This window comes from Pogoniulus pusillus, chromosome Z (genome assembly GCF_015220805.1).
Source record: "Pogoniulus pusillus isolate bPogPus1 chromosome Z, bPogPus1.pri, whole genome shotgun sequence".
Lineage (NCBI taxonomy): Eukaryota > Metazoa > Chordata > Aves > Piciformes > Lybiidae > Pogoniulus > Pogoniulus pusillus.
The window spans coordinates 11,396,114-11,523,917 of NC_087309.1; the positions used below are offsets into that span (position 1 = coordinate 11,396,114).

A 127,804-nucleotide genomic window follows, 5' to 3' on the forward strand; every position below is an offset into this window, starting at 1 on the left:
GCTTCCAAATATTTCTTACTTGCATTTGATATCAATTCCTCCCAAGGACTCATGGTCCTGTTCCTGGAAGGTGATGCATGTAAACCTGCATCAACAAAGATTTGCATGGGTGTGGTGGGTTGGAAACTTCACAAACACACACACAATTGAAATTCACCAGACCAGCTCAGACAGGTAGGAAATAAGATAAAGATATATTTACAGCAAAGCTAGGTTTACAAGCATATATAAACAATATATTTATATGTATTTTCAATCATATCACAGAATGTTAAGGGCTGGAAGGAACCTCCAAAGCTCATCCGGTCTATCTCCCCTGCCCGAGCAGGATCACCTATACGAGATTACACAGGAACACATCCAGGCAGGCTCTGAATATCCTGAGAGGGGGAGACTCCACAGACCCCCTGAGCAGCCTGTTCCAGTGTTCTGAAACCCTCACAGTGAAAAAAGTCCTCCACATGTTTAAATGAAATTTTCTGTCTCAGCTTTCACCCATTGCCCCTTGTTCTGTCCTTAGGCATCACCAAGCAGAGCCTGGCTCCATCCTCCTGGCACTCGCCCTTTACATATTTATAAACATTGATGAGGTCACCTCTCAGTTTCCTCTTCTCCAAGCTAAAGAGCCCCAGCTCCCTCAGTCTCTCCTTGTAGGAGAGATGTTCCACTCCACCTTTGTGGCTGTGCACTGGACACTCTCAATCTGTTCTACACTCCTCTTGAACTGGGGGGCCTAGAACTGGAGTCAGTACTCCAGATGTGGCCTCACCAGTGCAGAGTAGAGGAGCAGGAAAACCTCTCTCAACCTACTAACCACAGCCCTTCTAATACAGCTCAGAATGGCATTGGTCTTTTTGGCCACAAGAGCACATCACTGGTCGTGGTCAGCCTCCCATAAACTAGGACTCCCAGAGCCTTTTCCCTTTGCTGCCTTCCAACAGATCAGGTATTCTAATATACAATTAGAAATAATATAGAAATCCAAACTTCCCTCCTAGACAAAGAAAAGAAGCCCAGAAGGGGCCAACACCACCCTCTCTCTCTACCAGACAGAAAAACAACCAGCAAGGCTTATGTGTTTTCTATTAGTCAAGGTTAGTGAAAGAGATTAGAACAGGGCAAATGAGAAGTGAAGGGAGAAACCACTCAGAAACAATGAGGGACAAATTGTTTGTATGTGGCTTTTTATCCCTTGTGGCAAACCAATGACTGATACAGACTTTCTCACTATTTTTATTTTACAGCAAATAATCTAGTTTCTCTTGTTAGAATACTCCAATGAGCCTTAAAACAGCACAAAGGGTGTAAGGGTTTGCCTGCACAGATAAATTTGCGGTATCAAAGATTAAGAGACTGCATTTTCATCTCTGTCTCCTCTCCTCTCTGCAGTTGGGCCTTCATATTCTCTCCCCCTAGGAAATCTCTCTTCTTCAACTCAGTCTCTGCATGAAAGTCCAGACTTTCACCTTCCCCATCTTTTTACTCAGAAGGCAATATGCTTCGTTCACCAGTTTGGGGGCTTTTTTTTTTCCTAGTTCACAACCACCTTTCAGGTAGAGGGCTACCTGAAAGTTCACTGTCCAAGAAGTTCAGCTTGGCACCAGCATGAGCTCATCTCAACCTTCACTCACAAGTGCAGTCAGGCCTGAATCATAACTGACATTTTCACAACTAGAACAGAGCCATGATGTCTGATTCCCCAGACAAGGATTTGACTCTTCAGAGACATAGGTTGATGGCCAAATTCTATTCTTATGGATTTGTTTTTAAACTTAGAAAAAAAACAAACCTTGTTTGTAGTGAACTTTGTAAAATGTATTTCTAAATGAAAGCTATTTGTAATGCAACCAGAAAACCTGCCCTTTTAAATCTGGTGTAATAGCCTTCACTTTGAATGTTTTATTTAAAGGCCAAACTTGCACAACTACTGACACCATGTCATGGAGGATCCTTAACTGTCCAGAGTTTTTGAGCCTCCTTTTCCCTCTGTTGGTAGCTGTGCTACTAAGGATCAGGCTGCTTAGCTGCCCTAGTTAAAAAAACTGTTGATTGAAACTACCTACTTTGCAGAAGTTCATGTCTGCTGTATCTTTTCTAAGGAGATTCTCTGGCCCCAGGTGTGTGATCTACTTCTCAATGAGTCAGTATTTCACAGAAAAGGTACAGGACCTCTGGAGACCATCTAGTCCAATTTCCCTCCACAGAAGGGGCAAATAGAGCAAGGTGGCCAGGGTCATGCCCAGAAGGGTTTTGAATATCTTCAAGGATGAAGACTCTATAAACTCTCTGGTGAACCTATTCCAGTGTTGGATCACCCTTGCAATAAAAGCACTTTTGTAAGTTTCATTAGAACTTCCAGTATTTCAAATTTGTGAATTTGTCCTTTTATTAAATGGACTCTGGCTCTGGCATCTTTCCTCTCTGAGACCCTGAAAACTTGGGTAGCAGGTCCTGCTGTGCAGAGTTGCTTGGCAGTGTGTTTGCTGAACTAGGGTGTTCATGAGGTATTTATCTGTGAAACCTGCACCTTTCTTCAATCCAAAGAAACTACCTTGGCCTAATGAATTACCCAAGCGTCCACAGAAAATCCAGAACTCCAAGGAGGAGAAGGCAGAGTCACTTCCACCTGGTTTCACCAGCTCTATCTACTCTTTCTTGCACTCCTGAACATGCACCTTTTTTAGTTTCACAGCTGTCATCTGAATTTCCTTCAAACTAAGGCTTTAAATTTGGGAGGGGTTGTGGTGCATTTTTCAGATTGGTGATTTTAGAATATATTCTTTTTCACACTGTCTTATGTTTAGAAAACAGGAAAGAAATACCCAGGATTCACAGAATTACAGAAACATCCAGGTTAGAAAAGACCCTCAAGATCACCAAGTCCAACCTATAACACTTGACACCCACCCCCCAGATATTTGTACACATTGATCAGATCTCCTCTGGGGAGGGACTTTTTAGGATATCAGGTAGTGAGGACTGGGGGAATGGAGCAAAGCTGGAGATGGGTAGGTTCAGACTGGATGTGAGGAGGAAGTTGTTGAGCATGAGAGTGGTGAGAGCCTGGAATGGGTTGCCCAGGGAGGTGGTTGAGGCCGCATCCCTGGAGGTGTTTAAGGCCAGACTGGATGAGGCTCTGGCCAACCTGATCTAGGGTAGGGTGTCCCTGCCCATGGCAGGGGGTTTGGAACTGGATGATCCTTGTGGATCCTTTCAACCCTGACTGAGTCTATGATTGTGTGATTCTTCTCCAGACTAAACAGTCTCAGGGCTCTCAGCCTCTCTCCAAAGGGAGATGGTCAAGTCCCCCAGTGATTCTTGTGGCTCTCTGCTGGACTCTCTCCAGCAGGTCTCTGTCTCTCCTGGACTGGGGAGCCCAAAACTAGACACAGTATTCCAGGTGAGGTCTCAACAGGGAAGAGTAAAGAGGGATAAGAACCTCTCTAAACCTGCTGGCCACGCTTTTCCTGATCCACCCCAGGATGCCATTGGCTCCCTTGGCCACAGAGGCACATTGCTGGCCCATGCAGAATTTGCTGCCCACTAGCACTCCCAGGTCTTTCTCCAAGTAGCTGCTTTCCAGCAGGGCAGCCTAAACCTCTACTGGTGCCTGTTGTTATTCCTCCCCAGATACAAGACCCTGCACTTGTTCTTATGGAACTCCGTGGGGTTCATCTTCACACAGCTGTCAGCCTGTCCAGATCCCACTGGCTGGCGTCACAGCCTGACAGGTGTCAGGCAGCCCCCTAGTTTTGTATCATCAGCAACTTTCTGAGGGTACACTCAATGCCCTCATCCAGGTCATTCATAAAGACATTGAACAAAACTCGACCTAGTACTGATCCCGTGGTAACACCACTGGCTACAGGCCTCCATCTTGATTCTGTGCCACTGATGACAACCCTCTGAACTCTGTTGTGGAGCCAGTTCTCAATCCTCCTCACAGACCAGCTCTTCATGCCACATCTGAGCTTATCAATGAGGATGTTGTGGGAGCCTTGTGAACTATTTGCTGATGAACTAGATTCCATTTTCATAGTAAAAAATAACTTCAGCAGTAAAGAAATACATCTTCCCACTTCTGTCACAGGAAATATTCACCTTGCTTCCTCATACTTTATAACCAGCCTTGCTGCAAGTGTGCATAGCTCAACTATTGCAGAGCTTTTCCATTCAATCCAAATCCCAAAATAATACTTTTGCCCTTTTTTCTTGTATTTCATCCTCTAAAACTCAAGAATCACTTGAACTTTCAGTAAACCACTTATCACTTAACTAACAAAAGAGATGTATATTGAAGTCCTACAGACAGTATCTCCTGGGTACAATTCATCCAGAGAGTGCATCTAGAATGCCCCAACACTCTTTTGTCCACCCGTTGCTGCCAGGCAGCCAGTGTGTATGCACCTATCACACCAAACAGAGTTGCTTAGTTATACTGTACCTTGGTTCTCTGTAATATCATCTTGCACCTCAAGGCTGGGTAGATGTGTTATCACTTCTGAGACTCAGGAAGTGGAAGCAAACTCAGTGGCTGAGACACTTTCAAATTGACGGGATTTAAAGTTCAGAGTAGAGGTGGTCACTGGCAACATGTTCAATCCTCCCAGCTTGCAAAAAGCGCTTAAGGGATTCTACCTGGAGACTCATAAAGGCAGGAATTTGATGCATCTTGTCAGATATATTTGGATCTACTTTTCTTCATCTTTCCACCAAACTAAGCTATAGAATTTTTTTAAATTATAACTATTTACTACAGTTTAACAGGACAGACATTTTTCCCCCATCATATTATTGGTCACAGAAACACAGAATGGTAGGAGTCAGAGGAGACCTCTGTGGATCATCTAGTCCAGCCCCCCTTGGCCAGCTCTCCAGCCTGTCCAAGTCTCTTTGAATGGCAGCACAGCCTTCTAATATGTCAGCCACTCATCCTGACTTTGTACCATCAGCAAACTTGTTGAGAGTACATTCCACCCCTTTATCCAGGTCATTGATAAAGATGCTTAACAAGACTGGACCCAGTACTGACCCCTGAAGAATACACTCTGTGCTGCTGATCACAGACCTCTGTCCCCTCAATCCACCTCACTGTCCATTCATCTAACCCACAATTCCCAAGCTTCCCTGTGAGGTTGCTACAGGAGACAGAGTCAAAAGCCTTGATGAATTCAAAATATGTGACAATCATTGCTCTCCCCTTACCTATGCAGCCAGTCATGCCATCATAGAAGGCTATCAGATTGGTCAAATGTGATGTTCCCTTCACAGACCTATGCTGACTACTGATAATCTTCTTCTCCTCCACATACCTAGAGATGGCCTCCAGAATGAGCTGTTTCATCACTTCTTCAGGAATGGAGGGGAGGCTGACTGGCCTGCAATTTTCTGGGTCTTCCTTTTTCAAGATTGGAGTGACATTGGCTTTCCTCCTCCTGCTCTCTGACCTCTCAATAACATTAGCCATTTCCCTTAGCACTCAGGGCTGCATAACATCAAGGCCCATGGATTTGTGGGTGTCCAACTTACCTAGATGATCTCTAACCCAGTCCTCATTGACCAAAATTCCTCCAAAATTTCTCTCTTACTTTCAGGGACTGAAAGCTGGCCTTAGCAGTAAAGACTGAAGCAAAGGAGGCATTCACTAACTTCACCTTCCCTGTATCCTCTGTAACCAGGATACAGCTCTTCCAGCAGATTAGAGTAGAACAAATTAAAATGCACACCTAGTTATTTTTCAGTACTAATTTTATTTCCTCTTTCTTTGACTCCCAAAATAATTATATGGGAAAACCTGTATTTGGGGTTTGTTTTGTTTTTCTTGTAATTATTTCTTGGCTGAGACCAAGTTTCTAAGTGAAAGCAGATTGTTACGTCCAAGTTATAACCTCTGAAAAACAACTTCTAATGAGAATGCTGACACAATTTTTAAGTAGAGAGACATGAAAGGTCCCATGATAATATAGTCAAAACATGTGGGGAATAAAGAATTTTGTTCCAGAAGCATGTGAGATTCCCAGCTCAGAATAAAGTATATGTCTGGTATTTACTGGATTCTACCAAACATAACAAGTTTGCAAAAGATACAAGGGCTTTAGGGAGTATAAAATACAATCACAATTCAAAACCTTTTAGTCTGGGTTATATTTGAGGCAAAGGGATTCATGAGCCAAAGGAGCTAACTTCTTTCCTTCCTCCAGAAACTCAAATGGGATTTACTCCAAGTAGATAATAATAATACATAAAAGAGGAACTCAGAAAAACCTCTACCTAACAGAAGCATTCAAAAGCTCACATAAAATCCAAAATGTTACACACCACCTAAAATGATGAACTGTGCAGCATGGGAACCACAATAATATATGAGACAGGAAGAGAATGGAAGTTTGTGTGCTTTGCAAGTCAGCAGAGACAGTTTCAATGCTGGCATGAGGGAAAGAGTGAGAAGACTTATTAATTGTGTTGTTCTTCTTTATTAGATAAGCACTGATGTTGTATTCACCTCTTTGCCAGAGAGCCTTCTCCTAATGGATTTACAGTTGCAGGCTTTCTGCCATTAGTTCCAGCCAGCTCCTAAGTCCTCTCAAACTCCTAGTGTCAAGACAGACAAAGAGATCTGCCAAATCAAACCAAATGACTGCACACACACACCCCCTCAAAAAAAGGTAGAAGGCTAGAAATACATTTACACACCACTTACTGTGGGAAATACATTAAAAGGAAATGTTTAAGAGTGATTTGAATAGGAAGAGATGGATTAGTGAAACAATGGATTGGTCCTCTCAAGAGGACAAGAAAACTGGTAGAGAGTTGCAGAAGACATTCATAGAGCTCTACTCAGCACCTTTGTTAAGGCAGAAACTGAAAGGAATAGCCACAAACAGCAAAATGAGCAACAGGGGATAAAAACCAAATCTTGTACAGGACAGGTAGATATTGTACCACTGAGGCAAAGAGAGCAAACAGAAATTAGGAAAGGGCTGAAAATCTAATGACTTCCATTCAGCAAGAGTTGCCCCTCCCTTTCTTCCTTCCAGTCCTCACCTGCACAGCCTCATCCTTGGTGCAGACACAGGCACCCATCTGATGAGAGAGGGATCTACTTACATGCTTTTAGTGGGTTATTTTTCTACCAGATTAGCCACTTGAAGAGCAATGGAAAGAAGAATAGGACAGTATCTTCTTTGCATCAGTAAGCTACTAAACTGATTTAGACAACGTTCTCCCTAGAATCCCTAACCTGCACACAAAAACTCCTCAGCTTAGCTGAGAGGCTGCAAAACACAAAGGCGTTCTTACTGGCAGGTAGCTACCTTCCTCAGCTCTGTAATGGATCAATCCATGCAGGAATACATTAACTTTGTAAGTCTTCTTATTAAAATCTCACTTTGTTCTTAGCTGCTTTAACAGGTAACAATGTCTTTTTCATGAGGAATAAAATGTGGGAAACTATTAGGAAAACTCACCCTGCTGTGCTGCCAGCAACATAGGTTTCACTGAGCATTTCACAAGCAGAAGGCTGTAGTCTCTTGGTGGGAATTATCAAGTCTCAGCATAACTTCACGGCAGCTCTATTTCAAGCAGGAATGGCTAATTAGCATTTCAGCTGTTAATATTTAAAATAATGCTGACATCTAGTGGCTGGCTGCTCCGGCACACCTCTGCGCAGACCTCGCGGCTGCTGGCGTGTTTAGCATCGCTTCACCTGCAGAGGCAAAAGGTTCCGTTTTCAAGTGACTTGTGCCTCGCCCAAAGGAACGAACAGGCTGGGAGGTGATCTGCTGGACAGCAGCCCTGTGTAGAGAGACCTGGGAGTGCTGGTGGATAATAAGTTATCCATGGCACAGCAATGTGCCCTTGTGGCCAAGGCCAGTGGGATCCTGGGGTGTATTGGGAAGAGTGTGTCCAGCAGATCAAGGGAGGTTCTCCTCCCCCTCTACTCTGCCCTGATGAGACCTCATCTTGAGTACTGCATTCAGTTTGGGGGTCTCCAGTTTAAGAGGGGTAAAGATCTGCTCAAGAGAGTTCAACAGAGAGCTACAAGGATGATTAGGGGATTGGAGCACTGCCTGACAAGTTGAGGCTGAGGGACCTGGGGCTTTTTAGTCGGGAAAAAAGACTGAGAGGGCATTTAATCAATGTTTATAAACATCTGAGGGCTGGGAGGCAGGAACGGGGGCACAGGCTCTGATGAGTTGTTTCCTGTGATAGGACAAGGAGCAATGATCTTGGAAGTCTCTTCCAACCTGGTTGATTCTATGATTCTATGATTTTATGATTCTAATGGATGTAAACTGCAGCACAGGAGGTTCCATCTCAGCACAAGGGGGAACTTCTTTACCGTAAGGGTCCCAGAGCACTGGAACAGGCTCCCCAGAGAGGTTGTGGAGTCTCCTTCTCTGGAGACTCCCAAGGCCTGTCTGGATGTGACCTGAGCCCTGCTCTGACAGAGGGGTTGGACTCAATGATCTCTTCAAGTCCAGACCCTGACATCCTGCAAAATGCATCTCAGTTCTGCACAGCTCACAGAATCACAGAATGGTTGGGGCTGGAAGTGACCTCTGGGAATCATCTAGTCCAAAACCCCTGCTAAAGCAAGGTCACCTAAATCAGGTTGTACTTGAACGCATTCAGGCACATATTTAAATATCTCCAAAGAAGGAGACTTCACAAACTCTCTAGGCAGCCTGTTACAGTGCTGAAAGGAAAGTCTGGTTTTGCCATCAAAGGATGACAAGACAAAGAACCTGCAAAGGAGATCCTGTTTCTAGGGATAAAGGGCCAAGTCAGATGACCTCAGATCTCAACAGACACAATTCACAAGGTAGCAGCTATGTGTCTGCCCACCAACAAAAAAAGTAGCACAGGCTTCCCTGGGCAATGTGGGTTTCTGGAGGATGCATATCCCAGACTATAATCTAATTATGCAACATCCCTACCAAGTAACCCAGAAGAACGATTTTAAATGGGGCCCTGTGCAGCAACACAGAGCAGAGCCTCTGAAAGAAATAAAGAGGTGTGGATGCAGTAGCCCTTGTGCCAGTCCAGGCAGCACAAGCTGTTAGAAATCAGCTCCACACCATGTGTGGGAGGAGTAGTGCTACTCAGAGCCTCTGGAAGAAAGCACCCAGGGATTTTGGAGTAGAGGATTGTTGCAGAGGGGAAATTAATTAATGCAAGGTGATATTTTCCAAAATTAATATTATTAATTTTGCTATTCAGAGCTCTCACCACCCCTGAACACTAATTTTGATAATATTTTGGTTCCTACATGGTCATGGAAATATTCTATGGATAATATTTACATCTAGTAATAACCAGCAAAATATACATACATTAATTGAACTGGAAGAGACTATTCCTGTGGTCAATGCCACTTGTGGTCAAATACGCTGTTTGCCCAGTAGCTGGGCCCAAGCTCTTTCTGCTCTGTGGCAGAAGGCAATGGAGAATTACAAACAGGCATTGAGCATTTACCCACAAATTACTATTATTACCCTTGTGGATGTTAGCCACAGTCCAGAAGTGCCCAAATGCTTTCAGGGGACTCTGTCTTGTTGGACATTGAGGCTTGAATCTTCCTGGCTTCTGGGGACAGGACATAGACAGTCTCTGACCTTGTCTCCTGGCTTCTTCTGGATGATTTGTATATATGTCCAGGAATTCTAGGCAGGACCTTCAGGTGCAGAAGGCAGATGTAGTGCAGTCTCAGCACCATGTCATGCTGGCCACACAGGCTGATCGCGTGCAGGCATCCAGGGTCTGCTCCTGGTAACTCGTGGTGTTGTGGAGGCAGGGAATTAATGTGGCTGAGGCAGGAATTTTATAGAAAAATAGTTATTTTATTTTCCCAAAAACCTGCCCCCAAAACTATATACAGAAATTAATTTAGTTTTAAGTATCAGATTCAGCTCGTTTGAGAATATCTACAGGATGACATAGATAATCTGACTATTTTTGGAAGTCAGAAGTTGGAAAAGGCTTGAGCTATTAATGAATAGTGTTTTCTTAATAATAAAGCTGAGCCAAAATAAACTCACAGGCAGGCTGGTTGAAAAGGGTGGACTGATGCTGCTCTCTCTTCTGATGCTGTAGAAGAGTCATCATGGTCTACACAAAAGGTGTTAATGGGTGAAGCAGTCCTTGGAGTGCTGGGCTCTTTCTGTATCCAGGCCAGGCGAGGGTGGGGAGAAGTCTCAGGCAGGCACAAATGCCCAGGCAGGAACGAACTCCAAGGCAGGAACCCCAAAGGCAGGAAGTCCCCCAATATTTATACCCTCCCTAGATAAAGAGCAGAGTTACCACTTCCTAGGCGTGAAGATCACAGCCAATCCCAGCCTGATTCCAGCGCAGGCACTGCACAGGCACCCCTCATGCTGGAAGGGCCCCTTGCTCTCCCCCTTCATGTCTGCAGGGCAAAGCGGGGAGAGGGCGGGAAACAGGCATCTTTTCCTCTCCCATTCAAGCCACAGAGGGAGAGGAATTTAGGGGTACACAGGATTCCGATTCCAGGACACACGGCAGTGGAGTTTACCAGGCAAGCAATAAGGCAGTGTGCAATAGCAGCAGGGCTGGGCACAGCAAAGAGGAGGGAAGCAAAACAGGAAAGCAAAAGCAGGGAAGCAAAAGCAGGTTGTTCACCTGCATATCTCCTTTTATCAATGTGAGCCAGGATTAATTGCCCTTTGGACACAAGAATAGTCAATCAGAAAGGTAGTTAGCCAAACCTTACCATATTAGGCAAAGCCACAGGCTTGCTTCTCCCTAATTTGGGAAAAGCACAGGTCTTGCACTAGGCAGGCACAAGCTAAGTGTGTGTACCTTACACCACAGGACCCTGGGCAGGCCAGACTCAGTGGCTGCAGGTTCTTTTGTGTCCCTTTCCCGTGCTTGCCTCTCTGGTGGAGCAGTTAAACCTGCCTAGGTTGCATCTCTGGTGGAGCAGAAAAAACATTTCCTCTAGTTCTGTTGCTTGTCACCAAGGAGAAGATGCTGCCCCCTCCTCACTCCAAACTCCCTTCAGGTAGCTGTAGAGAGCAGTAAGGTCTCTCCTTAGCATCCTCTTCTCCAGACTGAACAGCTCCAGCTCCCTTAGATGCTCCTTGTAGGCTTATATATTCCAAGCCCTTCACAAGCCTCACTGCCCTTCTCTGAACACAATCCAGCACTTCCATATCCCTCTTGTAGTGAGTGACCCAGAAATGAACACAATATTCAAGGTGTGGCCTCAGCAGCGCTGAGAACAGTACAGGGAGATGATCACCTCCGTGTTCCTGCTGCCTACAGTGTTTCTAATACCTGCCAGGATGCCACTGGTCTTCTTGGCCAGCTGGGTACGCTGCTGACTTGTACTAAGTCAAATATCAACCAATAATTCCAGATCCCTCTCCAAGTTGCAGCTTTCCAGCCACACAGCCCCAAGTCTGTAACTTACCATGGGGTTGTATCACAGTATCACAGAATCATCAGGGTTGGAAGAGACCTCACAGATCATCAAGTCCAACCCTTTACCACAGAGCTCAAGGCCAGACCATGGCACCAACTGCCACGTCCAATCTTGCCTTGAACAGCCCCAGGGACGGCGACTCCACCACCTCCCCGGGCAGCCCATTCCAGTGTCCAATGACTCTCTCAGTGAAGAACTTTCTCCTCACTGTCACGGAAGGGAGTTTTGTTTGGGGAAGTTTTGGGGAATTAAATGCGAGGCCGATGTTTATAAAAGGTATAAATGATTTAATATTATATACACTAAAAAATCCCCTTCCCCAAACTAATTTACAATTATCCCACGTAAGTTCTTTATATGCAGTTTGCGAATTAAATCACATAATGATATATGTACAAGAAATCAGGAATTTAGCAACAGTTTGTAAAAGAATTTAGAAAGAGAGTTTTTTGCTTGAAAATGCCAGGATTTAGGGAGAGAGTCTGTGATTTTTTTAGAGAGTTCACTGAAGCTTGAGAGATTACTCAGTCTTTAAATTAAGTTCTTGTCAGTTACTCACTGTTCAAATGTAGTTCAGAAAAGTTTCAAAGTCTTTATGAATTTTAAGGCGCATTGTCCAAGGCTCCACGGGTGCGGTCGAGCTGAATGCCGACTCCCAGGGCTCGTAAGAATCGGGCCCCTGCCTGGAACGGTGCCGTCTGGAGCTGGTTGTTTGCGATGCGAATGCCGCGTGTGTGTGCGTGTGTAATCAGCAATCAGGGTATCGAGCAAAAGAGGTGCAAGTAGAGCAGGGTAGAGAGCGAGGGGCTCAGTTAAGTTGAGTTAAGTTACGTTGAGTTAAGTTGAGTTGCAAGGGGTGCAAGGGATATTTTTTATAGTGTTTAGAAGAGGTGTGTTCTGCCAACTCAGGCGGATTTGCGTTAGCTTTACAGATTGGTACAAAGTTATAATCAACTCATACAATTGGCTAATTCTCATCAAAAACAACTTATGGAAGCACCCAGGGGTCAGCCCCCAGCAGATGTTTGTCGAGTGGTCACCATGTCTGAGAATTCGAACCTTTTTTCCAAAACATAGCCATGTTTATGTCTTTTGTTTCTCTGAGGGAGAGATTCTCCCAAGGCCTGGATGTCTGCTGGTACAGCAGCTACGTCAGGGCAAGCAGATAGAAAATATTGTTTTGACTTTTTCGATGGAAGGCCTCTGAGCCACAATTTTGTGTATTAATAAATTTTTACAATAGGGCAAAAGGGCTCTGATCCCTTCCATGACACTCACCTCGAGCCTAAATTTCCCCCGGCGCAGCGTAAGGCTGTGTCCTCTTGTTCTGGCGCTGGCCACCTGAGAGAAGAGAGCAACCTCCTCCTGGCCACAACCAGCCCTCAGATAGCTGTAGACAGCAATAAGGTCACCCCTGAGCCTCCTCTTCTCCAGGCTAAACAATCCCAGCTCCCTCAGCCTCTCCTCGTAAGGCTTGTGCTCAAGGCCTCTCACCAGCCTCGTCACCCTTCTCTGGACACGCTCAAGCATCTCAATGTCCTTCCTAAACTGAGGGGCCCAGAACTGAACACAGGACTCAAGGTGTGGTCTAAGCAGTGCAGAGTACAGGGGCAGAATGACCTCCCTGCTCCTGCTGACCACACCATTCCTGATGCAGGCCAGGATGCCATTGGCTCTCTTGGCCACCTGGCACACTGCTGGCTCATGTTCAGGCAGGTATCAATCAGCACCCCCAGATCCCTCTCTGTCTGGCTGCTCTCCAGCCACTCCGACCCCAGCCTGTATCTCTGCATGGGGTTGTTGTGGCCAAAGTGCAGCACCCTGCACTTGGAGCTATTGAACCCCATCCCATTGGACTCTGCCCATCTGTACAGGCGGTCAAGGTCCCGCTGCAGAGCCCTTCTGCCCTCCAACTCAGTCACATCTGCCCCCAGCTTAGTGTCATCTGCAAACTTGCTGATGACTGACTCCATGCCCTCATCCAGATCATCTATGAAGATGTTAAAGGGGATGGGGCCCAGCACTGATCCCGGAGGGACACCACTGGTGACAGCCGCCAGCTGGATGTGGCACCATTTACCACCACCCTCTGGGCTCAGCCCTCCAGCCAGTTCCTAACCCAGCACAGAGTGTTGCCATCCAAGCCACGGGCTGACAGCTTAGCCAGCAGTTTGCTGTGGGGGACAGTGTCAAAGGCCTTGCTGAAGTCCACATAGACCACATCCACAGGCCTCCCCACAGCCACCAAGCGGCTCACTTGATCATAGAAGGAGATCAGGTTGGAGAGGCAGGATCTGCCCTTCCTAAACCCATGCTGGCTGGACCTGAGCCCTTGGCCATCCCTCAGGTGCGCTCTTATCACCCCCAAGATAACCTGCTCCATCAGTTTCCCTGGCACTGAGGTCAGGCTGTCAGGTCTGTAGTTCCCAGGTTCCTCCATCCCACCCTTCTTGTGGATGGGGACCACGTTGGCCATTTTCCAGTCTCCTGGGACCTCTCCAGTGAGCCAGGACTGCTGGAAAATGATGGAGAGCGGCTTGGCCAGCTCAGCTGCCAGCTCTCTCAGCACCCTGGGATGGATCCCATCTGGTCCCATGGACCTGTGGGTGTCCAGATGGCTCAGCATGTCCTGAACTAATGCTTCATGAATTTCCAGGGGAACACACTGCTCCCCGACCCCATCCCCCAGTTCATAGAATCATAGAATCATAGAATCAACCAGGTTGGAAGAGACCTCCAAGATCATCCAGTCCAACCTATCACCCAGCCCTGTCCAATCTAAGTGCCTCATCCAGTCAAGAGGCCACTTGCCTCCTCCTCCTCCCTCCTTACTGTTGAAAACTGAGGTGAAGAAGGCATTCAGGACCTCAGCCTTTTCTTCGTCATCAGTTATAGTGTTCCCCTCCAGGTCCAGTAAGGAGTGGAGGCTCTTCTTGCCCTTCTTTTTAGCATTGATACATTTATAAAAGTGCTTTTTGTTATCCTTCATGGAAGTGGCCAGCCTAAGTTCTAGCTGGGCCTTAGCCTCTCTAATTTTTCTCCTGCATAATCTGGCTACCTCCTTAAACACGTCAGGAGAAGCCTTCCCCTCCTTCCAAAGGTGATACACCCTCTTTTTTTCCCCCAATTCCTTCAGGAGCTGTTTGCTCATCCAGGCTGGTCGCCTTCCCCACCGGCTCATCTTTCGGCACATGAGAACTGCCAGTTCCTGAGCCTTCAAGAGCTCCTGTTTAAAGTAGGTCCAACCATCCTGGACGCCTTTGTTCTCAAGGACTGCTGTTGTTGCGACCCAGGTGGAAGACTTGGCACTTGGCCTTGTTGAACTTCATACAATTAGCCTTGGCTCACCAATATAACCTGTCCAGTTCCTATTGTAAAGCTTCCCTACACTCTAGCATATTGACACCCAGCTTGGTGCAAGTGGGTTGCTGATAATTGGTAACACAACAGGCTTGAACAGGGAGCACTAACTGCCCAGGAATCTTGGAAGTGAAGGTTTCAGATTGTCATCAGAGGAGCAGGTAATGTGACAAAGAGGCCCCACTGTATAACAATCTGACAAATAATGACAGGTCCTATCCCACTGCAGGGAAAACACTGATGGTGGAAGGCTGCTGTGTGGAGTCCTACATGGCAAGTTGCAGAAGTTGCTGAGGGAAAAGGTGAGTCAAGTCAGTTTGTGGAGATGGAACTCATCCAACTGGCTCAGTCAAGTCAGTTTGCAGAGATGGAAGCCATCCAGCTGGCTCTAGATATTGCTGAGCAGGAAAGATAGCCAGGGCTCTGTCCCTACATCACCTCATGGGTGGTGGTAAACGCCCTGTGGGGATGGTTACATCAGTGGAATAAAGCAACAGATAGTGCAGTGGTAAATCCACCTGGGCTGCTGAATCATAGCAAGATACTTTTGCTCAGGTAAAGAACCTCGTGGTGCAAAGAGCTAGGACATTTGTGCAAGTCTGAGGCTAGCTGAAATATTTTAGCGAGAGAAATTAGATCATAGGCTGTGAAAAGGAAACAGTGATGATGTCTACTTCACTCGTAGGCTTGCTGAGATGTATAAAAACAAGAACATAAACACAGATAACACAGTTGCAGTGGTTCTCCATTGCAGCTGGTGTCTGTACTTTTCTCTCTAACCTGCTGTCTGTGTAACTAATCCTTCTGCTTTCTAACACACACACACACACACGCCGATCTTCTAAACTTGCCGTGCACATAAGACAAACTCTGGGATAAGGTAGAGAGGTGGAATGGAGGTGGAAGGGTGGTTGGGAGCCCCTCATGGGGACTCTACTTTCTGGAAGAAGTGTTGTGCTTCTATAATATTTTTAACTTGTATATTTCTGTATATAGCTCTGTGTGTGTGTGTGTGTGTGTGTGTGTATATATATATATATATATATATATATATATATAAAATACCTGCTTGTATATTGTGCTAAGCTGTATTAACTTCCAGCTCGGCTGAGCCTAGTCTGGGTGATTTCATAAGAATGGGGGAGGCAGGTAACACCCAAACCACCACAACACTGAAAAACATGGAAATAATCAATGGATGAATGAGGATGCTAAGATTGAGGGGGTTCAGGTGAATTTGGACTGGCAACATAAGTGTGAACCATTTACAGCTGGACTGGCCAATGACACTTCAGACCATCAAAGAAGAGATGCAACACATAGATGGGCCTGAGGTTAAGGGGTAGACTTAGCCATGGATGTGAAACACACTGTTATCAAGAAAGCCAAGCAGTAAAAACCTCTGTAGGGTGGAGGACAATGATTGAAATACAAATATGGGGAGGTCTGAAAGGTTGACTACAAACCCACCAAGGCAAGTGTCACATGATGACAATGGTGGAAGCACAGGATTACAGGATGTCAGGGGTTGGAAGGGACACAAAGACAGGCTCTACTCACTTGTTTCCTGTGATAGGACAAAGAGCAATGGATATATGCTGCAGCACAGGAGGTTCCACCTCAATACAAGGGGAATGACTTTACTATAAGGGTCACAGAATAGCAGAATAGGCTCCCCAGAGAGGTTGTGGAGCCTCCTCCTCTGGAGACTTCCAAGGCATGTCTGGATGTCACCTGAGATAGATTATATGGTCCTGCTCTGGCAGGAGGGTTGGACTCAATGATCTCTTTGGGTCCTTTCCAGACCCTGACATCCTGTGAAATGCATTCCAGTTCTGCACAGGTCACAGAATCATAGAATGGTTGGGGCTGTCTGAGTTTGTCTAGGTAATTTCAAATAGTGGGTGGAGAGGTTCCAGCCCATCACACAAGTGCAAAACAGAACTGAAATTTATCTAAACTGTGTAGCAATTGCAGAATTATAAATTTCTTGACTGTGTATCTCAACCCTCCTGAAGATAACACCTTACAAAATGTCAAATAAGGCTAAATATCCATCCAGATTTGACTTTACTAGAACTAGTACACCAAAACCTAAAAAGAGTGTGTCCTTCACTAATACAGTAGATATGGAAGCAATATTGACCTAAGACAGATCAAGCCCATTGCCCAAAGCACACAGCAGGCTCTTTGTCCATGAACTTCCACAGAAGTTACAGATATTTTCCTTCAGCCAAGGCTGCAACTTCCATCTGTGGAAGGCTCCAAAGTTCCCACAAAGCTTCACAACATCACGCCTGTTCAGTTAAGATAAACATTTCTGTGATGCTTTGGGTGTTTCCCACCCCTCTACACTTAGGGAAATCACCCAGACTAGACTCAGCCAGCTCTGGAAATTGAATGAAGCTTATATCTACAGCTTAGCACAATACACAAGAAGATATTTAGAATCATAGAATCATAGAATCATAGAATCAACCAGGTTGGAAGAGACCTCCAAGATCATCCAGTCCAACCTATCCCCCAGCCCTAGCCAGTCAACTACACCATGACACTAAGTGCCTCATCCAGGCTTTTCTTCAGCACCTCCAGGGACGGTGCCTCCACCACCTCCCTGGGCAGCCCATTCCAATGCCAATCACTCTCTCTGGCAAAAACTTCCTCTTAACATCCAGCCTAGACCTACCCCGGCACAAGTTGAGACTGTGTCCCCTTGTTCCATTGCTGGTTGCCTGGGAGAAGAGGCCACCCCCCACCTGGCTACAATGTGCTTTCAGGTAGTTGTAGACAGTAATAAGATCACCCCTGAGCCTCCTCTTCTCCAGGCTAAGCACCCCCAGCTCCCTCAACCTCTCCTCATAGGGTTTACGTTCCAGGCCCTTCACCAGCTTTGTTGCTCTTCTCTGGACATGTTCCAGCACCTCAACATCTCTCTTGAATTGAGGAGCCCAGAACTGGACACAGCACTCAAGGTGTGGTCTGACCAGTGCTGAGTACAGGGCAAGAATAACCTCTCTTGTCCTGCTGGCCACACTGTTCCTGATGCAGGCCAGGATGCCATTGGCTCTCTTGGCCACCTGGGCACACTGCTGCCTCATCTTCAGCCTACTATCTATCTGTATCCCCAGGTCCCTTTCCTCCTGGCTGCTCTCCAGCCACTCAGTCCCCAGCCTATAGCGCTGCTTGGGGTTGTTGTGGCCAAAGTGCAGAACCCTGCACTTGGCCTTGTTCAATCTCATCCCATTGGCCTCTGCCCATGCATCCAGCCTGTCTAGGTCCCTCTGCAGGGCTCTCCTACCTTCCAACAGATCAACACCTGCTCCTAGCTTGGTGTCATCTGCAAACTTACTGATGCTGGACTCAATCCCCTCATCCAGGTCATCAATAAAGATATTGAACAGGACTGGGCCCAGCACTGATCCCTGGGAAACACTTACAGTATATACAGTTTTATACAGAAATATACAAGGTAAAAGGTAATACAGAAACACAACAGCCCTCCCAGAAACCCAAGTCCTCAGGAGGGGCTCTCATCTGCCCTTCCACCTTTCTCCCACCCCTCTCTACCTTACCCCAGACATTGCCTTGTGCCCAAGGAAGATTGGGGGGGTCAGCCAGGGGGTTAGGAAGCAGGTGGATTAATCACAGATATAGCAGGTTAGATTAGAGAGAGATGCAGCCCAAAGCCCAGACAGAGAGCAACTCTGTTATCTATGTTTGTGTTCTTGCTCTTATACATCTCAGCAAGTCTATGAGTGAAGCAGACATCACCACTGTTTTCTTCTCACAGCCTATAATCTAATTCTTTTCACCAAAACATTCTAGCTAGCTTCAAACTAGCACAACTTCAAAGCAGCAAATAAAAACACTTTATAAATGTGTCATGGAAGGGAGCAGAGCCCTTTTGCAGGCCCCATTTGTGCACAGGATCGTGGCTCACATGAAGCCAAGTCATCACAAAATCAAAACAATATTTCTATCTGCTGTCCCAGCAGCTACAGAGCCTCTGAGAAGATTTCTCCCACAGAGGGGTAAAAGGTAAACATTGGCTATGTTTTGAGACAAAGACCTTGGTCTCCATTGCCTGGTGAACATCTGTTGGGGGCTGACCCCTGGGTGGTCCTACAGGTTGTTTTGGGTAAGAATTGTCCAATTGTATGAATTGATTATAACTTTGTACCAGTACCAATCTGTAAATTTAATGTAAAATCACCTGAACTGGCTAAACACACCTCTTTTGAACACTATAAAAATGCTGCATTTGCCTTAATTGAGAGCTCCCTCTCACTCTTAACCCCGCTCTCCTTCTGAATGATACCCTGCCTGCACATGCATCGCTCAGCAGCATTTAAAATTACGGCCAGATGGGCACGAACTCGGCAGCGCCAAATCTTTGTCAGCCTCAGAAGCTAGGGCCCAATTCGGCCTGGACCTGCAGGAGGCTTGGAGAGCGTGCCTGAAATTCATAATACTTTGAAACTCTTCCGAACTGCATTTGGACAGTGAGTAACTGACAAACTCCTTATTTAGAGAATGAATAATCTATCAAGATTCAAATGAACTCTCTTAAAAATCACAGACTCTCTTCATTTTAGCCATTCTCTATTTTAATCTGCAACCGCAAACCAAGAACTTACATGGGATAGTAACAAGTTTGGGGAAGGGGATTTCTAGTGTTTTAGTAATAAACCTTTAACTTTCTTTTATAATTCGGCCTCGCATATTATTCCCCATAAATCCCCCTAAACTCCATCCCATAACATAATGGCGCAGCGAGCAGGGTCAGCGACAACAGAAACTGAGTCGGCTATCACACTGCAACAGTAGGCCATTTGTTTTCTAAACTGACATCTATTTTTGAGCCTGCACATTTAAGGAAAGCCATGGACACGCTCGCTTTTGCTAGCCCAGAACAAATAACCGACAAATCAGCAGATCTGGTAGTCACGTTGTATAATGCTTTAAAGGAAGTAGACAGAGTCGATAAAGATTTTCTTGTTATGTTAGCATGTATAATTCATGCTCAAGGTGCATTTGGTAGTATGGTAATTAGTATTGAGAGTCTTAAACTTAAATTGAAAGAAATGGGAGAGAGTTTAAATGAACAAGTTAATTGCTTTATTAGAGAGAAAAAAGGCTGGGAACAGCAAGGCGGGGTGCTGAAAAATCAGATTGAACAGTTACAAGCTGAAAATAGGAGCTTAAGTAGTAAGATAGCATGGCAACGCAAAAACTTAGAAACGGCACAACGGGAGCTGAAAAAGATTCAAACCAAGAGAGAAGCGGCTGCGAGAGAGGCTGCTGCTGCGAAAGTAACTGAGTCCATGATAACTGAGGACCGGTGTGCTAGTTAGAAGCAAGCTGGAATGTTTTGGTAAAAGAACTTGATAACAGGCAGTGGAATGAAAAACATGGTGTCTCCTTCTCTCACAGTTACGCTGAGAACTCTGGGAAGAAGAAAGACTTTTTCTCCATTTTGTCTTTTTCTTCTGCTTTCTCCTTCAGACCTGGTCACATATCATTAACCTTGCTCCTACTAACCTTGCTCCCTAACCTCTTGGCTGCACCTCTCTTCTTCCTGAGAACTGGGGTAAGGTTGAGAGGGTCGGGGGAGGTGTTGGGGTGGTTTGAAAGCCCCTCCTGGGGACCTTGGTTTCTGGGAGGGGAGTTGTGCTTTTGTATTGTTTATCCTTTGTATATTTCTGTATATAATTGTATATAACTGTATATATTGTAAATAGCTGCTTGTAAATTCTGCTAGCTGTAAATAAATTGCTTCATCTATATTCCCAGGGTCTGTCTGAGTTAGCTGGGTACTTACAAAGTGTGGGGGGGCGGGGTAACCCCCAAACCATCACAACCGGATACGTTCTTTAGAGGAAAGCCTTAAAAAGATGTTCTTTCAAGCATTGCGGGAGCAAGCGCGTGCTGAACCGCCAGCTCCTGCAGTCCGACCGAAAGAACCACCGCGCGCTGAACCGCCAAGTCCCGTAGTTCGCCAGAAAGAACCGACAGTTTACCAAGGCTTGTCAGTTTTTTCACCAATTTGAACAGCACAGCTGCCACTGCCATCGCAACTGCTGCTGATGGCATGGTCTTCCCAACCGCAGCCACAGCCGCGAGCTGCAATGCCGAGTTCCAAGCAGTTTGACTTGATAATATTTCAGGATTTGCCGCCCGCGGCATCTCAGCCACCACCACAACAGAAGCCGCCATTGCAATCCTCACCAGTCCCTTTGCTGCAAACCCGAGTGCTGCAGACACTGCCATCGCTGTCATTGACGCCGCAGGTGATCATTTGCCACTCCATCACAACTCAGACCGAGACCGACCATCGGGATGAGCAGCCGCCATCTTCCCAACCTGCGCCATCTTCGGAGCCGCCGCCATTATGTAGCGACAGATACCACACGCCTACGCCGCCCCACCAGAAGGAGAAGCACTGCCCCAAGTCATCGCCCGGAAACACGCCAAGTAGCAGTGACGCGGAAATGGAGGAAATATACGGAAGCATGAAATCCTTCTCTGTGGATCCTGTATTCAAGTCAGAAACCATTCAAGGGAAACAGGGGGACGCACCATGACCACATGAATTCGACCATACACTGCATTGCAGATATGTGAGTTAAGGGAAATTTATTCCCATATGCCTAATGAAACAATAACTGGTTATGTTTACAGAGTGGTGGACAATGGTGCTGCTTCGATAATATTGTCCCGCGATGAGGTACGGGGAGGTTCTTGAGGACCTGAAGTGATCCTAGGTACAGGTCCCAAGGGGGACCTCGCATTAAGTTCCAGAATCCTTTATTGGGCTGGTTTCTTCAATCCTATAGATAGAGATGAACCCACAAAATTTTGTGTCACAAACTGTGATGAATTGAATTAAATGGTTACTAAGCTAGCGTGTATGCAGGCTATGAGTCAGAGGGGACTTCATCCAAATCCTATGGATGCCCCGATAGAACCACACAGGCTGAGACCTTTAGTAAAACGTCTGCCAGGTGTTTTAAGGGGTATATGTAATGCCAGAAGAGAACAAATTGAGGAAGAATTACAAGAGTATGCAATCAGGGGAGAGCTCATCTCACCACACTACGTAGGGAGAACTACTGGAGGAATTGTCCATTAAAGGGCGAGAATTAGGTTATACTGACGCTGCGTTTTTACCAGCATCCTTCTTTGAGAAGAAGTAATCTGGAAACAAATGCAGCCATGCGGTCGCCTCACGTGGAAAGAAACAAGAAGTGCAACATGCCAAGGCATCTGGTAGCCCTAAAGGGAGTCCCAGAGGGAGTCCTAGAGTGAGCCCACAGTCAAGCCCTAGGGGGAGCCTAGAGCTCAATCGTCACTACAGCTCAGGGGGCAAAGTCCCTATTATGGGCAAGGTGTATACCTAAAACAAGAGCATAAATACAGGATAAAACCTCATGATTTATTGAAAAAGAGCCAGGTAGAGTATAACCCCATGAAGGCTGAATTTAATAACCTGAGTAAAGCAGTTGATAACATGAGTCGAATGATGCAAAAGCTATTTGACCAGATGTTTAAAGACCGTGATGGAGATAGGTCAGGAGGGGACCACAACAGGAGTTCCCGAGCCGCCTCTCCTAACAAGTCTGGTCAGCCTTTCACTTCTGATCAGCAGGGGGATAAAGCAAGTCAAAAAACTAGAAGTAGCGATGAATGCTTCAGGCCTCATCCATCACTTTATTTATGCCTGCCAGTGGTCTGAAAAACCTGAACCTTTCATTATGACTCCAACAGGACTAGACAGAACTGCTGTGAAGAATCTAATAGATACAGGTGCACAGATTACAGTGCTAAATGTGCAACTGGCGAAGTGTCTGAGAATCCTGCCATGCAGAAGGAAGGTAAAGATAACAGGTGTCACAGAACAGCCTGACATATGCCACTTAGCTAAAACAAGACTGTGGTTACCTGGGGAAAAAAGGAGCACCCTGGTAGAGGTGGCATTAGGTACCTGTCAAGAAAATATTCTTGGATTTGATGTTTTAGCAGGTAGGAGGTGGCATCTTCCAGATGGTACATTGTGGAGCTTTGGTTCTTATGGAATGGGGACAAAAGGGGCAAAATCAGCCCATGCTCGTGTTTGTTTGTTGCAAACCACTCCTCCATTGCCAAAGTCACAAATTACCTGTGTTGTACAATATCCATTACCAGCAGCAGCTAGGCAAGGCATTACTGAAGTGATAGCTGACCTGGAGAAAAGAAAGATTATCACCAGAACTCATTCTCCTTACAATTCACCCATCTGGCCAGTTCAAAAACCAGATGGCAGGGGGAGACTAACTATTGACTTTAGGAAACTCAATAATAACACTCTTCCTCTCACTGCAGCAGTTCCAAGTCTCTCATCCACAGTGACAGAAATTCAAGCGGCTTCTCACGTCTGGATGGCAACTATGGATGTGAAGGACATGTTCTTCATGGTACCGCTGAGGGAAGAGGACAAACCGCAGTTTACATTTACCTGGCAAGGTATTCAATATACATTCAACAGTCTCCCACAGGGGTATAAACACAGTGCAACTATAGCACATAACACATTAGCAGCCTTGCTTGACACTATTCAACTTCCTAAAGATGTTAAGGTGTATCATTACATTGATGACATCTTGGTGGGAGGAAATGACAAGGAGCAAGTTGCTGCAGTAGCCAGGGACATTTGGAAGTTATTAACTGACCAAGGACTGACTATCCCAAGGGAAAAGTGCTAAGGCCCAAGCCAGGAGGTTAAATTCCTAGGATCCTGGTGGATGGCAGGGGCAGTGCCAGTACCAGAGGATACCTTACAGGAAATTGAAAAGGGCCAGATACCCCAAAACAAAAAGGAGCTACAACAATTGTTAGGTACCTTGGGCTACTGGAGAAAACACATCCCAGGTTTCTCTGTAATTGCTCGTCCTCTGTATGATTTGCTTAAGAAGCACAAAGTTTGGGACTGGACCCCACGACATTCTGAGAGCCTGAAAGTTCTCAAAGATGAGCTGAAGGCATATCAGAAGTTGGGGCCCTTGCACCCACAAGATGCCCTAAGGGCTGAATGGGGTTTTTCCCAGCATGCCTCGTACTGTGAAATATTTCAGAGGGGGCCCAATGATCCTAGCAGAGCTCTTTTATTTTCATCAACAGCATTCAAAGAGACCGAGGCACGGTACTCGGAATGGGAAAAGGGACTCCTTTCCCTAACTCGGGCTGTCAAGGAGGCAGAGAAACTTTGCACTACACAAGACATTGTAGTGCAAGGCCCATTTCCGCTGTTGAAATCAATCCTTAAAGGATCTCCTCCACCAGAAGGGATTGCCCAAAAGGCCACTGTAAGAAAGTGGTATGCCTACCTAGAGGGAATCTCACAGCTTTTGCCGCTGAAAGAGGGACCTACAAAGGTATCCAAATTGCAACAGCCCATAAATTCCCCTAAACTCCGCTCCGTAACAAAATGGTACAGATTCAATCAGCTTTTTTAATTCTGTGGTGCTAAACACAGTGCTCAGTCCAGCCACACCTCTTTTTTTAAAACTCACTGATGTGATATTTAAAAGTGCATATTTGATGAACTCATGTTTGCACACAAGCAGGTTTTGGGTTTAGCTTTTGCCTTCAGAATGAGAAAACTATTGCTTCTGGAACAACTATTTTTAAATTTCACAAAATCACTGAATATTAAGAAGTTGGAAGGACCTCCAGAGATCGAGTCCAATCTCCCTGCCAAGGAAGGATCACCTAGGGTAGGTCACACGGGAATGCATCCAGGCAGGTTTGGAAAGTCTCCAGAGAAGCAGACTCCACAACCTCTCTGAGCAGCCTGTTCCAGGGCTCTGTCACCCTCAATGTAAAGAAGTTTCTCCTCAAGTTGAGGTGAAACCTTCTATGTTCCTGTTTGTTCCTTGTCTTATTGCTGCTAACAAGCGAAAAGAGATTGGCCCCAGCCACTTGATATTTAGATATTTGCACACATTGATGAAATCTCCTCCTCTCAGTCTTCTCCAGACTAAACAGCCCCAGGGCTCCCAGTCTCTCTCCATAGAGGAGATGCTCAAGTTCTCCAGTCATCAGAAAATAAATGGTTTGTTCTGCTGCTAATTTCCCTCTTCTCATATTTTCACAAGGCATATCACAAACTTGCACTTCTAAAGCACTGACAATTCTCTCCTTTGGAGAGTTGCTCAGACTACTGAACAGTCTCAGGCAATCTAGGAATGTAACACTAGCTTAGTAAGGAATTCAGGCCAGCACTAACTTTACAAGTTCATTTTTGAAAACTACAACTGCAGCATATGAAAAATAAGGAGTTGCAAAATTGCCCAAACATCAAGGGACGGTTTCTGGCAATACTGGTAGATAGGAGGCTGAAGATGAGCCAGCAGTGTGCCCAGGTGGCCAAGAGAGCCAATGGCATCCTGGCCTGGATAAGGAAGAGCGTGGACAGTAGGACAAGGGAGGTTATTCTTCCCTTGTACTCAACACTGGTCAGGCCACACCTTGAGTGCTGTGTTCAGTTCTGAGCTCCTCAATTCAAGAGAGTTCAGGTCTGGAACATGTCCAGAGAAGGGCAACAAGGCTGGTGAAGGGCCTGGAACACAAACTCTATGAGGAGAGGCAGAGGGATCTGGAGGTGTTTAGCCTGGAGAAGAGGAGGCTCAGGGCTGACCTCATTACTGTCTACAACTACCTGAAGGGAGGTTGTAGCCAGATGGGGGTTGGTCTCTTCTCCCAGACAACCAGCAATAGAACAAGGGGACACAGTCTCAAGTTGTGCTGGGGGAGGTCTAGGCTGGATGTTAGGAGGAAGTTGTTGGCAGAGAGAGTGATTGGTATTGGAATGGGCTGCCCAGGGAGGTGGTGGAGTTGCCATCTCTGGAGGTGTTGAAGAAAAGCCTGGATGAGGCACTTAGTGCCATGGTCTAGTTGACTAGATAGAGCTGGGTGCTAGGTTGGACTGGATGATCTTGGAGGTCTCTTCCAACCTGGTTGATTCTATGATTCTATGGAAAAAAAAAAAAATTATTTCCTGCAAAACAGTGCCATAGAATTAAAAACACCATGACATGAACAAATTTATAGGAGGAGCCAGGAAAACACCTAGACAACTTATAAAACATTATCCTTAAACCCCAAAATGTTTGTCCCTAAACATTTTAACAGCTCGGTCACATTTCCCACATGTTATCACAAAGTGTTTTGCTACAGTGTTTTGATAGATATTATGGGATAGTAGCATAATAGATCATGTGTGAAAATGAGGGAAAAGATATGGATATTCCCTACACAGTCTCAGAAGAAAGACCCAAGAGTAAATCCACATGACTAGTTATGCATGCTAAGGTATACATGGGGACAATCATCCTGCAAATTAATACTGTTCAAAGGTTTCTGTAAACAGACAGGTGGGCAGTCTTTACACTATCATAAATGCTACTCATGTCCTACAAGGCACTGCAGGAACTTTTCATGTTACCCCAGCAATAGAATTTTCTTTCCATTAACAAAATCACTGCAATTACAAATGCCAATGTCAATGGCAAGCAGAGACAAGGGTGCCAACTCAATTCATTTCTACCCCAGGAACTGTCTTGCTGTGATATTTTCCAAGTTGTTAATAATTGAAGCAGGGGGGAAAAGCATTTCTTCACTGCAGGGAATAATCCAAGCTAGTAAGAAAGAAATTATTTCCTTTGGGAACTACACATACTGGCAAGAGCAATCCAACTATTTTAAGTACACTTTATCACACTGCTAAAAAATCCAATATAGGCAAATTAATTTGCCTATGTGAGCAACACAGCTGTTATCTGCCACCCACCATCAGAATGCAATTGTTAAGACACTCCCTGCCTTGTGGTAACAAGAGTGCAGCCAGAGATATTTGTGTTCCAAGAGATGGAAGGCTGCTTCCAGTCAGAATAAAAGTAACAGAGGAAATGCAAAAGGAAGCCACCGAGATGGGAAGTTGAAAGCAGAGGAAATAGCAAAGCTCCGCAAAGCCATTTCATGTTGGCATAGCTAGCAAAAAGCTTCAAACATCACATACAATCATCACATACAATCATCACAGCAGACTACAAAGCTTTATTGCTATAAAAATCCTAACTTTCAAGTAGTTATTCTCAAGTTTGTTCCTAACACATAATGCAATTTGCCTCTCAGATGTATTGCATGGTATTTTATCAAACAGAACAACTCAGTGCTGCTTCCAAGACAAAAGGGGCTTTAATTTCAACAGCCTGAAAATTACTCTGGCATATTAGCCTTACAGTAAAAGCATAAAAACGTTTTATAAAAACCTTAAGGTGTGAAACAATTCTTTAAATGACAACATTAAGTAGCAGGGTTACATAAAATCTTACCACCTCTTTAATTCAGCAGTGTTTATTTCATTGAAGTCTTCCCACGGGAAACTGTAACTTAATGGCAGTCTAATAGGCATGCTGACCAGGGAGGCATAAAATATTCTTCTCATGTTGCCTTATGAAATACACCTGGACATTTCCAGTAGCAGTCCAGATTCCACCAAGACTTTGTTCAGTTTTACAGCAAACCCTATGCACCTGTTCAACATCTTTGTTGATGATCTGGGTGAGGGGATTGAGTCCAGCATCAGTAAGTTTGCAGATGACACCAAGCTAGGAGCAGGTGTTGATCTGTTGGAAGGTAGGAGAGCCCTGCAGAGGGACCTAGACAGGCTGGATGCGTGGGCAGAGGCCAATGGGATGAGATTGAACAAGGCCAAGTGCAGGGTTCTGCACTTTGGCCACAACAACCCCAAGCAGCACTACAGGCTGGGGACAGAGCGGCTGGAGAGCAGTCAGGAAGAAAGAGACCTGGGGGTACTGGTAGATAGTAGGCTGAAGATGCGCCAGCAGTGTGCCCAGGTGGCCAAGAGAGCCAATGGCATCCTGGCCTGCATCAGGAACAGTGTGACCAGTAGGACAAGGGAGGTTATTCTTCCCCTGTACTCAACAGACCACACCTTGAGTGCTGTGTCCAGTTCTGGGCTCCTCAATTCAAGAGAGATGTTGAGGTGCTGGAATGTGTCCAGAGAAGGGTAACAAGGCTGCTGAAAGGCCTGGAACACAAACCCTGTGAGGAAAGGCTGAGGGATCTGGGGTTGTTTAGCCTGGAGAAGAGAAGGCTCAAGGGTGACCTCATTGCTGTCTACAGCAATGAGGACTGGATGATCTCGGAGGTCTTTTCCAACCTGGTTGATTCTATGACTCTATGATTCTATGAACTGCTGTCTGTCCCTGTTGCAATTTGTAAATGAATATGAATCCAAGAGATGGTGCAGATTTATATGAAGAATCCAAAAATGAAGATGAAAAAAACCCACAATATTTCTTTGAACATCATCATGTCCCAGAAAGTTAATTTTGCTACAAGCAAAGCCTTATGAAGCCAGAAACCTATCCTTGCTTGTCCCACCTGAGTCACACATGAATTCCAAAAGCTATCATGGACTGAAGGTTACCAGCAGCCTTTTCACATTTACACCAGGTAACAGTCATTAAAAGAATCTTTCTGGCAACAAGTGGAGCATCATGCCATGGAACTTTAAAATGGAGAGCAGTGAAAAGACAGGCGTCATAATGGAAATGACAGGATATCAAGGGCGACAAAGCTGGTGAGGGGCCTGGAACACAAACCCTATGAGGACAGGCTGAGGGAGCTGGAGTTGTTTAGCCTGGAGAAGAGGAGGCTCAGGGGTGACCTCATTGCTGTCTACAACTACCTGAAGGGACAATGTATCCAGGTGGGGGAGTGGCCTCTTCTCCCAGAAAACCAGCAATAGAACAAGGGGACACAGTCTCAAGTTGTGCAGGGGAAAGTCTAGGCTGGATGTTAGGAGGAAGTTGTTGCCAGAGAGAGTGATTGGCATTGGAATGGGCTGCCCAGGGAGGTGGTGGAGTCACCATCCCTGGAGTGTTCAAGAGAAGAGGGGATGAGGCACTTAGTGCCATGTTCTAGTTGATTTGATAGGGCTGGTGGATAGGTTGGACTGGACAATCTTGGAGGTCTCTTCCAACCTGGTTGATTCTATGAGAAAATTCTACAAATACCTGAAGGGAGGCTGTAGCCAGGTGGGGGTTGGTCTCTGTGGTGGAGGGGCAGCAGCCCCAAAACTGAGGCTTACCTATGCCTCTGCATGCCTGGACATGTTCTTCTGCCAGGACCCAAGAGGCAGCAAACAAATTGTGTAACACATACACGCCCAGCCCGTGTGCCCCTGGGGTCTGGGCAGGTAATCCCCTATTGGGAGGTCCAGGCATATCTCCACTGCCTATTGGGGCAAGATTTGGTTTACAGCCAACCTGATTGGTCATTTTAGATGTCCAATGAGCCACGAATCTCGGCCCAGAGCCTATAAAGAGGGGTGCACAGCAGCACCACGTGGTCAGACGGTCCAGAGGTTCAAACCATTCAGAAGCTTAGAGCATGCAGACTCAGCTCTGATCCACAGCAGCATCCTGCTGCCCTGACCTGCTTGCATGGCCTAGACATAGAATCAGGCCTTACTCACTTGCAACATTACAGAGGCTCAGATCTCATGCATTGATCTCAAGGCACAGTCAAGCTATCTGCGAATCCTTTGAGAAGCAGAGCACATTCATGCCTGCACCATAAGCCTAGAGCTATCTTGATTTATCTACTGAGCTCGTCTCCCTGCATAGACCCTGCTTGCCCAGCATAAATACTACTTGGCAGATATCCTGTAATTCTGGAAAGACCCAGGCCCGGCAGACCCTCAGACAGTCTGCAAACCTGTAAACACAGCCTGCTAGCTGTGAGACCGTGTCAGAAGCTACACAGACAAATCTTTCTCTTGCACCTGAGAATCCTGCCAGCTGATCATCCCTGGACACAGCATCCAGAAGAAAAGGCAGCATCGAGGCAGAGATCACACCAGGAGAGAAGGTTAGAGAAAATTCTATTTAACCCAGAGACTGGGAAATCTTATCAATTCCCCTTGCAAGCTGGGACAGACTCCAGCTATACCAAGACCCCAAGTACTGGGCACACGCTGAGACAAAATCCCAGGAGGGTGATTAATGACTAATATTCAAGAGCAACACCTAAGTAAGCTTCAATTCCTTTGTAATCTAAGTTATCTCTATCTGAAGAGCACACACAGTTTCAGCCCTTGCTGGGCAAACACTAGAGTTGTTAAGATGCATTAAGCCTAAGAAATCTTTCTCTCTGTCAATAATTGTTAATAATTTGATATTTCCAGTTAATAATCAATCCCTGTAAATATATCCCAAAGCTATTTTCATAAACTTTGCATACAAACCTTGATTTCATAGTGGTTGGGGGTGGTATAAATTTGTAAATATTAATTTTAATAAATAATTTTATAAAAAATCAAAACCTCCTCAAATTAATTTCTCACCTCCCCCTAACAGGGGAGGAATAGAGAAATTCCCTCCACGACAGTCTCTTCTCCCAGCAATAGAACAAGGGGACACAGTCTCAAGTTGTGCCAGGGAAAGTATAGGCTGGATGTAAGGAGGAAGATCTTCACAGAGAGAGTGATTTGCATTGGAATGGGCTGCCCAGGGAGATGGTGGAGTCACTGTTCCTGGAGGTGTTCAAGAAAAGACTGGATGAGGCACTTGGTGCCATGGTCTAGTTGATTGGATAGGGCTGGGTGATAGGTTGGACTGGATGATCTTGGAGGTCTCTTCCAACCTGGTTAATTTTATGATTCTATAACCTTTAGAACAGAGAGCTCACCTCCTTCCAGGGGATAACAATGCTTTTAAAAACTTAAATCCTGAACCTGACCTCAATTCCTACCTCATTAGTCATTCCATCAATGATTACATTCCATCAATGATTACAATGAGGTAGGAATTGAGGTAATCATATATGTAATGGCCAATGAGATGGTCATACATGTAATCATATATGAATTCAATGAAAACATAATGAAGAACAGTGGAAAGCAAACTGAGCAGCTCTTACAAAAAAAAATTGTAATGGTTTTGTAAAATGAATTGCAATAGAAAGGCCATCACCAAGTTCTCAGCCACCAAGTTGTCTCGATGAATAATGGCACATTTCTCTGTTCACAAGACAGCATGATTTAAGCTTCATAAGCTTTAAGGATAAACCATCACTAAGCCAAGGACAGTTAATTTCAGCTCTTCAGTAGCTGTCTTCACACCTTCGTGTAACAGCATTAAGTTGAAAGCAGTAAACACATAGGCTTGGTTCACAAAGGAAAAACATTGCCCATCAAATTGCTCTTCATTCAGAGTCACCAGAGCTATATAGTCAAAGACCATAGAATAGTTTAGGTTGGAAGTGATCTTCAAGATCCTCTACTTACAAGCTCCTGCCACAGGCAAATACATCTCCTACTAGACCAGGTTGGTCAAGGTCCCAGACAACCTTGCTTTGAACACTTTCAGCACTGGAGCCCTCACAACTTCTCTGGACACCCTGTCCCAGTGACTTTCTACCCTCATGGTGAACCCACTTAGCTATGTGGATGGCAGTAAATGAAAAAAGAGGTAGGACATGAGGACACTCCATCAACCCCAAACTCCCTTTCTTCCCTTAGGGCCACAGTAATTCCTATTTCTGAGGCTATACATTGTGAAACTAACAAACATCACTTGAAAAATATGTTTGTAGCCTTGAGCCTATCAGTTAATCTACTCCATACATCAAGCGCAACAAGCACAAGAAAAACAAATACCTACACTGACCTAACTGACCAAAGAGGAGAGGCAGGGGAACCTGGAGAAGTCTGAGAGGGGATTTAATAAATGTCTATAAGCATCTGAGGGCTGGGGGTCAGGAGCAGGGGGACAGGCTCTGCTCACTTGCTCCCTGTGACAGGACAAGGAGCAATGGGTATAAATTGCAGCACAGGAGGCTCCACCTCAACACAAGGAGGAACTTCTTCACTGTAAAGGTCACAGACCACAGGAACAGGTTCCCCAGAGACATTGTAGAACAGGGGTCCTCAAACTACAGCCCACAGGCCGGATACAGCCCCCCAGGGTCCTCAATCCGGCCCGCCGGTATTTACAGAACCCACCCCCGCTAGGGGTTGGGAGGTGAAACCAAGCAGCCACTTCCTGACACTTAATCCACGGCAGATCTCCACAGCCCCCCAGGCCCCCACCGGGACTGGGCTGGAGCCAGTGCCTCATCCTCCACCTGCCTCCACTCGGCCACAAACCACGCCGACGCTGCCCCCAAATCCTCATCCTCCTCCTCCTCCTCCTGTTTCTTATTGGCACTCGACAAAACCGATGGTGTTCCCAACTCTGCACAACTTCTAATTTTCATTCGTGGGACAAATGATTCTTTCGAAGTCACAGAGGAGCTTGCTACACTGAAAAGCATCAAAGGAACAACTACAGGAGAGGATATCACAGTATCACAGTATCACAGTATCCTCAGGGTTGGAAGAGACCTCACAGATCATCAAGTCCAACCCTTTACCACAGAGCTCAAGGCCAGACCATGGCACCAAGTGCCACGTCCAACCTTGCCTTGAACAGCCCCAGGGACGGCGACTCCACCACCTCCCCAGGCAGCCCATTCCAGTGTCCAATGACTCTCTCAGTGAAGAACTTTCTCCTCACCTCCAGCCTAAATCTCCCCTGGCATAGCCTGAGGCTGTGTCCTCTTGTTCTGGTGCTGGCCACCTGAGAGAAGAGAGCAACCTCCTCCTGGCCACAACCACCCCTCAGGTAGTTGTAGACAGCAATAAAGTCACCCCTGAGCCTCCTCTTCTCCAGGCTAAACAATCCCAGCTCCCTCAGCCTCTACTCGTAGGGATTGTGCTCAAGGCCTCTCCCCAGCCTCCTCGCCCTTCTCTGGACACGCTCAAGCATCTCGATGTCCTTCCTAAACTGGGAGGCCCAGAACTGAACACAGTACTCAAGGTGTGGTCTAACCAGCGCAGAGTACAGGGGCAGAATGACCTCCCTGCTCCTGCTGATCACACCATTCCTGATGCAGGCCAGGATGCCATTGGCTCTCTTGGCCACCTGGGCACACTGCTGGCTCATGTTCAGGCAGGTATCAATCAGCACCCCCAGATCCCTCTCTGTCTGGCTGCTCTCCAGCCACTCCAACCCCAGCCTGTATCTCTGCATGGGGTTGTTGTAGCCAAAGTGCAGCACCCTGCACTTGGAGCTATTGAACCCCATCCCATTGGACTCTGCCCATCTGTACAGGCGGTCAAGGTCCCGCTGCAGAGCCCTTCTGCCCTCCAACTCAGCCACATCTGTCCCCAGCTTAGTGTCATCTACAAACTTGCTGATGACTGACTCCATGCCCTCATCTAGATCATCTATGAAGATGTTAAAGGGGATGGGGCCCAGCACTGATCCCTGAGGGACACCACTAGTGACAGCTGCCAGCTGGATGTGGCACCATTCACCACCACTCTCTGGGCTCGGCCCTCCAGCCAGTTCCTAACCCAGCACAGAGTGTTGCCATCCAAGCCATGGGCTGACAGCTTAGCCAGCAGTTTGCTGTGGGGGACAGTGTCAAAGGCCTTGCTGAAGTCCACATAGACCACATCCACAGGCCTCCCCACATCCACCAAGCGGCTCACCTGATCATAGAAGGAGATCAGGTTAGAAAGGCAGGATCTGACCTTCCTAAACCCATGCTGGCTGGACCTGAGCCCTTGGCCATCTCTCAGGTGTGCTCTTATCACCCCCAAGATAACCTGCTCCATCAGTTTCCCTGGCACTGAGGTCAGGCTGACAGGTCTGTAGTTCCCAGGTTCCTCCATCCGACCCTTCTTGTGGATGGGGACCACGTTGGCCATTTTCCAGTCTCCTGGGACCTCTCTGGTGAGCCAGGACTGCTGGAAAATGATGGAGAGCAGCTTGGCCAGCTCAGCTGCCAGCTCTCTCAGCACCCTGGGATGGATCCCATCTGGTCCCATGGACTTGTGGGTGCCCAGATGGCTCAGCAGGTCCTGAACTAATGCTTCATGAATTTCCAGGGGAACACACCGCTCCCTGACCCCATCCCCCAGTTCAAGAGGCCACTTGCCTCCTCCTCCCTCCTTGCTGTTGAAAACTGAGGCAAAGAAGGCATTCAGGGCTCATTAGGCGGGCTTTAAACTAGATCTGAAGTGGTTGGGTGAGGCAATTACTCTCTCTGGGAAGGAGTGGAAAGGAAACTAGGGACAATTGAGGAATCGAGAGCTCAGCTGAAGTGCATTTACACCAATGCACGCAGCTTGGGTAACAAGCAGGAGGAATTGGAAGTCCTGGTCCACCAGGGTGACTATGATATAGTTGCCATTTCAGAAACGTGGTGGGATGACAGGCATGACTGGGCTGCTATACTGGGGGGACATAACCTCTTCAGGAAAGGTAGGCAAGGGAGAAGAGGAGGAGGGGTGGCTCTGTATATTAGGGAATCACTCCTGGCCACTGAGCTCGAGGTGAGGGACGAAGGGGTTGAGAGCTTGTGGGTTAAAATCAGAGGGAGGACTAATAAATCTGACATCCTGGTTGGAGTTAGTTATAGACCACCCAACCAGGATGAGGAAACAGATGAGATATTTTACAAACAGTTGGAGGCTGTCTCAAGATCTTCAAATCTTGTCCTTGTGGGTGACTTTAACCTGCCAGACATCTGCTGGGAACTTAATTCAGCAGAGAGGAGGCAGTCCAGGAGATTTCTAGAGTGCATGGAGGACAGCTTCATGACCCAGCTGTTAAGTGAGCCTACTAGGGGTCAAGCTCAGCTTGACCTGCTGCTCTCCAACAGAGAAGGGCTGGTAGGAGATGTGACAGTGGGAGGCTGCCTCGGGTGTAGTGATCACGAGTTAGTGGAGTTTTCAATATGCAGGGAGGTAGGGAGGCACTAAAACAAAACCTACACCTTGGACTTTCGGAGGGCAAACTTCAATTTGCTTAAGAAACTTATTTCCAAAGTCCCCTGGGCAGCAGTCCTTGAGAACAAAGGCGTCCAGGATGGTTGGACTTACTTTAAACAGGAGCTCTTGAAGGCACAGGAACTGGCAGTTCCCATGTGCCGAAAGATGAGCCGGCGGGGAAGGCGACCAGCCTGGATGAGCAAACAGCTCCTGAAGGAATTGGGGGGAAAAAAGAGGGTGTATCACCTCTGGAAGGAGGGGAAGGCTTCTCCTGATGTGTTTAAGGAGGTAGCCAGATTATGGAGAAGAAAAATTAGAGAGGCTAAGGCCCAGCTAGAGCTTCGGCTGCCACTTCCGTGAAGGATAATAAAAAGCACTTTTATAAACGTATCAATGCTAAAAAGAAGGGCAAGAAGAGCCTCCACTCCTTACTGGACCAGGAGGGGAACACTGTAACTGATATCTATGACAAAGTTTGCCAAACTATGAATTATTTGGAGCTGGACTGGGGTAAATTATTCAGTGTGACAACTGATGGTGCTCCTAGCGTGGTGGGGTCCGTGAAAGGAGTGGTTGCACGCAGTAACAATGAGATGAACAAACACAACCATTCACATTCAATAGCCATACACTGCATCGTCCACCATCGAGCACTGGGTTGTAAATCACTGAAGCTGGACTGTCAATAAAATTGTGGTTTCTGGTCTTAACTTCATTAGAGATCATGCACTAAACTGCAGACAGCTTCAGGAATTTCTGTCTGAGCTAAATGTTGCCTGCGAAGGTATTCTGTACCACACAGAAGTCCGCTGACTGAGTCAAGGGAAAGGTTTGAAATTATTTTATGACTTACTTCCACAGGTTTATGATTTTATGCTTTCTAAAAACAAAGAAGTACCAGAGCTCAAAGATGCAGAACGCAAATGGCACCTTGCATTTCTTGACAGATGTAACAATTCCAATATCCAACTTCAAGGTGAAGCTCATCTGTGATATCTATTCACATGTGAAAGTGTTTTAAGTCAAATTAGACCTACTCATTAACCAAGTACAGGAGGAAAACTTCTGCCCTCTCCCCACAACTCAAACTCGTCTCCAGAAAAACCAGCAGTTGCATTCCCAAACATGTATGGATGTACTAAAAATGCTGCAAAAGGAGTTTCACATTAAAGAGCTTCATCTCCATGAACAGGACATACAGCTTTTCCAGAACCCAGTTGCTGTTGACATTGAAAGTGTTGATCTGATTTACCAAGTGGAATTGGCCAAATTACAGACTTGTGACTCATTGAAAGATGCATTCAAATCGAGCAGCCTCACTACTTTCTATGCATCTCTCCCCTCAGAGACATACCATACTCTCAGGAACCACACACTCAAAATTGCAGCAATCTTTGGCAGCATCTATGTTTGTAAGCAGACTTTTTCCCAAATGAAACATCTGAAATATCCAATCAGACCCAGACTAACTGATGAACACTTGCATCACTTGCTACAACTAGCAGTGACAAATATGGAACCTAACATTGACCATCTCATTAGCCAAAAGCAGGCCCATAGTTCACATAGAAATATTATTTGGTTTTGTTGATTACAATTGTTCTTCTTTTTAAATATTGCATTCTTTTTCTTTTTTTTTTTTTTTTTTTTTTTGTGCACTACTACAAATAAAATATGTGCAGTGTGCATAGGAATTTGTTCATTTTTTTTCCAAACTATAGTCTGGCCCCTGACAGTGTCTGAGAGACAGTGAACTGCCCCCCTGTTTAAAAAGTTTGAGGACCCCTGCTGTAGAGTCTCCTTCTCTGGAGACTTCCAAGGGCTGTCTGGATGTGCTCCTCTGTGACCTGAGCTAGATTGTACTGTCCTGCTCTAGCAGGGAGGTTGAACTGGACGATCCCATCCAACCCCTGACATTCTGTGATCCTGTAAGGATAATAAACAGGTGAGAAGCTTTTAGCTATTTAATCTATGGTTACATTTACTGCCAGATTAAAAACATCCACTGAAAAAGATTATCAACCACCCTCTTAACAGATAGCAACTTACCAGGAACCTTCCCTCTATTTCACGTTTCAGTGTGTTTGTATCTGCCACTTCCACACTGGTGTGACACTTGTGAAATCACAGTAAGAAACCTCTAGGATACACAACCAATACCCCACATGCAAACAAGGACTAAATGCAAGATGGTTACGATTTCAGATTTCCAAAGTGCAAAGGTTACAGCTTCAGTAACAATTTAAGAGAAAGTTACATTTTAGTGAAGCTAAATTTCTATTAAAAAAAACACTAGGTCAACAGAAGTCTTTGTTTATTTCCAAGTGTTCAAACTGTTATTACACATATGCCATTTAACTATTTTCATATTTTAACATCAACGTTAATTACAGTTGGAAGGCTCATATTTCCAGTGGTCTCTCTGCAACAGGTACCACCAGAGCAAAACATGAAACATTCCACATGGGTAACAATACGACATTTGAGTTACCAGAATTACAACCATGGTGATTATTTTTTTTGCTAACAGATCACATAAGTACGTAACTGGGGCATTTCCTTTAACAGAAATATCAAACTTAGTACCGCATTTGTTTAATTTCAATATGAACATCTCTATGTAAGAGCAACATTGTACGCGACAGTTTTGATTTACCATATATATGGCACTTTGGCAGCTCTGTGATTCCCCTTAAGCTCCATAGTAGGTTTGTTTATAAAACATATTGCTAATATGCCCAGCACAAACATCAAGAATTAAATGCATCTTTCACCACTTCAGTGAAAATGGAAGCAGTGTTTGTATCTCACATTACACAGCATTTTCGTATGTGCACAATTCTCTTCCATGTACCCTAACTAAAATTGTTCTCAACAAGAAAATATTTATAAAAAAAATCTGAATGTTCTCCTTCAAATTATTAAGATTACAGCTGTAGACAATTACATGACAAACCTGTATCCATCATTTATTTCAAAATAATTGAATGCACCAAATATTTATGAAGTAAAAAGTACATCAGCCCTCTGAAATAGAATGAATTCTCCTACAATCTAACTCACCCCATTTTGAGTTCATTTATGAAACTGACTGGTTTATTTAGTTAACATTATTGTAGATATTCACACAGATGCGAAGAGTGACCCAGGTTAAATATGTGGTATTTTATCATTATTACAAATAGAAATACGAGTGGCAGGTGGAAAACTATTTTAAACACACAATCTAGGTAAAATCGCATTGGCAGGAGTTATATCAAGTAAAATGGAACAAACAGCTCCAGTAACTATCACCACAAATAGTGATTAGTTCTTATTTAACAAACACTAATTTCTTTGAACACTTCTACCATCAATTTCCACACAAGAACTAATCACTGTATTAAACCTTTTTCACTTAATCCCCTTGAGTGAATTTAATATCCACCTTCCTGAACACAATCATAACATAATCTGATACACAAATATCATTCAACAGCCTACTACCATAGCAATCTAAGGGAGGATAATGTTCCTGCTAATATATTCATGCACTTTCAAATTGCCACATGAAAGTTTCGAGATGAAATGAGTGAAATCTGGTTGCAAAACCTCAGACAGAAAGAAAAAAAGCAGTAATATCACAAAAATTTGCAGAGCTAGAGACTGTTAATAGTGATCTGAACCAAATTAATTCACTCATCTGTGAAATTTTAGAAGATAGTTATTTATTCCATTTGGTCCAAATATTCCTAAGTGCCTGAAAGAGTTAACTCCAGGAAGTATATTGTGCCCAAAAATGCATCTGTTCCCACAAAACATCTCCAGTCTTCTTTTGGCCCTCAAGCAGTTCTTAAAAACTCCAATTTCCTGAGCTATTCAAAAAAACAAATCTTAATTTCACTTGTGATACATCAATGATGCGTAAGTTAAAAATCATGCAGAGGTATGCGAAATAGTACTAAACATGTTCAATTTGAGGAAGTCACCCTTTCTTACTCTTCAGTATCTATTTGTTTTAAATTACAACCTCTGCAGCACAGGAACAGTCTGTGTATGGCACTTCCACGCACATCTGCAACATAAACAAGTACTTCAGGATTTTCCTATTTAGTTTTCTAATACACAAAATTAAACATCAAATGGGAAAATTAAAGCCAACTTAATGAAGTTGTTCATTTAGTCTTGAAATATCAATTTTAATGAAGTTGTTTAATCTTCTTCCTTCAATTAACTATCAAATCAGAAAATGAACTTATCTCCAACTCTGCTAATGTACATGTGTGTGAGCTAACTTTGGTCTTTCACTGTTAACCTCCACACTAGCATGTCCCTTATCTCTTCAAGTTCTACTGAAACATCATATGCTCCCTTTTTCGGTGTTGGTGACACCTATCAAGAAACCCTTCAACCAGGGCAGCATCTAGTCTAAGAGAGCTACCCCGGTACAGAAACTTTTTTTACCAGAATAGTACAATGGCTGGTAAGCAAAGTCCACTAGCATCATGATCAACCATGAACCAGTCCTCCACTGTAAGCGCTAAGTATGTTCTGTACCAAAGATTAAACAGCTGTGCACATGTAAGCCACACAAAGCAAGCCAAGTTAAGTGGTTTAGGCAGGCAGTGTGGACAGGGTACAAGTGTGAAAGCCACACCTTTTGGCTGAAGCAATTTTAACCCTGTTTGACCATTTAACCTGTGTTACAGCCTAACACTGTTTGCATAAAACTCCCAAACAAACAGAAGTTTAACAAAGAGAGGTTAACTGGTCTTTTCTATAGACTAAACTAGTTTTTACATGTTCAACAATCAATTTAATGCAAAGCTTGAAAAGGGTACCTAACCAATAGCAACATTTGGAGTTTTTAAACACTATCTTACTCTGAGGTATATATCTATTACTGGAAAAGTTTATGCATTGTGTTCTAAAATCTAGAGTCCAAGAAAATTGGCTAATTGTATTTTCTAAGTCAAGCAAGCTATGGGAAATGGGAAGAAATAGCGTGTGGCTTTGTGTTCAAGTGTTATTGTTTAGCATAACACTTCATGCAAGTAATGCAAAATGTCTACAGGCTCAGGACTGTTTGCATCTGAAAAAAGTAAGGTAAATTAGCAAATACAGTACTTTAAATTATCTACCAAAAACAAAAGTGTTTTACTAAGTCCCCATTGTTTGTATCAAGTCTTAAAGGAGAAAGCCGTCAGGGCAACACCAAAGAGAAAAAAATTAAATGGAGACACTTTAAGAAATGTCTTCAGAAACTGAATTGTTAAACTTAAACTAAAACAAAAACTAAAGCTGTTAGGTGGCCTTATCAGCAAACATTTTAAATCAAAAGGCCATAAACCAGTATGCATTACATATTCCTTGATTTCTTTATTTTACATCACGAGGTGAAAGCAGTATGTTTCCTTTTAGTAAAGTATACACGAATAGCCTCACTCAGAATACACTTTTAATGCACATAAAAAAAGTATTCATCTTACAAATCAGTTTGCAATCCAAATATACAATAGCTTGGAAAACAATATTTTAGAAAACAAAAGCCAATGTATAAAGACTGCTTAAACAACTAAAATGATAAAAGTTTCTGTATGGCTTTGTCTTCACAGTTTTCTTACTGCATCGTCAATATCAGAAATCTGTTCCTTCAGCTGGTTCCACTGTTCTGGATTTAAAGAAATACCTGAAATGTATTAAAAATAAATACTTAAGACAAAAAGAAAATTACTGATTAGGATCTTACGTGAAGGCTGGTTTCATACACAAAGTCTGTCATAACTCCTAATGCTTGAACCACTCCAATAATCATCCCAAAGAAACTACTCATTTGGAACACTTCAGTTCAACTTCACCTTATCCCTAGTGAAGCTGAAATTACAATGCAAATTAGTACAGTGTAACAAATTTATTCACCAGTATTAGGTTAAACACAGGAAGTGAAATAACAGCTCTGGCCTTGAAAGAAGGCAGCACAAAAGCCCTGGGTAAGAATTTGATTATAATCTGTGTCCCTGCTGGTTCCTAAAAGCCAGCTCTGTGGGTGAAATTTCTATGCACTATATCATCATCCTGGATTTTTTTCCCCTCCTGTTTCTTAAAGCACCATAAATAACACCTACTCTAAGCAGTATTTTTGAAAGACTCTATTCCACTCCTTACAACTCAAAGAGTTACTTTTTCACTCTAGTTCACTATAGTTTATGGTGACATTCGGACAGTAACTATTCAGTGTCCCACAACTCATCTGCTCAGTTCTGCATTTGTACTGCTCAAAAGTTTGGTCTAGGCACAAGTTTAATTTCTGCTTTAGTTCTTTCATTCTTCCCTTACAATCTCTGTGTTAAAACTATCCAAGTACAGACTCGAAGGCCTATCTCTTTCTCCCTCCAGCCAGGCTCTTCTCCTACTTACCCTCACTCTCCCCTCCCCAGTGATCAGGTTTTCTTCATTACTTTCTCCCTGTGTATGGAGCAGGACTGAAAACAGGCAAAACTCTGAATTTCATTTTTGCGTCTCTGACTTTTTTTTACTTTCTTCTACCATCACTGTCTTATCAGAGCACCACCACAATTTCTAGCAGCAAGCAGTCTACTGGAGCTACTTGAAAACAGCTGGAAACAGTTACATTAGGTATGTTAAGTATCATTACAGGACCAAACACCATCAAGACGTCCCTGAAGAACATACTGCATACAGTTCAGACCGACTATCTGAAACAACTTAACAAAAGTAAATTAACATGTTGGATTTTTACTTTTAATTACACCAATTGAACTGCTTGTGGTGTTTTCAGAATAGCCAGGTAAGTGGCACATAGCACATCAACAGAACATGATACTGACATACTGTAAAAGGATATCACTCATACCCTCATAAAATTCAGACCCTTTTGCCACATCGATATGCATTTCTACCTGCATTATTAATTCTGTCCATGGCCTATCCATCAAATCTCACTGTAATCAGCCACTCAAACTGCATATACTTTTGACTTAAATCCACATTAAAACACAGAAGGCTGAAGTATTTACAAGTCAGAGCAATACTTCTTCTGAAGTAACAAAAACAAACCCAAACCAAGATATTTTCCTGTCATACAAACTTATACTCAATGGTTATTTAAGAAATGCTGAAAATGCTTCTCAAGCTTTCCAAATATCACTGAGTGGCACCTGGACACACCAGATGAATGTAACAAACCTTGTGCTGATTTCATATGAAGTGCCCTCAGTCTTCAGGGCTGAATGTTTATACTTACCTCTTCCCTTGGTGCAGTATGAAAACTAATGCAAAACTGGCTTTTCTAACAGAAGCAACACTAAACAAAGCAGCAGTACTGCAGATACCCTTGCATCCTCATCTTCTAGGAGGCAAAGTTCTGAAAACAGTTGAATGAAAGCATGCCATATAGCACCTATGGGAGTGGCAAATAAAGGCACAAGAGCTTACACTGTGCTGCAGATCAGATGCACAGTACTGGAACTTGGAACACTTGAGTTAGTTTCACATGAACTAAAATTTTGACTTTTATTTTTCCCCGTCTCCTGAATTTGTGACATTAAATGTTTATATTATTTTGATCCAAACTTGGAAAGAAATTGAAAGACATAATTGTTTTAAAATAAATTAACATTTTACCAGCAAATTTTGAAATTAAAACATCCAACTGTAGTAAGATAGAGCAGGGTGGGGAGACTGCACTGATTACATTAACCAGTGATGGAGCCAAGGGTCAGGAAGTATGCCTCTGTATAAGTCCTGTGACCAAATTTGCTTGTGTTTGATGCCTTGTTTTGCGTAAGTCATGGAGGATCCATTTAGGAAAAAGACTCAATCTCACAAACCCACTCTGCTTTTATTTATAATCTACAGATAAAACTAATAATCTGTTGAACAATAACTTTTAAAAGTATCAAAGTGACACTTTTAAAAAGTACCATACAGCAACCAAATATAAAAACGTGACACATAGAGTTCTCCACCAGCAAAGTGTTTTAATGCAAAATAATGTGAAGCAGAACAGTACCTTTTCTGCCAGGTTTCATTTCACCTTCTTGATCCATCCAGTATTCTCTAATATCAATTAAGACTTTCCCCTTAAAGTCACGAACGCTGACATACCTCATTTTGCCAATCTGTAAAAACACAAAAAGCATCCTTTTGGTATTTCACATATCACAGTATTTGCTTTTCCCCATCAGTATCAGACTCAGACATGTGACACTGCACAGTGCAGCTTATTTTAGACACCAGAGAAACAACTAGATCAAAAGCTTAATCCAGGGTAGTCAGTAGACTAATAAGTAATGACAATATAAATGGATGAACGACTTAAAAAGAGTTGAGCATTCAATGCTGAATAGAAAAGCAGCTCTCTTAGAATAAAAATACTTTTATTAACATGCTTGCTTCTTTAGAAAGCCACTCATTTAATGTTTTCTGAAACAAAATTTTCCCTCTAAAACTGTCTTTGTTTGCAGCAATAGGAAATAAAGAGGGAAAGAAGGAGCTCCTACTCTCAAACTTAAATTTTAAAGCAAGTCTCCATGGCACCTCACTGGAAGTGTGTTGAGAAACTATCTCACTGTACCAGGTCCACTAAAAAAAACCCACAACATTCAGATCCTTTAAGTTTATCATGAAGTAGCACATTACGAAATTACTTTGGAATTCCATAACTTCTGCACCACAGTGTCTTAACTGCATTATAACAGTAACGTTTTTCTTTGGACATGCAGGGGGTGGAGAGTGGGAAGCAAAGGGGAAGTGGAATGAGCAGACACACTGACAACTATGCACTATATTACATATTTAGGCCCATTGAGCCCTTTCCAATTTTGATATAAACCCATTTGTTCACATAAATTCAAAGTATAACACGATCTTGAAAATCAAAAATTGGATAATAAAAACATAGCCAAATATAAACCATGTAAGAATTTTTTAGAAGCCCGTGTGCACCTTCTGGATACACTTTTTGAAGAAAGAACATATTCTAAATGAAACAGTTTTAAAGCATAACATCCTTTCCTGATAATGCATTAGTTTTCAGCTTCCTTGGTTTATGCATCTTGATACAATTTAATGAGGATTCAAATAAATCTTCCTAGAAAGTCTGATCAGAAAGACTGAACAACTCTCCAACTAATAAGTATCATTCACAACTATTTAAATCATAAGCTGTTGCTTTGCAAAACAGATATAAACAAGAATGCTTTATAATGGCTTAATTTTTCTTCTTATGCAGATCATGCTAACTCTAAAACTGATTCTAAAACTACTAAGACATCTTTAGATATCATAAGCCCAAAGCAGTTTTCTTAAAGCATCCTTTAAAGTTAACAAGACATTGCAGTTTATGTGATAATATTTTTTGATTTATTAAATACTTTCACAGTACTGTAAGTGATACATTCAAAAATAAAGTATGATGTCATGGTAGTTTAGTTTTCAGATTAAGCTTGGTACCATGACCAAGTCCATCACCACTAATGGCAAAGAATATTCTAGTCTACATGATTATTCTTGCGTTCGCACCCTAACACTTCAGTGACTTAAGAACAGGTTCAAGCAGAAGTCCTTAACAACTTTTTTCCCCAGGCCTAACAAAGAATATTACTGCGTCACCAAGTCACTCTAGATTTTCTAGAAAAAAGTATATACAATATAGCAGATTACTGATGTCAATACAACAAAAAGGCTTAGGATTTTAATTTTAAGGGTAAGATTATGTGTCTTAATTCAATCACAGTAAAGAGTTAGGGAATAATTGATGTAAGTTCACAACTATTCAATCAGTAAACCCACCTTAAATGGAAACAGTTCTATATATGAAAATGCTAAAATTAAGTTAGGCCTGACATCACTCTAGATTTCAGCTGAATGTTCACTTTAAAATGTGAATGTTTACACAAAAGATGCTACTGATAAAGCCTTTAAAGAGGCTTCTAAAGTACAGTTTCAATTAAAGTCTAACGTTAAAAACCTCTAACTGAAAGCTAACTATTTAAGTAAATCAATGTTTCTTTACATTCAGTTACCTGTGATTCTGGTACAGATTCATTTTTTAACTTTTTCTCTAATGCAGGAGCTGATGGTCATCAAATAGTTGCACTTATCTAAGACATCTTTGTATCTCTAAAAACACAATAGTGCTCCAAGGGTCGTACTGATATACAGCATTGTAGCTACTGCTGGTCCAATTAAGTTCAGGTGCTTTTTATAAAATAGTACAGCTCCCTAGGTCATAGTATTCTAGGTTATATCATTCTGAACTGCATAAATTAGAAAGACATGAAAAGCATTATTTCCAGGTTTCAGTTTCTTAGAATAAAATGCATTGAACTGAGCCTTAGTTCCTTTCACAGTTATGCAACTGACTTCCTGTATGAGTGTAATCAATCACCTTCATCTTCCCTCCAATTATCAGTCTGCCTTAAGCTATACACATTGTGGAAGCAACAGCAGCAAAAAAAGTATCCTTCTTTCTTAGCTAGTAACTATACACACAGCATTTGGAACAGAGAGTCCTGCAACAATAAGATCTGCAACATAAATATAACGAATTGATCGTGAAATGCTTTGAAGTTTCAGAACTGATGTGTTACACCAACGGCCCTTCCAGAGCATAATAAACTTAGATATATACCTACCTGAAGAAGCCTGTGATAGATAAAAGATATTACTCTGGGGAACTGAAGAATTTATTTCTTATATGCTATAAAACAAGTATGGTCTAAAGTTAAAAAAAAACAAATCATGTGGGGAGTGAGCAGAGATATAACATAGAGAAGTAGCAATTTCAGTGGAATGCCTGCTCAGGCAATGTGATTTCACTCTGGGTAGTCATTAATACTGCATCAGGATAGCTTTAACAAACCTTACCCACATCAGGCATAGGTAGATGACAGGATTTGTCAAACTAACTGAAGCACATGACACAGAGCTCACGTTGGCTTTAAGCCACAGACAGGAATCTAATATATCAACACTAAACCCTTCCACATTAACATGAGTAATGCTTGTCCTTAGAGCCTCTCATAATACATCACAGATGGGAGTAAGATAAATTCCACACCTCAACCGCACTCAAATCCTTTGACAAATTCCAAATTACACTAGGCTATCTGAATAACCTAAAAAGGCCAAGACACACAAATAAATAAAATACATTTGGCCTCTCACACCAAACTACTTACACTATTCCTCATAATGTTTCAAGAATATCATTAATGTCTGAAAAATAATGAAATGTAATCTTAATGAAAACAATGAATCTTCTGCATGAAGCTGTCACAACGAGCTCTGTATTAAGGGATGCAGTATATTTTAAGAACACAGTCTGAGGGTGTATAACAAGAAGCCTCCAAGTTTCACATAATTTGCTGCCACTTCCACATACACTATTAGCACTACAGAACTCCCAGCTCTCACAGGAATGCTTTACACCCTGGCATCCATCAACGGCAGCCATGTCCGTTAGCTACACTGCAAAGTCACCTGCACATCAGAAATCATTTTTCTGCAATGAGAAAACAGAAAACAGTTTCTAGTATTACCAATAGTCCTAGAAAACATGAAAAAAATCCCTAAAATATTAACATGCAACTAGATGTTCTCAGAAGCTCTCTTGGGTGGGGAGGATAGAGGGAAAGTATTCTCAGACCTGCAGTGCTATTTCTACACTGTAACAGTTGCATCTTAGTGCCCATAAGATGACACCGCATGAAAAAAACTCACAATGCTTCACATAACACAGTAAGCATTGGGAAAAAAATATTACCTAAAAGGCAGGCAGAGACTAAGTAACACTGATGTTTTAGATCAAGGTGATACTCAAATTTCCTGTTATTATACTCAACATTAGAAGAATTCCATTCTTACCAGATTAATGGGACTCCTCTGATGACTGTTTTTCAATATCTTTTTTAGTATCTCAGGTCAAAAACGTTGAAAAACACCAATGCACACAAACACTTTTGCTTTTATTTGAATGAGTTTAGGTTTTTTACCACCAATGCAGCATTAGAAAATTTAACAGCTTTCTCCAAGCCTGGAATTTATGAACTTATTACAAACGTAGCATGAAGTTATACATAGGGTTGTTTTTCTTGTAGTTGTAACTATAATTCACCTCGAAGTGCAGATGTTATCTTCATGCCTAGAACCATTTTTCCTACGTGACTCAAAGCATATCCCAGCAAAACTCAAAATAATATATTGTTCCTTCAGTAGGCAGGTCTACGCATTGCCTTAAACTGAAGATTTCCTTCCCAGCTATATGTGAAGAATAAAGTGGGAATCAATAAATTAAAAGTAATTGCCTCGTATTACAGTATCAGTTAAGCAGAGCACCCCTCTAGAAAAGGTGGGTTTGGGTTTTTTTGATATTATTTCACACAACTACAACCCAAAACAACTCTTTTGCTCTAGTCAGTGTTTGGGCTATGTTATCAGGCACCTCTTCCGTATCCTTTCACAAACTCAAGAAACAAAGTTTCTGAAACCTTAAGCTCCTTTTCAGACAGCTAGTCAGAGACATGTAACAAGCCCCGATTCTCAGCACTAAAGTTCTCACATAGCTTTACGCACACAATACGCTGCCCAGGCTAACCTCAGGAACCTCAATACCCTGAATCCCCAAAAGCATCTTGCTACTGAAAAATGTACATTCATCCCAACTTAAAAATAAAACGACAACACCAAAAATTACCATCTTTCTGGGTGTCCAGGGAGAAAAACCTGCACCATAAAACAAGTGAACCTGATTTATAAAACCTATTCCAAGACTGTCATACAAATACAGGAGCCAAGCTGCCCTTGACCTCCTTAAATAGGAGTAAGGAGTACATACTGTGATTTCCAAGAACCTTTCTTTCAAGAGCCCTGATTAAAACACATTTCCTCTTAAAAAGAGTGCTTACCAAATTTTCCAGAACAATCACAGTAAATTTTGTATTTACCAACAAAATGATTACACACAATCTCACAGACAGAGTTAAACGTTTACTCAACTGAAACTTGACAACACTTTTTGTGAGCATCTCATCTGTATACTAGCATCATAATCCTCTTTGGCCAAGGCTTCAGGAGACCAAGTACTATGCTGCCAAGATAGTCAGACCAACTAATGAACACCACACTGTATATGATGCAACGTGTTATCTTAACCAGGCTTTAAGAGTCACCACTGTTACCTGAAACATGTTCTCATCTCTGTTACTGCTTTGCTTAGAAGAAGCTGCACCTTTTGAACTTTCACCCGTCTTTTGTTTCTTTACAGGCTTCTCGGGAGCTGCTTGCTTTTTCCTCTTTGCCTTGAAGTAAAAACAAAGAGTAAAGCATGAACCACAACTCATGCTGTAAGTTACAGAAGTCAATGTTAGAGGTCACAAACCACTACTATGCTATGAAGGCAGAAATCCAATACTGTACATTTCGACTGGAATTTCAAAAAACCCAAACATTCCAACTCTGCTTCCAGTGAAGTCTACCATAGTACTTTGGCTTACAAGATAACTGAATGACCATAAAATTAATTTCAAATATCCTACTCTTTCTACATAGCAATACAGCTTTTTATTAAAACTACTGAAATTGCAGTAAGGCTGATGGAAGTTTCGCCGCCTTTTCCATTAAACATAAGGAAAAAAAAAAAGGCAAGACAACTTACAACACATGTGAAAAAGAAAAAAGCACCTAAATGAGACAAATGAAGGAAAGATCTTAAAATCACCTTCAGCAGAGTAATTCCGTTTTTTAAAATCAGTCCAATCTCTGCCCATAGCATAAATTGTGTTTCTAAAACCAGATAGTATCACGTGTAAATCAGATTACTCACAGACACTACAATGATACAGTTTCTACTAACAGTTACGAGTCTCATCTGCTAGAATCACATTAGAGATATAATCTCTTTAAAAGACAAACAGTACCAATAAATAGAGGAGGTTATATTAGAAGACCTTACCGCCCATTACAGCACCACTGTTAACACCATGTCTTCTTGGCATTACAGTTCTCTATGTAAAAAAGCTTTCAAATATAAATCACCTGGCATTTCTCCATTATGAGGACAGAATGACTAATTTAGACAAGTAATCTAAATATTAAAATGAGGGGACAGGGTGTGTCTGTCCTCAAAATTACTCCAGATTCTTGTGACTGGGATAGCTTGTACAGAAGACTTCCATCACTCACTAGAGAGTGGAACAGAATTTCAGGAAGCTTGTGGTTAAATATATCATATGGAAAGAAAGCAAAATGCAACTTATGAAAAAAGTATTGTCTGTTGAAAGGCAAAATGCATTCTATTCATCCAAACCATAACCCTGGGAGGTGGGGTTTTTTTTCATTTGCTGCTGTAGCTGGCATGGTGCATTCTTGACAAGTGTCTGGTAAATCATATGGAGTGACATTGTGTTGTGACATAGCGCTCACCCCAATACCTGAACTCCAACCTGAAATAAGTTAACACAGTAGTAATAAACTACATACAACAGTCACCTTTTTGTCAACTTCACTATCTGAATCACTGGCAGATGAGCTTGAAGACACAAGTTCCTTTGACTTAGGCATTCTAGGAAGAGAAGAACAAAGTGAGAACACTACACAAGGAACACCTCCCATTGCAGCTGGAAAGCCCTCTCCAAACCTGTTTGTAAAGGCTCATCTTATTTGAATCTCTACTAAAAACTTCCCTGCCTTTTCATGTAAGCTTTAGGATATGTTGTAGATGCAATCTCAAAAGCTCTTTCTTTTTTATGTCTCTTCCTTTTTTTTATGCTGCAACTGCACTAATGGCACTACTTACAAATGGACCTTTTTTTTTTTTAACAGTTTCTCTATATCCCTAGATATGGCAGGAATCAAAATGTCAAAAACACAGCACTGTCCTCCAGCTTAATTAACTGTTTACAAATACAAACTATTTAGGCCCTAGTATAATCTGTACTCTCGTATGTGCACTATGAACGGATGGATATACAAGTTACCCTCTGCATAATCACCAGACATGAAGCTAAAATCTGAAAACCACTGTAGTCACAGCAAAGCACAATCCTTCCATTACTATTTCTACTGAAGCTTCAACACATTCACTTGCCAGACAAGTGGCCATTCAGCTTTCCTTGAATGTGTATGCTGCCAGGTGTGCTTCTACATCTCTAGTATGCAAACATGTGGTTAGATAGAGCAGTTGTCTGCTTCTAGATACTCCTTGTAACAAATATCTCATTTGTTTTCATCCCGTAAGTGTCCCAGAGAATAAGTGTATTAAAAAAAAACCTACAACTAGAAAAGGTTGAGAAAGGGCTAAAGAGATGTATCTGAGGAATAGACATATTACTTTTTAAACTGGAAAAAAAAAAACCACAGTCAAATGAAAACATTAGTCTGACCAATGTTACTTTATCAATGAGGCTCTAAAGTAGAGTAAGCTCTGTGGTAATGTTGCACCACGAAAAACTAAACAGTGTATGGCGAAGCACACCTCTGCCACACCGCAGGATGAAGGCAGAGGCACGCCAGAATAGGACAACGTGAAAATAAGCACAGCCATGACACGAAAACATAGAGGAGGACTGACACCTTGGAGGTGGGGGATTCAGCAGAAAACAACCTGCTAGAGAACCATGAAGAGAGAACCCCAGGGCCCCCCAGAGAGTCACAATATGGAGGAAAATGGGATTGGAAACTTGAGGGAAAACAAATGCAAGGCAGTAGGTGCCCCCTGGGAAAAACTGACTGGCAGAGTGCGAGGAGATATGGGCGCATGGGTGAGAACGACGGAGGAACGAGATAGGCCGAGGGAAGAAGAGGAAAAGACAGAGAGGAACGGCAAGCCACGACGAGCTAGGAACACCAGGTAGGCGGATCCCAGCCGCCATTTTCCTTCCCTATCCCTCCCCTCATTTCCACGACTCGTGTTGCCCCCCAGGGAAAAGGAGTGAGGGGCCGAATAGGAGCGCAAGAGCAATGGCGCCCAGACCCTCTCGGGACATGACAGCAGCAAGTACGTTGCAAATTCTCGGCGGCACAGAAAAGAGGGGAAAAAAAGAAAGAAAAGAAAAGAAATAAAGAAAGAATAAAAGCGGCACAAAAAGAAAGGGGTCAGGGGTCGTCAGGGGGCAGGGTCAGCTCTCAGGAAGGGGGAACGGCGCCGGGCGGTTCCCCGCCGCCATTTTCTCCCTCATTCAAATCCTCTTTGCCCCCCAAACATGGCAGCTTCCCCTCGACAGCAGCTCCTCCTCCAGCCCCAGGCCCACTCTTCAGCGGAACACCCCTGCCGTAGGGCACAGCGGGCACTCGAGGAAAACGGGAAGTCTCGCCACACGTCTTGTGCGGCACGCCTGCCCTGCACCGGTAGCAAGCCACCGAGACCCCAACAGCCAGCAAGGGGAATAAGGGGCAAAGAAAGCAGTGGAGAACCCAAACAGGACGCAAAGAGGGACCCCCAAACTCACGTCCTACTCCGCGCGGCTCCTGCACACCACGAGAGAGACGGAAGTGACGCATGGCTGAGTCCCCGCCCTCCCACGTGGGAGGGTGCATGGGGAGTCATTTAAAGGGCACTCGTCCGCTCTTATTTGTTCTCGTCTCTGCTCAGCGGCATCGGGGCGCCGCTAGGCAGTGCTTTGCGCGGGCCTGGCGTCCATGTCTGCAGCATTACGCTAACCTAGCTTCGCGGGGGCAGCAGCACTCCTTCTGAAGGGAAACCTGTGGGGCCGACAGCAGATAGCCAGGGGCCCTTAGGGCTGCGGCCCCACTGGAGGGGAGCTGCTGCCGGGGCTGGGCCTTCACCAACTCTGTGTCTTTCGCCGAAGGGCTGTGAGTGGGGATCAGGAAGAAGGCCCTGAATACTTAAAAAGCAACTCTTAAGTGTCGTTTTGCGTTTGCTCGCTACAGCGGTTCCTCGATCTCGTTGGAAGCTCCCCATCCGGCAGCCGTGGAAGCGCCGTGTGGCGGAGTTGTTGCGGCGGCTTTGCATAGCCGAAACCGCAACGCCTGCTAGCATCTGAGGCGCTGTTCAGGAAAGCACCGGTTCCCTTTTCTTTAACCAAATGACGTGTTGTTTTTTCTTCCTGCAGGGCTTTGCGGTGGGCAACAGTTGAGCGTTAGGGCTTCTTTCTTGGCAGTCGACCTGGATGAAGCGCAGATCTGACCCCCTGGAGACTGAAGGCTGAAACAGTCTTCTTTCACTGATTTTGAACACTTGTGGTTTAAAAATCCTCAAAAACGAGCGAAAAACAAACCATACACACATACCAAGGGAAAAAAAAATAATGTGATGGGTTTGCCCATTTCTGTGGAATATTTATACCTTGAATGTCCTGCAGTGTCAGGACTTGAGCTGTAGCTTCTGATCTTTGCAACAAGTATGCAGCAGCTTCTGACATAAACCAAAATGATAGCTCCTTGGAGCAGAGGCGGAGAAAGCTCCCTTTGCCTCCGATTTTGTGAAGGAAGGCTTAACAGTCTTTGCAAACTGCAGTAGACCAAGTGTGCTGTCAGAGCATGAGTGGCTTCATTTTGTAGTACCTGTCTGAACCTGTGTTTCATGATGAGATTTTATTAAAACATTGCTGCAATTCAATGCCACTGCACACAAAGCCTGTTACTGTTTGCAACAGCAGTTCATGCGGTTGTTCTGTTAAGTATGGCAGTATGCCAGTGCTTCAGGCACCCATTATGGGTTGAGATTAGTCCTTTTCTCATTGTTTTCACCTCTAGACATGTGCTTTAGCTGCCAAGACAATGCGAGCTTTTCACTTAAAAAGTGCAAGAAAACTATCAAAAATCAGAAGTGGACTCAAGTCTCAGTTTTAGCTTCCAGGTAAAGGCTACTGTTGACCCAGTGGAGTGGGGTGGTGACTGATCAACCTTTGTAGGTTTTAGAGCAAACAATTATTAATGAAGGATTTAAAATCAAAAGTCATGGGCTTTTTTAAATTCCAGTGATCCCTGTTCATTAACATGGGCCAGTAGGCTAAACACCATGTTTCCAGAGGGAGTTATCTCTGAGAATGAACAAGAGCAGCTGTAGTGTTTCTAAAAAAACAATTACAGGAGTTGAGGAAACAGGATTGTAAAAGAGATCAATGAGTACAGCCCTCACCATGAAAAGGGGTAAACTGGCCCTCAGTATCAGACAGAGTTTTTCACCTTTTCACTCTATTATAGTCAGAAAACAGGAAGTTAATACCAGAAATTAGAAGTACTCTTTAAAAAAAATCTTAAAATTTGACTAGTTCATAATGTTTATATAACATGAGATATATACCACATATATATATATGTGTGTGTGAAAAGAAAAATAGTAAAATATACTATTTTAACAAGGCCTGACCTTTGGCAAATAAAACTGTGGTTGTTCATACTGAATCCAAGTAAATCCCATGCATGCAAATATAATAATCACCACTGTACAAATATCAGGCTTGTCAAGCCATGTAATTGTGGAAGATGAGCAGATGATCCTTTAATATTTAAAGCTTAACTAAAAAACAAACAAAAAACACATGCCATTGCACAGAAGGTACTCTCCACATGTTTGAAAAAACACAGCCTCTTTTTTTTTTTCGAGGCTGTTACAAACTTTTCATGTTAAAATACTAACAGCAGTTCAGGTCTTTGTAATATGCACCTACTTTGCTTTATGACAGGTCATCAGTTACTAAACGAAGAGTGCTAAGATTTAGCAACGTCACTTTCAAATTAAAAATTCTCTCCACATTTTTAATCAAGTCCTCCAGCCTTCAAATTAATCAAAAAGACTACAAAAAAGGCATTTAAAAAAAATAATCTTAACTGAGTTAATTTCTTTTACTTGTGTTTCCACCAAAGCAAGCAAAAAGTTTATTTTTACCTCTGAATTCCCGAATAGCAGGTCAGTGAGGGGAGGAAGAATTTGCTGCAAGTGGATATTTATGTTCCAGCTTTTAGTAATGATGAGTTTCCTTGAGAATTATTCTGGTCATTGAGTAGTGGCTGTTTGAGATTTTTTTTTTTTTTTTTCCAAATTGCTCTTGCTGTATTTTATTCTATTTTAAAAGAAAGAAGATACTAAGAAAAAACACTGACTGTAGAAAAGTTAGAAGGGAGCCTTAATTTTCCCAAGGTTTTCTACTATATTCTGAGTGAGTCATCTATCTCCCGAAGGGGCATAGTTCACTTTCTAAGCTCTTAAAATAGATTTTTGTAATGGGTTTGTTCCTTCATCAGGCACTTGGCTTCTGCAGTTGCCTGAAAAAGGCTTAAATTCTTCTAGTTGCTGCCCAGTTACCTCATTTCATATCACACATCTTTGGCTGAGAAGAATATTGAAGCATTAGATTTTTCTTCAAAGCGGAATTTCAGCATGCATGTTTGATTGTCTGTGTTGAAAAACAAAAGCACACCTCTGATCACACACCAGATACTAAATGCTGTAGTTGACTTCCCTAGTTATAAATAGGGCTGGTAGGAAACACATTTTGGGACAGAGTAAGGAAGAAATTGTCTGAGGGAGGGAAAGGCAGCCTATCTATGGACACTGATTTTATTAACATGTAAGGAAAGACAGGTAAAGGGATACCACCAGGCAGTATTTTTGCTTGCCTACACTGTAACTGGTTTGTTTGGTTTGTGTGTGTGATTTGTAATTTGAATTTGCATTAACATGCGTAATTTTGTCTTATGCTTGGGTTTGAGTCATGGTGCTGGTGATGTTGCAATTTGCTATTCTAAACACTGATAACTTCTATTTGTGGTTTAATAAAATATTTTCTAAACACTATTGTTGTTATGGTTACCGTTTCATGTCTGAACCCGGTTGTTAAATAGATTCACAGAAATGCTTCAGTTGGAAAAGACCTTCAGGATCATAAAGTCTAGCTCTATCAGGTCTGGTGCAAAATCATGCCCCTTAGCACCACATCTGTGTATCTTTTAAACACTTCCAGGGATAAGGATTCAACCACCTCCCTGGGGAATGTTTCCAGTGTCTAATAACTCTTCCAGAAAAAATATTTCTTTTAATACCCAATCTAAACCTCCCCTGGTGCACTTGAGGCCATTTCCTCTTGTCCTATCACATGTTCAGAGGAAGAAGAGACTAACACCCACCTCTCTACAACCTCCTTTCAGAGAGTTGAAGAGAAAGATAAGGTCTCCTATCATCTTCCTTTTCTCTGGACTACACAACTCCAGTTCCGTCAAACACTGCTCAGAAGACCTTTCATTGAATTCATTGGCCTTCTATGAACCTGCTCCAGCACCTCCTCGTCTTTCTTGTAGAGAGGGCCACAAAACTGAACACAATACTCAAGATGTGGCCTCACCAGGGCTGAGTACAGCAGGACAATCACTTCCCAAAGCTTGCTGGTCACATTATTACGGATACAGGTCATGATGCCAGTGGCCTTCTTGGCCTCCTGAGCACTCCAGTAGCTCATATTCAGCCAAGAGTTGATCAGTACTCACAGGTCTCTCTCTGATGGGCAGCTTCCAAATGATTCTTCCCCAAGCCCATAACACTGCATGGGGTTGTGGTGACACAAGTGTAGGACCAGGCACTTATAGAATCATAGAATCACAGAATCAACCAGGTTGGAAGAGACCTCCAACATCATCCAGTCCAACCTAGCACCCAGCCCTAGCCAGTCAACTAGACCATGGCACTGAGTGCCTCATCCAGGCTTTTCTTGAACACCTCCAGGGACCGTGCCTCCACCACCTCCCTGGGCAGCCCGTTCCAATGGCAAATCACTCCCTCTGGCAAGAACTTCCTCCTAACATCCAGCCTATACTTTCCCCAGCACAACTTGAGACTGTGTCCCCTTGTTCTGTTGCTGGTTGCCTGGCAGAAGAGACCAACCCCCATCTGGCTACAACCTCCCTTCAGGTAGTTGTAGACAGCAATGAGGTCACCCCTGAGCCTCCTCTTCTCCAGGCTAAACAAGTCCAGCTCCCTCAGTCTCTCCTAATAGGGTTTATGTTCCAGGCCCTTCACCAGCTTTGTCGCCCATCTCTGGACATGTTCCAGCACCTCAACAACTCTCTTGAATTGAGGGGCCCAGAACTGGACACAACACTCAAGGTGTGGCCTGACCAGTGCTGAGTACAGGGGAAGAATAACCTCCCTTGTCCTACTGGCCACACTGTTCCTGATGCAGGCCAGGATGCCATTGGCTCTCTTGGCCACCTGGGCACACTGCTGCCTCATCTTCAGCCTACTATCTATCAGTACCCCCAGGTCCCTTTCTTCTTGACTGCTCTCCAGCCCCTCTGTCCCCAGCCTGTAGCGCTGCTTGGGGTTGTTGTGGCCAAAGTCCAGAACCCTGCACTTGGCCTTGTTAAATGTCATCCCGTTGGCCTCTGCCCACCTATCCAGCCTGTCCAGGTCCCTCTGCAAGTCTCTCCTACCTTCCAACAGAAGCTCCTAGCTTGGTGTCATCTGCAAACTTACTGATGCTGGACTCAATCCCCTTGTCCAGATCACCAACAAAGATATCTTGGCCCACACTCAATAAATGGGGGTACACAGGTAAACAATGTGCTCAGGCTTCCTTGCATTGCTCACGCTCACTTGCTCATTCAGGCTCACTCGCTCATTATTAGGCTTAGTCTCACCAGCACTGCTTCTTGCTTATGCCTGCATGCCTAATTGCTTTGCTGTTATTATGGAGGCAGAATCTCCCATAATCTCCCAGCCAGCTGTGCACACTTGGATGCCACTGTGGTGAGTTATCAGGACCAGATCCTGTATTGCCTGCCTTTATCTACAGAGCTCAGTCTCCCGTGCAGTTATGTATACTATTGCATGCCCGCTGCCTTATCATTGCCTGGTAAACTCTACTGCTGCTGAGTTACCAGGAGGCAGACCCCAATTGTCTGCATGCTATGAGCCTGCTAGCCAGCATGAGACCATGCTGAGACTGCACGACATCATACTCCTTTTGCACCTGAGGTCCTGCCAAGAGTCCCTAGACAGAGCGCCCAGAAGAAGCCAGGAGACAAGGGCAGAGATTGCATCCTTCACCAGGAGAACAAGGTCAGAGACTGTCATTTCTCTGGAAACCAGGAACCTCCTTTCCCCTGAAGCCAGGAGGATTCCAGCCTCAAAGTCCACGGGCAAAGACTCCTCTGAAGTTTGGACACTTGTATAGGCTGTGACGTAGCCCCAGAGGGTGATTGATAATTAATAAGAATTTGTAAGTAAATGCTTTAATGCCAACTTTGCCTTGTTGAACATCATGCCACTAGCCTTGGCCCCTCAATCCAGCCTGTCCAATTCCCTCTGTGGAGACTTCCTACCTTCAAGCAGATCAGCAGTCTCCTGTGAAGAGACTGAGACCTGGGGCTATTTAGTTTTGAAAAGAGAAGACTGAGAGGGGATCTGATCAATGTCTATAAATACCTGAGAGGTGGGTGTCAAGTGGATGGGGCCAATCTCTTTTTGGTAGTGCACGGTAGTAAGACAAGGAACAGTGTATGCAAACTGGAACACAGAAGGTTTCACCTCAACATGAAGGGAAACTACTTTACAGTGAGGGAGATGGAGCACTGGAACGGGCTGCCCAGAGTCTTCTTCTCTGGAGACTTTCAAAACCTATCTAGATGCATTCCTGTGTGGACTACCTTAGGTGATCCTCTTTTTGGCAGGGGAGCTGGACTTGGTGATCTCTGGAGGTCACTTCCAACCTGTAATATTCTGTGACTCTAATTCCATCTTAGCGTCATCTGCAAATTCACTGAGGGTGCACTCTATCTTCTTATCAAGATCATTGATTAAGATACTAAGCAGAACAGCCCAATTCCGAGCCCTGGGGAACATCACTTATGACTGGCTGCCAACTGTAGTTAACTCCATTTGCTACTACTCTTCCGGGCCAGCAATCCAGACATTTTTTTAGCCAGTTAAGTGTTCATTCATGCAAGCCAGGAGCAGCCAGTTTCTCCAGGAGCTCGTACCAAATGCTTCGCAAAAATTCAGGTAAACAACATCCACAGACTTCCCCTAATCCACTTAAGTCACTTTGTTATAGGAGAGTATCAATGTATCAAGCAGCATCTGCCGTTCATGCTGAGGGTACTTATCACCTGGTTGCCCTGCACATGCTGCACAGGGGCACTCAAGAAGATCTGCTCCATGACCTTCCTTGGCACCAAGGTCAGACTGACAGGTCTGTAGTTCCTCAGATCCTTCTTCTGGTCCTTCTTGTAGATAGGTGTCATGTTTTCCACTCCCTGATTAGCCAGTATTGCTGGTTAATTATGCAAAGTGGCTTGGTGAGCACTTCCATCAGCTCTCTTATACCTTTGAGTGTATGCCATCCAGCCCCATAGTCTCATGTATCTCTGAGTGGTGCAGTAGGTCACAAACCATCTCTGCTTGGATTATGGGGGCTTTATTCTGCTCCCCACCCCTATCTCCCAGCTCAGGGGGCTAGGTATTCAACCAACAACTGGTCTTACTACTAAAGACTGAGGCAAAGAAAGTATTAAGTACCTCAACCTTTTCCTCATCCTTGACCATTATGTTCCTCTCTGCATCCAACAAAGGACAGAGATTCTCCTCAGTACTCCTTTTGTTGCTAATATATTTGTGGAAGCATTTCCTATTTTCTTTAACAACTGAAGCCAGATTAATTTCACAGAATCACAGAATGTTAGGGGCTGGAAAGGACTTCAAAAGATCCTCCAGTCTAACCCTCCTGCCAGAGCAGGATCACCTGTACCAGATCACACAGGAACATGTCCAGGCAGGTCTTGAATATCTCCAGAGGGGAAGACTCCACAATCCCCCTGGTATGGGGAGTGACATGTTTCAGTTCAGTATTGATGAGGATAATGGTGGGCTTCTAGGTAAAGATGGTAGATAAGAGGAACTGTGAGTGGAAGGAAGCTGGCATAGGTTGCTGATTTAATTAGCCACATGCATGGGTAGTGGGGTGCATGATCTAAAGACTGCCATGTGAACAGAACTCAAAGTGTGTATAAGTAATTCAGGTTGTACAGTACATGTCTCTGCTTGGGAATCCTGCAGAGTCCATGCCCCTGTTTGCCACAAGTGGTGAACACTGATGAGGGGGGTCTTAATAACCACAGAAAGAGAGTGGACAGTAGCAGAAGCCCAGCTGAACTAAAGAATATGGTGGACCAGAGAGCTGTTTTGTGGCGTGACATTTTCAACACCTCAACGGTTTTGAGAGAGAATTGAGCAGCTGGGGACTGCAACAATCACGGATCAGTATATGACCAGAGAAGATAATTCTATCTTGAGCATTTTTGCTCACAGCAGGGTAGCTATTAAGATTGTAAGGCCGCCGTTGCTGCTGCCACAGAAGCGGAGCGAATGGTTGTGCCACAGCCCTCGGCACCCCCTACAAACCTCTTTTGAATGTCTTGGGGATGGTTCTTAGGACTCAGAAGCATCCGTGTAATAGGTAATTGTAATTGTTTAATAAAGAAACATTTTTAATAGAGTGTTAAGTATGCCTAGCTGCAAACAGCAGCTGTTGCAAATCAGGAAATATGCCTAACTGCAGAGGTCATGCTATATACAGTAATGCAAAGAATAAGCTAGCTAATTGCTAAAAATTTCAAGGACTAAGCTTTAGGTACATCCTTAATTTTGAGATAAGAGAGAACATGCCACATATGGGACTCGGGACATTAATCAGTCATATTTCAAGGACTAAGCTTTAGGTACATCCTTAATTTTGAGAAAACATGCCACATATGGGATTCGGGACATTAACCAGCCAAAGGAAACCCATATTTGGAGACCGGTTAACCAGAGCACACCTGAGGAGGACTGCTTACTTCATCCTCAACGACCACCAGAAGGGAAGGAAGACCCTAACCCAAAAGAAGGAACATGCGCAGAAAGGATGGATTTATGTAATTTGCAGGGCGGAACAACGCAGACAACATAGTATAAATATAGGCTAATTAAGAGACCTGACACGGCAGTTGGCAGAGCGGTGACTCCCCTGTCGTCCAGGGCTGCAACTTTGCTCATATTCTACTTGCCTAACTGAATAAATTTGTAATCTGGACACTTTGATTTTGAGTCATTCTCAATTTATAACATCCGTGGATGGTCTGTGTTTGTTTGATACTCCTGTTCTAACTCTCGGGTGTCAGACTCCTTTACACCCCCGACCCTCTGTTCTGTTGTGACTTGAGGGCAGTGACTGCCCAGAGCTGTCTCCCAGCCGGCTGCCACCGCAGAGCTGTGCCGTCCACTGGGGCCACGGGGCTGCAAACGCACCCGTCCGAGACTGGCTACGGCGGTCCCCAGAGCAGCCAGGCCGAGCAGGGAAGAGCGGCCGGCAGTGGCAGGAGGAGGAACAGCGGATGGTCTCATTTTCCCCATCCGTGTGTTTATGTGGAGAGAAGATGGTGGCGCCAGTGGCCCTGCCACGGCTGCTGTCAGTTGCTGTGGGACAGGATCCCCAGACTGCGCTCTGGCTGAAGGAAGGGGCCGGTGCCAACACCTTGTTCTGCCATCCACCCGCACAACCACCGTAGAGGACGAGGAGCAGCTGAAAAAGCCAAGCTTGCTCAGTTCAGGCAGAGGAAGACACGGTTGTTGAGTCTTGTTCGTCACACAGATGCACAGGCTCGAAGGCATCAGGACATTCTTGACTTAAGTAAAGAACTTGCCCAGCAGGCATTAAGTCAAGAAGGCACAGCCAGAAGTGAGAGCTAAGAAGTGTGTGATAAGTGACAGTCTTATATATATTTTGACTAGTTGCATATCTCAGCAGAAAACGGAGGGATATCGATTATTACTGTGGGTTTTTTTCTTTCTTCTCACAGCTAAGGATTTGTCTCAGTAAAAAGTAGCCTCAAACCAGCACAAATAGTTACACAGCTGCTGTTTTGGCATGTGCTTGTGAATGCTGTGCCACGGGGAGGCTAGTGTTTGAGTACTTTATCAAGCTAATTGATAGTAATTGTGGTGTTGAGGTTTTGAAGTGCCAGTCTGCCGTTGTGAGGGGAAAAACACAGAGAAAAGGAGAAGCTGTTTGCGGAATCTCCTGATAAAACATTTAAGTTGTAACTTTGTAATTGTTTTTCTGTATTGAAATTGCTGGAGAAAGGGAGCGCAGCTTAGCGGGAGCTATTAAGCGTGCAAAGTCTGTTTTACCCGTTGTTTTCACTCGTAGAATCATAGAATCATAGAATCAACCAGGTTGGAAGAGACCTCCAAGATCAGCCAGTCCAACCTATCACCCAGCCCTATCCAATCAACTAGACCATGGCACTAAGTGCCTCATCCAGGCTTTTCTTGAACACCCCCAGGGACGGTGCCTCCACCACCTCCCTGGGCAGCCCATTCCAATGCCAATCACTCTCTCTGGGAAGAACTTCTTCCTAATATCCAGCCTATACCTACCCTGGCACAACTTGAGACTGTGTCCCCTTGTTCTATTGCTGGTTGCCTGGGAGAAGAGGCCACCCCCCACCTGGCTACAATGCCCCTTCAGGTAGTTGTAGACAGTAATAAGATCACCCCTGAGCCTCCTCTTCTCCAGGCTAAACACCCCCAGCTCCCTCAACCTCTCCTCGTAGGATTTGTGTTCCAGGCCCCTCACCAGCTTTGTTGCCCTTCTCTGGACATGTTCCAGCACCTCAACATCTTTCTTGATTTGAGGGGCCCAGAACTGGACACAGTACTCAAGGTGTGGCCTGACCAGTGCTGAGTACAGGGGAAGAATAACCTCCCTTGTCCTACTGGCCACACTGTTCCTGATGCAGGCCAGGATGCCATTGGCTCTCTTGGCCACCTGGGCAAAGGTTTAGATTTTCTCCCTGCCTGTTAAGGGGAGAGGCTGAGAAGCTGAAGTTAGTGTTAACTGCCGCAACCAAATAATTAAGACTTTGAGATAAGCAGGAGAACTGTGAAAGAATTCTTTTTGTTGAAATTAATTCAAAAATTTGAAATGAATTCCAAAAAATGAAATTAATTCAAAAAAGCCTTTAGCCAAAAGGAACAGGGTATTTTTCTTAAAACTTAAAAAAAAAAAAATCAATTTATTGTTAGAACAATTAGATACTGTGATAATATTTAAACAGATAAGTATAATATTAAGAAGAAATAGCCACTGATTATTAAGTTTAATTTTAAGGCATTTAAAGATATTTAAGCCGGTTGTATGGGATTTATGAAGATAGATCTAAAGATAGGTTTTTCTTTCTGTCTTGCCACACAAGAATTCAATGGCCAAGAAAAATCAGTGTACCCAAAGCACAAGTGAACTTTCTGAAACTAACAGTCTCTTGCAGCAGCAAGCAAGCCACCTGGAATTGGAAATAGCAGAAGAAACCAACTGCAGGACTCTTTCTCAGATGGTGATGGTAACAGAACCTGAGAGCTTTTCTGGATTTGACAGGATGGTGATACGAACTGAATTTCTCTGCCTGCTTTGCTACACAAACAGGAGGCAGTTTGCTTAGATCATCTGTTCTGGAACCAGAGGACAGTCACTGACTACCGCACAATTAAAGCACTAACATTATAAATCCAGTTTCCTTCCTTAGTGGTATGACTGCCTGAAAAACCATGGAAGCTGGAATGCAGAGGACATGTGGAGTCATTTCATCTGAAACAAGTTTTGAAGGACATCAACAGCTCGAGGAAGAGCAAACTACATCTATTGGAAGCTGTCCAACCACCAGTCAAGGTTGCTACTATGCTTTGCCAAGCACACCAAAGAGTAACAGATTGGCTGATGTTGGGCCAAAGACAGCAGAAAATATATCAAAGAGATAGGCATTAGCCTGAAATAATAGAAACAGCATTTTAAGTAGTTTGTAACTTGGAGGTTTGTTAAGGAAAGGGGATATAGGTATCTTTTAGTGCTCTCATGTATCCTTTTTAGATGCTCAGAAGTTTTCTCTAGAGTATCACACACAGTATCACAGTATCATCAGGGTTGGAAGAGACCTCACAGATCATCAAGTCCAACCCTTTACCACAGAGCTCAAGGTTAGACCATGGCACCAAGTGCCACATCCAATCTTGTCTTGAACAGCTCCAGGGACGGCGACTCCACCACCTCCCCAGGCAGCCCATTCCAGTGTCCAATGACTCTCTCAGTGAAGAACTTTCTCCTCACCTCCAGCCTAAATCTCCCCTGGCATAGCTTGAGGCTGTGTCCTCTTGTTCTGGTGCTGGCCACCTGAGAGAAGAGAGCAACCTCCTCCTGGCCACAACCACCCCTCAGGTAGTTGTAGACAGCAATAAAGTCACCCCTGAGCCTCCTCTTCTCCAGGCTAACCAATCCCAGCTCCCTCAGCCTCTCCTCGTAGGGCTGTGCTCAAGGCCTCTCACCAGCCTTGTCGCCCTTCTCTGGACACGCTCAAGCATCTCGATGTCCCTCCTAAACTGGGGGCCCAGAACTGAACACAGTACTCAAGGTGTGGTCTAAGCAGTGCAGAGTACAGGGGCAGAATGACCTCCCTGCTCCTGCTGACCACACCATTCCTGATGCAGGCCAGGATGCCACTGGCTCTCTTGGCCACCTGGGCACACTGCTGGCTCATGTTCAGGCGGGTATCAATCAGCACCCCCAGATCCCTCTCTGTCTAGCTGCTCTCCAGCCACTCCAACCCCAGCCTGTATCTCTGCATGGGGTTGTTGTAGCCAAAGTGCAGCACCCTGCACTTGGAGCCATTGAATGGTATCCCCTTGGACTCTGCCCATCTGTCCAGGCGGTCAAGGTCCCGCTGCAGAGCCCTTCTGCCCTCCAACCCAGTCACATCTGCCCCCAGCTTGGTGTCATCTGCAAACTTTCTGATGACTGACTCGATGCCCTCATCCAGATCATCTATGAAGATGTTAAAGAGGATGGGGCCCAGCACAGATCCCTGAGGGACACCACTAGTGACTGGCCGCCAGCTGGATGTGGCACCATTCACCACCACCCTCTGGGCTCAGCCCTCCAGCCAGTTCCTAACCCAGCACAGAGTGTTGCCATCCAAGCCACGGGCTGACAGCTTAGCCAGCAGTTTGCTGTGGGGGACAGTGTCAAAGGCCTTGCTGAAGTCCACATAGACCACATCCACAGGCCTCCCCACATCCACCAAGCGGCTCACCTGATCATAGAAGGAGATCAGGTTGGAGAGGCAGGATCTGCCCTTCCTAAACCCATGCTGGCTGGACCTGAGCCCTTGGCCATCCCTCAGGTGCACTCTTATCACCCCCAAGATAACCTGCTCCATCAGTTTCCCTGGCACTGAGGTCAGGCTGACAGGTCTGTAGTTCCCAGGTTCCTCCATCCGACTCTTCTTGTGGATGGGGACCACGTTGGCAGTTTCCAGTCTCCTGGGACCTCTCCAGTGAGCCAGGACTGCTGGAAAATGATGGAGAGCGGCTTGGCCAGCTCAGCTGCCAGCTCTCTCAGCACCCTGGGATGGATCCCATCTGGTCCCATGGACTTGTGGGTGTCCAGATGGCTCAGCAGGTCCTGAACTAATTCTTCATGAATTTCCAGGGGAACACACCGCTCCCTGACCCCATCCCCCAGTTCATAGAATCATAGAATCATAGAATCAACCAGGTTGGAAGAGACCTCCAAGATCATCCAGTCCAACCTATCACCCAACCCTGTCCAATCTAAGTGCCTCATCCAGTCAAGAGGCCACTTGCCTCCTCCTCCCTCCTTACTGTTGAAAACTGAGGTGAAGAAGGCATTCAGGACCTCAGCCTTTTCTTCGTCATCAGTTATAGTGTTCCCCTCCAGGTCCAGTAAGGAGTGGAGGCTCTTCTTGCCCTTCTTTTTAGCATTGATACATTTATAAAAGTGCTTTTTGTTATCCTTCACGGAAGTGGCCAGCCTAAGTTCTAGCTGGGCCTTAGCCTCTCTAATTTTTCTTCTCCATAATCTGGCTACCTCCTTAAACACGTCAGGAGAAGCCTTCCCCTCCTTCCAGAGGTGATACACCTTCTTTTTTTCCCCCAATTCCTTCAGGAGCTGTTTGCTCATCCAGGCTGGTCGCCTTCCCTGCCGGCTCATCTTTTGGCACATGGGAACTGCCAGTTCCTGAGCCTTCAAGAGCTCCTGTTTAAAGTAGGTCCAACCATCCTGGACCCCTTTGTTCTCAAGGACTGCTGCCCAGGGGACTTTGGAAATAAGTTTCTTAAGCAAATTGAAGTTTGCCCTCCGAAAGTCCAAGGTGTAGGTTTTGTTTTAGTGCCTCCCTACCTCCCTGCATATTGAAAACTCCACTAACTCGTGATCACTACACCCCAGGCAGCCTCCCACTGTCACATCTCCTACCAGCCCTTCTCTGTTGGAGAGCAGCAGGTCAAGCTGAGCTTGACCCCTAGTAGGCTCACTTAACAGCTGGGTCGTGAAGCTGTCCTCCATGCATTCTAGAAATCTCCTGGACTGAGTACCTATGGTACATATGGTTACTCCCTCAGATTGAGTTAATAATTCCTGTACCAAGGTAATACAACAGGTAGATAATTTTGGAAACTGATTGGCAATTTCATATACTTTAAAAATCATAAGACAGTGGTCAAGTAAAGAAATTGAATCATATGATAAACAATCAATAGGCAAAATTGCATTACTTAAGAGTGTAAGGACAAAACAGAATTCAGTTAATTTTGAAATATTGTGTGGGACAACTGGGGCATTGTTGTCTGCAAAATTATGTTATCTTTCACGAAAAACAATTGCAGAAAATCAATGAAATTGTCTGAGGAACCAGAGCTAAAGGGCCATCTTGTTCACCCCTTTAGCCCTGGGAACTAAGTTCTTTCAAGAATTTTACAGGTAACCTTGGATGAGAAGTGGAGCATACCCTACTAGATGCTATGAATAATCAATACTGCAATCAAGACAAGAACAACCATCTGGGACTTATTACCCTTGAGTGTAAAAAGCTTCAGATATGGAAATGAGCAGTATCTGACTTGTGTAAAACACCTTCAAATATCTGTACAATCCCACAAACAACAGGATGCTTAGCCTGAAGAATTTTAATTCCTGCAAAGGTGTGAGAAGACCAAAGGTTTTGAAAACTGTAAATACTGTAAATACAGCTTTATTTCTGCATGAAGTAAAGGAAGGAGGCCTCTATTTAGTTACTGTTTGTTCCACGTATCTGCTTTGTGTACATGAAAGCGGTTTTGTCCTTTGAAATGTAGTGATGGGTGTAACTGTAGCATCTGTATGTAGAAGGCAGCCTCCAGAACACACAAGTGTATCTGTGCCTGATAAGCTTGTCCTAGGAGTAAGAACTCACTGGATATTTTTATCTAAGTTTTAATTTGTATAGTAGTTTTTAAGCTTTTTCTAGGCATATTGGTGGGAGATTTAAAATACATGTTTCAGTCAAATGTTGTTATTTTGAATTTTCTTGCTATTCAAAGGCAGGCTGCTTTTAAATCCTTTTTTTTTTTTCCAATTAATATTAAAAACAAAACCCAAAGCCAAATGAACAACCACTACCTATGAACTTTTAGGAAACTTACTAACAGGCCTAGCTGGATAAACCCAGTTTAAACACTTATGTAGTAAGATGTGTAGCTGAAATTGAATTTGGTAAGCATACAACGTTGTAGTGTGTTTTGAGTGGCCCCCTCCCTTACAAAGACCATAAATTCTCATATTCCACAGAATTACAACCAACTGTCTATATTCAGACAGGGCAGCCTTACTCCCCATCAACTAATCTTTCAGTGCATGGGGCCAGCCTATTCCTACACTTCTGAGACTTCCTTTTTGAGCACTGTCCAGCTTTCCTGGGCTCCTTGGCTCTCTTGGCCACCTGGGCACACTGCTGGCTCATCTTCAGCTACTATCCACCAGTACCCCCAGGTCCCTTTCTGCCTGGCTGCTCTCCAGCCACTCTGTCCCCAGCCTGTAGCACTGCTTGGGGTTGCTGTGGCCAAAGTGCAGAACCCTGCACTTGGTCTTGTTCAGTCTCATCCCATTGGCCTCTGCCCACCCATCCAGCCTGTCCAGGTCCCTCTGCAGGGCTCTCCTACTCTCCCTCTATTGTGACTATCATTAAAGTCAAGAAAATCAGGGCCACACTTGTAAAGGTAAAACTTCTTTGCTTTAATAATTTAAAATCTTTTTTAAAAAATCAGATATTTGTCTTAATCGCTTAAAAAAAAGTAATGTCACTTTAAAATACAAAGGTTGATAAGCTGATTAATATCTTGTCTTTGTAGTTGTCTGAAATAATTCTCAGGTGTGGAGAAAGTATCGGGCTCCTTATACTGTATTTAAACTTCTTCCTCTCTAGGGCTTCTACAGGGAAAGCAGTGAGTATTAAATTACCTTTTCGGGATATAAAAGTGCAGCTTTTGTTGGCAGGGTCTGTACTCCATTGCCGAGGGAACCTTCACTCTTCCGCTACATATGCTTTGCCCCCTGGTGGTCACACAAAGGCTCGCTGTGTTTTGAATAAGCTGGAAGGCTCTTTATGAGAAATCTTAGCAACATCTGTTACCATTTAAAAAAAAAAAAAGTTAATTAAAATTTTACTCACTTTTAGTAGTTAACAGAGGTACAAAAGATTTAGGGTTTTCACTGTTTTGTTACATGCACAAATTTACTGCCCAATGGTAGCAGCAGAGACATGCATTGTGGACATTAAAATAAAGCAATACGATTTATGACACTGCATGTTTTGGAGATCTCTCTTCATGTAGCCGAAATGAATGTCAAAGATCTATTTTTTTCTGAATGCCAGCTTGCCATTTTTGTCTTGTGATATTTTTAGATGCATTGAAATCTGCACAAATAGAGTATCTGTGATACTTAGTTCTGTATCAAAATTTTGTCTTCCAGGGTATATCTTCAATATGGAAATTCTTGGCTGTTCTTCTATAATCTTAATAGGAAAGGGAGAAGTTTATTTTTCATATTAAAAAAATATTTTGAATGTTTCAGTAAAGTTTTTCTGCCTTTCTCCCTCTTCCACAAGATTGGCAGTTTATCACTCCATGTATTTTCCTTCCAGTTAAGGGTACAGAAATCAGTAAAGTTCAAAATGCCCCAAGGGACCAAATCTGAATTTATAACTGTTTCATTTTGAAGCACATCTGATACATGTCTTACAGAGATACGATCTCATTTTATAACCCACTGAGGTTTTTTAAGTATAGACTATGAATCTGATCCTGTGAGCTAGTAGTAATATAAATAGATGTTATGTAATGGTTCACAAAGTCACCAGGAAGCATCAGGTTCTTATTAGGAAACTGCTAAGGAAAAGACTTCTACAATACTACTCAGATGTGTTTTTTTTTCAAAGAACATTTGAAACATAATTGATTTCTTATTCTTCTTCTTCTTTTTTTTTAATTTTGGCCACACTTACTGTGATTTCTCATAGTGTGTTGTAATCTTTTTAAAGTGATATATATGCTGAAGATTCAATATGCAAAAATCACCCAGAAAAGTAACCTGAAACTTCCAGCAAAAGCTAAAACTGCAGTTGTATCAGGCTGCCAAATGGAAGCTTCCTGCTGTAGGGCTGAAATCACAAGATAAATGGTGGAATCGTTCAGTTAGAACTACTAGAAATTACACAGATGAGAGAAGTTATGAAACTTAAGACAACAGAAATCTGTGTTGCAAATAAGAAAGCTTCCCCCCACCCGCCGCAGATTGTTGAGTCAGTGTTCGAAAAAGCGGTTAAATATCCCAAGTTTACTTAATCAGGGAAGAATAAATAAGCAACTTCATGCCGCCCCACATGCAAAATAGGTGAATGCCTGTGTATGTGTAGCAAGGCTTACATGTTTAACAAAATGTGTATTGAATACTGTATATCTATCGCTATATTGGAAGGTTTACAACTGAAAATACTTGAAAGATAGTGGAAAAAAGAAAACTGCATTTTCTTTCTTGCCGAAGCACCATGATTTGAGTGGTCAAATTATGACCAATTTTTAATAAAAAACAAGGAGAGGAGAACCTCTCACTCCTGTAACCTGACTGCACCGAGGTTCTCATGGCAAAAGTCATGCCCTGTGCGTCCTTCTATAGAAAGTTTGTGTAGAGCCCTCGCTTGAAGCACTCTTTGTCTATTAATACTGTGGGTGGGGCTTTAGGTGTGCAAGAAGCACATGGAAACTACTGCAGAATTTACTTGTGGGTTTAGTTGGATGACAGCAGCGTTGCTGTTCACATGGTACAGTTGCAGTGATGCAACTACGGGCCCGGGGTGAAATCTAAAATTAGTTTCAAGACAATTCTGAGCTCACACCCTGTGAATTCTGGAAACGTGCAGTAGCTGCAGCTGCTGTCTCCCTGCTCTGTGGCCCTACAAGGGCGCCAACTAGGTGCTTGTTTCACTTAGGAAAGCCGGTAAATACCGACAGGTACGGCATGTGCATGGGGGCAAACATCATGTCTGCGGCAGGTGTGGCTGTAGTGACTGATTCCATCGGTACTTTTGTTACTGGAGCTGCCTCCTGCAGTGCGCTGTGCCTTTTCGGACAAGAATGAGAAATGGAGCCTGCCTTTGCCCTAGGAGTCCGCGGGTATTGGTGTGGCTGCGTGTGGACGCAGCACAGAGGATAACGGAGGAAAGGCAAGGCCAGCCGGACGCTGTGTGCAACGATCCCCCGACAGCGGCTACTCGCCGCGCCTGGGCCTCAGGCAGTAGAGACTACAGCGCCCAAGAGCCTTTACAGATCCCGCGCGTGCGCGCGGCGCTGCGCGCGAGGCAGAGCGCGGAGAAAAGCGCGGCGAAGAGCGCCTCAGGAGCGGCAGCGGCTAAGCGGCACCCAGCCCCTTCCTCCGCCGGCAGGGGCAAGGGGTGCGGCTACCGCCCGGACCACAGCTCCCAGCGGCCCCTTCGCACATCCCGCGCGTGCGCACGGCGCCGGTTCGGCCGCACTCCGCCGTTGTCGCCGTAGGTGGGTGGGTGGGGGGAAGGGAGCGAGCGCGGTGGTGAGGAGGAGGAGGGAGGGGGGTAAGAGTTGAGAGTTCAGCCGCTGCTGTCGCTGCTAGCTCGGACTCATGATTCCCATATGCCCGGTAGTTTCGTTCACCTATGGTAAGTAACGGCGCCCGGGGGGGGGTATGTGTGTCCGTGCGCGCGGAGGGGGAGGGGATGCGGCCCGCGCGCGGGGCGGGGGCCTGGGGCGGCGGGGTGTGGACGAGGGCGACTTAGACGCCTTGTCTGACCTGGCGCTCGCGCGCTCTTTCTGTCCCTTGTCTGTCTGTCTGTCTCCTTCTCCTCTCCCCCACCCTCCTCCGCCTCCATTTCCCCCCTCCTCCTGCTGGGCCTCCTGTCATGGCCCCGACCGCCGCCGCCTCTTCGTTGTCGTCGCCACAGTGCCCAGCCGGCTGGGAGAAGATGCCAAAATGGCCACCGGCAACTACTTTGGATTCACCCATAGTGGGGCTGCTGCCCAGTATAGGTAATCTCCGCGACCCCTCCCTGCCCCGCCTGGCCCCTTTCTCCGTTTTGTCTCCCACCCCGTGTCCCTGACCGGCCTCTCCCCACCCCCGCGGCGTGCAGGCGCGGGACTGCCCCTACTCCGCGCTTCCCCACCCTGCCCCCAACCCCCACCCGGCACCCCCGCCTCGCGCGCCGGATGATAGTGCTTGGAACTATTCTGCTTGTTCGCCCCGCCTGCGGCTATGTTTCTTTATCCTTCTAGTGATGGCCTCCCTGTATCCCCATTAGTGTGAGGGTAGGGAGGTAGAGCGATATACCGCGGAGGGGGAGGAGAACAATCCGCGGCAACATCAGGTCCCAATGCCTTTAGATTAAAATGGCCACTTGCTGTCAACACTACTGGCGAGTTACCGTCAGCCGCCCCCAGGCCCTTTTTCTCCTTCAGCTTCAGGGAAGATTGAGTTTGCTCCCCTGGTCTTTCCCTCCACTTATGTCAATGTGGGAGGACAGAATCCTTTTTAATGTGTGTTACAACCCAACCTGTGGGAAATTGGATGGGTAAAAGAAGATCAATAGCACCAGAAAATATAGGGGACTTCATTCCATTGAGGCAATGTTATAATTAGCATATCTAAGTAGAGAAGGTACATTCAAGGCCAGTCACCTTTTCAAAGGATTCATGTTTTGATATCTAAGACGAGGAGCAGATCTTTGGAGCTTGGGGACTTAAAATCGTGAATGTTGTAGAGACCTATCTTTGTCGGTTTTGTGCCTTCCAAGGTATGTTTCAGAGTGTTAAAGTAAATGGTAGCGCCTGTTATCTCACATTTTCTGAAATCAGATTACCTAATTCGGAAAAAAAAATCAGTAACGTCATATTTTTTATTTCTGTTAGAGTAGTACCTTAAAGTCAACATTTGAATCTGTAAATTTAATAAAAGACCTTGGTCCTGGTTAATGGGGAAAAAAGAAGAAAACAAATACAGAAGAAGTAATTAACAAATTAATTGAGAAGTGTGCTACTGTTAGCTAGCTAATAAAAATTGCATGCCTGACAGTTTCAGGAATGTGGAGTTCTATGTGGTCTTGGGATAACATACAGTGGATAAATTAGAATTTGTCCAAGGAGTGTGAACTTAACATTAAATAATGATGATTGCAGTAGTAGTAAAAGCAGATTGGTAGCTACAGAGGTGTTACATACTGGTTTGAGGAAATTAACGGGCATTGGGTGTAGGATTTGACAATATATTTACTGTAAGCAGTGTAGTTCTCTGGATTTACCAGAAAAGAAAGGGAATCAATATCTTTATTAGTTTGTAAATGCTATTTTTCATAAAAGGAATTTAAGTCTTAACTCATTTCATATTTAATCAAAGGCAGTGAAGGAGCAAAGTGCCCTCTAAACCTGTAAATAATGGATTAGAAGCATTTTTTATTCCATTCAGTGTTGTCACTGCATAAAATTTCCTGCTGCTCATATCATTCAAAATTCTTTATGTGCGCTATCCCATAATTATATTACTACTTAATGAAAGAAGCAATAAATTATGCGAGTATAATATAGAAAGTTTCTCTGTATATTACAATACCTTTACAACTTGTGCTTTCTGTGCCATTAGGGCCTAAGGTTATAAATCTGCATGCAATGCAAACTGCATCTCTTAACAAAGTAATTGTATTGACCCATCTACTTAGAAGACTAAAATATATGTGGAATTCGGTGTAGTAGTCGTCTTTTATATGTGCTCTCTATGCCACCTGAACCACTCTGTATCTATTAGTTTTGAAATGAAAAACCTTCTCTTATATGTTTAAAAAGTATTAGCATTCTGGATTCAGTCCTGGAGAGAGGCATAATTATGCTTTTACTCTAAAATGTGGAGATGCTGTAGGAGAGATTGGGGCATTGACAAATGCTTGAACAGAGAAATGGGCAAATCTGGTAGTCGCAAATAACCTTGTGTTAAGATTCAGGTCTCTATTAAGGTGAATTTTGAGTATCTGAGTTTCATCTTAGGAAGATTCTTGGGTAGTTAGGGGTGATTTGTTAAATTTGTGTTGCCTTCAAGTGGCACGAAGATTACTAAGTGATGAATCTTGACAGGTGCAAGCACTTTTAGCAGTTCAAGTCCAGAGCAGACCACAGAGCCTGTGAATTTAGATTAAGATGCAGTCTTCTGGATAGCCATAGGAGATTAACTCTGCCAGTTTTAACTAGGGAATTGAAGTGCAGTGCATAATGTTACAGAGTATTTGAGGCTGGTGCAGAACAGAAAAGGAAGGTGCAATTCTCTGGATTGGATAAGTTAGCTATTGAGAATTGTTTGAAGTTGGATTGATTTTTTTCACATTGCAGTTATCTTTTTTTGTTGTTTATGGTGTCTGTCTTGATTGCCTCCTCTTCAGCTTCAAAAGTATTCTGCTTTTCAGACATGTTAGGGCTGTAATTCACACCAGCTTGCATCCTGATTTTGGCTGGGATTGTTGATTTCCCAGTAGCTAGTACAGTGCCATGTTCTTGATTTAGAGTGAGAATAACACTGATAACATAGTGATGTTTCAGTTGTTGCTAAGTAGCACTGAAGGAGATTGGCCAGGGCAACTGAACTAGTTAGCTGGGGCTGGGAGCAGTGGGGTGCGTATCACTGCATAGGCATTATATATATAACAGAATTAAAAAAAACCACATGCGTTATTTCTGCAAACTTTAGACCCATGATATATTGAGTTGCATCATATAATCATAGAGTGGTAGGAGTTGGAAGGGACCTCCAGAGATCGAGTCCAACTCCCTTGCCAAAACTGAATTAGCTCAAACAGGTGATCTTAAACCATACACATTTTTAGAAGAAAAGGCTTCACTGAATGTGGGTAGAGCTGTGTAGTGGTGATTCTCTTTTCAACCAATGTTAGTTTTAAGTGGTATCCTAAACATGATGTTTTAACTTACTAATATACACAAGAAGCCTCCACTAAGCTATTGCTGCTTATAAAAAGAGTTTGATAGACTCATTTTTCAAGTCACTGAGGTCTCACAAAGGAGGTATGCCAACATTAGAATAGCAGTAAGAGGTTTTGGGTTTATGTTAATGTGGGCTGTGTGCAAATATTGGAGTTGAGGAAGGAAGTGGTGGTCATTGGGGAGCAGAGGTGCCTCACTAATCAGAAGTGCCTTTGTAATTTTTTTAGGAGAGTAGTCTGCCAACTACTTGAAATTTGCATCAGACTTATGTTTTTAGGAGCTGAGTGCTTGGGGAAGTTTACCTGTTAACAAAATAGATCTGTCCTTCACAGCTGTAACCTCAGCGTGGATTGAGAGTAGTGTTAAGTCTGGGATGTTAAATTACAACATTTTTTCTGCTACTAAAATGCAGCAGTGGTAACTTAAGGTGTAGTTGCACTACTGGTGCTAGAAAAGCAAAGTGGTAGCTCAAGGCAGGAAATACAGATTCTTTTAAGAACTGAAGTATAATACTCTATCCTAGTGAAGCTTCTTTCCTTTTATAGAGAACTTGCCAATTTTAACTTTTTTTTTTCCTGTTTAACAACTTCATTAACTATCTGGACAATGAAGCAGGGTGTACCCTCTACAAGTTTGCTGATGATACAAAACTGGGAAGAGAGGTTGATAAGCCAGAGAGTTGCCCTTCCACCCAAAGGGATCTCAATAGGCTGGAGAAGTGGGCCGATGGGAGTTTATGGAGTTCATGAAGTTCAGCAAGAAAAAGTGCAAAGTCCTGTACCCGGGAAGGAACCACCTCATGCACCAAAATATACTGTATGTTCAAGCTCCACCTGGAAACTAGCTTGACAGGAAAAGACCTGGGGGTCCAGGTGAACACTCAAGTTGAATGAACATGAGCCAGCAGTATGCCCTTGCAGCAGAAGAAGCCTGGAGAAGAGGGGGCTCAGGGGTGACCTCATTGCTGTCTACGGCTACCTGAAGGGACATTGTAGCCAGGTGGGGGGTGGCCTCTTCTCCCAGGCAACCAGCAATAGAACAAGGGGACACAGTCTCAAGTTGTGCCGGGGGAAGTATAGGCTGGATGTTAGGAGGAAGTTCTTCACAGAGAGAGTGATTTGCCATTGGAATGGGCTGCGCAGGGAGGTGGTGGAGTCACCGTCCCTGAGGGTGTTCAAGAAAAGACTGGATGAGGCAATTAGTGCCATGGTCTAGTTGACTGGCTAGGGCTGGGTGCTAGGTTGGAGTGTATGATCTTGGAGTTCTCTTCCAACCTGGTTGATTCTCTGATTATATACCCTCATGATGATCTACGTTGCCACCTGACTTGGTGTCATCTGCAAACTTACTGATGACACACTCTGTCATCAAGGTCATCAATAAAGATGTCTGACAGAAGCAGTCGCAACACTGAGGTCTGTGCTCATCCAAGTCAAGCATCTTGGACTCCATGATCATTTGTTTGGGTGTTGTTGTGAAAAAATCTCTTGACTAGACATGAATTAATCAATGTTTTGATGATGAAGAAAGCAGTATAGGCAATAAACTGCCCATTGTGTGCAGCAGAGCAAGGGAGGTAGATATAGACCATGTATTGCATCATTGTAACAGACGCTTAGAGTTATTGTTGTGATGTACTGTGGGGAAAACATTGCAGAATTTGGTTTCATCTAAATTTGGTCTTGAAACTAAATCTGAAGATTGAAAACCCAATAGGGCTGTAGTGAGAACATGAAGATATTGTTGGTGATGAATTACTAGTAGTGTATTAACTATTTAATATCAATCTTTTTTTTTTTTTTTGTTTGTAATGAAATGGCACAAAGGTGTGTTTAGAAACATGGAAGAGGAAGGTAAACTCAAAATTGCTATGAAAAATGTCCTTTTTAGGCTTATGTAGTTAAACTGTAGAAGGGTTAACTAGGAGCTTCTGAGATTTAGCAATTCAGGAGCGAATTGTACATTTTCATGCCTTCAGGCCTGTCTTTGGATTCGTAGTTTTGTTACAAAGTTCTGTTCACAGAATTGTTGTAATAGTAAATAATGGTTTTCATTTAAATTCTAGAAAGTTATATTTAATCTGGATGTGGATTTGTGATAAAATTATGTCCATAATGAGCGACAAGCTCTAGGAAAACAAACAGCTTACTGTAGTGTGATACTTCATTTCACCATGCTAGGCTGTTTATTATAAAGTGTGCTTAGGAAGAAGAAAGCTCACTTGATTGTCTGTGTTTTTTGTTTTTTTGTTTTGTGGGTTTGGTTTTTGGTTTTTTGGTTTTTTTTTTTTTTTTTTTTTTTTTTTTTTGTCTGGTTTTATTCTGTTCTGACCAGGTTTCATTAATACAGAAACACAAAAATTGATCTGACCAGTTTTGCAGTAGTGCCCCTTCGTAAGTTAGGATCTGAAGAAGCTGCAGATTGTAATGTTTCTTTCTGTTTTTGTAGAGTTAGGTCTTAGTTGCTTTAATTTTAATATGTCTGAAAGAAAAACTGGCTAACTGTATTTTTACTATTTCGCCACTGAACAGGATAATCTGTGAAACTTTGAGTTTCTCAACAAATATAGTATCTGTAATGTTAAGATGTTCAAATATTCTTTATCTAATTCAAGAAATAAGTCTGAATTAGTGGAGGTAGTTTAGTTTAAAATGTAAAAATGTAAAAATTTATTTCAAGATTGCCTTAAATGTTTTGCCAAGCCAGCCTGAAAATCACTCTTTTAGTGGAGTAAATATTTTAGAAGTTGTAATTTCTAAGGAAGCTTTTAGTTTGGCTGGAGACAAAATTGATTTTAGTCCTAATCTAAACTCTATGTTAAAATAGCATTCAGAAAACAAACAAAAAGATATGCACTTTACCTCTAGGAAGAAAATTTTCCGTGTTCAGCACCTTAAATAGAGTTGGAATAACAGCAGCATTGATGTGTGCGTGTTGGATGTATGGAGATGCACTGGAGATCAGTTTTCATGTGGCTTATGTGCATTGAAGGGTCTTCCTTTGGCTGTAGTAGATCTAATAATTTAGCACAGGATCTCCTCTAAGCCATTTTGTGGAAGAACATTGTTCATTTAGAGACCTATATTATACAGCTATTTAAGTTAAGACAAACTTGTGTGGTTTTGGAACTGGACAGTGATATTTCATTAGTTGCTATTGATCAGCAGTTTCTGCCTCCTAGCCAGCTTCTAATAATTTAAAGTGCCACTAGGTTTTTTTCACTTTCGAAGTCTGTATTTTTTTTTCTGCATCAAAATCACTGATAAAGCTTCGTTGTTGAAGATCTTTGGGAGTTCAGAAAGGTTTATAATTGCTGCTTGAATACCGTGAATAAAAGTTACCAACAAAATTATGAAATTAAATTTTTTTTAATAACCAATATGGAGTAGTGATGGCTAGCATCACCTGCTTTGAGAGCTTGTTTTAAGGCTGTGGACTTTTTGCTGGTGTTTTAATGCAGCTCAGTCAAACATCAGTGCTTGGCCTGGAATTTTCCTTGCTAAACATGTACCTAGAATTACATTTGATTTAAAGCTGTAATACAACGTAATTGATTTTTGTGTTGTGAATTGGACAGAGAGATCATCATAGTTATTTGTTGCCTTAGTGTTTTGGAGTAGAGACTTTGCAAAGGAGAAAGAATTTTACTTGTTACTCTGTTTCAGAATCACTGTTCTGAGCGTATGCAGCCGAACAAGATGTTAACGCGATTAAGGCAGCTGCAGAGTTGGTCGTTTGTCCAGCTTGCAAAGTGTTAGGATAAATGTGCACCTGCCATGTGAAGGCATTCTTTCATACTCAGTAAAATGAGATTCATCCACCAGATAGCAATATGGGCAAGGTCAATTTTTGCTGTGACCTTTGCTCTGGGATGAGTTCTTTGCTCTGGGATGAGTTCTTCAACATTGTGAACCACTGTGGTTCTTCACAGAAAATCAGACTGACATGGAGTTGGAGGTTAGAGTGGAGAGATGCACAGTCACAGGTTACTGCAATTGGTCCCATCTAGGAGGTTTAATATCATAGTGGTATTTCACAATGATGTATAGTGACCTGTTCTGATACTAATGCATCAGAAAGACTAATATTTTCCATCAGTAGTGTCAGTAGAAAATAGAATAGGTATTATTCAGAGATTGGAGTCAAAGTGTAAAACCTACTTTTCTCATTCACAGTAATACAATAATTGTGACTAAATAATTCTTTTGCTCTTGAGGCTATGTAAGTAGGATGTAAAAGATAAGGTCAAGCTAGGTATACACTGGGATGTAAAATTCTTGAATAGTATCAAACTTATTTTGGAGGAGGAAGCAGCAAAGAGAGTGGGGAGGTAGTAATACACGTGTAGGAGTTTAAAGCAAGCAAGGAAAGATAAAACACATTAGGAAATGTTTTGGAAATTACTTTTTGTAGTTGACTGAATCTTTCATCTGCATAACCTAGAGCAGAATAATTGATTATAACTTGTACTGTGAACTGGCTCCGGCTCAAAGAGTGAAAACAATTAAATGGAAATCTGAGGTGGAAGGTGAACGTTAAAGAATCTGTGTTCCTAGAAAGTAGAATTAAAGTTACCTTGGTGCAGAACTGTTTTTATTATGATGACCAGCTGAAAAAAATCAGTGCAGTACGAATTAAATGCATTCTATTTGAGACTCTCTGATGGAAAAAATAAATAGCAGTACAGTAGAGTATGATTTGAAGCTGACAAGTGCTTCACCTCTAAATTCTTTAATCGAAGGTTGGTGTTTATTTTGATAGTAAATTAAACCACTGCAGGAATTGTAATATGAAGCTGCATTGAATTGAATGGTCACAACCTAGGTTTGCCCTACCTACATGCTGAAGTAGAGCTCATTTGCTTTGGAAACTGAAGCTTTTATAAATTAATGAGAAAAGTCATGACAGTGAGAGTGCTCAAGCACTATAACAAGTTGTCCAGAGCAGTCTTGCAAAATCCATTTTTGGATCAGAACCTGACAGAACAAAGTCATGGCAAATCTAATACAACTTAAATATTAGCCATGCTTTGAGTGCTGAATTGGAACAGTTAACCTCCAAATCTTTTTTTCAGCCAATTTTTTTCTGTTATTTTTAAGCTCCATCTAGTTTATAAAGCCAATTAGACTGTTTTTTCATATGAAGAGAGATGGAATTCCTTGAACTCAGAGATTCTAATAAGGATATTAGATGTTTTTTCCGAGGAAGAGAAGAACTGATCTACAAAGAAAACCAGCTAAGGTACTAGATCAGTGATTTAGCTTTTCTGCTGTGCCGCAGAACCTGTTTATGTCCTTAGCCCACAGAAAACACAGAGTAATTTGATTCAGGTTTTTTTTCTCACTGTGTCACAGGATTAAGCTAAACTAAATTACTTTCTTTGTTGTGGTGAAGAACATGCATGTGGTTTATTACCATTGCTCAGATGACATACTCTGTTTCATTGTTACTCTAATAACTTAATCATGTGCCTAGGTCCTTTGGAATCTTATTTATTGGGACTCAGTTTAAATACTTGATGTGGTTCAGTATGGAAAACTTACTTAGAGCAGAGATTAGTGAAAGAATTGTAGAGAAGGAGCTGGTATAGGTGGTTAGTGTAATTAGAACAGTGGAGTTCCCTAGGGACTGGTTCTGAGTCTTAGTATGTGTATTAATATGGCTTGTCATGATATTTGATGCAAGGAGAAGATTGTAAATACACAGAAAACTTTACAAGAATCTATTCTGAAAAAGTCGAGCTGAAAATAAAGACCTCTTTGGAGCACACCAGTTAGCACAGCTGAAACTGCATCTGGAATGATTCAGGTTATTTGTGCCATCTGTACTGAAGAAAGCAGAATAGATGCCAATAACACAGGTGCACAGATGAACTACAAGAAAGATCAGTTCATCTCAGCAAATTCAATGAGGCAGCAATCAGCAAATAAGGATTAAAAATGACCAGAAGTTAGATAAAGTTGGCACAAAAATATTTTTGTGTAAATTAATTATATGAAAATGCCCAGTCATCTTAATGTTAAAAGATCTTCATTAAGGCCGTGGGGAGGAAAAGAGATGTCATAAATCTAGATGTCACCCTGAATTTCTGTAACCTAATGTATCATAATTTTTTAAAAGGAGGAAGCAGTCAGTTCTGTAGTTTTTCATGCAGTCTTGCAAACTCGATCACTAGCTCTGCATGATGTTGCAGAAGCAAGGGGAACAGGTTTGCTAGAGTAAACATGGTTGTAGAACTATTAGTCTTAGAAATCTATCGATTTGGACTGTCAGTTCTATACCATGATAAGGACTTCAGAAGCAAGAACGGTGCAAAAGAAATGAAATGGCCTGTGTCAGAGTCCTGTTAGTCCTGCTGATAATGATGATAATCTCTTCACAATGTAAAATACTGAAAACTGTCAGGCAACTCTAGTCACATATATTCTAAGAACAAAAACATTTTATTTGATGATCATACTGGTACAGTTACCATGTAATGTGTTATGAACACTGTATTGTGTTTTGTAATAGAAAATACAGTTTCATAAAACCTGGAAGTTTTATGAAGTTGGAATTTGCTTCCTGCACAAATCCCTTTTTTCTCCTCCCCCTCTTTTTTTTTTTTTCCCTTTTCCCCTGTGTGCATCTCTTGGTTCCAGCAATCAACAGACTTGGGTTTTTATGCTGCTCTGTTTCTAATGTTTCTACCACGTTAGAAAAATAATACAATAAAAAAACTTAATAGATTTCTGTTGGAGTAATGAGTTAAAGCAGTGTACAGGAGGAGGGAAGAATAAGATTTGAGATAGACTGGAGCAAGTCTTTCCTTGTTGGAAGTATTGAACTGTTGATGTCTCTAACTGCAGTGCAAATTAGAGTCTGCTGTTTTCTCAGCTTGGTGTAGTTTTATTAGGTATGATAATGGTTATTACCTCAAAATTTGTTAATATGTTACTTCTGTACTGCTAGCATTGCATTATCTATAGTGGGAATGAATCACAATGTAGAGGTATGTACATCATTTAGGAGGAATTGGTTCAATCGGTGGTGTGAACTATACCAAAGTGTTCAGATCTTTCACTTCTACTCCTACGCTAATAATTTGAAAATAAAATTAAACATAATTGTGAGTTCAATTCAAAAGTGAACTGAATTTGCATGGAACGCAAGTGTCTTTTTTAGCCTATAGGAAAAAGGTGGAGTCCAAGCATGAAAAATCAATACTAATAAAACTCTGTTTCTGCTGTAGGAACGGGGTTTTATAATATACTGAAATTAATAGGTTCTGCTGTAATTACAGTGACAAAATCACTTTTCCTAAAAAATATTAAATGCAAGGGACATGTGGAAATTACTTTTTCCAAAATAATAGAATGTATAGTTAAAAGGTGTATTGTTTCTGGTAGTTAATTCAGACATAATATTTAAGACTTTAGGAGAAAATACTGTATTTTCTCTTAAGGATAACAATACTGCCATTGTGCCACAGTGTATGTTTGCTTCAAGTAACAACAGTGCAGAAGTGTGCTAAAAAAATCGGAGTAATCACTGAATCCCTACTTCCTATCATTGTTTCCAAGTAGTGATTTTGATTATGTCACTGTTTACTTTATTTTTTTAAAAACAGTCATTCTAAACTAATAATGTACAATTACATATCAATCAATAATGCACAGTTGTACACCTATATAGGACAATAATATTAGTTTCTTTTCAAGTTCTTAAATCTTTGAAGCCATCCTTTTTAATTTCCACTGTTAATATTTAGTCATTCTTGGTAAATAGCCATATGCTAATGTCTTACCTGCAGATTTTAAGAGAGGCAGATTAGTCTGGGCATGTTCTTGGAAGATTGCCAGGGCTCTGGTAGCAGTCTTCCTGCTTCATCTGACTGGTCTTTTCATGCTTTGTATTGTGAGGCAGTGGACTACTGTAGGACTGAGCGAGGCCAGCTTTTATAATTCTGAACTTTCATGGGCAAAACCCCCTGTCAGAGATGTGCATTTGAAATCTTAAGTTCTAAGTAATTTTTCATAGAAGCATTTAAAATCTCATTACTTCAGTACCATATATTGAAAACCTTGGTACAACTGAAGGTTGGTAATGAGCTTTCACAGAAAAGTAGTATTTTTGTATTGAACTGCTAAAGCATTTTAAAACTTACTAGTCAAGAAAAGATAACAGTTTAGGCTTCTGTATTATTTTGTGTTTAAGACTGGAGCTCCACTGCTTAAAAAAAAAATAAAAATAAACCCCAACACAAGTGTCCCCCTTTCTTAGAAGGTCATCATTTACATGATACGGATACAGCCACAGAAACTTCAGAATGATACAGACTTTTTAATGGGAGTGTAAGAGTGGTAGTAAAAACTATTGAAGTGTATGCATACATAGAAAGCTGCTCCAGGTCTGTTCATGGAACAGACAACTATTAAAGGAAGGTTTTTGAGACGTGTAGAAATTAGCTTAGTATGTTGTATTAATTATTTACTGTCTTTTTTCCATATAGCCAGCAGCCAGCTTCTGGCGTAGCTTATTCCCATCCAACTACAGTTGCTAGCTACACTGTCCACCAAGCACCAGTTGCTGCGCACACAGTTACTGCAGCCTATGCTCCTGCAGCCGCTACAGTCGCAGTAGCGAGGCCTGCTCCGGTAGCTGTTGCAGCTGCTGCAACAGCTGCTGCTTATGGAGGCTATCCTACAGCACACACAGCTACAGATTATGGTTATACACAGAGGCAGCAAGAAGCTCCACCACCACCACCACCTGTCACTACACAGAACTACCAGGTGAGTTCTAAAAATTACTTCTGTTGCATGATTTTATTTTTTAACAACAGTGTTAAAAGAAGGAGGCTAGAATGTGAAGTGTGTGTGTAGAGGAATATCAGTGCTAGTGCTACGGGACCTAAGAGAGTCCATCTAAACTGGAGAGGGAGTTTCCACGAGGACATATAGTGAGAGGATAATAGGTGATGATTTTAAGCTTAAAAAGGTAGATTTAGATTAGATATGGAGAAGAAATTCTTTACTGTGAGCATGGCGAGGAGTTGGAACAAGTTGTTCAAGAGAAGTTGCGTATGCCCCATCCTTGGAAGCATTCAAAACTGGACTGGATAGGACTTTGAGCAGCCTGTCCTAGTGGAAGGTGTCTGCAGATGGCAGGGGAGTTGAAATGAGACAGTCTTTTGAGGTCCCTTCCAGCCCAAACCATTCTACATTTCCATTATAAGCAATGGACTGACATTTGCTTCCAAGTAATTCTGTGAAACTCCTGCTGTAAAAGGTAGTCCTGTTTTGTCCCAGCTGGCATAGTTTTCAAGTGGCATACAGTAAACTGCATCATGGGACAGCTGAAAATACTCTGTTCCAATAAAAAAGTGGAGGTAGAAATAGTTCCTTTGTCAGGTTCCTGGGTGGTACAGCAGTTGTGGTGCCAACATAGGAGGATGGAAGATTGCCCTAGGAGTGGAACTACCCTTTAGGTAGTCATGGATATCTTTTGTGAGATCACACCTAACCTCATCTGGCTGCAGGCTTCTGCAGAAGAGAACTTTTTGTCAATTTTCATCTTGGATGTTAAAGTCGTATGTTTCTTGTAATCCATTTTTTTTTTTTTTAACTTTTTAGTCCTAAACTTAGCAAGGCTTTGTCCAGATTCTGATTAGTATCTGTTTTGTTTAGAAGGATTATAGTATTGTTGTATGTGTTCAATCCTCTTGTACAACTCTTATAATTCATAGTACGATAATAAATCATAAAATAGGAATCTTTAAAATAGCATCTGTATTGGATTATGAGGTCAATTATTAGATACATTTGGACAGAAAAGAGAGTCCTCTAAACTGACTGAAAATAATTGGATGGAAAAAAGATATTACTGTTATATTTCTTGGAAATAATTTTTAAAAAATTACACATTAGTACCATTCTCAGAATCACCCAGAATCCCTTCAGCTGTAGTAATTCTTGCCTTGCCTGGGCCTCAGTTGATCAATTCTTTATGTTTTGCCATAAATATGGTGAGAATGAGAGAATATATGTAAACACATACACTGTTTTCCAGGCCCTCCTACGCTTACAGTCCATCTCTTGAGTTCTTGCTACTTGATTCTACCACGTGGTTCCCTAATGGTGTAGTTGATACAGCAGAAAGTAAAGAAGGGTTTAAATGTATTACTTTAAAAGACATAACTAAAAAGTGTATTGTTACTAATGAGATTTTTAAAACCAATACAGGCTCACATTTGTAAGCTAGTGGATTTGTTGTGATTTGTAGAAATTGACATTTCTTTGGAGATCTGCAGTGGTCTTTGATTTCGTATTTTACGGAAATGTAGTCTGATAAAGTCTTCATGAAAAATTAGTGGCTACTTTTGAGTGAAAAGAAAAATAATAATGTGATGGGGAAAGCAATTTCATAGAATGAGATTAATTCCTATGTTGTCTGAAAGACCATCAGGGCATTTTTCAAGCCTGAGGTATCTGTAAACAGAATTTTAATTTCTTTAATGCACTTATAGATACACCACCTGTAAGGGGGTGTTTTTCTGTTTTCTAAGTCTTACCTTCAACAGACCAGGAGAAAAGGCATTATTTCATTGACCCTGCTAATGACTTTTAGTTCAGATACATACTCAAAGGAGAAATTACTTGTGTTTTCTTTTTTGACTTCTTAGGATTCCTATTCTTATGTTCGATCTACTGCCCCAGCTGTAGCTTATGACAGCAAACAATATTATCAACAGCCAACAGCAACTGCAGCAGCTGTGGCTGCTGCTGCCCAGCCTCAGCCTTCAGTAGCTGAATCGTACTACCAGACAGGTGGGTGATGTGATTCAAACTACTGTCATTATACATAGCCTGTGCACTAAAACTTAAGAATAGTTTTTTCAAGTATTTTGGTTTTGTCACTTAATCTCTGCCAATGTGTATGAATTTGCTCTACCTAGCTCTTGGTCATGATTCTGAAGATGCCATCTCTAGGGTTAGGATTATTATTAAGTAGAATCAAAACATACTTCCAGGCAAAATTCTTTCTGAAGTAGCTTCATATAGGCATCAGTGGATTCAGGTGACACCTTCATTAGAATGACTTGAAATTCGTTAGTTACTTAACATATGTAGTTACTACTGATAACATTATTGCTAACAGGTGCAAATCCTGTTTACTTTTTTTTTACATTAGTTGAAAATGATAGGAAAATTTAGACTTGCTTTATTAGTTTGTAGTTCAGTAGAGCCACTGAATGTGAAGATTGTCTTAAAAGCATGGCAGCACAGTGAAAAATAAATTTTGAGACTTAATAGCATGAGCAGTGAAATAAATGATTTGCTGTTTGTGCGCTGCATGGTACCAAATACATAACCATGATTGGGAGAAGCAAAACTAAACAAACAACAAAATTCAACCAAAAAAACTCAAACAGACACCACTATTTAAGCCGTAGCTTATTAAGTATCACTTAATGTGGTTTGTGTTTTATTCAACTAAAGTAAGCATTTGTATGCTTCTGTTTTCTATCCTGATTAGCTCCAAAAGCAGGGTATAGCCAAGGCGCCACTCAGTATACCCAAGCCCAGCAAACACGACAAGTGACAGCAATAAAACCTGCAACACCTAGTCCAGCAACAACGACATTTTCTATATACCCAGTATCCTCTACTGTGCAGCCAGTAGCAGCTGCAGCTACTGTTGTTCCATCCTATACTCAGAGTGCAACATACAGCACAACAGCAGTTACTTACTCTGGTAAGAATTCTACCTACTATGTTACTGGGATCTTTGCAGTAGCAACAGAAGAGTCTAAATACTCGGAATTTTAGCAGTTCATGTTGAATTGTGTCATGGTCTGCTGAGAAACATCAGACAATTTGGTCATAATGGCAAAATATTTTGCTGTATCTTTAAAAGAGGTTTGATGTTAGCCTCTGCCTCTTTTGTTACTTGTGAGAAAGTATTGGCATGGTGCATTGCAACTTACTGTTTGGAAAGAAAAGGTGGCATGGGGGAATAATAAACACTAAACGCATCCACACAAGTATGTCACAGTGGAAACGGAATGGAGCATGCCACCACCAAACGGCACTTAAAATGACAGAGAGGAGAAGACCAATATAATTCTTAAGTTTGGGCTGTCTTGAGCCATAATGAGAGGAGTGTGGGTGGTGAAAAAATGATGTTTCTTCGAGCATTAGAAATTCAAAAAGTAGCTAAAGATGAAAATATGTTAACTTTACAGCCACATGGTATATATACTGGCATATCATAGCCACCTTGACCTTTTTTTTTCTGTTTTCCCTTTATAAAGGGATTGAGAGACTTTGTTGAGGCAGAGAATGATCAGAAGATTAGAAAAAATACTTAAATTAGTGTGGGGGAAAGTGGTTTAAAGATATCAAAGCCCAGTTTCCTTGATTTATTCAGTTTTGATACTAGAAATCGAGGACCGAATAGCCAGGCTTTAGTGCGCAAACACCTCTGTGTGCTAAAACTATTTAAGTCAGTGGTTCTGGAAGACTGCATAATTCAGGTGGTCCTCATCAAGTCTTTTATTAAAATTCTTGTTACATGATACTCAGTCTTACCAGATGCACTAGGAAATTTCACTTTTGATTTGCTCTGATTTGTCTAACATAACTGAATGCCTGCAAAGATGTGTCTAAAATAAAGTACATTACTGGTACAATTTTTAACCATCTATTTGTGTGCTGTGAAACATCAAGAAAAATTCAGACTGCCTCAATAAATCATTTCTGTCCTGTCCTGCACCACCCCCCAAACTGTTACGCAACATGTTGTGAATTAGTGTATTATGTAATTGATACATGATGTACAGTGATGTAACATTTATTTCATTTTGATCTTTGAGGTACCTCTTACTCTGGCTATGAAGCCGCAGTGTATTCAGCTGCATCGTCCTATTACCAGCAGCAGCAGCAGCAACAGAAACAGGCAGCGGCAGCAGCTGCTGCTGCTGCTGCAACAGCTGCTTGGACAGGGACCACCTTTACTAAAAAGGCACCATTCCAAAATAAGCAACTGAAACCAAAACAACCTCCCAAACCACCCCAGATCCACTACTGTGATGTTTGTAAGATCAGCTGTGCTGGACCACAGGTACCTGTACTCTGTAATGTTCTGCTCTAGACTTTAGTTGTGATTACTTCAGCTGAAAAATCTGACCCCTTTAAGAATATTTGTAAACTTTTAGGGACCTGATTCTATACTTCTAAAGGGATAATCAAATGAAAATATGCACTATTATGGGAAGAGGTACTACTAGAACATGAAAAGATAAATCCTCTGAACTTGTACAGATAATCTTCAGCTGTGCTTTGGGTTTCAGAAATGCTCCAAACTTTTAATCTGAATTGCCTTTTTTTAGCATAGCAAACTTCCTAGAAAATATTTTTTTTCAAAACAATGACATTACATAAATTTTGTGAATGGTAAGCCTGAAAGTTTGTTCTTCATTGTGTTCCAGCATCCCAGCTTAGTTTTACAGTGAACTTGAGTGTGTAGGAAGTAGATAGCAATTAATGCAAAATGTTTATATGTCCATCTGGTTAAACAGTTCTTACTCTTTAGGCAAACTCGTCATTACTTCCCAGCCTTCTTGTTCTCTGGATTGCCAGTGTTGATATAGGAACAAGCATCAACTTCTGCATTTTGCTTTCAGCACAACTTTATACATTGCCTTCTTTTGAATTGAATTTTTTAATTCCCTGGATACACTTGATCACTGTGGTCTTGTAGTCTGAAAATTGAGAATGATTGTGCAATGAAAACTGTAGTTCTATGATCATGCTAAGTTTTTAATGGTGTATCTGTTAACCACCACTTGACTGAAGAACTGAGAAGTTAGAGAAGGAAAGACAGTATTATGTTACATAAAAGTGGACTCCTGGTGGTGGATCAAGGGAATTTTTTGGCCTCAGAAGTGACTTGCTAATGCCTTGAGATACATCATATTGGAGAATTCTTCCATGTAGGAAGTATTTCTGTGTTCTATATTGCATGTATTAACATGAATGATGAGCAAACAGTACAAAGACAGCTTACTCTGTGTGATATTGTTTATTTAAACAGACTTATAAAGAACACTTAGAAGGCCAGAAACACAAAAAGAAAGAAGCAGCATTAAAAGCTTCCCAGAACACCAATAACAGCAGCACTTCAGCTCGTGGAACTCAGAATCAGTTACGCTGTGAGCTTTGTGATGTGTCTTGTACAGGGGCAGATGCTTATGCTGCCCATATCCGTGGCGCCAAGCATCAGAAAGTAAGAGGTTTCTCTTGTTCTTATTATGCAAGTGTCCTGATTTCAGCTGAGATAATTTTCTTCCTAGTAGCTGGTACAGTGCTGCATTTTTTATTTAGTATGAGTTGTCACTAACCAGTACTTACGTGATGAGCAATTGTTTCATAGAGTGTACATGTCAACCTTCTAGGGTTTGCATTGCCAAGACCGCTTTGTAAAGAAGCAACAGCTAACTTTTTAGTTATGTTGATGTCTGTGTTATATCATTTTATATAGTTGTCTCATGGAGACAGTATTATGACTTTATCTTTATTTTCACAGGTGGTAAAGCTGCACACAAAACTTGGCAAACCCATTCCTTCAACCGAACCAAATGTGGTTACCCAAGCAACTTCCTCAACATCCACATCTGCTTCCAAACCAACTGCCTCTGCTTCAAATATAGCAACAAGCAGCAGTACTGTGAACTCCTCTGTTACATCCTCTGCGGTGAAAATTCTTACTCCCACATCAAACACACCACTTAACACTGCGTCCAACAACAAAACATCTTCAGCTGCTGCTAATATAGCTGTTAAGAAAATATCTACACCGAAAATAAACTTTGTTGGCAAGTACAGAAGTCAGTCTTTATTTTGAAACCTAACCTATTCTATATTTTTTTAAGACTTAGAGAAACAAATAAAAATGTTATTTAATTAATTTAAGCTTGAGTATCTTTAGTGTTAAAGAGAACTGTAGATGAAAATAAGAATGTATAAAAAATTCACTTCAAAATATATGATGTTTTTGGCCCATTTGACCTCTCTTAGAGGCTTCTTCCATCTTATAAGAAATCTTCCATCTTTACTTAGTAGCCATTGGAGTGATGCAGTTTATAGCCTAGTTGGTCCCAGTTTCAGTTTTGATCCCATGCTGTTAAAGCAACCTGTGGTAGGTTGGCAGGTGATAACTGGGATATTGGAACATCCTTGTAATAGTGGAAGGTGTGTTTTAAAATAAGTGTGCAAGACATTCAGAAATGGGAAGCAGATGTTCCAGATTAAGGTATCTTGCTCTGGAAGGAAAGACATAGGCGGTTGCAGCACAGAGTATACTGCTTTTGTTAGTATAGATGTCATAAAGTTTTAAAGTACATTTTGGATTTATTTCCCCCAAAAACTCTAAAAAAATTAAAGTATATTTGCTGGCTTGTTCACATTCAGTCATATCTCTTTGGAAAAGGCATGAAAACTAATAATGAGAACTACAGTTATATAAAGTAAAAGTTCTTCTTGCTAAAATAAGGTAGTACTAAGAAAACCTTACATATTCTTAAAATGTTTTTAAAATACTTTTTACTTGTATTTAAAATACATTTTAAGTTTTAACTAATTTTAAAAGACTGATAACAATTTCTTCAGAATATTGATATTTGCAAATGAAGTATTTAATTTGCCCGTCATGTGTAATCATATTCTAATTTTATGACAGTTAATGATTTAACTTTTGGAATTGTAGGTGGGAATAAGCTTCAGACAACAGGAAGTAAACTGGAAGAAATGAAATCGGCCGAAAGTGTTAAAACAACTCCTACTGCTACAGTACCAACACAGGAAGTAAAATCAGACACGGCAGCTGAGCCAGTGACTCCTACAGCTCTTGCTGCCTTGCAAAGTGATGTCCAGCCTGTTGGCCATGACTATGTGGAGGAGGTATTGATGTATTGTTTATTGACTGTTTTACTGAAAAATTGTTCAGTGTGAAACAGAAACACAGTGATTCACATTGGCAAGGACCTCAGGTACTAGGGTTCAATCTCCCTGCTCCAGTAGAGCCACCTTGAGCCACTGCCTGGGGCTTTGCCCAGACAGCTCTTGAATATCTCCAAGGACAGAGACACCACAACTTCCTAGGTAACCTGTAACAGGGCTTAATCACCCTCCTAGGTAAAGAGATGTTTCCTGATGCTTAGAAGGACCTTCCTGTATTTCAGTTTGTGCCCACTACCCCTGCACCTGTCACTGGGCACCACTGAAGAGTCTGTCTCTGTTCTCTTTGCACCCTCCCTTCAGGTATTACACATATCAAGAAGATCCCTTTTCCACATTCTTTTCTGTAGGTTTGACAGGACCTCTTCTATCAGCCTTTTCGCATAGAAGAAATGATGCATCCCTTTCATTATCTTTGTGGGCCCTTTGCTGCACTCTTTTCAGTATGGCTGTGTGTTTCTTGTGCTGGGAGCCCAGAACAGGAGACAGGAATGCAGTTGTGGCCTCACCAGTGATGAGTTAAAAGGGGAAGAATCACCTCTCTTGACCAGCTAGCAGTACTTTGTCTTAACAAAGGCCAGAAAGCCAACGTCCTTCTTTGCTGCAAGGGCACATGCTAGCTCATATTCAACTTGAGTGTCCACTAGGACCCCCAGGACTTGTTCTGCCAAGTTGCTTTCCAGCTGGAGGCATCCCAGCACATGTTGGTTCACGAGGTGGTTACAGGACTTAGCCCATTTCTCCAGCCTGCTGAGAAACCTCTGGATGTCAGGGGAAACCTCTAGTACATCAGCCCCCCTTTGCACTTTTGTGTCATCAGCAAACTTGTAGTGGATACCTGCAGCCTCATACAGATAATTGATGAAAATGTTGGACAGGACTGGACCCAATATTGACCTTTGGCATATGCTGCTATAGTTAACCAGTGTACAACTATGTTTCATTCAGCTGATCACCACCCTCTGATCCTTACCATTCAGTCAGTTTTCAATACACCTACCTGTATGCTTACCCACCAGATGTGTCAGCAGCTTGTGTGTGGGAATATTATGGTTAGACAGTGTTGGAGGCCTTACTGAGGTTCTCATAGACGATACAACAGAATCACAGAATGATAGGGTTTGGAAGGGACTTCTGGGCATCATCTAGTCCAACCTTGCTGCTAAGACAGGTTCACCTCTAGCATGTGCAGTATCAAGTCCAGCAGATTTTTAATATCTCCAGAGAAAGAAGTGCCACAATCTCTCTGGGCTCTGTCACCCTCAAAGTACAGTTTTTTTTCCTTACTATCCTGTGTTTGATTTTGTGTCCATCGTCCCTTCTGCTATTACTGGGCACCACTTGAAGAGTCTGGCGTCATGCCCATGACATCTGCTCTTTAGATATTTATAAACATTGGCTGCTTATTTATAAGCACCTCAACTCTATACACTGGTCTATCAGACTTGTCTTTCATTACATCAGTTTATCAAGTTGATCAAGCATGAGTTCCCTTTGGTGAAGCCACCCTGACTACTGATGATTTTCTTGCCCTTAATGTTCCTGGAAATGTTTCCCAGGACTAGCTGCTCCATCACCTTCCCAAGGTCAGGGTGAGAGTGACTGACCTGTAATTCCTTGGGTCCTCCTTGAGGAGTGACAGTGCATTGAACCTGTAAAGGCTTGTGCACATGTTTATACTTTTGTATTGTGCTCAGCTGGACATTCTTGATCTGGTTGTCATGACGTAAGTGAGTGAAGTCTGATGTAAACTATTCATTATTTCCAGGTGTGTTATTATTCAAATCCATGTAATACTCAAGCTTGAGTTCAAAGCTATGTACTCTTTAGAATAGGAGAACTTTGTTCTGTCTTCATTGTAGAGCACAATGTGTCTTGTCAGAACTGAATGTTCTACTTTGCCTTCTTTTAGTTATTGTGTGAATTTTTTACCATGTTTTGAGGCAGATGTACGTTATCCAGTGTCACTGAAACAGGTTAATTTTCATGTGGCCTTTGCTTTTTTGTGTTTTTTTTTTTTAAGCCAAATGTGTTAAAATGTATTTTCCAGGTAAGAAATGATGAAGGAAAGGTGATCCGCTTTCACTGTAAACTCTGTGAATGCAGTTTTAATGATCCTAATGCCAAGGAGATGCACTTAAAAGGCAGACGGCACAGGCTTCAGTACAAGGTTAGTAGAAACGCTAATCCTGTGTCTGAAAATCCACTAGATGTCAGCTGACTGATTACACATTCCTATGTTGAAAGCCTGGACAAAAATAGGTAATCTGAGTAAACAACATGTATAAAAAGGTAGAGAAATGTGTTTTGTCAGGAGTATAATCTCTAAGAAGGTAATACAGACTGAAAATGTAGTTTGTTTTTTAAAGCATTTTGAGTGTGGCTTTCAGGCAACATTAAAACAAGGTACAGAATATGCAAGCAACAGTTGCATATTTTTTATGTTTACCATGAATTTCAAACAGTGTAAAATGGCAGTGCTCACTGTTTTTGACAGGTTAAATCACATAAACCCTTTTGTGGAGACATCTGAGAAACAAACATTGCAGGGGTTTTAGTCATGAACAGAGAAACACCTGTATTGACATACAGAATACATTTTGGTCATTGTAAGATTATATTGGAAGGATATGCAGCGGTCCCAGGAGATGCAGGGTACCTCCATAATTATGAAAGGGATGAAAGAAAGAAGATATTGCAAAAAATGTTATTCAATAACTCATGATTATGCCCCTGAATGGAGGAACCCTTAGAGTACAACAGGCCATCATAATGCAAACTATGGTTAAGAGGAAATGTTTTTTTCAGACTGTAGAGTAGCTATCCTGCTACAGAACAAGCAGCAAATTACTTAGTATTTCATGTAACTTTATTATCTTAAATTGCTTAATTGTCATACAAGTGAAGAGGCAATTCATGATGTTTGTGATATGTAGCTGCCTCTGCCTTAGTTTATTGTACAGAGATATTTCTTCTAACTGCTTAGTCAAGGCAGTTCTAATAATGCATTTTAGTCTGCTCAATCTTATCATAGATTAGTAGTGTGTGTTAAGTCTCAGAGTGTTGTAGCCTTGAGAAGATGAAAGAAATTTCTTATCTTTCTGAATTAGAAAAAAGTAAACCCAGACTTACAAGTGGAGGTAAAGCCCAGTATTCGGGCCAGAAAAATTCAAGAAGAAAAGATGAGGAAGCAGATGCAGAAGGAAGAATACTGGAGAAGACGAGAAGAGGAAGAACGCTGGAGAATGGAAATGAGGTAATGAATTCTGTTTTATTAACAAATGAGAATAAGCTACAGTCAGATTACTTATAACTAATTCTGGTTTTGTAGTTATTTTGCATAGCTGTTTTGGGAAATCTGCACTGTCTTGTTTCAAACTAAGTTGTTATTATCCCTCTGTTTTTTTTAATAGTGTTCAGTCCTTCTGAGGAGTGCAGACTTGCTAGAATGATGTTGTTATAAATTCAGACCCACTTTCAAAATAACCATTGATTTAGTTACCTTCTGGATTTCACTGGTATTTGCTTAAGGCTACAATAAATGAATTAGTAATGACATGCAAGAATTTCTTAAGACTTGGAAGTATAAATAGCTGTATAATGAGAACACTTGGATGCACTACAGGCGATATGAAGAGGACATGTATTGGAGGCGGATGGAGGAAGAGCAACATCACTGGGATGATCGTCGCAGAATGCCAGATGGAGGATATCCTCATGGTCCTCCAGGACCTCTGGGCTTGCTGGGAGTTAGACCAGGAATGCCTCCTCAGCCCCAAGGACCAGCTGTGAGTTTCTTAACTTGAAGAAAAAAAAATCATACTTACTGGGAGGCACAGTTAAGAGCTTTATTAAGAGCTTTAAATTATTCAGTATTAACTCAGTTGTCTATAGTGTTCCTTTATTAAAGAATGGGAAAAGCGGAGAGGAAATTACATGTAATTGAAACTGTTCAAGTGGACCTGTCTTACAGAAGAAGTCCACTGAAATGACAAAAGACCAATATTGATTCTTCTGAAATAAAAGTCACTCTGGATTTTTGTACTGCTCTTTTATTTTGTTTATTTTCATTATATACATTGTTTGTTGAATTGTGTTCAAAAATTTGGATGGTCATTCTCAGTGTATTGCTTAGTAATGGGTCATACCTTGGGGGTTCCATAAAAGGTGCAGTGCAACATCTTATCCTGGGATGTCTCTTTTGCACCTTATTGACAATCTGAAAGGTGTTGGAGTAAGTGCACTCTCCAAAGGCTTGCAGCTGACACAAAACTGAATCAGTTTTGGGCTGAGAGGTGTATGATAGCTTGAGGGCAGAGCAGACTGAAGGAATGGACCGTCAGGAACTTTGGAATTCTAGAAGGACAGATGCTTAATGCTGCACTTCAGAATGGAGAATCCCTTGCACTGAGGGGCTGAGTGACAGGCTGAGAAGCAGCCCTGCTGAAAGGAATCTGCACTTCTTGGCAGATACTAAGCTGACCATGAGTCAACAGTGTGCCCTGGCAGGAATGAGGGCCAAGAGCATCATGGGTTGTATTACAGGCATATAATCAGTAGATTAAGAGAAGTGATCGGCTTTCATTAGGCCCAAACAGCAACACTGTATTCAGTTCTGAGCTTTCCAGTTTAAGAAAGATATTATAAACCATCGCAGGTTCAGTGTGGGACTGCAGGATGATCAGGAACACGTGTCCTGTGAGGAGAGGCTGAGAATTGTGAGCTTGTTGAGCTTCAAGAGAGCTCTTCAGTGGGGTGTAATAGCTTTCTAATACTTGTGCCTTATAAACACAATGAAGGCAGTCTCTTCACAGCCTTGAGAGGGTAAGATATAACTAACTCAAGCTGAGACAAAAGAGTTTCAGGGTGACTAAAGGAAATAATTATTTTCATGTAAGTGTTGGCAGTTTTCAAGAACAATCTGGATAAAGCCATGAGCAACATGAAACACTTTACACCTCACCATGGTTTGCATAGGAGGCTGGACTAGAGGACCTGCTGAGGTCCGTGCCATTTTGAATTCTCTGAGCCTGTGAAAGTGGTCATGGATACTTTATTTTTCAGCAATATATGGATACTTTATTTTTCAGTAATATGCATGTATTTCCCATCTTTTGGTCTTAGGATTTCATGATTTTGATGCATTTCATTTTTTGTCATGCGTGATTGATAGTGACTGGTGTAAGTTAAGAACATTTCAGTTCATGCTTTGTTACATTTCAGCAATGCAAAAGGTTTGAATGCTCTGTTTTAGTCACATGTTCAGTTTTTAGGTTACTTACTAATGAGCTCAGAAATACAGCAAAATTTTAGAACTACACTTTTTCATCTGTTTAGCCTCTACGCCGCCCTGACTCTTCTGATGACCGCTATGTCATGACCAAACATGCCGCTATATATCCAACAGAGGAGGAACTTCAGGCAGTCCAAAAAATTGTTTCTATAACAGAGCGTGCTTTGAAACTTGTTTCTGACAACATGACTGATCATGAAAAAAGCAAGAGCAAAGAAGGAGATGACAAAAAAGATGGAAGTAAAGACAGGTAGTTTTTTTTTCATTGCTTTTTAAGAATTTCATCCTTTGTTTCTGAAGTTTCTCCTTACTGTTACCAGTGCTTCCAGGGGTTCCGTTCAGGTTTTGATTACTGTGTGTGTTACTGGGCCTTAAAAGTATGTGGAATGGTCCTATTTTAATTCACTCTTCTGTCTTTGAAATGTGTTTTAAGGTTTTCTATATTAAGTTAAATTCAACTTTCAACTCTTAATTCACAGAGCATTGAAAGGAGTTTTGCGGGTCGGCGTTTTGGCTAAAGGTTTGCTGCTCCGTGGAGACCGAAATGTCAATCTTGTTTTGTTATGTGCTGAGAAGCCTTCTAAAACATTACTCAGTCGTATTGCTGAAAGTCTTCCCAAACAACTTGCAGTAAGTAAAAGTTAGGTTTTTGGATTTGAAAAATCTATCCTCAAGTCAAATGTATGCAGGGCTCACTGTGCCATCTTTCACAGCTCACTTTCAGTTTCTTTCCATTTTCTGAGTGGTTCTGTCTGGATTCAAAGCCCTGCTTTGCTTTCTGTGTATTGTGCCCATACAAATGTATTGGCAGTTCCTCTAGCAGTGCAGTATCAATGATCATTTAATAGATGTCATTTAATTGGGAAGTAGGAATAGAAGATAGACTGTTATCCATTTAACAGGAGCAGTAGGTGAACCTTGTGCAGCGTTACAGGTATCTTGCTGCCTGAAGGTCAAAGCTCTCCCATTAATGCCAGTTTGTGCTTACATCTTTCTTGCAGGTTTGTATGTGTCAGTGCTTTGTAGTTCCACAAATAGTTAAGTATAGGAAAGTACAGAATGAAATCTTTGCTCTCTCAGTGAAGCCTGCCCACCATCATTACAGAATGCTTGTCACAGCATTAATATTTCAGTACTGTGTGCTAAAATATTCAGCACTTAGTGGCAGGGTCAGCTTAGTTAGAAAACAGTCTTGAGTTTGTTTTTGTTCACTGTTGGAACAGAAGAAAATTTTATAACTGCACATCTTGGTCAATCTTTGTGGAGAAGTAACTCATCCTTTTGGTTTGTGAAAGTTGACAGGTGTCTAGAGCTTCCTTTTGATTAGGATATTTAGAATTATTAAATCTATTTGCAAGAAGCAGCTCAGAATAACCTTAGTTACTTTTCCTTTTTCCTCTGATGTTTTAACTTCTCCCTTGTTGTTAGCATATCTTGACAGCCATATAGAAAATGTACTTAAGCAGTAGCCATCCTGTGCTTGAAAAACACTGCTGCATCTTTTTGCTTTTGAAGGGTTCCAGTATTCCAGTGAGAAACAGACCCAGCTGATATTTTAAGTGGCACTGAGACTTTCCTTTAGCTCAAACACTGTGAAGGTTATTGTTATGTAATTTGTATGTGAATTTCCTTTCTGTGGTTTTCTTTTTTTTTTTTTTTTGCTGCTTGGTGACTTGCATTAGTGATTTGGAACCAGTATGCAAGTCTACATGTGTCTTAATTTTGCATAATGTGTTTTTTTAAATACAGAGGTACCTGCTTCATACAGTTACATTGTGTTTCTATTGTTTTCTTAAAGAAACCTGCTTTTTCCCTAATTTTCGCTGGCCACATGCTAATAGAAATTTCTTTTTCTTGATATTTAGGTAATAAGTCCTGAGAAATATGATATCAAATGTGCAGTCCCAGAAGCAGCAATAATTTTAAATTCTTGTGTGGAACCCAAAATGCAAGTTACTATCACACTGACATCTCCAGTCATTCGAGAGGAGAACATGAGGGATGGAGGTTGGGAAGTTGTTAAAGATGTTACTATTTTCTCACCTGTTCTTTTGTTTTTGTGTTAATCTATTCTGCTTAAGATGGCATTAAGGTCCTGGAAGGCAACATGCTGGCACATTTATTTGATTGAAACCTTGTTTTTCAACAACCAGTCTCAGTAGAGAACAGTTGGTTAAAATAAATGCTTGTATGATACATCTGTTTAATTTTTAAAATATCTTACCTCTACATCCAACCTCAGCTTTCTGGAAAAGGTACAAGCTTGACTATTTTTTACTGTCAGTTTTTAAATTATGTGGAAAATTTAAGTACTTTATAGCAAGTGGCTATAAACTCACTTTCTGGAGCGGTCTTGCCCTAAGAGAAAGATTTTTGTGATTTTAGAAAATCAAATCACAGGTTTGGGGGGTTAAACTGAATCAGTATTACCATCACATACACATTCTCGATAGAATCATGCTTAAAATGTACATTTATAATACTTTTGGTGTTAACAGCACTTCTAATTTTAAAAGACAATGCGATTTTTTCCAGCTCTCTGAGGTTGCTTTTCGGTCTGGAGTGCTTTTTGAGTATATCTAGGCTCCTGGTATGATAATCGGTCTTCTATCCAGCTGGCAAACCCAGACTAGTACTATAAGAAATGGCTTTGTCGTTGAGCTGAAGCAGAAGGTGGAGCTTATAAATCAATTTACATTTGTGAAGTCCAGAGTTTACCCAGTGCCAGCAGTGTTGCTTTAGGGTCTATTCTGTAACACTTTCAAAGCTCCAGAAAGCTTTTAAGCCAACAAGCATGATTAATGTCTGCAGTACATTGGTTCTTCTTGTTTGTGGGTCAGAGAAAATTAACTTTTGTTTCCTTTCGATCCTGTATTTTCATAGTTGAAAGAGATCATGATAAACAGGGTTCTGGTGCTTGACAGTGAACCTGCAAATAGGAGAGCTGTGGCTGTTTAGGTTGAAAAAAAATGTGTGTACATATACATGTGCTGGTGTATATACTTAAATAAGACACAGAGGGTTTTTTTATTTCAACTTCTTGCATATCCTCTAAAATACCTGAGGCTTTTACATTAATGAATGTTCTGTAGCTGTGACTAGAGCATTGTAACAAAGCTGTGTTAACAAAGTCATCCTGCATAATCAGAAAACATTCAAGATAGGTTCTCTGGTTTGGATGGCTTTTTAAGACTGCTTTGTACGTGATCTGTGCATATTACTCCTAGCTATAAAAGTTAAGTAAATATACTGTCACACCCAACCAATTTTACTTGTTTTTTTTTGACAGACTTAAGTGTAACATGATTCCTGATTTGTCTGTGCTGAATCCAGCTTCACATATTTAAGTTTACTCATAACTAAACTTCCTTAAAGTTCATTTATTTAAGAATACTTAAGCAATTTGATTCCTAAATTAGATTAATCATTAAACAAAGTTAACTTTTTTAACATTTACATGTAAATGTAATGTGCAAAAGTGCAATATTGATTCCTGCCACAATTTACAAATTTTAATTATGTAGTTTCTGGCCTAAAATTCTATGATGTGGACTAAAAATAAATTTCACATTACTACCATCAGCCCCTTAATTTATGCCAAATAAGGGAAACAAATCTGTATTTTTGTCTGACCCACACTTGAATTAAAATGATCACTGGGATTTTGCATACTGCTGAATGCAGTACTGCCTCTAGGCAACCAAAATCAAGTTAGATTTCAAGACACTGAGCAGTTCAAAATGGATGTGCAGAAAAGTTCACTTTTGAAACTAGAGTAAATAGAAGACTGAATTGCAAATTATTGCAGCAAAGAAGGCCTTATAATGAAGACTGACACTTACTTGCTGCAGAGTAACAGTATGTGTTTGTGTTTTCCCTGCTGCAGCTTCTTGTGCTCTGTGTCTTATGGTGGATTAAAGTTTTGGTTTTTTTTTTAGCCTGGCTGAGAAGCTAGTTCAGGTGATAAGGAAGGCTTTACCGGAAGATCCAGTCTGAGTAAAGATGACACAGACTTGCACGTGGAGTAGAATCATGTTTGATATGTAATAATTGCATTATGTGATGAAAGGCTAAAAAAAAACAATGCACTGTGAAATAAGCTTGTTAACCGCATAGCTACTGTTTCTTACAGTAGCGTGCGTTTGACAGTTGGATTAATCTGATGTATTCCAAGTGCTCTAACCCCTGCTGTGGAACCTTTCCTTCAGCAGACAAAGTGTACATAACTTGTAAACACAGATGTGTGTGCGCGTGTGTCTTTTTTATCCTTAGCTAACAGCCCCGGTCCAAAGCCTTCTAGCAGAGGGACTTGATTCCTGCTAGGGGTTGCTGCCAAGACATTGGAAGGATTTTTGACCAAGGTTTTCTAAAGCTCAGTGTCACACCTGCCATGCTTCATAAAGGAGGGGGTTTGGATGCATAGTTCTAGCATCTACTGGTACTTTGTGGTTTTGGTTTTTTTTTTTTTTCTTTCCGTCTTTGTCTCTCTCTATCCTAGAATTAAGCAGTGTTCACACTAGTCTTGAAATAGTTGACTGGGTTAAATATGTTTTGTATAATAAAACTTAACAAATTTGATACACCTGTTAACTTTTAACAAAGAGGTAGTGTGGACACGGCATGTCTTAACTGAAGATTAACCCCTTATGTTTAGGCTAGTATTAAGTTATACAGATGTAATAATTCATACTTAATGTTTTGTAAAATAATTCAACTTTCATTTTAGATTAAGGTGATAGGTTAGGCACCTGAATTTAGTTAAATAGTCTTTTAAGGGGTTAATCCTGAAATGTGAAAAAGATGCAAAAATCCACATATTAAATGTTGTAAGACTTTCCTTCATACATTTTATCCATCAGTGTACTCTGCAACTTCTGACTTTCAGAATCTGAAGTTTCAAGAGTATTTATCCAAGAATATTTATCCAGTTAGCAACACACTTTAGATTGATGTTTCTAGCAAAAATTCTTTTCTGTGTGTTTAAATTGTAACTTTTTAAAGAAAAATTACTCTCGAAATTGAAGAGTTTTGGAGATAGACGTAATTGAAGTTTTGAGTTATGTAACGCATTATTGTGCTGGAAGTTTGCACAGTGTCAGCTATTGGTCTGTTAGCTTTAGAAGAACATAAACTGCTGACTAAGCTGTTGGGCTCAACAACCCATATTTTTGTTTCTCAACCTTACTTTGCAGTGTTTTTCCTGCTGTGGGTTTTCTCTAAATGTACTCCTTGTCTTTTATATCTAGGTTGTACTTGTTGCATCAGTTACATTACCTGCACTTCTCTTTATGTGATAGGTTGAGGTTTAGGGTTTGGTTTTGGTGGGGTTTGTGTTTGGTTTCTTTATTTTTTTTCCTTTTAAAGGAAATACTGCTTTAAATGTCTTAATTTGCTCTGTAAATGCATCAGTGCAGATTTTTATCTCTCCACTTTAACATAGCCCACAAGTTTGAATATTAGTGTGAGAAGATAACTCAGCTTTGTTCATCCTTTGGAATTCTTCCCTAGCTAGCCCTTGACAGAGCTAGCATTATATAAAATTACTCATCTGAATGTAGTACTTCAGATTAAATGTAATTATTTAGCAAAGCTATATCACTATGTTAATTTATGGCTTTTTAGCTCTCTAAGTAGTAGTAGAGAGTACTGAGTAGTACTCTGAGTAGTAAAATATCCTGCTGTTTATGTTTGTGTAAAAGATGTGATTTCAGAGCTCGTTCTGCAGCATTTGTAAAAACTTCTTGCTGCAGGCATGTTTCAGGAGTCTCTATTTGACCGATTTTAATTCACACTCTTAACTTTGTCTTCCTGGTGTATCACCAGTTATGCTGCAAGTATACTTAGTAACTAGTCACAACTGAATAAGGAGCTTTAAAGCTGATCACTGCTGTTATCTGTGCACTAAGTAACTAGAGGATGCCACTGGTTCCAGTTTCATTGATTAAACTTCCAAAAGGGCCTGTGGTCTCTTTTTAGTAACAAAGCAGTCAGCTTGTAATTAAATACTTTCCTGAACACTTAATTGTACAAGGTCTGCTATATTTTCCTAATCTTTCTGGCCTTCAGCCTTTGGGGTTTCAAACAGTTCTTTGCTTTTCATTTTCTTGCTGAATCTTAAGCAAAGCAGTACCATTGCAGATATTTTATTACAGCCTAAATGATACTGCAATTACATAGGTTACTGGCTGAAGCATTGTAGTCAGAGAGGATATACAAAGTAATGGAATGCTCTAATAATGAAAAACATTTTACATTCCTTTACTCAGATTTTTAAAGCAAAATTTTAAGGAATGATAAGAATAATGTTACTACTAAACACCTAATGCTTTTAAGATTTGTTATATTTAGCTTTCTTTTACTCCCAAATAATAAATGACAGTTAAAATTTACAAGAAGCTTAAGTTTGAATGTTTCTACTTGGTTAAAGTGGATTTTTGTGTTCCTTCTGTCTTGTGTTCTCTGTGCTGGTGCACTGTGTCCAACCATCCTTCCTTAAGTATTTAATTTCAGGGGAAATGCATTTTTTCCAGTGTTAGCTTAAAGAAGCACTACGCATTGCATAATCAGCAATGCATTTGAAAATAATCTCAGAGCTGAAGCATAAAACGCTCTTGATCTTCATACTGGGTCAATGCCCTAATCCTAATTGAATGAATTTGTTGAACATTCACATTTGTCGTTCAAGGGTTTAAACTTTAAATGGCATGTGTGACATTGAAGCTACTTTAAGGAAGTGTCTTGCTCACCTGGTCAAACACCCATTCCTCACTGCATTTTGCCAATTCAATCCATTTTAGATGTAACCTCGGGTATGGTGAAAGACCCACCGGACGTCTTGGACAGGCAAAAATGCCTTGACGCTCTGGCTGCTCTACGCCACGCTAAGTGGTTCCAGGTTCGGAACATCATTTTACTTTTTTCCTTGTAGCCTTATGAGAGATTAGTTGAGTTGCGATATAAATGTATCATTGTGTGGAAACACTCGGCGTCGTTCATGCTAATACTTAACATTTTTCTGGTCCCTAAATTGAAATGTAGAAGGTTGAGTATGGAGGAGCTGCTTGATGCAGTTATTGCTCATTTGACATGATTTTTTTTTTTTTCTGGTTATCAAGAAGGCGATGTTGAAAGCTTGACTCGCTTGGGGTGATCACATGTTGTATATTTGTTACATATTCCATAAGGCTGCAGAGTAACTTGGCTTTAAATAATAGAATATGTGTTTAAAGCTTTGTGTTTAGACTTAAGACTTTTTTTTTCCTATTTCTTTAAGTGCATTAAGTGTAGGGAATGAAAGGTGAGAAGCAACTGTTTGGTTTAGTGACTTTGCATTCTGGCAAAGGCACGATAAAGAAACCAAACAGATTCCCTTGACCTTTCAGTCTCTATACCTATTTCTTAGATCTTTACGTTATCCTTTTTATTTCTAATACAGAAAGACACTGTATTATTGTTACAAGTGAACACAGGTCAAAGTGTAGAGGGGATCAAGAAATGTTGTTCTTGTATAACCTGTGCACTTAGACTTCCATCACCTTAAATTACTAACCCTGTATAAAATACTGCTGTAAATGGCAGCTCATGGAATAAAGTTGTAGAATTATTTGTTTCTATCTTGTATCTGAGCTTCCATTGAACAGTGGTGTTTTAGTCTTTCAACAAGTCCTATTTGCTGTACGTGCTGGGATTAATTAATTTGATTTTGTATTGCTCTCAAGGCTAGAGCAAATGGTCTGCAGTCCTGTGTGATTATCATACGTATTCTTCGAGACCTCTGTCAGCGAGTTCCAACATGGTCTGATTTTCCAAGCTGGGTGAGTAATGTTCTGTAGAATGGAGCTTTTAACACACACCCCTCAAAGTATAGGGAAGCTTTACTACAATTTTGAATCTAGACTTGCTCAAGAGGTGATGTAGGTGTTTATTTGGTTTTGGTTTGGTTTTATTTTCAATTTGTTTCCCAACAAATAATTCAGATTCCCTCCAAAACTTTTCGTTTTCTGAGGTTTTGTCATTTGGAGCTTGATTGTTTTGTTTGTTTGGGGTTTTATTTCCCCGAAAGAATTTTCTTGTTCTTTTCTGTTCTTCATGGGTAGATTTTACCACTTGTTTTTTTTCCACTCAGTAAGAAGTTACCTGTTTGGTTTTCCACTCACCTAACTTAAATTGCTTGGAGTTTACTTAAAGTTATTTCAGATTTCGTCTTTGAATAGATAGTTCCCTGGTAACAGAAAGGCTTTGTGAAAGAATAAATCTTAGGGAACTCCTGTGATCATTAATACGTCCCTTGTGCGAGAAGAAGTACCACAGCACTTCAGTACATCCTGTCAACATAACATTTTAACCATTGTCACTTAAATATATCAGCTTATATCAGATTGCCTCTTGATTTTTGTGTTCAAGGGTTCCTGTAGAGCATTTCTTTTGCACTGACTGTCTTAAACAGTGCTCTCCAGGGATGCTCTCTTGCTACTATAACTGAGTTGACAAAGTCCTGCCATGCTTTTAGAAAACCATCCGTAGCACTATTCTAACACATAGAAGGTACACTTATGAGCAACAAGAAATGTTACTTGCCACATACTCTGTTTTAAGACAAATAAAGAAGGGATGAGAGGTATGAAGCAGTGTGCCATACCTAGCTGCATCTCAGCTCTCTCTAAAAGTGATTCCTGATTTGCTCCTGGTACCTGATGTGTTGTCAGAGACGTGGATCAGCATTGAAGTCTTTATAGTCTACTGTTCTTTTGGCCCATTGACAAAATTTTACTGATAAAAACAATGACAGAATGAAAATGGTGATCTTTAAATACATGTATAATTTCTGCCAGTCACAGATAAAATTTCATAGATTGAAGATTGTATCTTTGTGGATACAAAATTTCTCCTAGCCTGTATGCTAGAAGCTCAGCAAACCAGAGATGCCAGAGCTTTTCAGAAAGTCTAAGCAGCTGTTAAAAATAGAAAGTATTAAGACATTTAAATATGGACACTAGTGGCACCGTACTTACGTGCCTAAAAATAGACTGCATTTGAAGAATTTTCTCAGGTTCCTGTGAGTTAGAAGGAATTGCATTCACAGTAGACTTTATTTTTCTTTCATTTTTCCAGGGTTAAAAATCCAGCCTTTTATATAGGTGAACACCAGGTCACAATAATTCACATCTTCAAAGGATTAAGTTGTAGACTTCAGTGTATTCTATGAGGATCTAAAAGAACTAGGCTTGGATAAATGCAAAAATGTGATCTGTTTCTCGGGAGTTTTTTTGGGCTTTTTGTTTGGTTGGTTTTGGTGGGTGTTGTTTTTTTATTTCTGTTGTTTTGGTTTGTTTTTGGGTTTTTTTTCCTTGCTTGCTGTATTTTCCTTCATACTTGGAAAAACAGCTAAATTATTGTTGTGAAATCCTGACTGGTACAGTGTGAGCTTGTGTTGTGGGTTGGATTCACACCTCAACAAATGGGAAATTTACCCTCCCCAATAAACTTAGCACACTAACTCAGAATTTTGGGAGTTAAATTAAATTATATTTACAAAAGTAGACAAAGTATAAAAGTATAAAAGGCAATAAACATATACAAGGTAAATTTCCATGTATTTACAGTTCAATAACAGCACAGTACCCCCTTGTATAATATTCCGTCTCTCCCCTCCCCACTCCATCCCTGCACACAACGAGCTCCAAAGGGCCTGCTGTGTCTACCTCCCTCCTCTGTACCTTACTAAAGCCAAAACAGAAGAGAGTCAGACAGGCAATACAAGGTCAGGAACAGAGATGGAGCAGCCAGAAGCCAGACAGAAGACAGCCAGATATGCATAGCAAGCTTGTACTGCAAAATATATATAATATTCAGCAGGCCAATGGAATTAGATAAACTTAGCTTATTGTTATTCTATGTCCAATACTGAAAACTGTTTATCATTTGTATTTGAAGTCTCTGGAAAAAATAAAGCATAGCCTTAAAACTATAACAATGTAGAAATACCATTCTCAAGAATTTTTATTTGTCAGTTAAATGGAGCTAAAAAACAAAGAGATGTGCACCCTTAGTGAAGGATTGTGATCTGCACTGCCTGTAGTTAGTTGTGTGCATCAGAATAGGCATTTTTCCTGGAAAACTTATAAAAATAAATGACAGCATTTGAAGAACTGTAAGCTTGGTGGGGAGGACCAAAAAAACCAAACCCCACCAAAAAAAGCTGAATGAATGAGAGAAGAGATATTGCTTGAGAATGAAACTTGCTGAAGAGGTAGTATTGAAATATTTATTTAATAGTGAAGCAGGGAGGGAAAAAAAAGAGAAAACCAGAGAAAGTTCCTTTGTCAAATACCTCCTGTAAGCTTTTCTGGAAAGAATAGTGACTAATTAAAGTAAACAATGGACATATTCACAGGGAAAAAAACAACCAATATTTAAAATGCAGCTAGTCATTTAAACCATTTTAACTAGTACCAAATAATGTGTAGATTTTTTTAAAACTTGTTTAATGCAAAGTTTTGGTTTTTTGTGCTTGTTTAACTTCCAAGTTAGCACTTGCCAGTAGGCAAGAGAAAACCTGCTGTGAGCTTCACTGTCAATACACTGGAGATCTAGTTATCATTAAATGTTAAAAGATCATTGAACAATGGTGCTTTAAGTTTCTGTAACTTTGCAGAAAAAAAAAATCTACAGCATTTAGTTAATTTAATTAGCTATACTGTGTACTATTTATTAATGTGGCTAACAGATTCAGGTGGCCTACTCCTCCAAAAATACTCTCCCAAAAAGTGGCTGGACAAGTTGTCTTCCTGAATATGTAAGCTACTGCTATATAAATGCAAAATGTTTTAACAACTTGTGATGAGAAGAAGCATATCGGTACTCCATGTTAATCTTGCACCAGCATTCTTTTTATTCATCTTTATAAAGGTACTTGATTTTTTTTTTCTTTTTTTTTCCTTTTTAGCTGAAAATGTTCTCTGATGTGTAATGTTCTTCAAAATTCCATGTTCAAAAGTTGTGTATCCAACAAGAATAGCAGGATTTTACCCTGTTTTAATCTGTGTTCTGAATTGTTTGGATTTTCTTATTGTTGGTCTAGGCAATGGAGTTGCTTGTGGAGAAAGCGATTAGCAGTGCTACTGGACCACAGAGTCCTGGGGATGCACTGAGAAGAGTTTTTGAGTGTATATCTTCAGGGATCATCCTTAAAGGCAAGTTGTGTTCAAGTGTCTGTATACTTATGCTTACCTAAGATAAAATCTGTAATCTTGATTGAAACAAGGCAGAGATGTGCTACTAATTAGCCTAACCATTGTAGGTGGTCCTGGCCTTCTGGACCCTTGTGAAAAAGATCCTTTTGATACACTTGCTGTAATGACAGATCAGCAACGAGAAGATATTACTTCAAGTGCACAGGTAAGGAGATGTATGTGTGAAGTAACTAAATTTGTTGGCTGGTTTTTGGAGTGAATGTGTGGCAACAGTGTATTACAGTGTTCATTCTTGCCCTAAAATTAACATTTTCCTGAAAATTTTAAAGCACTACCATCTGTCTGATGTATCTGTAAAAGTGTTCACTCTGCAGCAGTGTGATATGAGATTTAAAATTACATTGACATTGTGTATTTTTAAAATATATGCAACTTCAACATTTATCAAATCTACTGAACAGTACTGACGATTCACAAATGCAGTTGAAGAGACTGCTTCCGCAGCCTCTTCACTTGAGCCTTTTGCTAGAGATTACTACTGTGTAATTGGACATGTGACAAGCCTTGCCTGCTTCAATGCCAGTCCAGCAGCTAAAACACATGCATGTCATTTTTATGCTAAGGTGATATATTTCATACAGAAGTAGTAAAAGAAACATACACATTTTATTGCATGACTTTGAGAGAAAAGAAAGGTGATAACATCATACATCCCTAATGTTCTTCATTAGTTGTTTGACAGAGTAATCAAAATGGATGCTCATTTCTATAATAAATATATCTTATTTCTTCCTTTTTTCTAGTTTGCACTGAGACTCCTTGCATTCCGTCAAATACACAAAGTTTTGGGGATGGATCCATTACCACAGATGAATCAGCGCTTCAACATCCACAATAACCGTAAAAGGAGAAGAGACAGTGATGGGGTTGATGGATTTGAAGCAGAGGGGAAAAAAGACAAAAAAGATTATGATAACTTTTAAAAATGGTGTCATCAGTGCTAAGTTCAAAGGTGATAAAAAGTCCATTTGTTGCCTTGCTTTTGCTTCATTCACAATAATGTCTGCTTAAAACATCCAAAACCATCTGGGGAGTTAGGTTTGGAAGAGAACAACTTAGCTCTTCTGTGAGTTTCTGAATATTTTAATGGATGTATTGTACCAGACATATTGTGGATGGAAAGAATGCAAATGGAAACTCTGTCATGGGGAAAAAAAATGCTTATTTCATTTTCTTTAAATGTGTTGCTAATTCTAACTTTTCTCTTTTTTTTTGGTCTTTTTATTAACAAGTGCGTTGTCTTCTTCACTATATTTAATGCAGCATTTGTGCTTCTGTTGCTATGTGTACTTTTTGACTTCATTTAGGTTTTTTGTTTGCCTTTGACACTAGTTGTATGAGTTACTTTGTGTTAGATGGTATAAACTGTTCCCAATTAATATTTTGAATTTTTTTTTTTTTGTAAAGTGAGACTGCAGGATTGTTTTGGTTTTTTTTTTCTAAATGTGAAGGGGTTACCACACAATTATCCTGCCATTGAAGCGTTCAGAATTAAATGTTTTTGCCAGTCGTGGCATTTGTCTCTTTAGTGTGATATAACAGTGTAATTAAGACAAATTTGTGTTAAATCTAATCAAGTTTGCTGTTAGTTGTGCATTAGCAATATGAAAGCTAATATATACAATATGGTCTTGCAACAATTATAAAGCAGCTGCATAATTGATCAGAGTTTTGCATGACATTTCTGTTATTAATAGAAGGGCTTATAAACCTACCACTTTAGATTATTAAAAGCATAGGTCTTTGTTTGATTGACTTTGTGACATAGCAAGGCCAAAAAAAATAACTTTCTGAATTTCTTTTCTCAGCATACAAAGAGAAGTGGGCATTTCCCATTTAGATGAAGTTAGTTATTCTTCTCAGTCAACTTTGTCAATATATTAACACCTCTCAGCCCTTAAAATAAATGTTTGTCATATCAGTGCCTGTGAGGTTATTCTTTATAACTACTCCTCTACAAACTTTCTGTGACATTTTTTTCCCAATAATTCAAACATTAAAAGTGAAGTGTTACTAAAAACGTGAAGGTTATCACGGAAAAAAACCCAGAAAATTATTTGATATGGCCATAGTGTATGCTTATGTCTCTTTCAAAAAGCTAAATATAGCAGTGGTGTAAGTAAAGTTACATCATACTGTTGATGTATGCTCTGGTACACAGGTGTGATTTGTTGTCACAGCACTACAGTGGAATACACAATAAAAACTAAAATCTATTAAATGACTAAAAATCATTATACACCAGAAACAGAAGTTTCACTCATTCTGTTCAATGTATATTATGCTTTGTTGCAAACCCATAAAACACAGATTAAGATAGACTAACATTCCAGTAAGTACTTTATCAGTGGCTGTAGGAGGGAATCACACATTACAAAGATAATTTGTTATTTCTGTCTATTAAAAAACCTTTTAGTTTCTTTTTGAGGTCAAATTTATCTTTGACCTTTTTAATAAGTAGCTCTTGGAGTAAGGGGATATTTCTGTTTGCAATGCCTACTGCTAACAGCGTGGGCTTGTGGAGTAAAAATTACTGTATTTTAATAAAATAGGAAGTCTGAAGACCTAAATAAAAAAAATTGTGTTCAAGCATCAGAGTGCAATTTTTAAGGTACTAACTATTAGTGATTAAGAAATCTTTCTCATTATAGGATATACTTCTTAGGAATTTCAGCATCAGAAATATATATAGGAAACATAAATGCTTTTAAGTTACTTAAAAAAAATACACTAGTTTCTGTTGTTTAGCCTCCATGCACAGCTCCAAGCATATGCTTGTACTTGCTCTTTTTTAAAGAGGATATTGTGCTGCCGTGGTGTCTAGTTAGCCATTACTATTTATTCTGAAAGTTACATGTGACTAGTTCAACTCCATACCAAAGTTTCTTTCTTCATAAAGCAAACTTGTCTGTGAAGGCATGTGAGCCTAAAAATTAGGATTAAAAAGGTTGAAGATGTATTTTGGATTTCCTGTGTTTTTGTTCTTCTGGCTTTTAACTCTTAACCAGTTTCTGGATCTTTTGACATGCTGTATGAAGTGATTCCACATTAAATGTGAAGCTGTGACTATGGTTCTTGCACTGTGTGGTGAAGAGTGAATTTGCAGTTTCTTGTTTCCCTGCCTGTTTTAATGGGATATTGGAGGTAACTTCTAACTTCTTAATATAAGAAGGCTGGAAAAATAAGGTTTTAAATAGCATAGAGCTAGACTTGACTGTAAACATTACTCTTGTCTGCTTGTAAAGACAAAACCAAGACTGAAATAAGCAGTTTATGAATAAGCAGTCATTGTCACATCCTGTCTTTCGGTAAGGCTAACAGTTTACTAATAAGCAGTGGTTTCTATTTCTTTTTTCATTACTATTCAGCAGTGCTGTGTTAAATCTCAAAATTCCAGGCACCATAGTCATTATACACAGAAGAGAGACATACACAGCAAGAATTTTCCCTTCAGTGCTCACCTTAGAGGAATAAGTAATGAAAACACGAGCTGTTCTGTTTTGAAGCTTTTTCAAACTTTGACTTGGCCTAGCTTTTAATTGTGCCCTGTCTGCAAATAGTGCAGCTTCACATGCATTGCTGCACAGTCATTGTTAGAAACTAAAATCTGTTGGACACAGTCCATCAGCTTCCTGCTCTCTTACGAAATTCTAGATGAACTGTTCTTCTAGCACTGTTGAATGTGACTGGTTCATTTGCTGCTGCTTCTATTTTTAGACCTATTTCACCACTCCAGAAGTGGTTCAGTAGTACTTAAAATTGTTGTACCCAGCAAATTTTTGAGAGTTGGACCAAACTTTAAACATTCCTACAATTCGTAAGCATACATAACATTCTTATTGCAGGTTGAGTATCAGCTGATCATTAGTCTGAAGTATCCATATGCCAAATTAATTTCTTTATTAACTGAGACTTGTTTAGACTACCCAGATGGATTTTAATAGCAGAGTATTAACAGAAGGAGGGGAAAGTAGTAGGCAGTTTCAGCATGATGTCACTCTGGCCACACAGACCAATCGCATGCAAGCATCCAGGGTCTGCTCCTGGTAATTCGTGGCAGTGGAGTTTACCAGGCAAGCAATAAGGCAGTGTGCAATAGCAGCAGGGCTGGGCACAGCAGAGAGCAGGGAAGCAAAAGCAGGTTGTTCACCTGCATATCTCCTTTTATGAATGCAGGCCAAGATTAATTGCGCTTTGGACACAAGAACAGCCAATCAGGATGGCAGTCAGCCAAACCTTACGATATTAGTCAAAGCCATAGGCTCACTTTTCCCTAATTTGGGAAAAGCACAGGCCTTGCACTAGGCAGGCACAAGCTAAATGTGTGTACCTTACACCACAGGACCCTGGGCAGGCCAGACTCAGTGGCTCCAGGTTCTTTTGTGTCCGTTTCCCACGCTTGCCTCTCTGGTGGAGCAGAAAAACATGCCTGGGCAAGGCAGGACATGGATAAGCCCATTTTGGGCCTATGAGGCCTACCACAAGAAGTCCATATACTCAGTTCATTCTTCATTCCAGCTATCTCATATATAAGTGATTCAAAAGCTCAGGAAACAGTTTGTCTCTTTGCCAGTGAGATGAAAACAATCCCAGGTGACATAGTGTTTGTGCTCATGTACCATAGATAACTTGCAAATTCTTCCTTTGAACGCCACGTTGGACCCAAAACAAACTCCTAGCAGATTGTATTGTACACTCTGAATTTAAACTCAGCTAAAACTAAATTTCATTGTGGAACACACACAAGCCATACATACACAGGTCTTTCATGGGGACATGATTGGTAGCTGTTGCTGGTAGGTTTTATCTTGCATGGTGCACACTTTCCTGCTTAAAGTAGCCACAATATTTCTGCATTAGCAAAGGTTGTCATTAAGAGCTGTCCTTTTTAATCACAGGATCATAGAACTGTCAGGGCAGGAAGAGACCTCCAGGGTCGTCCAGCTCCAACCACCCTGCCATCAGCAGGGACACCTCACACCAGATCAAGTTACTCAGAGCCACATCCAGCCTGGCTTTAAAAACTTCCAGGGATGGGGCTTCCACCACCTCCGTGGACAACTTGTTACAGTGTCTGGGCGCCCACATGGTGAAGAAACTCTTCCTAACATCCAATCTGAATCTATCCAGTTCTAGTTTTGCTCCATTCCTCCTAGTCCTATCATTAGCCCACATCCTAAGAAGTCACACACAAGCTTGCTTGTAGGCCCCCTTCAGATACTGGAAGGCCACAATAAGGTCTCAGAGCCTTCTCTCTAGACTAAACAACCACTAGTCTCTCCATAGCAGAGGGGCTCCAGCCCTCTGATCATCCTCATGGCCCTTCTCTGGACACACTTCAGCTTGTCCATATGCTTCTTGTAATGGGGGCTCCAGAACTGGACACAGTACTCCAGGTGGGGTCTCATCAGAGTGGAGTAGAGGGGAAGAACCACCTTTCTTAACCTGCTGGCTATGCTTCTCTTGATGTAACCCAGAACATAGTTTGCTTTCTGGGCTGCAAGGGTACATTGGCTGTTTGTGTTGACCTTCACATCCACCAGTACTCCCAAGTCACCTTCTTCAGGGCTACTCTCTAGCCAGTCACTGCCCAGTACCTATACTGGTACTTGGGATTGTCCTAACCCAGGTGCAGGATGTGTGTTTTCTTAAACTATTTGGCCATTAATGTTTATTCCTAAGCTTCATTTATTGCCTTTATTATTAGGCATTTACTGCCTTATGTATTCCTAAGCCTCATTTATTGTGGTGTGTTATAAAGCCTATCAGCATTTAGAGGTTCAGCAGCCTAGCTTAAATGCTTTCACATACATCTTAATGTCAGTCCTATTTCAGGGTGATACCATAAAACCAAAGAAGGATAGAATGGAAACAAGAAATGCCTGGAGTTTTAAAATCTACTATGTTTAAAAACTTAAGATTGCTGAACGTACAGTGAAAGGCTGCCTGGGGTGTAGTGATCATGAGATAGTGGAGTTTTCAATGTGCAGGGAGATAGGGAGAACTATAATAAAACCCACACCTTGGACTTCCAGAGGACAAACTTCAATTTGCTCAAGAAACTTATTTCCAAAGTCCCCTGGGCAGCAGTCCTTGAGAACAAAGGGGTCCAGGATGGTTGGACCTACTTTAAACAGGAGCTGTTGAAGGCACAGGAGCTGGCAGTTCCCATGTGCCGAAAGATGAGCCAGCGGGGAAGGCGACCAGCCTGGATGAGTAAACAGCTCCTGAAGGAATTGGGGGAAAAAAAGAGGGTGTGTAACCTCTGGAAGGAGGAGAAGGCTTCTCCTGACGTGTTTAAGGAGATTAAGCCAGATTATGCAGGAGAAAAATTAGAGAGGCTAAGGCCCAGCTAGAACTTAGGCTGCCACTTCTGTGAAGGATAATAAAAAGCACTTTTATAAATGTATCAATGCTAAAAGGAAGGGCAAGAAGAGCCTCCACGGCTTACTGGACCAGAAGGGGAACACTATAACTGATGACGAAGAAAAGGCTGAGGTCCTGAATGCCTTCTTCACCTCAGTTTTCAACAGCAAGGAGGGAGGAGGAGGCAAGTAGCCTCTTGAACTGGGGGATGGGGTCGGGGAGCAGTGTGTTCCCCTGGAAATTCATGAAGCATTAGTTCAGGACCTGCTGGGCCATCTGGACACCCACAAGTCCATGGGACCAGATGGGATCCATCCCAGGGTGCTGAGAGAGCTGGCAGCTGAGCTGGCCAAGCCGCTCTCCATCATTTTCCAGCAGTCCTGGCTCACCAGAGAGGTCCCAGGAGACTGGAAACTGCCAACGTGGTCCCCATCCACAAGAAGGGTCGGATGGAGGAACCTGGGAACTACAGACCTGTCAGCCTGACCTCAGTGCCAGGGAAACTGATGGAGCAGGTTATCTTGGGGGTGATAAGAGCACACCTGAGAGATAGCCAAGGGCTCAGGTCCAGCCAGCATGGGTTTAGGAAGGGCAGATCCTGCCTCTCCAACCTGATCTCCTTCTATGATCAGGTGAGCCGCTTGGTGGCTGTGGGGAGGCCTGTGGATGTGGTCTATGTGGACTTCAGCAAGGCCTTTGACACTGTCCCCCACAGCAAACTCCTGGCTAAGCTGTCAGCCCATGGCTTGGATGGCAACACTCTGTGCTGGGTTAGGAACTGGCTGGAGGGGCGGACCCAGAGAGTGGTGGTGAATGGTGCCACATCCAGCTGGTGGCTGTCACTAGTGGTGTCCCTCAGGGATCTGTGCTGGGCCCCATCCTCTTTAACATCTTCATAGATGATCTGGATGAGGGCATGGAGTCAGTCATCAGCAAGTTTGCAGATGACACCAAGCTGGGGGCAGATGTGGCTGAGTTGGAGGGCAGAAGGGCTCTGCAGCGGGACCTTGACTGCCTGGACAGATGGGCAGAGTCCAATGGGATGGGGTTCAATAGCTCCAAGTGCAGGGTGCTGCACTTTGGCCACAACAACCCCATGCAGAGATACAAGCTGGGGTCAGAGTGGCTGGAGAGCAGCCAGACAGAGAGGGATCTGGGGGTGCTGATTGATACCCGCCTGAACATGAGCCAGCAGTGTGCCCAGGTGGCCAAGAGAGCCAATGGCATCCTGGCCTGCATCAGGAATGGTGTGGTCAGCAGGAGCAGGGAGGTCATTCTGCCCCTGTACTCTGCACTGCTTAGACCACACCTTGAGTACTGTGTTCAGTTCTGGGCCCCCCAGTTTAGGAAGGACATTGAGATGCTTGAGCGTGTCCAGAGAAGGGCAACGAGGCTGGTGAGAGGCCTTGAGCACAGCCCTACGAGGAGAGGCTGAGGGAGCTGGGATTGTTTAGCCTGGAGAAGAGGAGGCTCAGGGGTGACCTTATTGCTGTCTACAGCTACCTGAGGGGAGGTTGTGGCCAGGAGGAGGTTGCTCACTTCTCTCAGGTGGCCAGCACCAGAACAAGAGGACACAGCCTCAAGCTACGCCAGGGGAGATTTAGGCTGGAGGTGAGGAGAAAGTTCTTCACTGAGAGAGTCATTGGACACTGGAATGGGCTGCCCGGGGAGGTGGTGGAGTCGCCGTCCCTGGGGCACTTCAAGGCAAGGTTGGACGTGGCACTTGGTGCCATGGTCTAGCCTTGAGCTCTGTGGCAACAGGTTGGACTTGATGATCTGTGAGGTCTCTTCCAACCCTGGTAATACTGTGATACATCAGTAGCAAAAGAATACTAGGGAAGATGTGGGACTAGGGTCTGTAGAACAGATCTTCTGAGGAGCAGGTGAGGGAAGTGGGGTTGTGTAGCCTAGTGTATCGGAAATTAATAACCGTTACGAATCATAACTTTATGTCTTTGTTATTATTAATATTAAATAATAGGGAACATTCCCTGAGGTTCTTTGGATTTTCAGTCGACAGGAGGCAACTGCACAGAATTAAACCATCAGAACTTGGAAAATAGGAATGCAAGAACAGGAAGAATTCTAACTATGCTGGCAGATGTACCTCATGACACTTTAGTCCCTGAGTAAGTCTCCTGTATCAAAGACACTTTCAGACTCGTGATGATGATCCCAGGGTAACATACAAAATATTTCAGGCAGAGGGGAAGGAGTTACTGCTAAGCCAAGTGTTAGCTGCAACATGTGGCTGCCTTTAACAAGCTGCAAATGAAGAGAGGCAGGTTGGCTGAGGCAGATCAAAGGCAGGTGCAGAAAGGTTAATGTAGAAAGGCTAACCACAGAAAGGTGTGGTTTCTAAATCATCCCCCTTTATACACTTCATTTTGAAAATCAAACTGGACAATAGGCACTAGCACTATTGTTCTGGCTAATGAATTCAAAGCTTTGCTGACGACACCAAGCTGGGAGGCCATTCAGAGAGACCTGGACAGACTGAGAGCTGGGCACAGAGGAACCAGATGAAGTTCAACAAGGTCAAGTGCAGAGTCCTGCATCTGGGGAGGAATAATAACCTGCACCAGTACAGGCTGGGAGGTGATCTGCTGGAGAGCAACCCTGTGGAGAGGGACCTGGGGGTGCTGGTGGATAACAAGTTACCCATGGGACAGCAATGTGCCCTTGTGGCCAAGAAGGCCAATGGGATCCTGGGGTGTAATGGGAAGAGTGTGTCCAGCAGATCAAGGGAGGTTCTCCTCCCCCTGTACTCTGCCCTGGTGAGACCTCATCTTGAACACTGTGTTCAGTTTTGGGCTTCACAGTTTAAGAGGGGCAGGGATCTGCTGGAGAGGGTTCATCAGAGGGCTACAAAGATGACTAGGGGACTGGAGGGCATGGCTTATGAGAAGAGGCTGAGAGACTTGGGACTTCTTAGTCTGGAAAAGAGAAGACTTAGAGGGGATTTGGTAAAAGTTTGTAAGTATCTGAAGGCTGGCCAGGAGTAGGGGAGGACAGGCTCTTCTCACTTGCTCCCTGTGATAGGACAAGGAGCAATGGGTGTGAATGGTAGCAAAAGAGGTTCTGCCTCAACACAAGGGGGAATTTTTTTTACTGTAAGGGTCACAGAACACTGGAACAGGCTCCCCAGAGAGGTTGTGGGGTCTCCTTCTATGGAGATTTTCAAGGCCTGTCTGGATGTGTTCCTTTGTGATCTGTGTTAGATAGGATTGTCCTGCTCTGGCAGGGGGGTTGGACTCGATGATCTCCTTGGGTCCCTTCCAACCCCTGACATCCTGTGATCCTTCATGCCTCCTTTGACCACACAGGCACGTTGAGGGCAGCACAAGACACCTGACACGTGGTGCTAAGCCCCCTAGACCTCAAGGCTTTGCTGGGGCCAAACCCTTATTGTTTGCTCATCTGACTCACTCCCAGACCCACAACAGGAGGAGGATAGCAAGGGTTAAACCTGCCTGGCAGGATTTATGCCCTACCAGGACGCCTGGGGAGACTGCATGCTTTCCACAACTACCCGAAAGGAAGTTGTAGCAAGATGTGTGTGTGGTGGGTTAGGAACTCCACACACACACTACTGAAATTTACCAGACCAGCTCAGATGGGTTGGAAGTAAAACGAAGCTTTATTTGCAGCAAAGCAAACATATATACACAACACATTTACAAGTGTATACAATCATATACAAATTAGAAATAATACAGAAATCCAAACTGCCTCCTGGACAAAGGAAATTGCCCAGAAGGATCTCAAAGCTACCCTCTCTTTCTCCCTCCACTTTCCCAAACAGACAAACAAAACAACCAGCAAATTTTACATTCATAGAATCATAGAATCAACCAGGTTGGAAGAGACCTCCAAGATCATCCAGTCCAACCTAGCACCCAGCCCTAGCCAGTCAACTACACCATGGCACTAAGTGCCTCATCCAGGCTTTTCATGAACATCTCCAGGCATGGTGCCTCCACCACCTCCCTGGGCAGCCCATTCCAATGCCAATCACTCTCTCTGTGAAGAACTTCCTCCTAACATCCAGCCTATACTTCTTTGGTGGAGGGCCTGTAGGCCCAAAAAGCAGGCTTATTTGTGCCTTGCCTTGCCTGGACATATTTTTCTGCCAGGACCCCTGGTTGTAAACAGGTTGTGTAAGCCCCCACACACCCAGCTCATGTCTCTCTGGGGTAAACCCAGGTGGTCCCCATATTTGGGGAATGTCCAGGCAAGAGCTTCTGCCTATTATGGTAAGGTTTGGCTGACTGTCAACCTGATTGGTCATTCCAGTGGCCAAAGGAGCCATTAATCTCAGCCCACAGTCAATAAATAGGGGTGCACAGGTAAACAATGTACTCAGCTCAGACACCATTGCAGCACCCTGCTGCTCAGACCCCTGCACAGCTCAGCTCAGCTCTGACTCACCTGCATGGCTCAGACACTTGCTCTGACCCTACTCACAGCTCAGCTCAGACCCGCAAGCACAGACCCTGCATAGCTCAGCCATTCAGATAGCTCAGAGGCTCAGACCTCATGCTCTGACTCACTCGCAGCTTACCTGCCTGCGTACCTTAGATGCAGAGCTCATTTAAGCCTGCATATATATATATATATATATATATATATATATATATATATGGAGTCTATAGCCTCCTAAGCCAGCTGTGTACATCTGCAGGCCATAGTGCTGTCAGGACCAGATCCTGCATTGCCTTTACCTATGGAGCTCAGACTCCCAGCAGCCGCACACACCCTGCATGCCTGCTGCCTATCATTGCCTGGTAAAAGCCACTGCCGCCGAGATAACCAGGAAGCAGATTCTGGATTGCCTGCACACACACACAGTCTGCTAGCCGTGACAACCATGCCAGAGACAGCACGATATTCTCCTCCTGTTCCTGAGATCCTGCCAGCTCAGAATCCCTGGACAAAGCCTCCAGAAGAAGCCAGCAGCACCAAAGGCAGAGATTGCCTCTTCACCAGGAGAACAAAGGTTAGAGAAACCTATTTCCCCACAGACTGGGAAGATTTATCCTTTCCCCTTAAGCCGGGAGGATTCCAGCCTCAGAGTCCACAGGCAGAGACCCTGCAGAACTGGACACTAGACATAGGCTGTGGCACAGCCCTGGAGGGTGATTAATGTCCCAGGAGAAGTTCAAGGAAGTTGTTAGGTCTTGTAGAGGAAAAATTAGAGAGGCAAAAGCCCACTTGGAGCTCAGGCTGGCCACGGCTGTCAAGGAAAATAAAAAGTGTTTCTTTAAATATATGAATGGCAAGAGAAGGGCCAAGGACAACCTCCAGTCCTTGTTAGATAGAGAGGGGAACGTAGTGACAAAGGATGAGGAAAAGGCAGAGGTGTTTAACACCTTCTTTGCCTCAATCTTCACTAGTGGGACAGGTTGTCTCCAGGACAGCTGGACTCCTGAAGTGGTGGATGGAGTCAGGGACCAGTACAGTCCCCCTCTGATCCATGAGGAAGCAGTAAGGGACCTGCTGTGTCATTTGGATCCTCACAAGTCCATGGGACCGGATGGGATCCATCCTAGGGTGCTGAGAGAGCTGGCAGCTGAGCTGGCCAGGCCACTCTCCATCATTTATCAGCAGTCCTGGCTCACTGGAGAGGTCCCTGAAGACTGGAAGCTGTCCAATGTGATACCCATTCACAAGAAGGGTCGTAAGGAGGAGCCAGAAAACTGCAGACCTGTGAGCTTGACCTCAGAGCCAGGCAAGGTGATGGAACAGGTCATCTTGGGTGCCATCACAAAGCACCTACAGGATAGCCAAGGGATCAGGCCCAGCCAGCATGGGTTTAGGAAGGGCAGGTCCTGCCTCACCAACCTGATCTCCTTTTATGATCAGGTTACCTGCCTGGTGAATGTGGGGCAGGCTGTGGATGTAGTCTACCTGGACTTCAGCAAAGCCTTTGTCACAGTCTGCCACAAGAAGCTCCTAGCCAAGCTGGCAGCTCATGGTTTGGACAGATTCACTCTGTGCTGGATCAAGAACTGGCTGGATGGCAGAGCTCAGAGAGTGGTGGTGAATGGTGCCACATCCAGTTGGCAGCTGTCACTAGTGGTGTTCCCCAAGGATCAGTGCTGGGCCCAGTCCTGTTCAATATCTTTATTGATGATCTGGACGAGGGCATTGAGTCCAGCATCAGTAAGTTTGCAGATGACACCAAGCTAGGAGCAGGTGTTGATCTGTTGGAAGGTAGGAGAGCCCTGCAGAGGGACCTGGACAGGCTGGATGGGTGGGCAGAGGCCAATGGGATGAGATTGAACAAGGCCAAGTGCAGGGTTCTGCACATTGGCCACAACAACCCCAAGCAGCACTATAGGCTGGGGACAGAGTAGCTGGAGAGCAGCCAGGAGGAAAGGGACCTGGGGGTATTGATAGATAGTAAGCTGAAGATGAGGCAGCAGTGTGCCCAGGTGGCCAAGAGAGCCAATGGCATCCTGGCCTGCATCAGGAACAGTGTGGCCAGTAGGACAAGGGAGGTTATTCTTACCCTGTACTCAGCACTGGTCAGGCCACACCTTGAGTACTGTGTCCAGTTCTGGGCCCCTCAATTCAAGAAGGATGTTGAGGTGCTGGAACATGTCCAGAGAAGGGCAACAAAGCTGGTGAGGGGCCTGGAGCACAAACCCTATGAGGAGAGGCTGAGGGAGCTGGGCCTGTTTAGCCTGGAGAAGAGGAGGCTCAGGGGTGATCTTATTACTGTCTACAACTACCTGAAGGGGCATTGTAGCCAGGTGGGGGGTGGCCTCTTCTCCCAGGCAACCAGCAATAGAACAAGGGGACACAGTCTCAAGTTGTGCCAGGGTAGGTATAGGCTGGATATTAGGAAGAAGTTCTTCACAGAGAGAGTGATTGGCATTGGAATGGTCTGCCCAGGGAGGTGGTGGAGGCACCGTCCCTGGGGGTCTTCAAGCAAAGCCTGGATGAGGCACTTAGTGCCATGGTCTAGTTGATTGGTTAGGGCTGGGTGCTAGGTTGGACTGGCTGATCTTGGAGGTCTCTTCCAACCTGGTTGATTCTATGATTCTATGATTCTAATAATTGATAAGAATAGTGAGTAAAAGCTTCAATACCTCTGTAAATATTTGTTGCCTCTGCCACAGAGCAGAAAGAGTTTCAGCCCGCTCTGCTGGGTAAATAGCATAAAGATCCCAAATGGCATTAAGCCACAGGGGAAACTCCTCTCCCTGTTTATAGTTTGAATGTTTGCTAGCTAAATAACAAATTCCCTGTACATATTTTATCCTAAACTGTTTTCATAACCATGTACCAAACTAAATATTAATATATACAGTGGTTGGGGGTGGTGAGAGTTCAGAATATTGAATTTAATAAATCTCTATTTTTATTCAAAATTTATATCACCCCAATTAATTTCTCCCCTCCGCGAAAACAGGTGTAGGTACTGAGAATCCCCCTCTGCAACAACTTCCCCCGGCACAACTTGAGACTGTGTCCCCTTGTTCTGTTGCTGGTTGCCTGGCAGAAGAGACCAACCCCCACCTGGCTACAATGCCCCTTCAGGTAGTTGGAGACAGCAATGTGGTCAGCCCTGACCCTCCTCTTCTCCAGGCTAAACAAGTCCAGCTCCCTCAGCCTCTCCCCATAGGGTTTGTGTTCCAGGCCCCTCACCAGCTTTGCTGCCCTTCTCTGGACATGTTCCAGTACCTCAACATCTCTCTTGAATTGAGGAGCCCTGAACTGGACACAGCACTCAAGGTGTGGCCTGGCCAGTGCTGAGTATAGGGGAAGAAGGGAAGAATAATCTCCCTTGTCCTACTGACCACACTGTTCCTGATGCAGGCCAGGATGCCATTGGCTCTCTTGGCCACCTGGGCACACTGCTATTTGTTAGTGGAGACATTAGAGAGGAATAAAGGAGAAGCGAATAGGAGCAGCACCACAGAGCAGAGTGGGACAAACTGTTGACATTTTGGCTGTTTGTCCCTCTCAGCAAACCAATGAATGATACAGATTTCATCATTATTTTCTTTTTTACAACCAATGATCTAATTTCTCTTACTGAAATATTCCAGTTAGCCTCAAACCAACACAAGGTGCTGAGGGAATGCAAAGAAGAGCTGTGAGAACGGAGTGAGGGAGAATAATGACAGATGGATCCTGACCTTATCTCAGAAGGGATAGATAATGGGCACCTCATTAATGAGAATAACAAGGTGTGGTTTGTGCTGATATAGTGGGTCGTCCTTGACTAATTATGCTAATGTGTAGTCATGTGCTCTACTGGCTGAGTGTATATATTCGGGCTGTAACGCAATAAAGCTGTCTCTGGTATAACTCACATTGAATCTCCTGGAGTCATGTGTGGTCTGCAGGCCTTTGACCACAGTTCCCACGGCAAGCAATCATAACAAGCAGCAAAGTCTGAAACAAGGTGCCAGTCTCTTCCTCCTCAGAACAAGTTATAGGATGAGAGGAAATGGCATTAAGTAGCACCAAGAGGAGCTTTAGATTGAATATCTGAAGAAACTTCTTCACTGAAAGGATTATCAAACACTGGAGCAAGTTCCCAAGGGATGTGGTGTTAAGGAATATAATTTAGCCAGACTTGGCAGAGCTAGATAATATCTGAACTTGATGATCCCAAAGGTCTCTTCTAGCAAAAATAAATCTGTGGTTCTACTAATTGTAACTTTGAGAAGAGAGAAGAAAGGTAAAAACATAAGAAAACAGTGTCAGAGAGAGGGACAGAGCTGATTAAGTGAGTTGCACCTGAATAAGTAGAATGAGTGCCAGAATGATACATATCAAAGCTAAATTTAAATAATAATAATAATTACAATAAGTACAACAGGCAACTACAAACTATAAAATCAGCATGGAAAAAATAAATGAAAGGCTCTCATTTTGTGCAGATAGAAGATCTAATCTAGCACATGATCTCCACCCATGCAGCAACCGAAGTGCTTCACCAAAAAAAAAAAAAAAAAAGAGAAGTGCCAGGTAACTGAGGAGGTTGTTGAGTCCAGCTGTTATGTTACATGAAATATCACTGAAAACTAATTGAGGGGAAAGGCAGTGAAGAGAAATACCAGAATCACAGAATTACAGAACTGTAGGGGTTGGAAGTGACCTCCAGAGATCATCGAGGCCAACCCCCTTGCCAAGGCAGGATTCTCTAGGGTAGTTCACACAGGAATGCATCCAGGTGGGTTTGAAAAGTCTTCAGAGAAGGAGACTCCACAACCTCACTGGGCAGCCTGTTCCAGGGCTTCTTGGAGAGGGGAAATTAATTGATGCAAGATGATATTTTCTAAAACAAATATTGTTTATTAATGTTGCTATTCAGAACTCTCGCCATCCCTGACCACTAACTTTAATAATATTTCAGTTCTTACACAGGCATGGAAACATTCTCTGGATAATATCTACATCTAGAAATAACCAGCAAAATACATATACATTAATTGAGCCAGAAGAGAAGGTTTCCATGGTCAAATGCCACTTGCGGTCAATATGCCATTTGGCCAGTAGAAGGGCCCAAGCTCTTTCTGCTCTGTGACAGAAGGCAATGGAGAACTACAAAGAGGCATTGAAGCATTTACTCACAGATGATTATTATTACTACCCTTGTGGGGGCTGGCCACAGTTCAGACAGTGCCCAAATTCTTTCAGGGGACTCTGTCTTGTTGGATGTTGAGGCTTGCATCTTCCCAGCTTTTGGGAACAGGATGCAGGCAATCTCCGACCTTGTCTCCTGGCTGCTTTCTGGACAATCTATATATGTCCAGGAATTCCAAGCAGGACTTTCAGGTGCAGAAAGCAGATGCTGTGCAGTCTCTGCATGATGTCACTCTGGCCACACAGGCTAATTGAGTGCAGGCATCCAGGGTCTGCTCCTGGTAACTCGTGGCAGTGGAGTTTAGCAGGCAAGCAACAAGGAAGTGTGCAATAGCAGCACAGCTGGGCACAGCAGAAGGAGCAGGGCAAAGATCAGGGGAGCAAAGCAAGGAAGCAAAAGCAGTTTGTTCACCTGCCTATCTCCTTTTATCAATGTGGGCTGAGATTAATTGCCCTTTGGACAGAAGAATAGCCAATCAGGATGGCAGTTAGCCAAACCTTACCATATTAGTCAAAGCCATAAGCTCACTTTTCCCTAATTTGGGAAAAGCACAGGCCTTGCACTAGGCAGGCACAAGCTAGTGTGAGTACCTTACACCACAGGACCCTGGGCAGGCCAAACTGAATGACTCCAGGTTCTTTTGTGTCCGTTTCCCGTGCTTGCCTCTCTGGTGGAGCAGAAAAACAAGCCTAGGCAAGGCAGGACATGGATAAGCCCGTTTTGGGCCTATCAGGCCTACCACACCAGGGCTCTGTTACCCTCACTGTAATGAAGTTTCTCTTCATGTTGAGATGAACCCTTCTATGTTCCAGTTTGTTGCTGTTGCTCACTGTGTCACTGCTGCTGACCAGTGAAAAGAGATTGGCCCCATCCACTCGACACCCACCCCTCAGATGTTTATAGACATTGGTCAGATCTCCTCTCAGTCTTCTCTTCTCCAGACTAAACAGTCCGAGGGCTCTCTGTCTCTCTCCATAGGCAAGATGCTCAAACCTCCCACTCATCCTCATGGCTCTCTGCTGGACTCTCTCCAGCAGGTCTCTGTCTCCCCTGAACTGGGGAGCCCAAAACTGAATACAGTATTCCAGTCGTGGTCTCTTCAGGGCAGAGTCGAGTGGGAGAAGAACTTTCCTTGACCTGCTGACCACACTTCCTGATGCACTGCAAGATTCCATTGGCTCTCTTGATCACAAGGGCACATTGCTGGCCCATGCAGAACTTGCTGTCCATCAGTACTCTAAAGTCTTTCTTCATGGATCTGCTTTCCAGCAAGGCAACCCCCAGTCTGTACTGGTGCCTGTTGCTTTTCCTCTCCAAATGATCCTGAAGAGAAGGGTCCAACCTTTCATGAATCTACACTACTTATGCTACTTATGCTGGGCTGACCAGGGAGGTGGTGGGGTCACCATCCCTGGAGGTGTTGAAGCAAAGCCTGGATGAGGCACTTAGTGCCATGGTCTAGTTGACTGGATAGGGCTGGGTGCTAGGTTGGAGGGAACGATCTTGGAGTTCTCTTCCAACCTGGTTGATTCTATGATTCTACATCACAGACAAAACTGCACATCTAGTGTCCATGCCGTTAAGTGAGTGTGTGAGTGTATACATTTATCTGAGTAGTTGGAAATCAAAATGAATGCTGCAGAGCCAAAAATAATAATAATAATTACCGATTCCTGCAGAAAATCCACAGGCATAGCTGGGCTCACACTTGCAAGGTCGCTGCGTGCTCACAACAGCAGAGGGCGCTGTGTCACTAGCAGCAGCTTCCCCTTAGAAAGGCACAGTTCATTTTCCCTTGCTGTGACAAGCACGAAGTCAAAACTGATGCTTCAGCTCCTCCAGCACTCCTCTCCGCTGCCGAAAAATGCATTTAATAACAGATTTTTTAAAAAGATGCGGAAAAGTTGCCGTGCAGCAAAAATCCAACATAAAATCTCTGCTTGTGTGAAAGAAAAGAGCAGTGATTAGAAACACAATAGGCAATCTCATGAATAAATCACAAGTAAATACTTTTGGGGGTTGCAAAGAAGAAGTTCTTCCTGGTAAGGAATTCTGCTGAGTAAGGTGACCTGAGAATGGGGTCAATAAAGAAAGACTTGAGAAAATGCGGGTCAGAAAAGTATCCCTAGCAAATCACTGGTAAGAGAATGAGAGAGAGATCTCAGATGCAGTTCTAGTGTGGGAGAGACTTTGCATTTTTGTTTTCTTGCAACTGTTTCTTAAGACACTTCTTGCAGCTGCAATGAGGGTTGACTTGAGGGCAACAGATTGAGGATAAGCATTCCTCATATGGCAGTGGCAAATCATAAACCAGGATTCTGGATACTTTAGCTAATGTGCCCAGCACAAGACATGCCAATTTACAAGCTGTTTCAAATTCAGAGCTCCTCTTACAGGACTAGTCAGGGTCAATGTGTTTCCCAAGGAGCACTGAAGCAGAGCAAGATGAAACAGACCTGAAAGCCAAAGCTTTAGAATGAAGATCACACAAGAAAAATCCACTGGACATCTGAAGTGGAATTTGGATGTTCTGTAAGTACAGGTGAGTTCTGGAGTCAAATGTTTGCAATCTGAGATTCAGATGTGTCAAATTCCCACCTGACATATGCATGAATATGTTTTAACTCCAGAAAATGTGGTCAAGAAACTTTTCAACAGCCTCGAGCTGAAAACTGCATCAGTTCTGGAGAAAAATCATAGAATAGAATCACAGAATCAGTCAGAGTTGGAAAGGACCACAAGGATCATCTAGTTCCAACCCCTCTGCCATGGGGAGGTACACCCTACCCTAGAGCAGGCTGGCCAGAGCCTCATCCAGCCTGGCCTTAAACACCTCCAGAGATGGGCCCTCAACCACCTCCCTGGGCAACCCATTCCAGGCTCTCACCACTCCCATGGTGAAAAACTTCCTCCTCACCTCCAGTCTGAACATCCCCACCTCCAGCTTTGCTCCATTCCCCCTAGTCCTGTCAATACCTGAATGCTCTGTGCTGGAAGTGACCTCTAGAGTTCATCTAGTCCAGCAACACCCCTCCCAGTAATTAGGGGCATCCCCAACTGCATCAGGTTTCACAGAGCCCCATCAAGCCTGATCTTGAATGACTCCAGGAATGCAGCCTTCACCTCCTCCCTGGGGATCCTGTTTCAGCGTTGCACCACCAGAATGTTCTAGAAAATCAATGATAGCTTCTAACAGAGAGGATTTCTTTTACAAAATTTGCTGTTTCTACAAAGTTTGCTGCTTCAAAGATTAGTTTGCTTTAGCCAAATAACAGTTTACCTTGCTTATATAAAGGTGTTTTGGAGTCAAGGCAAAAATGGAAAGGTAAAGCTAGCCTCTAGACTCACATTTGTGTTTTAACATTAGTTTCTCCTAAAGAGCATGTGGATTCTCTTCAAGAGTGGGTTTGTGCCTGTTTTTTAGATTGTCTGGGCTGGAATGTTTAGTTACAGCATCTGCATGGGAGCTGGGGATGACAGCATGGTCATTTAGCTGGATGGCTTCTGTCAACATCCAGCATCTGTGATTAGTGACTCACACTTGCATTTTGCATTAGGAAATCAAAGCCAAGAGCATGTCAAGGGCCTGGTAGGCAAAGTAAAGTGAGGGCAAGTTTTACTGAGTCATGTGCTAGGTGACAATTTTTATTGCTAAAGGAAAGAATAGGAGACAGAACGCCACTAGGAAAAGCTTCAAGTCTCTGTGTTTGTCACAAAGAGAAGTACTGTCTAGACCTAACACTTATGGATACACTACAGCCTGCCTGTTAAGTACCCCGTGACTGGACTGTTCTCAATAGCTTCTCTTCCCCCTGTGCAGGAGGCGTCACTCAGTACGAATAGTCTTGCAAGGAATTTAACTGGATGGACCAGATTCTGAGCTAGTGAAGGATAGCTGGAAATATTCCCCAAGGATTTTTTCATCTGCATTGTTTTTTGAGAAGTTACTTAGGCAGAAACAATCAGGGTCATGTGGTAGCTCTAACAAGCACCCCTTAGCAGCTTTTTCTACCACCTGCTCAGAGACTGACATCTAAATCTGGAGCAGAATGTTGCTTTTTTCTTCCCTGAGGTTCACTCCAAGATAGAACACCAGTTTAAGCTCTTTGAAGGCAGAAGGAGCTCATAATCCTTGGCACCTCCTTTTGGAGTGCAGGTTGAGGAGAACATAGGGAGAGAGTTGAGCCCTGTTCTAAATTCAGCTCACATCAAGCCATGGTGTAGGCTTTGTCCTGATATGGGTGAGCTTTGTCTCACCCTTTGGGTACTGTCAACAAGAAGCAAACTAATTTGGAATCACAGCCTTTTGGAGAGAGAAGGAAGGGGTACCCCACATAACAAAGAAGTCTGTGTGTGCCCGTGAAGAAGTAACTTTGTTTGCTTTCAAGAGAGCTAAAAAAAAGTAGGGAACTTCCCCAGCTCCTGTGTTCTTATTTCTGTCACCCATACTTCCTTGGGTACTCACCAAGTCACTACTCAGACACTTCCTCTTCTCCCACTTGCAGCTAAGAAAAGGAGGTGGTTTTACTATTAGATGTGAGGTGCTTTGTTCTGTCAATTTTCACAGCTCCCATAGCAATATTTTGGTTTCCATCCTCAAGTTGCAAACATGTAATTCCCAGCTGCATTCCTACGACTAAAGTAAACACATTGGTCCAGGGCCTATTTTTAAGTTAATGGCTCTGTCCTACTTTTCATTATGTACTTGTTAATTTAGTCTTGTACTCTTCTGCATTTATATTATGCCCCTATATGCCCCAAAATGAAGATGAAACTTCCTGATAAGTGGTGGGATGTCCCCATGTCCTCTCTACAGCCTTTTACTATCTAGATTATAATTTGACCAAGACTTCACATTTGAGTTTGTTCATTAGCTCTGCAAGGCTCTTGTAGAACAAAAGCATTCAGTAATTAGGGGATGAACACAAAATTGCAACGATCTGGGTTGCTAGAGCTGAAGGAACTACTGTTTACCATCTGACTAATGAACTGGTCATGTGGGACCTCTTCGGTGGTTTTACTTAAGAAATAAAATGCACCTTTTCAACCACTTTCAGGGAGGATTTGGGCACATCATGTCCCAGGACTGAAACTCCAGATGGTACAGGAGTCAGAGCCAGAGTTTTCAGCTGAGAAGTGTGGTACAGAGCTGCTTTCCTTTTACTGGAGGAGACTAACACAAAACCTCCTCAAATAAATTAGTTTTTCACATCAATGAAAAGTCAAAAAATTGAAACACTCAATACAGTCCATAAAGAAAGGGAAAAAAAAAACCCAAAACCACAACAAAAACAAAAGAGAAAGAATGAATATAGGAGAGTATTACCTAATCTCTGGCCATACACTTAGGAAATGACAACCAAAACAAATCATTATATTCCACAGCTCTAAATATTACATTGATGTTCACTGTGAAGGTGTCAGATTGTAAAGGTTTGAAAACTAATTCCCAAAGGACACCTGAAAGTACTAGCAGATGAAAATGTCAGCATGAGTCCAGTGCTAAAAGCATCATCTTAGAGTGGGGCCCTTCTTCCATATTCTCTCTCTCTCTCTCTATATATATATAATCATGTTAATCTACTTACAGCTAATATGCATTTATTTTAGTAGGAAATTATCTTGACCTGTGTAAGGCACAGAAAACTTCTGGGTGTTTTACAGTCTGATTTGCTGACCTTTCCTCACTGGATATCACAATGCATTCCTCATTTCCAGTTTTCACTTTGGTACCTCCCAGCAATCTGACTTCCACCTTTGCTTAAGTCACCTACACTTTTTTCATACTGATTTAATCTACTTTAATGTGCTTTCATAGTGTTTGATATAGAAAGCCCTAAACAGAGCTATTTAATTGAATAGAAATAGGGAGTTTCAAGCACAGCATGCATGACCAATCCCTGTAGAGTCAGGGGAAATCCAGTACTTCTGGGATCCCTCCTGAGCATGTATGGCAGTCTTCAGACGTGGTTTCAGTCATGATGAGAGGTCAGAGGGGGAGCACAGTCACAGTCCTGCAATTTACTGTGCTAGTATGGAAGTTCTGCAGCACCTGTGCCTTTGAATGTCTACAACAGGGCAAAGAAATGGAGAGTAGAAATTCAGATTTTTTTTCTCAAGACTCAGGAGCAGATTTTAACACATGCCCAACTTACCTTAAAATACCCACAAGACACAGTGACCTTCAACTTCTGCTCATCCGAGCACCCTCGGGGCTCTCCAAGGTACCAAGGTTTACAAAACTGCAAGCTCAGAAGAACGGAGATGTGGTATA

At 42.5% G+C, this 127,804-nt stretch overlaps 2 protein-coding genes and 1 non-coding gene across 5 annotated transcripts; 2 read left to right on the top strand and 1 right to left on the bottom strand.

The window, feature by feature from the left end:
* Positions 1–36,991: 36,991 nt before the first annotated feature.
* Positions 36,992–51,243, bottom strand: SUB1 (SUB1 regulator of transcription). Its single transcript, XM_064176809.1, has 5 exons — positions 51,143–51,243; positions 49,185–49,257; positions 47,876–47,995; positions 42,706–42,814; positions 36,992–40,362 (listed from the first exon to the last, which is right to left on the bottom strand). The coding sequence occupies exons 1-5, from the start codon at positions 51,238–51,240 to the stop codon at positions 40,283–40,285; spliced, it is 480 nt and encodes a 159-aa protein (XP_064032879.1). The 5' UTR covers positions 51,241–51,243; the 3' UTR covers positions 36,992–40,282.
* Positions 51,244–69,597: 18,354 nt separating this feature from the next.
* Positions 69,598–106,569, top strand: ZFR (zinc finger RNA binding protein). 3 transcript variants are annotated; one of them, XM_064176408.1, is made up of 20 exons: positions 69,598–69,701; positions 69,984–70,068; positions 81,506–81,788; positions 83,678–83,822; positions 84,532–84,750; positions 85,871–86,118; positions 87,091–87,282; positions 87,583–87,883; positions 88,762–88,955; positions 91,063–91,182; positions 92,123–92,268; positions 92,638–92,800; positions 94,350–94,555; positions 94,785–94,935; positions 96,171–96,312; positions 101,103–101,200; positions 102,024–102,119; positions 105,386–105,497; positions 105,605–105,702; positions 106,301–106,569. In XM_064176408.1, the coding sequence occupies exons 1-20, from the start codon at positions 69,665–69,667 to the stop codon at positions 106,478–106,480; spliced, it is 3,216 nt and encodes a 1,071-aa protein (XP_064032478.1). In that variant the 5' UTR covers positions 69,598–69,664; the 3' UTR covers positions 106,481–106,569. The 3 variants fall into 3 exon arrangements, with proteins under 3 accessions (XP_064032478.1, XP_064032479.1, XP_064032480.1); XM_064176409.1 differs by having other exon boundaries at positions 87,583–87,871; XM_064176410.1 differs by lacking the exons at positions 101,103–101,200; positions 105,386–105,497; positions 105,605–105,702; positions 106,301–106,569 and having other exon boundaries at positions 102,024–102,103.
* On the top strand, positions 79,171–79,305 carry LOC135173756 (small nucleolar RNA SNORA66). Its single transcript, XR_010301424.1, has one exon. It is a non-coding gene; the product is annotated as a small nucleolar RNA SNORA66 (small nucleolar RNA).
* Positions 106,570–127,804: the final 21,235 nt, after the last annotated feature.

Bases quoted from the DNA above. Each gene is read 5' to 3' on its own strand.
- SUB1 (XM_064176809.1), bottom strand. From the start codon at position 51,240: ATGACTCCCCATGCACCCTCCCACGTGGGAGGGCGGGGACTCAGCCAT. The intron at 47,996-49,184 runs GTGACTGTTGTA...TTTTACTTCAAG, and splicing joins ATAGTGAAGTTGACAAAAAG to GCAAAGAGGAAAAAGCAAGC. The intron at 40,363-42,705 runs GTACTGTTCTGC...AATACATTTCAG, and splicing joins AATGAAACCTGGCAGAAAAG to GTATTTCTTTAAATCCAGAA.
- ZFR (XM_064176408.1), top strand. From the start codon at position 69,665: ATGATTCCCATATGCCCGGTAGTTTCGTTCACCTATG. The intron at 92,801-94,349 runs GTGAGTTTCTTA...TCATCTGTTTAG, and splicing joins CTCAGCCCCAAGGACCAGCT to CCTCTACGCCGCCCTGACTC. The intron at 105,703-106,300 runs GTAAGGAGATGT...CCTTTTTTCTAG, and splicing joins ATATTACTTCAAGTGCACAG to TTTGCACTGAGACTCCTTGC.